This window comes from Rutidosis leptorrhynchoides, chromosome 1 (assembly GCF_046630445.1).
Source record: "Rutidosis leptorrhynchoides isolate AG116_Rl617_1_P2 chromosome 1, CSIRO_AGI_Rlap_v1, whole genome shotgun sequence".
NCBI lineage: Eukaryota > Viridiplantae > Streptophyta > Magnoliopsida > Asterales > Asteraceae > Rutidosis > Rutidosis leptorrhynchoides.
The window spans coordinates 313,871,457-314,015,635 of NC_092333.1; positions in this window are offsets into that span (position 1 = coordinate 313,871,457).

Below are 144,179 nucleotides of genomic sequence, written 5' to 3' on the forward strand. Positions count from 1 at the left end.
CGGCAGCAGCAAGGCAGAAAGAAGCTGTCCAGTTTTTTTTTACAAGTTAAAATATCAAGAAACACTTAAGTGAAGTGGTCAAGCTTTGGTTCAAGTAAATAGCATGCACCTCTAAAGTTGTGTGTGAGTTGGAAGTAACAAATGAGCATGGGATATTGTCTTGAAGACCAAAAAATTCTGCACACTCTTTTTATAAATATTGTTATATATATATATATATATCCATAAACTTGATACATATATATATATATATAAACATGTATTTATTTTGTTACTTTCACATTTTATAAACATTTTTATAAAATATAACACAACATAATCATTTAAACCTATAAACAATTATATATAAATTATCCAAATAATTTATCTCAAGTGATCATATTTTAGAAAACCGATTTTCTAAAGTCCAAGTGTCGCGTATTTATTTAATAACCCAATCGTCAAGACTAAATACGTTTTAAGGTGTCGGTAAGTTTGTTATTGGGTATGACCCGACTTGGATCATAACATACTAGCCACATTAATTTAATATGTCACTCGGGCATACGAAATACCTTCAATCTCCCACTTGCACGAGAAACATAAGAAATTAATGCAAGTGATGGATACCACCTAACGACCGTCCATCACCCCCAATATGTTATGACTGATGTGGTAGCGGAGGGGTACGTGATAGTACTATATTTTACTACGGAATGCTACAAAATTTAACAAGTTTTAATTAAATATTTACAAAATGGATATACCAAAACCTTGCTACAACACAATAGGCAGTGTACCTAGTCGCGGAGTAGTATAGTTTTTAGTAAGTCCGGTTCGTTCCACAGGGAGACGGGCTTATGAAACACTTATTTTTATATAATTATATTTGTACAAAATATATATAATTATATATAATAATATATAAAAGGAGAGTTTACCGTTTAATGACCGGTTTGTCGATTTTATATTTTAAGCGAAGCGTATAGTAAATGACGATATTTAAATAACAATATAAAATAAATAACAATAATTAAAATGACAATAAATAAAAGTACGAGAAAAAAAATGAAATAAAATATATTATGCTTAATTAAACTTCCGTAACCATGATGGTTGACGTGTTGATTTTAGTTTTATGCCCATGGGTTAATTGTCCTTTGTCCTGGATTATTTAATATGTCCGTCTAGTTTTTGTCCATAACAGTCCATCGGTCATAAATATAAAATGCGAGTGCCCTCGTCAAATTATCCTTATACCCGAAGTTAAATATTTCAACTAATTGGGGATTTAAACTGTAACAAGATTTTAATACTTTGTTTAATAATTACACCAGGATATCGACTGAGTGTAACCCAAGGTTTTAATACTTTGTTATCAATTATGCCAAGTGTCCTTGTACATAATTTCACCCCTGTTTTAATAATTCCATAGACTATTAATCCATTCCCGTGTCCGGTTAAATGAACGATTATTCGTACATATAAATACCCCGCCCATCGTGTCCGATCGAGTGTATATGGTAATTTATAGGGACGCCCAATTGTAAATCTTTATATTAACATTAACAAACTATCATTTAGTTAAACAAATATAAAGCCCATTAATAGCTCATAGTCTAATTTCCACAAGTGTCGTTCTTTTGTCCAAACCCCAATTATGGTACAAAGTCCAATTACCCAATTTTAGTAATTAGCCCAACATCATGATTACTTCGGCTCAAATAAGCATAATAATAACTTAGTTACGAGACATTAATTTAAAAAGGAGAACATAACTTACATTGAGTATTTATCGCGTAGTGTTACACGGACAGAATTTCGACTTCAAAAACCCGTAAAATAACCTTTACATAACCCGAACTAATCTAATATAACACTAATCTATACAAATATATATATTATATATTTATTTATTACATTATTCTTACAGAGTATTATTATGTATTTGTGTGTGTGGTGTTAAAAACGAACGAAAAACTGGCAATTTATAGAATGTGAGCTGATTCTGATCCTCATGCGACTCGCATGGGTTTATGCCTATTTGCCATGCGACTCGCATGGCCACGCTGGACAGCTCACATATCTTTTGTCTTCTTGTTCGTCGACATATTTATTAAATATATATAAAATATAAATAATTTTAATAATTATTTATATATTATATTATATTTATGTGCATAGTAGACTAGATATTTTTGGTCCATTGCGTCGGGCGTTTCTTCTTGGCTCGGGTCCCTGTTCCGGATTTTCGGACGTCCTTGCGTACTATTTTATATCGTGTACTTTGCGTTTCGTAACTTGTACTCTTGTTATTTTTAGACGTTCCTCATCAATAATTTGAACCATTTTAATTGTATCTTGTACATTTGAGCATTTTGGACCTTTCCGTCTTCAAATCTCGTTTTCGCCTTTTGTCTTCGCACTTATTTAATATAAACGAATATTACTTGAATATGGAACAATTACAACTAAAATCTTGTCATTTCGGAAGGATATTGATACTAAATATATGTTCATTTAGAGCACTATCAAATATCCCCACACTTGAACGTTGCTTGTCCTCAAGCAATACAGTCTTGAAATAAAAACATACGAATCACTTCTTTATTCTTCACACTTTGTACATCAGTGATTTTGATAGAGCGGTATAAACAATGATAGTAACGATGTGGTTAAAGGTGGGTGTGTCTTTTATAGTTGCCTCGGGTTTAGGTCAACGACACTGGCAATCAAATAGCCGATTTACTTTCGGTTTCCAAAGCAAAGTGCACATTTGAAAGGCGGTTTACAGTCCCACATGACTATAAAAATTTAGATCCTTAAGGAAATTGGATCTTTATGAAAACATTTGATCTTTTGAAAATTCATTCTAGCTTTTACCCTAGACAAGTTTTCTGATTTGACCCACCATCGGTGTTGCAAAATATATTTGTGGATCAATATTTTGGCTAAAAACTTTTAGGTTCATGTAATCCACTGCTATCCCGGTATCGGAAAGCACACATCCAGTTTACTTGTTCCGTATATTACCTTTCGGTAAACTACCGTCCGGTTGTAAAGGAAAGCGATGAACAAGAAACTGTTAAGGCAATGTCCCGTGACATGCATTTGTTCATGGTCTAATTACGTGTCGGATGCTAGTACTATCCTTGGTAGGAGCAATAGTAAAGATCATCCTATGATTTTTCGGTCTGGCACAAGGTCCTGTCTCCGACCATGCTATGCAACCACCGTTCTTACGGTTGACACCCGATTTGGTTCAGGTGACCTAATGAATTCCAGGTGAATTCCTAGGATTTAACGTTCAATGGTAATGAACGCATTGAAAATGGATTTTCAGAAAACAAATCGGTTTGTATTTTTGATCAAAATATTTTCTCGTTCAAGCTCGAGTTTAGATATCATTGAATTCCATGAGTTTGAATTCTCAATCTTTAAGGTCAATCTCAAGGATTGAGTAATATCAGTCTTAAAAGCTGATTTTTAATCTTTAAGGAGATTATCCTTTCTGGGGATCTGATTCATTAGTCTTATCAAGCTAATTTGCACGGTGCCCCCCCATTGTACGAGATAAATCCTTCTCATGGTTAGGATAAATCTGACCACTTGGCGACCCTGTTTGATGCTGAGGTCCGTGGATTTCCAGCCGATTTTAGTGATGACTTTTCTAGATTTTTCGTCAACCTACAGCTGGTCTGGACGACAACTTCATGACCTAAATCAAGAAGCGCGTGTCTTTTTCGGAAGACTTTACTTCCTTCTAATGATGGAATTGATTCATCGTGTAGATCCATCTTTCTTTCAAAAGTATCACAATAAACCGGGTAAAACTATTAATTTAGTTCAAAACAAAAGCACCTGCAATAACTTTACAGAAACATGTGATAGATAATTTTTAATTGAATAACTTGGTACATTCTCCCCACACTTAGTTTATTTCTTTGCCTTTTTATTCTCTTCTATTCCATTCTTAAATGAATTCAAGCGTTTTGGGTTGTTTCTCAATTTATGTCCTTTTTAAGGTAACGATAATTTCGGTATTAACACCTAGTTTTCATCGTTCATAAATATGTATAAACATGATTTTAAATTCATTTAGTTGAAATTTTTTTCAAATTTTCACAAAATTTGGCAAATAAACCAAGTGTAAACCCGAGAGAATTTATAACCCTTCCCCACACTTGAGATCATGCAATGCCCTCATTTGCATGAAATCAGACTCTAATAATAAATTCATGAGGGTGATTAGTGTAGAAAAGTGATTAAGAATACCTAGTTTGTACTTACAAAGCTCGACGAATGATAGATGGCGCGCCTCATCGTTCATTCCTTCTTGTATTATCACACATGTTTTTCTTCAAAAATGGTTGCTTTTCTGAACTGTTTGCTAATCTTTGAAAATGCATCTTTTACCCTAATTTATTATGCATGTTTATTAACGAGTTATGCACTAACCCGAACCCCTAATTTAACGTTAAGTGGGGTTAGACTTCCCCACACTTAGCTGACGACATGTGAAATCGGTGGAATAAGTTCCACGAATTAAAATAGTGAGCCAGTTATTTGCATCTCGGGTGGTGTATAATATATCAATGGGTTTAAAGTTTAGACTCACCCGATCGTCACTACTTAATTCTTTTTTAAGTGTAGCTTTTAGTAAATGGATATGTCTCTTTTCTGGTTCTTGGTCAAATGGATCGATATACACCGACATACTTATATCTATAGGGTGGTCAATTCCAAAAGTGTCCTTCCGTTTATTCTCGGGATTAAAGTTTTCACCTCTATTACCCAATTGGGTGAAATCCGAGGTGTCATTATCTATTACAGCTCGTAGTTCATCTTCAGTAGATGACTCGTCTATTGAGAATATTGGGTTGGAAAGTTGTGGGATGGTAAAGTTTGGTTTGGCCTCGGGGGTAAAATTTTCAACGTTATCGTTTTCCCAAGAGTACCAATTTGTCACCCTTTCTTCTTCTTCATCCTCCATTGATGGATTGATTATTTCGTCGGTAGAGGCTAATGTGTCGATATGTTGTGAATTTGGTAAGACTGAATAAAAAGTATCATCGGGATAGTTGGTGATTTCGGAGCTCCCGAATTCATCAAAATTCGATGATTTGAGATTTTCTTGCACACGACTCCTCAGATCAACAGGTGTGTAATCTGATAGAGTTTCAGCTTGCCGGTTTACAAACTCTCTCATTTGTTCCTTTTGAGCATCAAGTTCTTCGAGTTTGATTTTCATATTGTCTAAAGAATTTTCGGACACGTAATTTTCCTCGTCTTCTGGTTGTTGAGTTTGGATATATTCTTGGGAATAATCCCAGTTTGAATTGCGTTCTTCATAATCGTTCCATTCAGGTTCTGTGGGTACGTAATTTTCCATAGGAACATAATAGTAACATTCCCATGTTGAGTGATAATCTCCACAGATTTCACAACCAGTTATTGTTTCGTCGTTCGCGATCCAAGATTGACTGACCGAATTGTCATCAACACTCATTTGAGAGTATTGATTTAATTGATTTCGGAGTTCAAAAAGAGTTTCCAAGGCTTTGTTTTCAAATTTTTCCATTTTATTGCGATGGCCAAATTTTAGCTACAATGTGGTGCATTCACGAATTATCCTATTAGTTATAAAAAATAGAAAAACTTATCTAAGTTGTCCAATTAATAGACTTTTCTGATTTTTGCCCACGTTTCGAATAGCCAAAAGATGCAGCAGGTAGCCAGGACCCTTTGAATCGGAAGCCCACAACTAGCCACTAACAAATCCAACTATTACTACGAACCAGAAAAATGTCAACGTCCATTAATTTAACCACTTAAATAATTTTTCTTTCCGTTTGAGAATTAGATAAGAAGTAGAGAAAATTTCTAAGTCCTAGAAAACTAAAGCGTTGAGAAATAAGAAAGAAATAGATTGCGCGTCGAAAAGTGTCGAAAAAATAAAAAGGTAGAAAAATAGGCGTCGAAAAATAAAAATAAGAAAATAAAACGTCGGAACTTAAAAGTCTAAAAACTAAATCTAAAAAGTTGTGCCTAAAGGTATTAAGGCTTAGAAGCAATTCTATAGGAAATCCGCAATTACTTAAAGGCACTAAAATCTATTTAAAACTAAAGCGAAAAACGGCGTCGCAAAATTCTAAAGCACCTAAATCTTAGTCTAAGGAATAAGCACTTAAGGGATTTTACGGCAATGCCTAAAAATTCTAGAAATAAAAATGAAACTACGGCAAAAACTAGACTTAAAACTAAGCACGAATGATAAAAATACAAAAATTACGCTAAAAATAAATAAAAGATACAAAATATAAAAGTTAATAAAAAGTTTATAAAAATTATTAGTTTTATAAAAATATTATTTTTATATTTTATATTATAAAAGTATTAAGTTTATAAATTTAAAACTAATTAAAAGTAAATATAAATTAAATTATCTAAAAATAATAATAATAATAATAATAATAAAAACTAGGGTTATAATAATAATAATAAAATAAAACGTAATAAATGCGTTTTTAGGTCAAGTGAGTGGGCCTGTCAGAACCCCTCATGCGACTCGCATGGGTCTAAGAGAAAAGGTCATGCGACTCGCATGACCTGCTGGTTCAGTTCAAGAAGGGTTCAAAAATGACAGGTCAGTTTGTATTATTTATTATTTATTATTTATTTTTATTTTGTTTTATATTTAAAGTAAAATATATATAAAATAAATAAAAACTTATATTTTTCTAAAACTAAAAATAGAAATATTTTATATTTTTATAAATAAAAATCTTAAAAATATATAAAAGCAATTATTTTTTTTTTCGGTTTTTAAATTTTTAAATTTTTTTTTTTTTTTTTATAGATTTTATATTGTTTTTCTAAAAATGTAAATAAATATTTCGCCGACTCCCCGGCAGCGGCGCCAAAAACTTGATGTGGTAGCGGAGGGGTACGTGATAGTACTATATTTTACTACGGAATGCTACAAAATTTAACAAGTTTTAATTAAATATTTACAAAATGGATATACCAAAACCTTGCTACAACACAATAGGCAGTGTACCTAGTCGCGGAGTAGTATAGTTTTTAGTAAGTCCGGTTCGTTCCACAGGGAGACGGGCTTATGAACCACTTATTTTTATATAATTATATTTGTACAAAATATATATAATTATATATAATAATATATAAAAGGAGAGTTTACCGTTTAATGACCGGTTTGTCGATTTTATATTTTAAGCGAAGCGTATAGTAAATGACGATATTTAAATAACAATATAAAATAAATAACAATAATTAAAATGACAATAAATAAAAGTACGAGAAAAAAAATGAAATAAAATATATTATGCTTAATTAAACTTCCGTAACCATGATGGTTGACGTGTTGATTTTAGTTTTATGCCCATGGGTTAATTGTCCTTTGTCCTGGATTATTTAATATGTCCGTCTGGTTTTTGTCCATAACAGTCCATCGGTCATAAATATAAAATGCGAGTGCCCTCGTCAAATTATCCTTATACCCGAAGTTAAATATTTCAACTAATTGGGGATTTAAACTGTAACAAGATTTTAATACTTTGTTTAATAATTACACCAGGATATCGACTGAGTGTAACCCAAGGTTTTAATACTTTGTTATCAATTATGCCAAGTGTCCTTGTACATAATTTCACCCCTGTTTTAATAATTCCATAGACTATTAATCCATTCCCGTGTCCGGTTAAATGAACGATTATTCGTACATATAAATACCCCGCCCATCGTGTCCGATCGAGTGTATATGGTAATTTATAGGGACGCCCAATTGTAAATCTTTATATTAACATTAACAAACTATCATTTAGTTAAACAAATATAAAGCCCATTAATAGCTCATAGTCTAATTTCCACAAGTGTCGTTCTTTTGTCCAAACCCCAATTATGGTACAAAGTCCAATTACCCAATTTTAGTAATTAGCCCAACATCATGATTACTTCGGCTCAAATAAGCATAATAATAACTTAGTTACGAGACATTAATTTAAAAAGGAGAACATAACTTACATTGAGTATTTATCGCGTAGTGTTACACGGACAGAATTTCGACTTCAAAAACCCGTAAAATAACCTTTACATAACCCGAACTAATCTAATATAACACTAATCTATACAAATATATATATTATATATTTATTTATTACATTATTCTTACAGAGTATTATTATGTATTTGTGTGTGTGGTGTTAAAAACGAACGAAAAACTGGCAATTTATAGAATGTGAGCTGATTCTGATCCTCATGCGACTCGCATGGGTTTATGCCTATTTGCCATGCGACTCGCATGGCCACGCTGGACAGCTCACATATCTTTTGTCTTCTTGTTCGTCGACATATTTATTAAATATATATAAAATATAAATAATTTTAATAATTATTTATATATTATATTATATTTATGTGCATAGTAGACTAGATATTTTTGGTCCATTGCGTCGGGCGTTTCTTCTTGGCTCGGGTCCCGGTTCCGGATTTTCGGACGTCCTTGCGTACTATTTTATATCGTGTACTTTGCATTTCGTAACTTGTACTCTTGTTATTTTTAGACGTTCCTCATCAATAATTTGAACCATTTTAATTGTATCTTGTACATTTGAGCATTTTGGACCTTTCCGTCTTCAAATCTCGTTTTCGCCTTTTGTCTTCGCACTTATTTAATATAAACGAATATTACTTGAATATGGAACAATTACAACTAAAATCTTGTCATTTCGGAAGGATATTGATACTAAATATATGTTCATTTAGAGCACTATCAATGACTTTGTGCCATTCAATAACATCATCCCTTTCGAGTTCCCATCTCGAATATGAATAGGTGAATCTTTCATTATATCCTTTCGTCCTAGATGTCATGTTAAATCCAAGAGACACAGAGCGATCACTCTCTTTTAGATTTAACTTTATCAGGCCTTAGACATCTAACTCTCAACGAATAAGAGGGACAAATTCCATCTTGACAACATACGTCCTAAATATGTACCTTGCATTATGCCTGAGCTCTTCCTTGTGAACTACCATATTTCAGAATAGCGAAGGAAAGAATCAAGGTACAATACTTGGTAAATATCCGAACCCAATATGTATCTCAGGTCAGAGGATACAATGATATTCGCCTTTACTCAAGATTACATGTGATCAACCACAAAGGCTCCATTTAGTAAGTCTTGAGGGCGGGTCTTCCAATATTTGTATCCCACAAATATCTATGAACCTTGGTTGCAACCTTGCACCACATTCATCCCGTGAATGTATACCAATCCGAGTTCATAATAGTCTAAACCTCACATTTGCTCCCACAAATGTGATCGACTACAGAATTTAGAATAATTACTTATTCATGGATAAAATATGCAAAATAGGAACATAACTCAAAATAAATTAATACCATAATTATATTAATGAGTTTGAATAATTTCGTTCCGTTACAATACTTAAAACAGATCATGACCAATCACTAGAATATCGAAGCCCTAATGCACAAACATGTCCTTCATGTTTTGATCCATGTAAGAGCTTCGTGAGAGGATCCGCTATATTAAGATCTATGTGAACTTTGTGAATACATATCTTTCCCTTTTCAACTTCATCCCTTATGTAGTTGAATCTCCGCTCAATGTGAAGGGTCTTTTGGTGAGCACGAGGTTCCTTGATTTGAGCAATCGCACCCTCGTTGTCACAAAAGATCTCAAGAGGGTCCTGAATGGAAGGGACTACTCCTAAGTCGTCGATGAATTTCTTCATCCATGCAGCTTCCTGTGCTGCCAATGATGCGACGATGTACTCCGACTCTGTAGTGGATAAAGCAACAACATCCTGTTTTGAACTCTTCCAAGAGACTGCACCTCCATTTAACATGAAGACATAACCGGATTATGATCGAGAATCATCTCGATCAGTTTGGAAACTCGCGTCCACGTAACCTTTTACAGCGAGTTCCTCCTCACCAGACCCATATATTAGAAACATATCTTTAGTCCTCCTAAGGTATTTCAATATACTTTTAACAGCAATCCAATGACTGTTTCCTGGGTTATTCTGGTATCTACTTGTCAGGCTAAGAGCGCATGGCACATCCGATCTAGTGCATATCATTGCATACATGATTGACCCAATAGCAGATGCGTACGGGACTTTCTTCATTCTCTCTTGTTCATCTTTCGTGGTAGGACACTGAGATGAACTGAGAGGCATTCCTCTTTGAATAGGTACGAAACCTTTCTTAGAGTTGTCCATCTTGAACCTTTTCAAGATCTTTTCAATGTATGCACTTTGATTCAAACCTATCAGTTTCTTGGATCTATCCCTGTAGATCCCAATCCCCAAAACGTATTGTGCTTCTCCAAGATCCTTAATAGAGAAGCATTTACTTAGCCAAGTTTTAACACCTTCCATTGCCGGAATATCATTTCCAAATAACAATATATCATCTACATATAGTACAAGGAACATGATAGTGCTCCCACTAGCCTTCTTGTATACACAAGCTTCATCACCATTTTTAATGAAGCCAAATTTCTTGGCCTCCTCATTGAAACGATGATTCCACATTCTGGATGCTTGTTTCAATCCGTAGATTGATTTCTTTAACTTACATACCTTATTAGGATATTTTGGATCCACAAAATCTTCAGGCTGAACCATATAGACATCTTCCTCAAGATGTCCATTTAGGAATGCGGTCTTGACATCCATCTGCCATATTTCATAATCATAATGAGCCGCAATGGCAAGTAATATCCTAATAGACTTTAGCATTGCCACAGGCGAAAAAGTTTCATCATAGTTAACCCCTTGAGTTTGAGTGAAACCTTTTGCTACAAGTCTAGCTTTATATGTATCCAAGTTTCCATTTATGTCGGTTTTCATTTTGAAAAGCCATTTACAATCAACTAGCCTAGAGCCAGGAGGTTGCGCAACAAGTTCCCAAACTTGGTTGTCATACATGGATTGCGTCTCAGCGTTCATGGCTTCCTGCCATTTATCTTTATCAATCCTTGATAAAGCATCTTGGTAGTTGGTTGGTTCATCCAAATCAAACTCATAGCAACCATCCATGAGAAACCCATATCTCTCAGGAGGATTACTAATCCTACCAGATCTGCGAACGTCTTGTGTATTTTGATCATCCATTTGATCATTCTCAACATTTTCATGTTGAGTGCTAGTGTCAACCAATTGTGTATCATCCAATTCATCTTGAACCTCCTCAAGATCTACCTTTCTTTCACTATTATCTTCCATTAGGAACTTAGTTTCAAGGAATTCAGCCTTTCGAGCAACAAATACATTCTGCTCGGATGGATCATAGAAATAATATCCCATATCATCGTTGCGATATCCTATGAAGATACACTTCATGGATCGAGCATTCAACTTATTAGGGACGTAACGCTTAGGATAAGCTTCACATCCCCATACCTTTAAGTATGATAGAGATGGAGGTTTTCCAAACCACATCTCATGAGGAGTTCGTTCCACTTTCTTGGTTGGGGCCATATTTAGAATACGAGTCGCGGAGCATAGACAATAACCCCAGAATGATAGAGGTAACGAGCTTCTAGCTATCATAGATCGAACCATATCCATTAGGGTTCGGTTCCTCCTTTCGGATACACCATTAAGCTGTGGTGTCCCGGGTGGAGTAAGTTGCGAGATAATCCCACAACTTCTAAGATGATCTTGGAAAGTAATGGTGTATCCTATCGTATACACACATAAAAGGCATAATAGTCGCATAAAAATAGCATCAGGAAGGCTGGAAACAATAGTTTTGTGGAGATTGTCCGTCCAGCGTTCTCCGCTGTACAGGCTGCTCCGTCATGCGTAAGCCCTGAAGGCCGCTTAACGCATAAGCCCTGGCCGGAGAGCGCCGCATTTAGCATAAATTTCGAAGCACATGTAACAGAACGTATCATCATTCGACACGTGTCCCCACACAAATCTGGTAGATCTGACACTATAAATAGACCCATTGGGTCGTCATTTTACACAGGTTCAGACATTCTGACAACTTTGAGAGCTGAGACTTCACTTCTCTCTTTCTCTCTCTAGAAGTCATCCGGCTAGCATTTATACGCTCTGCGGATGACAGATTGATTAAGCCACCCCACAAGTTCTTACACTTGTGTACCGGGTCTGCAGGGGTTATTTCCCGAGGGTAAAAATCAATCGGCAACACTATGCCCTCCTAAAAGCTAGATCACTTCTGGTCTCTTGTTGACATACTAAGCCTTACCTCATAAGAAAATAGGTGTTAACAATGGCGCCATCCACTAATGCAAAGAACACACGAAACGGAAAAGGAATGAAGGCAGCTGAAGCTCCATTTGTACTTGAAGCAGTCAATCATCCATCAACCGACGACATGGTCACTGTTGAAGATGTACCTATTTCACCACCAGATGGTACGATTGAAGAAACAGTTGCTGAAACTACAGAGAGGCTTAAACATTTGGCAACTAATTCGGAGAAAAGGCCAGTAATCGAAGAAGTGACAGCTAAAAGTGTAGAAAGACTTCCAAATTTTGTTACTAATCCAGAGCGACGACCATTGATGCAACCACGGCGATGTCCGTCATTTATACCTTTTCGGCGGATGGCGGATGGCAAAGACAAGCAGATAATGAAAAGGCAATCTATATCAAAGTACAAGTTATCCAGGCTACTTGACAAGCTGGGCAGTCTTATTGATGATTCTGGGGATGATAATGACCTGAGTTGTGATAATAATGACTCTGATGATGAAATTGACAAAGATGAGTTCATGTCAGAAAAGCAGGCAGTGTTGCTTTTAAATGACATTCTTAAGCAGACAGCTCCAGCAAAATACAAGCAACGCTTAGCGCAGCCCGCCGTCCGTGCTGTGGCTGTGGACAACTTTTTTGCCGTCATTACTTGAGAACAAGCCACCAAGCCACCAGCGATGGCAGAATCAACGCAGTGTTTCATTGGTCGAATTGCTAATTATCCATTGCCCAGAAATCTTGCTATACCAGCAATTGGAGTTTATGATGGCACAACGGATCTGGAAGATTTTCTGACTATGTTTGAAGGTGTTATAAGGTTGCAGCATTGGGAGGATGAAACTGCGTGCCATTTGTTTCCTATGGTATTGCAGAAAATGGCACGCGAATGGTTTGCTAGTTTGCCGCCAAGGAGTATTACCAGTTTTCTTGATTTGAGAGCAAAATTTGTGATGCAATACCAAAATCTACGGAGCTGTACTCTGACACATCTTGATGCACACGAGATCACAATGCATCATAACGAATCTTTGAGAAATTTTATGAAGCATTATACACTGGAAGCACAGAAGATTCCTGATTGTCCAGAATCACAGCTTGTATCTGGTTTCATTTTCTGTTTGGACCAGCGACGGTTTAGTGAACTTGTTCATGCATTACGGTATGACTTGCCAAAAACATTGCATCAAGCTTTGGAGGTTGCACAGATGCATGTTCGAGCTGGTGAGCGTGGGTTGAACAAGTTTGATACTGGCAGTAGTAGCAAGTCACACAACGGAGGATGGTATTTTGATAGAAATCAGAGAAGGAATGACAATTCAAATGGAGGATGGAGAGGAAACAATCACCCTAATGATTTTCACCACAACAGAAAGCCAATAGAAAGGCACCCGTTGATTATGGCGCTTACCAAAACTCCGAAAGAGATCCTCTTCACTGAACCAATTCGGACCACTTTCAATGCTCCAGCACCTATGGAAGAAAGGGAGGGTCCAAAGAGTGAGTTGTGGTGCGATTTCCATGAGGCTTGGGGCCATGATACGGACAATTGTAAATCTTTGATGAGAGAAATTATAGCAAAAATCAAGGCAGGAGAACTGAATCATTTGTTGCCTGGCAAACAGTACAGGAGGAATGATCCTCGCAGGAAATTTGCGTGGCAAAGGAATGATGGTAGCAGAGGACGCCGTGGAGAGAACAGAAGAGAGCAGCATGGCGGAAGAGATAATCGAAACCAACCGCAGTACGGAGAACGGATCACAGAGCGTGAGACAACTCCAGAAGTTGTAATCAGGATGGTTTGGATTAACGATGGTCATTATGAAGAAGGTGAATCATCAAACAGCAATTTAGACACCTGGAGATATGCCCCAATTATCTTTCAGCCAATTCAGAATTGGGCGTTGTCCGTCCAACCAGTGATCATTTCAGCAGAGATAGCAAATAAGTTTGTCAATTGTATCTACACAGATACAGGAAGTGAAGCTGACTTCATCTATTGGCATTGTTTGAGAACTTTTCCAAGGCATGTGCAGAGCAGAGCTAGGCAAACGAGGTTGAAAGTTTCTGGACTAACAGGAGCACCGATAAATGCCATGGGGCAGATTCGTTTGGAAGTTGTTATGGGCACATTCCCATTATTCAAAACGGAAACAATTGATTTCACAATCATAGATGGCAATTCTCGTTTTTATGTCCTTTTTGGAAGAACAGCTTTGGCTAAGTTTGGGGCAATAACATCGACGGCCCATGCAGAGGTCAGATTCCCCACTCCAAATGGAGTCGCAGCCATACATTCACAGTATGTGCAGCCAACAAGGGAAAGATCAACGTTTGCAAATGGGCCAGAAGGCAGAATGAATCAGAGAAGGCGTGATAGGTTATTCAGCGAGGAAGAAGTTCAGGAGTTTTTCATTCAGTAAGCAAGTGTGAAGGCCGGACAGCGCTGGGCGCTAGGCATATGAAGAAGCAATTTGTCAACAAGTTATCAAGAACAGTGTTTATCTTTTCAATAAAGAGCAGTTTCATTTAGCATTTTAATAAAAGCAGTCTTTTACAATCGTTGTACTCATGCCTGTTTGGCATTTGAAGAACACATTTCGAATTATAAGATGAAGCAACGTTTATCAAACTTACTGTGAACCATTGTGGTTATTTGGCAGTGCATGCATTAGCAATTGCATACATTAAACATTCATGATGTACTAATTAGGCTTGATCCACCTAAAAGTCGTCATCAATCGTTTATGTACTGCACAGTATTGAGCAATAATTTTATATTTTTCTTAAACAAAATGCCGCCCATGACAAATGTAAAACATTACATTTATAACCTGCCCACAGAAGGATCGTATTTTTAAATACCTCCGATGGCGGAAGCTTTTGTGCCGGCCAGTAAAGGCACAAGGGATCGGCTAGAAAACATTTAAGTTTTACTAGAATGCACCGAGGCATGATACAAAACTCAGATACTTGTCATGACAAACATTATAAAAAATTACTTCACAGAACGAAGTTATATATTTTATGTATGAAGGCAAAATAATTAGCAATTCTTCCTCATATACTTTATGACGGAAGGAGTAAGACGGAGAGTTTATTGATTTATAGTCATTCTTCTAAAACACTTCATAATTTTTCCTCATTAATTTTATGATGGAAGGCGTAATCAGACATCGTATTCTTGATACTGCAAGGCATTTACATATGAGTTACCTTATGCACTTTTCAAAATGATTTGCTCAAATTATACACTGTACAATTGTGTATAAAAATTTTATGCTCAGGTGCATAATTAATTGGTTTTAAAGCGTTAAGCATGAAAATATTTGCAACAAGCGTATAATCACACATAGTCATCACAATAAAGTCAGTATATATATATAATGTTAAAGTCAGTAAGAAGTTTATTACAAAACGTTGTTTGAAATTTTTACAAAGATCAATTAAACTGCACGCCAAGTACATCTTGAGCAGAAGAGTCTTCTTTGCTGCATACTTCATCATAAACATTTATCTTCAGATTTATCAATTTGTTCTTGGCCTCGTCAACTTTTTATTGAGTACCAGGAGGCATAAGTTTGGCAATGGCAGCAGAAGGCGTTTGGTTGGGAGCAAGGCGTTTGAACAGCTTGCCGGTCACATCAGCAATAGCATGGGCGCAGGCAGCATTAACATAATCATTGTAGGGATTCCCTACAAGACTGGATCCAAGCACCTTAGCTATCAGACCTGGCACACCTTTCTTAAGTTCAGCAAAATTGCCCTCGCCTTTCTCCGCCCTCCGGAGTAGCTCAGCAGACTTCTCTCTCTCTTCACTCAGCTGTTTCTCCAGCTCACCCACTTTCACCTACTCAGCATCCTTTTCCCCTTGCAGAATAGCAGCAACATCTTGAGCATTTTTAACTCAACTTCTTTAGCCTTTATTATTTTCTGCGCATCATTTAAGGCACGCTCAGCATCAGCAGCTCTTTTACGAGCATTTGCACTTTCAGCTATGTCTTTACGAGCAAAGGCAAGAATAGACTCTTGATGTTCCTGCAGTTGTAGCACAGAGTCCAGGTGGTTGGTTAGCAGTACATGAGCTGCCATAGTTGATTCCCTGAGTTGATGAGAACGGAGAGCAGAGAATTGGGGTTTCAGCTCGGGGATAACACAACCCTGTACATCAATAAAATTTTATGAGTTATTTCAAACAGCTCACATCAATAAATTACAAGCATATATATATGCAGAGGGTCCTATCGTTCATACCTGAATAAGAGTTGCAAATTCTTTATCTTTAGTGGCGGGGTTTGCAATGATGGCTTGAAAAGCCCTCACATGAGCAGGAAGAGTTGGCTCTTGAACATTGGAGGAGGTGACAGCAGGATTAGTGATATTAGGAAGAGGAGAATCATAAGCAGAGTTGCCTTCAGGCCTATCTTCATGAAATTCAGATTCATCGAAGGGGGCAAAGTTTGGGTCAGGCATTTTCAGGCCCTTCTCTCCTTCACTTTCAAGATTCCTCTCCGGCCTCCGGTCACCGCCCTCCGTAGCCTTCCCTTGGCTATCATCCGACTCTGCTAAAATTACTAACAAAAACAAATTAGTATTATGAACAAACATAACAGTTATAAGGAAAAACATGTGCATTTTCAAAAGAGAGCAGAATGGACATACTTCTCCTACGTTTTTGCTTTTTTCCCTCCTCAGTACTCTTCACCCTTTTAGAGCCTATGCTCTTCTTTCTTGTCTTTTGGGTTGGAGGAGGAGTAGGGTTGGTTTCACCCGTGATGTCAATTGATGCCGATGTTTGCTGATCGGCGGTGGTGGTGTCATCCGTTGTCCGCTCAGTGTCTGTATGATCAGACCCGGATTCGCTGTCTGAGCTACTCACAGCAATTTCTTTCCCCTTTTCAGCATCAGCAGCAGCTTTAGCTTCAGCTGCAACTCTCTCCGCCTCAAGCTCTTCAACAGTTTTGTCACGAGCAGTGACCTCCACATCATCATCAAGATCAGGGGATAAAAGAGCAGAGCGGACCTGCATCACGGAGTTGCCTGCAAAGATTACACATTAATAGCAATATAAGTACACATGACAAACAGTGGACAAAAATCTATATATATAATAGGATGATCATATCACATCCTACCCTGTTTTTTCTCACGAAGTACTGGCACAGAATTGTTTGGCCATTCTTGGCTCACTTTGCACAGCACAAGGATTCCCTCATACCTTTCGTATGATCTGGGTGGAATACGGAGTCCTTTCAAGCTATTTACTATCCGCTGTTCTGCGGGAGAAATTTTAACACCCTTTCCTATGCCAGCATCAATAGCACCCCACTCCCGGACAACGGAGTATTCTTCTGGAATAACAGTTTCATCAACAAAGAAAAATGGACTTTTCCAGTCCTTAAAGTTTGAAACTCTATTTAGACCAACAAAATGATTATTTTTCTTACTATCAATAGTAAGCCAGCAATCGCTAATTGTGCGGATTCTAAACAAAGAGATAAAAACATTAATGCGAGGCTTTATATTAATAGCATTGCAGTACATTTTAAAAAGGATGATTTTTTGAAGACCATGGGGATGTATCTGACTAAGACAGGCCCCGTAATATCTAAGAAGGCGAAGAAGAAATTTAGTAAGGGGAACCCGGAGGTTGCCGTGGGTAATTTGTAAAGCGTATAAAGTAATTTTTCCCTCAGGAGGATTGTCAGCAGTTTGTCCGATAGTGGGAAGAACAGGGTTATATTGATTGAGATGGCGAAAGGCAATCTTTAATCCATCTAAGAATTCACTAGTCAATGATGAAGCCATTGTGCTAACTTCTGGAATGTTAGCAGTATTTGATGAAGAAGGCTTGGCGTGTTCTTGGCCAGTACTCCGTGAAGAAGCCATGATAATTAAGTAACAGATATCAACAACAAGAAAATAGCAGTAAGATGAAGTGTACTGACCTTGGAAGACGGTGAACCTTAAAAAGTTGAAGATTGAAGAAGGCGATGAAGATTTGGCAGAAATATGCTTTTTGGATCTTAGCAAAGGTAAAAAAGTGATGGTAATAGGGCTATGACGGTTTTTATAATGGTTCATCGGTGCAATTTTTATGGTCATGATTGAGACACGTGTATGGGTGAGTTTAAACGAAGGGTGCAAGATAACACTTTTTACAGCTGGAGGCGCGTGGATGATCTTAGCCGTAAAAAATTAATCATAACAGTGTCAGTAAAATTCGTCTGCATTTAATGCCTAAAATGTTTTCCCCGATGCAAGTGGGCAATGAACAGGCTAGTTTGGCATGCGTTATCAAAAGTTTAACAACTTAATCATTTTTCAAATGCTTAAGTCCTTAAACTGGGGGGACTTAATGGTGTATCCTATCGTATACACACATAAAAGGCATAATAGTCGCATAAAAATAGCATCAGGAAGGCTGGAAACAACAGTTTTGTGGAGATTGTCCGTCCAGCTTTCTCCGCTGTACAGGCTGCTCCGTCATGCGTAAGCCCTGAAGGCCGCTTAGCGCATAAGCCCTGGCCGGAGAGCGCCGCATTTAGCATAAATTTCGGAGCACATGTAACAGAACGTATCATCATTCGACACGTGTCCCCAAACAAATCTGGTAGATCTGACACTATAAATAGACCCCTTGGGTCGTCATTTTACACAGGTTCAGACATTCTGACAACTTTGAGAGCTGAGACTTCACTTCTCTCTTTCTCTCTCTACTTTCTCTCACTAGAAGTCATTCTACTAGCATTTATACGCTCTGCGGATGACAGATTGATTAAGCCACCCCACAAGTTCTTACACTTGTGTACCGGGTCTGCAGGGGTTATTTCCCGAGGGTAAAAATCAATCGGCAACACTCCGCCCTCCTAAAAGCTAGATCACTTCTGTTCTCTTGTTGACATTCTAAGCCTTACCTCATAAGGAAATAGGTGTTAACAGAAAGCATCACTTAGGTATTCACCTCCTCTATCGGTACGAAGTACCTTTATTGTCTTGTTGAGTTGATTTTGTACTTCGTTTTGATATTCTTTGAATGCTTCAAAGGTTTCGTCCTTGTGTCTTAATAAGTAGACATATCCGAAACGACTAAAGTCATCAATGAAAGTAACAAAGTACCTTTCACCATTCCTAGTCATGGGTTTAAAGGGTCCACATACATCCGAATGTATTAATCCCAATAAATCTTTAGCCCTTTCATAGGTCCCTTTGAAAGGTGATTTAGTCATTTTGCCTTGTAAACAAGATTCACATACATCAAACGAGTCCATCTCATTTGATTTCAAAAGTACATTCTTTTGAAGTGTACGCATTCGATTCTTGTTTATGTGACCAAGGTGACAATGCCATAAGTAGGAATCACTCAAATCCCTTTTGAGTTTCTTGGTGCTAGTATGGTATATTGAGCTACTAGATGATGTATCATCATGAACCAATTCATAAATTCCATTTGAAGGCGAAGCCTTAAAATAGAATACATTATCTAAATAAACGTGGATATCATCATTAACAAAATTAAGATAAAAACCACATTGTTTTAAACGGGAAACTGAAATAAGGTTTCGACATAAATCCGGTGCATACAAAACATTGTTCAAAATAAGTTCCAAACCACTTGGAAGCTTTAATACAAAGTCTCCTTGAGCCTTCACTTGCACTTTGGCTCCATTACCCATAAAGAGACTTGATGTTCCCGCTTGCTTGCTACTTCTTTTGAACCCCTGCAAAGAATTGCAAATGTGAGTTCCACATCCAGTGTCTAATACCCATGTATTAGAAGAAGTAATACTAAGCTCTATATATACCATATATATATTACCTGAGGTTTGCCCCGCATCCCTCTTCTCCTTCAACTCCTTAAGGTAGACCGGGCAGTTGCGTTTCCAGTGACCCATTTCACCGCAATCGAAGCACGGGTCTTCCTTGGGGTTTGCTTGTCCGGCAACCTTTTGCTTCTTGTTCTTGTTTTTGTTTGGGGTAACCATCTTCCCATTTCCCTTGCCTTGATGGGTGGGTCCTTTCCTCTTGGCCGCCTTTGGCTTAGAGGTATTATTACCTTTGGACCCACCATCATTGACCATTAGCACGGGTGAAGCCCTCTTACCCATGCTAGTTTCCGCCGTCTTAAGCATGCCATGAAGTTCGCCAATGGTCTTATCCATCCCATTCATATTGTAATTAATTACAAATTGGTCAAACCTTATTGACAAGGAGTTTAGGATAAGATCCGCGGCTAGCTCATTAGATATGTTGAGATTAAGACAGTTTGCGCGATCAATGAGGCTTTTCATCTTAAGGACATAAGATGAAACGGATTGGGAGTCATCCATACGACATGCATGAAGCGCTCGAACGGTCTCAAAGCGCTCGACACGTGCTTGTTGAAGGAACATCTCCTTCAATTGTGTGATCATGTCGTATGCAGTATGATGCTCGACACGTGCTTGTTGAAGGAACATCTCCTTCAAGTTTTCTAAATCCATTCCAAGTAATCATCCAAGATCAAGAAACCTTTGTTACTTACATTAGGTTATCTTTCTAATACAAGGTAATAATCATATTCAAACTTTAATTCATATATATCTAACATAATAACAATATCTATATAAATACTTAAATGTAACAAACTAATGATATTTTATATATATATATATATATATATATATATATATATATATATATATATATATATATATATATATATATATATATATATATATATATATTAATATAACTAAATATATAGATATTAAGCATTTTGAATATATATATATATATACAAACTAAATAAGTATAATATATAATCTAAGATAATATATAAACTTGTTCGATTACAATTATATATTTTAATTTATATACAATGTTATAGGTTCGTGAATCCAATGCCAACCCTGCATTGTTCAGTTGTTCAATATAGTAATATGTATTTTTACTACAAAATACATTAGGTGAGTTTCATATGCTCCTTTTTTTACTCTTTACGTTTTTGGGCTGAGAATACATGCAAATGCTTTATTAACTGTTTTACAATATTTATATGCGTGAGTTTCATTTGCCTTTTTACCCTTTATATTTTTGGGCTGAGAATACATGCACAATTTTTATAACTGTTTTACGAAATAGACACAAGTAATTGAAACTACATTATATGGTTGAATAATCGAAATCGAATATGCCCCTTTTTATTAAGTCTGGTAATCTAAGAATTAGGAAACAGACACCCTAATTGACGTGAACTCTAAAGATAGATCTATCGGGCCCAACAAGCCCCATCCAAAGTATCGGATGCTTTAGTACTTCGAAATTTATATCATGTCCGAAGGAGGATCCCGGAATGATGGGGATATTCTTATATGCATATTGTGAATGTCGATTACCAGGTGTTCAATCCATATGAATGATTATTTTTGTCTCTATGCATGGGACGTATGTTTATGAGAAATGAAAATCTTGTGGTCTATTAAAATGATGGAAATGATTATTTATGTTAAACTAATGAACTCACCAACCTTTTGGTTGACACTTTAAAGCATGTCTATTCTCAGGTACGAAAGAAATCTTCCGCTGTGCATTTGCTCATCTTAGAGATATTACTTGAAATCATTCATGACATATTTCAAAAGGCATTGCATTCGAGTCGTCGAGTTCATCAAGATTATTATTAAGTAAATTATAGTTAGATATATTATGAAATGGTATGCATGCTGTCAACTTTCGATGTAATGAAAGTTTGTCTTTTCAAAAACGAATGCAATGTTTGTAAAATGTATCATATAGAGGTCAAATACCTCGCGATGTAATCAACTGTTGTGAATCGTTTGTAATTGATATGGACTTCGTCCGGATAGATTAGGACGGGTATCTACACCTTCCGCCATCTTAATCAATATAACCCTGTTCTTCCCACCAACAAACAAACTGCTGACAACCCTCCTGATGGAAATATAACTTTATACGCCTTACAAATTGCCCATGGCAACCTCCGTGTTCCCCTTACTAACTTTCTTCTTCGCCTTCTTAGATATTATAAGGCCTGTCTTAGTCAGATGCATCCCCATGGCCTTCAAAAAATCATCCTTTTTGAAATGTACTGTAATGCTATTAATATAAAGCCTCGCATTAAAGTTTTTATTTCTTTGTTTAGAATTCGCACAATTAGTGACTACTGGTGATCAATCCTAGATTATCCAATTACGGTTAATCAAGGATTGTGTGCAATGAGGGGGTATAATGGATGTCGATTATGGTTTTGGGACCTTATTGTCATATTTCGTTAAGTGCTAAACGATCAACAACCATGTCCCGGTCTTCGTAAATTACCTTAACCAAATAATGATTTAGTCTCGGGCAAAGTCACGAGAGAAATCAATATGGCTAGGGCAACCCTTCCAGAATCAACAACCTAAAATGAGAGGCCAAGCTCCCTATTTATAGGTCCAGGAGTTACGCGGAAGTAAGTTGTGCGGGCACTTAGGCATTCCGTACAAATACTGCGAGAAGCGTTTGCACTCTTTAATGTTCTCCGCAATCCTACCGCATTATACCGCGGTTTATCTGTCTTGTGCGTTCACCTCTAAAAGGCCTTCCGCACTAAAAATATACATATACATAAGTATGTATATGATCAAATCCCCCCAGTTTATTGTGTTACATTTTCGTAGAAAAAGTAAGACAATAAACTCTTAAAAAATAAAAAATTGTAGTGTTTATGGGGTTCTCTTTTTTTAAAAATCATTCGCATAGCTTACGCAGTGTCGCACATTACGTAAATGATCCATTCGCATTGCAGTTTTCCTGCTAACGGCTGTATTTCTAACCGTTGCAATCCCTTTGCATTTTAATAACCGTTGAATCATCATGATTATTCTTAAACGGCTACTTGCAATCGTGCAAGTATAAATAGAAAACATTACCGCATATGTCCATTTTCACTTTCTCACACTATTTTTTCTCTCTAAAAAAGCATACTTACAATTTTCATCACACTCAATCATATTTCTGCATTTTTCATTCTTACACTTAACCAAACCACCTCCCTACTTTTATCATGTCTACGTCACGATCCCCAACAACTTCCGGACCTTCAGTACATGACTTTAATTCGCTAATTACCAAAGAATTGCTTTAGCAGATCAAACGTAACTATCCATTGCTTGATCAATTCGCACCTGTTGCACCTGCAACATGTGTTACTGCAGACAATCCTCCAGAAGGATATATTACGATCTACGAAACCTCCCTATATTAAGGCAATCTGAGGCTTCCTTTCACTAACTTTTTCTTATCCGCATGTCAGTTTTATGCGGTTGGTCCTGGCCAATTGCATCCAAATGCGGTAGCTAAACTTATAGTGTTCGAGATGTACTGCAATGCCATAAACAGGCCACCTTCTGTAGATGTATTTCGCAAATTCTCCTCCATCCTAACACATGATGCTAGCTGGTTTAGCTTCAAATGCCGCAATGGTGTCATGGATACACCAAAGGAAAATGTCGGCAAATGGCAACAATCTTACTTTTTCATAAAAAGGGCGCCCTCCGCGATTATAAAAAGATTAACACCTGGGTTAGCTCCTGCTCTGAAAAAAGCAAGGATCGCGTTACACTTGACGAGTATGAAACCGAGACTTTCCAACAGCTCGTCAATGCGCGTTTGCAGATTCGCCCATATGGGATCGTGCCTCTTTATGTAGGCAGAATTTCCACATATTGGCCCTGGGCAAACCAACTTGGCATCTTCAAGGATGCAGATGACAATGGTATACACTTTTTTTTTTATTTCAATTTGCATTTTGTTACTGCGTATTTTAATAGATACGACTATGCAATAATTATTATAACTTTCGCAGAGATCACCCTCGATCAAATTATGCGCCAGAACAACATTCAAGGATTCACCTCATACCGTCGTTCATTGGAGAACGACGAAGTTATTGATGTTGAGGAACCGTTGATTAATGAGAACCAGATTGCGGAAATCCACGATAAGGGTAAACGCAAAAGTTCTACCATTAACCCTACCACGTCAGGAAAGAAACGCGGAAAACAAGTCATTCAAGAAGATTCTGAAGAAGAAGAAGGTATGCAAAATATTTACTGCAATTACTTTATACAAAATTCTTCATTATTAATGCGACTGTAACGCATTCACACTGCGTTTTATGCGTAACATTCATTATTGTAATTTTTTCGCAGAAACCATCGACCTTACTAAAGGTTCACAAGAAGACGTGTAGTTCAATATCTCGTAGGATATTCCACATAATGTTTTCAGCAAAGAGTTCACTCCAGCAAGCCCTATTATGTCAATAAAATTTGACAATTTTCATGAGCACATAAACATCAACCGCGCAACAGTCGCAAATCAATTAAAGCAGCTTGCATCTGCGGTTCCTGCAGATGTTAGTGCAGAATTTCAAAAATTTGACGATGAGACCGTGGAAAGTGCACGGGTGCAAAATTTATATACTGCGTTATGCCTTCTTGTGGATGATGTCCCCCGCAGGGACAAGTTGGTGACGGAGCTTATGGCTCAAGAAAAAACTTTAAAGCAAGCTGATAAGATGATTGCGCGTCTAGAGAAGGAAAACGCAACACTAAAGAAAGATCTTGGATCTTCTCAAACCGTACTTCAATCCGCGGAAGGTCAAGTGACCACACTGACTACCGCACTTGAGTCCCAGCCGCAAGCTGAAGCTACAGATGAGCAATTTAAACAACTCGTAGCGTATCTTCCCACCCTTAGCCATAAGATAATGGATTCCAACCCTGTATCGCTGAAATTCCAAGAGTACCTTAATGCGGCTAAACTCCATGAACGTTGCGAATTTCTGTCGATAATTGAAAATGCTTATGGGATTGGTCCATCGTATCCAGAGGTCATCGACAAGGAAATATGCAAAATAGAGGTTGCGAAGCAAATTTATGATGAAACCAGTAAAGGCATCGAATGTATTGACATTCTGGCGCTCTCTGCGCTTTGCCAAGAGGAAAATGTTACCATGAAAGATATTATGGAACTTAATTTGTAATGATGTAGATAATCCGCAATAATGATTGCATGTGTTTTTGTTTGTAACACTTGACCGCAGTCATATGCGGTTTTTAATAGAAAATGTTCATATTAGTTACTTTTAATTTTTATAGCGCTTTAAGTACTGTTTAATATTCATAACCACTAGCATTGTCCTTTGCATGTTCACTGTTTATTATTGTGCACATAATAAACAATTACTTTATGCGAAACAACCTGTATGCGTGTGCTAATCTGCACATTATGAATCTTCTAAGTCCGCCGAAACGATCCTTAGGCATATAAATTTGTGTTTTTTGCGAAGCATCCAAGTACGGCTAAATCTAATACTTTGGGCAAAATTTCCAATATTTACCTTTTCGCATACACATTCCATATGTTTATTACCGAACACTAAGTGGGCTTTTCCATCACTTATTCAATTTTGAACTTTGCATCCTCATGTTGCTACTGATATATAATTTTCGCATTTATGTGCATTATTTAATTTCACATAACAGAGTTAATGCGGCTTCACAATGGCTAACATTATTTTGATGCAATCAATTGTATTCTTAGTTTCAACAGAATATTGCATAAAGTGGGCTTTTTCATCACTTTTATGCCATACCTTAATAACTTTCTTGTTTTATGCATCATAATTAACTTCAAGCACAACAACATCATAAGAAAAATCAACACACTTTATTTATTTACATTTGATTATTTTCAAACAACAATCAATAGGTGAAAACACTTGGCATTGTTACTTTTAAACAAGAATATGCAAATCACAATTCAGATGATCTATCATTCGCATTAAATCTTCTATGCGGAACTTCAAATATTCACATTTTAATATCACTCAATCACCATGACATTTGCGTTTGTTACCACCATATGGCCTTCTGTTCCTGCATTATCATTCAACATTACAGATGCACATAATGTCTGCTGAACCGCAGATGTAACTGTCGCAATGCCATTGGTTGTTGCAAATTTTACCATCCCGTGAATTGGGGAGGAAATAATGCCCAGTCTGCAAACAGCTGTGCGCCCCAAAAGAATGTTATAGCGCGAAACAGTATTCATCACATACAAACTCAATTGAGCTTTACGCGAAAGTTGTGCGTTTTGCTCATCAACAACTTCAATTTCCAACTCCAACTGCCCTATAGGCCACACAGACTCACCAGAAACGCCTGACAAAGACATTGCGGTTGGCCTCAACTGTGACAACCCGGAAATTTCCAACCAAATTTAAACTTTATCTTTATATTATTCTAACACGATAAGCAAAGTTTGTTAAGTTAAATCTCAAGAATTTTAAATTGTGTTCATACATTCATTATAACCTCGACCAAATTTCGACGATTCACGAACCGTTATATATAAATAAATATGTATATATATATATATATTATAACTTGAGAATATTAATAAAGTATTAAACGTATAATACTTTACATGAACGTATTGTTTCAATATGTTTATCGATGGAATTAGAAGATAATATCAAATGATTGATTTATCAGATACATTGTGATATGATTACGGGTCTATGTTATGAGGTCCACTGTGATTTAAGAAATCTATTCTTTTTGACAACATTCGAAAAATGGTAAAGTGATTTATAAGTAAGAACGTGAAGTGTAACTAACTTAGATGTTGGATATCGACAAGCTAAGTAACTCGACATTTTTCATTAAGATGATTTCATACGTTTATTTAACCTTTGAACTTTATCCCATGCTTCACCAACAGACTGTAATTTAAAAACTTGAAACCCATTATGAATATATATGATTCTACTTTTCTAAAACGTTTTATGATATAACGATTTCCATTATTTTAACCTTTAAACAAAATGATTCTTAAAAATGTATTTGGTTTTGGAAAACAAAATTATTATATTTATTTGATTTAGTTTCAAACGTACAAAAACGTTTTCAGTTTAAAAAGAACTTTATTATTAAAACGTATATAACTTTTATAAATATCTAGAACCACTTTTGACAACTCATTACTTAACCAGTATGATAAAGATAACGTTATTTATATTTTATTTTATTAAATATATATAACGATTTAAATTAATATTATATATATTTATATGCGTATTATACGTACATAGTTTTATAATTTTACTATACTTAAACTTTACCTTTACTTTATTTTTACTTTAACTTTAATAATTCACTTTAATAATTCATACTTTAATAATTCACTTTAATAATTCATACTTTAATAATTCACTTTAATAATTTATACTTTAATAATTCACTTTAATAATTCATAATTTAATAATTCACTTTAATAATTCAAAAATCTATTATAAATAGAATTCAATAGGTTTCATTATTTCATAGAAACTTGAAAATATTTTTCTCTAAACTCTCTCAATCGATTTACATATATATATTTACTCCGTATTATTTCAAGATATTATTAGTATACATAAAATATTACGTCGGAGTGCTGTCCGAGTGATTTCGAAATTGTTTTTTGAGTGGGATTGGATTAAGGAAATTATGGGTTATAGCTATGGAGGTGATTGGTTATGGTTCATGGGTATGCTCGTAAGGTCAATATAGTGTTTATCATCTCCGTTGCGTCTATGTACCTTTCCTGCAATATTGAATCTCAATATTGATACGTGAGTACTCATAATTTAACTTTTACATACTAATAGTGTATCCCTGACTAGTGCTCGAGTATATAGGATTATGCATGTTTGTACTTTTGATATTGCCTTTAGTTAGGTTATGTTGAATCCTGAATTAGTTATATATGCGACTGAGATAAGGTATAAGATATGCATGTCGTTGGAAAGCTAGCGAAAAATTAAGAACTTTTCATTTAGATATCGAATGATTTCGATGAACGTATTTGAAGTTATAGTCCATCGAATGTTTGTATTATTATTAAAAATGATTATTATTATCGTCGTTATTATCGTCGTTCTAGTTTTATCTTATTATTATTATTATTATTATTATTATTATTATTATTATTATTTTTGTTATTATTATTATTATTATTATTATTATTATTATTATTATTATTATTATTATCTTTATCAATAAAAGGATTTATCATTAAAAATTGTTATTTTTATTATTATTACTATCGTTATTATCATTAAAGTTATAATTAGTATTATTATTATTATTATTATCTAATTATTATTATTATTTAATTATTATTATTATTATTATTATTATTATTATTATCATTATTAATATATATATCATTATTTAAAAATGGTTATTGTTATTATTATTATTAGATTATCATTATCGTTAATAATGTCATAGTAATTATCATTATTAGTATTATTGTAATTAAAACTAATATTAGTAACACCTAATTATTTTGATTACTATTATTATCATTATTATGAACACAATATAAAAGACGATTAAAAGCTATTAAACGAAACGATTAGGAAATAATGAGTAAGAGTATCATGATAAAATTAAAATATTATAAGATATTGATTTAGATAAAATTATCGTTCTTATTATTTTTGTCATTACTATTATTATTAAAAGTATCGTTAGTATCAAAACTATCATTTTAACAAAAATTATCATTTTAACAAAAATTATCATTTTAATAGAAATGTCATTGTTACTATAAAATATCATTTTTATTATCATTTTAAATAGAATTATTATTTTAAAGATAATATTAAAAATTATCATAAATATTAAAGTTATCATAATTAGAATTATCGTTTTATCATAATATCATCTTAGTAATTATAAATATTGATATTTTTATAATAATAATTATTATTACAAAATAATACAACTTTTACTTACTAACATTATAGATATTATTTTATCAAATAAATATGTAATACAAACATATTTTACTACGTGTAATAAATTACTTTAATAATACCTATCATATTATCTTTATGATATTATATGAACCCTATAAATTTTATTACTTAATATATATAAAAGTATATTTTATTATATAAATTTTAATATAAAATTTTATTTATTAATAAATGAATTATATTATTTACTCTAATAAATCTTTTAAAAATATTTAAAAATATAAAACGACGATATTTAAAATATATTATAATCATGTATAAATTTTGGAAATCATTTTGAGTCAAACTGACTTTTGTTGACTTTTGCATATTAGTCTCGAGCATTATGATTGTGATACACTATGACCTGACCTAATTGTTAGACAAATATTGACCAACATATAATTATATATAATTAATTTAGGTTCGTGAATCCGAGGTCAACCTTGCACTAGTTCAATGACGTTATATGTATTTTCACTACGAAATACAGTATGGTGAGTTTCATTTGCCTTTTTACCCTTTATATTTTTGGGCTGAGAATACATGCGCAATATTTATAAATGTTTTACAAAATAGACACAATTACGTGAAACTACATTCTATGGTTGAATTATCGAAATCGAATATGCCCCTTTTTATTAAGTCTGGTAATCTAAGAATTAGGGAACAGACACCCTAATTGACGCGAATCCTAAAGATAGATCTATTGGGCCTAACAAGCCCCATCCAAAGTACCGGATGATTTAGTACTTCGAAATTTATATCATGTCCAAAGGAGGATCCCGGAATGATGGGGATATTCTTATATGCATATTGTGAATGTCGGTTACCAGGTGTTCAATCCATATGAATGATTTTTGTCTCTATGCATGGGACGTATATTTATGAGAACTAGAAATGAAATTCTTGTGGTCTATTAAAATGATGAAAATGAATGATTATGATAAACTAATGAACTCACCAACCTTTTGGTTGACACTTTAAAGCATGTTTATTCTCAGGTATTAAAGAAATCTTCCGCTGTGCATTTGCTCATTTTAAAGATATTAATTGGAGTCTTTCATGGCATATTTTGAAGAACGTTACATTCAAGTCATTGAGTTCATTAAAGATTATTATTATTAAGTCAAGTTATAGTTGGATAGTGGATATTATGAAATGGTTTGCATGCCTGTCAATTTTCGATGTAAAGAAAGTTTGTCTTTTAAAAACAAATGCAATGTTTGTAAAATGTATCATATATAGGTCAAATATCTCTCGATGTAATCAACTATTGTGAATCGTTTATAATGTATATGAACGGTTCCTTTCAGTTGGTATCAGAGCGGTAGTCTTAGCGAACCAGGTCTACATTAGTGTGTCTAACTGATAAGTCGTTAGGATGCATTAGTGAGCCTGGACTTCGACCGTGTCTGAATGTCAAAATTTTTTCTTATCATTTCTAGTCGGAAATCATCTGCTTATCATCTATAGGAAATTACCTGCTTATCATTATTTGCTACATTATTTGCATGAGTAGTGTATAGATAAAATTCATATCTTAGTGTATCTACTAAATCATATCTTATCGTATCTGTTACTTTAAACTTTGCCTGACATATCCCGCAAATTCCTCCGTAATCTATGAAATCTTTTGATCTCTATATATAGATATCCTATGTAAATAGAATACCACCCGATAGCCGAAAAATCATTTTATATCGAAAAATCCTTTATCCAATCGTACGAAATGGAATTTGTCATCAGTTCAAGTCACTCGGATTCCGAAATGGAATCTTACTCAAGCTCCGAAAGCAGTGTGACCGGAATGGATCAACCAATCAATCATCACCTATTCTGGATGAATTGGGGATGGGTTCGTAGCCTCCTCAATCATTGGAAACAAGAAGAAGGCGATCCTTTCCATCCACCACATTGCCCTCTTGGCGAAGAACCTGAAGCACTTACCGACGAACCTGTTCGAGACACCATTTTCTCTCTCATATCCAGGGTATCTCGTCACGATTATATACTACATCAAATTCTAGATTTTATTTATCCGCTAGTTCCGACCGACAATCATCCTGGAATAATAGAAGAAGTCAACGAACTTTGCGCTCGGGTAGTGGCTTTGGAGAATATGGTGCAGAGATTACAAACACCAGCAGCAGCACCAGCAGCATAACCAGTACCACCATCATCAACGCCAACAGTACCATTACCACCTCCAACCACAACCGCGTTGTAAACCTCAACTTCACAATCTGTCCCACGAGCATCAACGTCATACGCACCATAGATACCAAGGAGTACCAACAACAATAACTGACGAATTATTAATTCATAACTTCATTGGAGAAACATTCCGCGGCGATTATATAATCTCTAAAGTCTTAGAGATTATCTAATCTAGCCCTAACCATAAATCAGTTAAGCGAACCAAAATGATAGAAGGAAGAGTAGAAACCCTGACAAAAATGGTGTGTGATTAACAAGTTAAACTTGTTTTACCAACAGCATCAACAGTACCGTCAACGTCACCAGCATCGTCAGTACAGTCAACATCAGAATCAACAACACTTATAACATCACAAACTCCGTCAGTTCAAGAATCACTGTGGACATCATTACGAATCAATAACGTGTATATTGTATCAACAAGTTATGAAGAATTAACTCATTCCCTCTCAAGAAATTATATATATATTTTATATATATATATATATATATATATATATATATATATTTTTTGAAATAAAAAATAAATCTTTCCGTGCTAAGCTATTGTGTGTGAATCTTAACTACTCGGTTAATTCATATTACAAATATGCAATAATGTACATCCCTCGCCCGCGACTTAACCATCATTAACTACAATCTCTTTCTCAATTCAACAAATTCCAATTCCTAATAAATCAAGTATATATTTGATTTTACACTTCATCATTGATGTAACCGAAACTTTTCAGATAACATCATTCGTACTTTGCGAAGTTCACAAGAATTTAACGAAAACCAACATCACATCTCAACACATAATGAAGTATTGATTCATAATTTCAATGTTATTGAAGAAATACTTATGTAACCTCTAAAGCCTTCAAGGAATTATTCAATTCTAGTTCCAACCGTAAATCGAATGAGTTTAATTTAGTATTAACTCATTAAAATCTATGTTACATCTGAGGAGAATATATACATATATATTTTCATAAAGACTGTAATAAAATTCTTATGTACAAAATATTAATTGTGAAAAAAATTTTAACGGGTAGGTAATACCCGAGAGATATATAAAAATTCACAATTAATATGTTACATTCTTCGAATCAGATTAAGCAAATTATCAATTATACTTCCTACTTTCACAATAATATACATTCTTTCATAGAAATCAAAACAACCATACTCATTCAAACCCAATTACATATTCTGATTTTAAAATCTTAGAATTCAATTTGAGATATAACCGGTACTATCACTTTTAGATTCCTATATCTTTCAAAGCTATACTTTGACTTCAAAAGTGTGTTAGAACATCAAATGTATACAAACGATTACAATCTGTGTTCAAACCCTTCGAAAATCTCTGAAGACACTTCAAATAATGAGCAATCGAGATGATGATCCAACCACATATTACCCACAGTTATGTACTTAAAAAGCTCTCGAAACCAAAGTCATAATTCAACACATATCTGTGTCAGATCTTTTGGCATTTATTAGCAAAAATAACCTTGCAATTCCTTTGCAAAGTAGCAAATTATATCACAGCTCCAGCAAGACAACTTCGATTTTTTCATTCGGAGTAGCCTTATCATAATTTTGATATATGTGATTACCCTTTTGTTACCGGAGAACCTTTCATATTCCACCACATTAGCAATAAACTTACCAACAACTTCACTGATCTTGGGCATTCCGAAGAATCATTATATTTATCGAAACCTCATCATTTACTCATCTGCCTCTTGTAACGAGAATTGCCATACGAATCATTGGGAATTAGCAATCAGTATTTTGAAATCTCACAGCATGTTGACGCCAACAGTTATACACAACGTCTATTTCCAAGGCTTACATACTTCGAATGTGAAGTTTCTGAAAAACACTCTGAACTGCGAACTAGTTCTCGAAATGCTGATGAAGCAACAAAAACTGTAAACGACCTTAGCAGTAAAAAGTTTGATGATAAAGATTAGTGTATTAGCAAAGCTCAGAAATAGAGAAGTTTTGGAACTGGAAAATGGATTGAGCAAAGTATGAAGGAGGCTGTGGACAAATCACAAAGACTGAACCTGCCTTCAAAGAATCCAAATGATTCAGTGTCTGCTGAAGTCATTAACGAATACCTTGCTCCTGACACTAAACCCTTACAGACAATATACTTCATCATCCTCTGATATTAGAAATTCTAAGATATCATCGTATCTTTCATTATAAATATCCTCCATATTTCTGAAGATATTTTCATAACTATTCTTATCTGGAATCATTTATCTCTTTGCGCTATCTGTATTACATAAAAAAGGAAACTGTTTAGTTCCTATACTCTGTAAACCTTTGAGTTTAAAATATGAATGTTTTTGAAGTAGTGTTGGAAACTGAAGTATGAGTTAGTATAATATAATGACACTTGATCAACGTGATTATATTACAGTAATTCATGCTGAGTTTCTAAATGGAACGTGATGATTCACAGATCATAACATCATCATGTGCCATGTTATATGACTCTTGTATTCTATTTAACCTCTAAAATATCAAGAAAATATTTCTTGATGATTCGGATTTTTCTGAGGTATTCTGGTAATTTGACAAGTCAAGATCGTGCCATTACAATTTTCTTCCTAGAACATTAACAATGTTCATTCCAAAATTCATATCTGCAAATTCTGGACCATTACAAGCGGTGCTTAATCGCAAGAAAAAGAAACGAAAGGACAAAACTCCAAAATAGAAATTGGGGTATAAATTGCAGCAAATAAAAGAGAGCATTAACTGTGGATGATAATGATTATAGAAGATAGAAACAGAGACTTTGAAATATAAGGAAAGATATAAAGCCCAACGACAAACCAAAAGTTATAAACCATATATATCGATGGATATAGCAATATAAAGACACGGGATAACTAGAAAGACTATAAACCCAAGAGTATAGTAGAAGTAAATAGATTCTTCCGGTGGTAGATGAAAAAGAAGAATGACCGATATGAAAGTTAGAAGTATATCGAGAATCAGAACTGGATGGAGCATATTGATGAATACTTTAAAATATGAGTTGAGGGGGAAAGAATAGAAGGTGATGAAACATGACTAGGAACTTAGAAATCAATAGATTTAACTCACACAATGACGGAATAAGTGAATCAAAACCTCTAGTGAATAGGTTAAGCTTTTTGGGATTAATTTAGTCATACCACAACTAAATCAAGTGTGATTAGATCAGCACCTAGAGCTATTATTCACCACCTGGGTGATTTGGGTTGAGAGAGAATCAGAGGAGCTCACCAGATCTGAGTGTGTGTAACAAATGAGAGGCTTAACCTAAAATGAAGAACATAAGACTTTATATACCCCTGCTGTTGACTCACCCGTACGATTCATCCATCACACATACGAGTTGGCTTCATCAGCCGTACGGGTGATCACTCACTCGTGTCTTCTCATTTAGGTTGTAATTATGATTTAGCTCAGCATCAACCGTGCGTATGAGCCTGTCAGCCATACGAGTGAGGCTTCACTCGGACGTCTGACTAAGTTTAACATAGTCAAACATCCAAATCTCGTTCCTGCAGTTCCTGTAACCACATACAAACACGGATAGGATAATAACGAACGATCATGGTGGCCTGTAAACTGTTGTACCTGCAATGGACGTGGGTAGATGTCTAGGGACTTGCATAAAATGCATCAACAGAAGGTGTGAGTTGTAAGAAAACGAAGGAGGTGAATTTATAAGAAAATCTCCGACAGAACAATTAAAATGGACGATCGCATTTAAAGCGGATCCTAATTCCCTTTGTTACAGGAGAATCAAATCTTATTACAAAGATTTTCTTCAAATCCCTTGAAATCTGGAAATCAACCATATCTACGTCAAATGATAAGATGAATCTACATTTACTCATTTCACTCTTCTATGTTAGCTTCATTCGTACTCTTCATATAAATGGATTGGTTATCCAAATTATTCGCTGATGATAAAACTCTAATTTTCAGCCTGTATGCATCATGAAAACATACTTATTATCATTCACGACCTTTCCACTCAAATTTCGGGACGAAATTTCTTTAACGGGTAGGTACTGTGACAACCCTGAAATTTCCAACCAAATTTAAACTTTATCTTTATATTATTCTGACACGATAAGCAAAGTTTGTTAAGTTAAATCTCAAGAATTTTAAATTGTGTTCATACATTCATTATAACCTCGACCAAATTTCGACAATTCACGAACCGTTATATATAAATAAATATGTATATATATATATATATATATTATAACTTGAGAATATTAATAAAGTATTAAACGTATAATACTTTACATGAACGTATTGTTTCAATATGTTTATCGATGGAATTAGAAGATAATATCAAATGATTGATTTATCAGATACATTGTGATATGATTACGGGTCTATGTTATGAGGTCCACTGTGATTTAAGAAATCTATTCTTTTTGACAACATTCGAAAAATGGTAAAGTGATTTATAAGTAAGAACGTGAAGTGTAACTAACTTAGATGTTGGATATCGACAAGCTAAGTAACTCGAAATTTTTCATTAAGATGATTTCATACGTTTATTTAACCTTTGAACTTTATCCCATGCTTCACCAACAGACTGTAATTTAAAAACTTGAAACCCATTATGAATATATATGATTCTACTTTTCTAAAACGTTTTATGATATAACGATTTCCATTATTTTAACCTTTAAACAAAATGATTCTTAAAAATGTATTTGGTTTTGGAAAACAAAATTATTATATTTATTTGATTTAGTTTCAAACGTACAAAAACGTTTTCAGTTTAAAAAGAACTTTATTATTAAAACGTATATAACTTTTATAAATATCTAGAACCACTTTTGACAACTCATTACTTAACCAGTATGATAAAGATAACGATATTTATATTTTATTTTATTAAATATATATAACGATTTAAATTAATATTATATATATTTATACGCGTATTATACGTACATAGTTTTATACTTTTACTATACTTAAACTTTACCTTTACTTTATTTTTACTTTAACTTTAATAATTCACTTTAATAATTCATACTTTAATAATTCACTTTAATAATTCATACTTTAATAATTCACTTTAATAATTTATACTTTAATAATTCACTTTAATAATTCATACTTTAATAATTCACTTTAATAATTCAAAAATCTATTATAAATAGAATTCAATAGGTTTCATTATTTCATAGAAACTTGAAAATATTTTTCTCTAAACTCTCTCAATCGATTTACATATATATATTTACTCCGTATTATTTCAAGATATTATTAGTATACATAAAATATTACGTCGGAGTGCTGTCCGAGTGATTTCGAAATTGTTTTTTTGAGTGGGATTGGATTAAGCAAATTATGGGTTATAGCTATGGAGGTGATTGGTTATGGTTCATGGGTATGCTCGTAAGGTCAATATAGTGTTTATCATCTCCGTTGCGTCTATGTACCTTTCCTGCAATATTGAATCTCAATATTGATACGTGAGTACTCATAATTTAACTTTTACATACTAATAGTGTATCCCTGACTAGTGCTCGAGTATATAGGATTATGCATGTTTGTACTTTTGATATTGCCTTTAGTTAGGTTATGTTGAATCCTGAATTAGTTATATATGCGACTGAGATAAGGTATAAGATATGCATGTCGTTGGAAAGTTAGCGAAAAATTAAGAACTTTTCATTTAGATATCGAATGATTTCGATGAACGTATTTGAAGTTATAGTCCATCGAATGTTTGTATTATTATTAAAAATGATTATTATTATCGTCGTTATTATCGTCGTTCTAGTTTTATCTTATTATTATTATTATTATTATTATTATTATTATTATTATTATTATTATTATTATTATTATTATTATTATTATTATTATTATTATTGTTGTTATTATTATTATTATTATTATTATTATTATTATTATTATTATCTTTATCAATAAAAGGATTTATAATTAAAAATTGTTATTTTTATTATTATTACTATCGTTATTATCATTAAAGTTATAATTAGTATTATTATTATTATTATCTAATTATTATTATTATTTAATTATTATTATTATTATTATTATTATCATTATTAATATATATATTATTATTTAAAAATGGTTATTGTTATTATTATTATTATATTATCATTATCGTTAATAATGTCATAGTAATTATCATTATTAGTATTATTGTAATTAAAACTAATATTAGTAACACCTAATTATTTTGATTACTATTATTATCATTATTATGAACACAATATAAAAGACGATTAAAAGCTATTAAACGAAACGATTAGGAAATAATGAGTAAGAGTATCATGATAAAATTAAAATATTATAAGATATTGATTTAGATAAAATTATCGTTCTTATTATTTTTATCATTACTATTATTATTAAAAGTATCGTTAGTATCAAAACTATCATTTTAACAAAAATTATCATTTTAACAAAAATTATCATTTTAATAGAAATGTCATTGTTACTATAAAATATCATTTTTATTATCATTTTAAATAGAATTATTATTTTAAAGATAATATTAAAAATTATCGTAAATATTAAAGTTATCATAATTAGAATTATCGTTTTATCATAATATCATCTTAGTAATTATAAATATTGATATTTTATAATAATAATTATTATTACAAAATAATACAACTTTTACTTACTAACATTATAGATATTATTTTATTAAATAAATATGTAATACAAACATATTTTACTATGTGTAATAAATTACTTTAATTATACCTATCATATTATCTTAATGATATTATATGAACCCTATAAATTTTATTACTTAATATATATAAAAGTATATTTTATTATATAAATTTTAATATAAAATTTTATTTATTAATAAATGAATTATATTATTTACTCTAATAAATCTTTTAAAAATATTTAAAAATATAAAACGACAATATTTAAAATATATTATAATCATGTATAAATTTTGGAAATCATTTTGAGTCAAACTGACTTTTGTTGACTTTTGCATATTAGTCTCGAGCATTATGATTGTGATACACTATGACCTGACCTAATTGTTAGACAAATATTGACCAACATATAATTATATATAATTAATTTAGGTTCGTGAATCCGAGGTCAACCTTGCACTAGTTCAATGACGTTATATGTATTTTCACTACGAAATACAGTATGGTGAGTTTCATTTGCCTTTTTACCCTTTATATTTTTGGGCTGAGAATACATGCGCAATATTTATAAATGTTTTACAAAATAGACACAAGTACGTGAAACTACATTCTATGGTTGAATTATCGAAATCGAATATGCCCCTTTTTATTAAGTCTGGTAATCTAAGAATTAGGGAACAGACACCCTAATTGACGCGAATCCTAAAGATAGATCTATTGGGCCTAACAAGCCCCATCCAAAGTACCGGATGATTTAGTACTTCGAAATTTATATCATGTCCGAAGGAGGATCCCGGAATGATGGGGATATTCTTATATGCATATTGTGAATGTCGGTTACCAGGTGTTCAATCCATATGAATGATTTTTGTCTCTATGCATGGGACGTATATTTATGAGAACTAGAAATGAAATTCTTGTGGTCTATTAAAATGATGAAAATGAATGATTATGATAAACTAATGAACTCACCAACCTTTTGGTTGACACTTTAAAGCATGTTTATTCTCAGGTATTAAAGAAATCTTCCGCTGTGCATTTGCTCATTTTAAAGATATTAATTGGAGTCTTTCATGGCATATTTTGAAGAACGTTGCATTCAAGTCATTGAGTTCATTAAAGATTATTATTATTAAGTCAAGTTATAGTTGGATAGTGGATATTATGAAATGGTATGCATGCCTGTCAATTTTCGATGTAAAGAAAGTTTGTCTTTTAAAAACAAATGCAATGTTTGTAAAATGTATCATATATAGGTCAAATATCTCTCGATGTAATCAACTATTGTGAATCGTTTATAATGTATATGAACGGGTCCTTTCATCAACTTGGATTGAACATCTTTTGGCAATTTGCGAAAACACTGGTTATACATAACATCAACACTACTACCAGTGTCTATGTGGACTTTCATCACTTGAATACCCAACTCCGCAATCTTGCATGATATAACAATTGGTTCCTCCAAAAATGCCAATCATTTTCTGCCGCAAAAGTTATAGGCACAAGCTGCCAATTTTCATAGCTTTCCAACGGCTTTTGCTGTTGTGTATCACCATTAACAGTCACCATGTTTATAACTTGAATTTGCTGCAAAGTATCCTTTTTCCCAACCACCTTCGCACCTAAGTTTTTAACCGCGGGTGCTTTGCTTTCTTGTTGCACCACTGTGATAACATTTGGCATTTTTTGGGTAGCTGCCAATGCGGGCACAACCATCGCGTCAGTGGAACTTGCTTCCTTGGTAATCAAAAGATGATTGAATTTTCCCTGTCCAACCGCGTCTGCGATTAACTCAACAAGGTCGCGACAACGATTTGTATCATGCCCATAGTCGTCATGAAAAATACAAAATTTTGATTTGTCACGCCTATTATTATCACTCAACTGCGGTGGATCTGGAAATGCTTTAGAAACACGCTCCTGCAAAAGGATCTCTTTTGGTGATTTTGTCAAAGTTTGAATTACCGCAAAGGAATCATTATTCCATTTACGCGTATAGTTTCTGTCACGATTATTATAACCTTGATTACCACCATCTCCCCCATTACGCTGTCGGTCATTGCGCCAATTTCCACCATTATTGTTCCTTCTTTGCTGACCAGATCCGCGGTTATAATCGCGGTAACCATCCCCGTTACCATCACGGTATGTGTCATTATCATCACGCCAACTCCTATCCTTGCCTCAGCCGCAGTTTTGCATTATGTTACTGTCTTCACCACAACGGATGTAATCATATGTTTCTTGCATGACTTTAGCAAAGCTGTGCGGAACATCTCTGCGAAGACGCCGCACAAGAGTTGGGTGTTTCTGCAGATTTATTGCATGTACAAAACCAGAGATTTTTTGATCTTCATGGAGATTTGGAATTTTTTGACACTCATAAATGTATCTTGTCAGCAAACTTCCCAATGTCTCTTTAAAGCCTTATTTGATGTCGTGGCACTCTATGTGGGTCTTTTTCTGCGGTAACAAGTTTTGAAATTGCAAGAGAAAATTTTCTTTTAAATCAACAAAACCCGCAATGCTTCTTGTGTTTAGATTATGAAACCACTCACGCGCTAATCCCTGCAACACCATTGGGAAAACGGGGCACGCAATTGCTTCATCCCAGTTATACGTGCTAACCACTCCTTCAAATCTTTGCAAAAAATCAAGTGGATCTGTTAACCCTGAATATACACCCAAAGTTGCTGGCACAATGGGTGGTGTAGTGATTGGGTAATCAGATATGTGCTCCACAAACTTATCTATCGCGAATGTTATTTCAGTTGCCTTTTTCGGCCGCACTTCCTTATTTTTCACGCAATACTTCTCAATCATTTGCTGTATAACATCTGGATGCTCAAATTTATGTTGCATATCCCTTGGTGCAAATTGTTTGAACATATCCGCCAAAAATGTTTGCGCATTCTCCATTTTCGCAGCCTGAGATGTCTCTCCTTCTTCATAATAACGTGGAACAGGCGTGGAAGGCCTTTTACGTTTCAATTTCGCAATTTCTACCACTTTAGGATCACTTTCAGAATTTTCAGAATTTTCAGAATTATCTGAATTTGGCATTATAAGTTTTGTGGTTTTTGCTTTCTTTAAAAGCAACACTGGCGAACCAAAATCTCTTTGATCTTGCTCTTCATGACGCACTCTTTCATCATGTTGGATGATTAACCTTTGCGTATTCAGTGATGATTCATTAAGTGGCCATTTAAAATTGTTTGGAATATGGAGGTCAAAACCTCTTTCTTTTAATAATTGCTTTGCCTCTAAGGGCGTGAGCAATTTTTTCGCAGTCTTTTTTGACGCTCCTTTTTCTGCGATTTTAGCGCCATTATGCGCATTACCTTCATTGATCAAGGTTTTATCTAATTTTGTCTGTGCACTTGCAGAAGTTACTTTTGACCTCATTTCATCTGTTTTTTACTCTTCACGGTTCTGCGGCACATTACGCCTTGCCGCATTCACCTTTTCAGTTGCAACATTCATTTGTGTTTCTTCCATTGCTTTAGCATTTACAGATGCTTTCACAAGTAACTCTTTAGTTTGCTGGCTAACGTCCGGACTTGATTGAAAATCAAAATTCGAAGCATTTTTTGGATCTAATGCACCTATAGTGCTTGCATTCTTCTTTTTATTGCACGTAGACATGTTTATCCAAGAATATCTTGAAATTTTCACTTCTTGTGAATTAAAAACACTTTCCTGCAATACAAAACAGAGAACAACACGATTAGAATTAGGAAATGAGTTTAATAGCTCGATTAAAACGAACGCGAATTTCTCATTTCAATTCTATTCGTGTCCCACGGATGGCGCCAATTGATCAATCCTAGATTATCCAATTACGGTTAATCAAGGATTGAGTGCAATGAGGGGGTATAATGGATGTCGATTATGGTTTTGGGACCTTATTGTCATATTTCGTTAAGTGCTAAACGATCAACAACCATGTCCCGGTCTTCGTAAATTACCTTAACCAAATAATGATTTAGTCTCGGGCAAAGTCACGAGAGAAATCAATATGGCTAGGGCAACCCTTCCAGAATCAACAACCTAAAATGAGAGGCCAAGCTCCCTATTTATAGGTCCAGGAGTTACGCGGAAGTAAGTTGTGCGGGCACTTAGGCATTCCGCACAAATACTGCGAGAAGCCTTCGCACTCTTTAATGTTCTGCGCAATCCTACCGCATTATACCGCGGTTTATCTGTCTTGTGTGTTCACCTCTAAAAGGCCTTCCGCACTAAAAATATACATATACATAAGTATGTATATGATCAGCTGGCTTACTATTGATAGTAAGCGAAATACTCATTTTGTTGGTACAAATAGAGTTTCAAATTTGAAGGACTGGAAAAGTTCATTTTTCTTTGTTGATGAGACTGTTATTCCGGAGGAGTACTCCGTTGTCCGAGAATGGGGTGCTATTGATGCTGGTGTAGTAGGAAAGGGTGTTAAGATTTCTGCCGCAGAGCAGCGGATATTAAATAGCTTGAAAGAGCTCCGCCTTTCGTCCAGATCATACGAAAGGTATGAGGGAATTCTTGTACTGTGCAAAGTAAGTCAAGAATGGCCGAGCACTTCTGTGCCAGTACTTCGTGAGAAAAACCAGGGTAGGATGTGATATGATCATCCTATTATATATATAAATGTGTTTCTACTGCTTGTCATGTTTGCTTATATTGCTGTTCATGTTCAACTTCTGCAGCCAACTCCATGATGCAGGTTCGTTCTGCTCTTTTATCCGTTGATCTTGATGATGACGTGGAGGTCACTGCTCGTGACAAGACGGCTGAAGAGCTAGAGGCGGAGAGAGCTGCAGCTGAGGCTAAAGCTACTGCTGATGATGCTGTTGCTGAAAAGGGGGAAGAAATCATTGTTAGCAGCTCGGATAGTGAATCTACGTCTGAACAGACAGACACTGAGTGGACAGCGGATGACACCACCACCGCCGAGCAGCAGACATCTGGTTCGGTTGATATCACGGGTGAAACAAATCCCACCCCCCCTCCAACCTAAAAGATAAGGAAGAAGAGCATAGGCTCTAAGGGGGTGAAAAGTACAGAGGGGGGCCAAAAGCAGAAACGCAGAAGAAGTATGTCCATTCTGCTCTTTCTTGATAATGCATATGTTTTTGCTTATAACTGTTATGTTTGTTCATAATTCTAATTTGTTCTTGTTAGTGATTTTAGCAGAATCTGATGATAGCCAAGGGAAGGCTACTGAGGGCGGTGAACGGGTGCCGGAGGAAAACCGTTAGAGTGAAGGAGATAAAACACTAAAAACTCCGGACTATAACTTCACTCCCTTTAATGAATCTGAGTTTGAACAGAGGATGGAGGACGATGCCTCTTATGGTTCTCCTCCTCCCAACACTGGCAACCCTGCTGTTACATCATCAAATGTGCAAGTGCCACAAGTTCCTGCTCATGTTAGTACGTTGCAGGCACTCATTGATTATCCTGCTACTAAGAGCAAAGGTTTTGCAACTGCTCTTCAGGTATTAATGATTAAATCATCTGTATGCCTGTACCTGCAATTTATTTATGTAATCTTGCAATATTTAATCATAATATTTTGCTGTTGCAGGGTTGTGCTATCCCTGAGTTGAAACCTCATTTAAACGCTCTCCGTTCTGAACAACTCAGGGAATCAACTGCTGCTACTCACTTGCTACTAACCAATCAGCTGGAGTCCGTCCTGCAACTGCAGGAACATCAGGAGTCTATTCTTGCTTTAGCACGTAAAGATATAGCTGAAGGTGCAAATGCTCGTAAGAGAGCTGCTGATGCTGATCGTGCCTTGAGTGATGCTCAGTAAACAATAAAAGCTAAGGAGACTGAGCTAAAAAATGCTCTAGATGCTGCTACTGCCCTGCAAGAGGAGAAAGACAAGTTGGTGGATGCTGAAAAGAAAAGGGTTGAGGAAGATCAGTTGAAGATTGCTGAGTTGGAAAAGCAGCTATTTGCAGAAAGGGAAAAGTCTGTTGGGCTTCTCCAGAGGGCGGAGAAGGGTGAGAGCAATTTTGCCGAGCTTAAGAAGGGTATACCGGGTTTGATAGCTGTTAACACCTATTTCCTTATGAGGTAAGGCTTAGTGCGTCAACAAAATACTAGAAGTTATCTAGCTTTAGGAGGGCGGAGTGTTGCCGATTGATTTTTACCCTTGGGAAATAATCCCTGCAGACCCGGTTCACAAGTATAGAAACTTGTGGGGTGGCTTAATCAATCTGTCGTCCGTAGAGCGTAAAAGTGCTAGCCGGATGACTTCTAGTGAGAGAAAGTAGAAAGATAAAGAGAAGTGAAGTCTCAGCTCTCAAAATTGTCAGAATATCTGAACTGTGTAAAATGACGACCCAAGGGGTCTATTTATAGTGTTAGATGTAGTGACCCGAACTTTTCCATGTTTATATATATTAATTGAGATTGATATTTACATGATTAAATGTTTCCAACATGTTAAGCAATCAAACTTGTTAAGACTTGATTAATTGAAATATGTTTCATATAGACAATTGACCACCCAAGTTGATCGGTGATTCACGAACGTTAAAACTTTTAAAAACTATACGATGACATATATATGGTTATATATATAGTTAACATGTTTTTATTATATGTATGTATCTCATTAGGTATTTTAACAATGAGTTATATACATAAAAATGAGACTATTAATTTAAGAAACTCGAAAACGATATATATAACGATTATCGTTATAACAACGTCTTACTAGGTACATATGAATCATATTAAGATATTGATACACTTGGTTAATTATGTTAAATGATAAGTAAATATATTATTAAGTGTATTAACAATGAAATAAATATGTAAAAATAAGACTACTAACTTAATGATTTCGAAACGAGACATATATGTAACGATTATCGTTGTAACGACATTTAACTGTATATACATCATACTTGAAATGTCCCGTTCTTATTGATTAAAAACGTTCCATATTAATTGATTTCGTTGCGAGGTTTTGACCTCTATATGAGACGTTTTTCAAAGACTGCATTCATTTTAAAACAACCATAATCTTTATTTCATCAATAAAGGTTTAAAAAGCTTTACGTAGATTATCAAATAATGATAATCTAAAATATCCTGTTTACACACGACCATTACATAATGGTTTACAATACAAATATGTTACAATAAAATAAGTTTCTTGAATGCAGTTTTTACATAATATCATACAAGCATGGACTCAAAATCTCGTCCTTATTTAAGTATGCGACAGCGGAAGTCTTAATAATCACCTGAGAATAAACATGCTTAAAACGTCAACAAAAATGTTGGTGAGTTATAGGTTTAACCTATATATATCAAATCATAATAATAGACCACAAGATTTCATATTTCAATACACATCCCATACATAGAGATAAAAATCATTCATATGGTGAACACCTAGTAACCGACATTAACAAGATGCATATATAAGAATATCCCCATCATTCCGGGACACCCTTCGGATATGATATAAATTTCGAAGTACTAAAGCATCCGGTTCTTTGGATGGGGTTTGTTAGGCCCAATAGATCTATCTTTAGGATTCGCGTCAATTAGGGTGTCTGTTCCCTAATTCTTAGATTACCAGACTTAATAAAAAGGGGCATATTCGATTTCGATAATTCAACCATAGAATGTAGTTTCACGTACTTGTGTCTATTTTGTAAATCATTTATAAAACCTGCATGTATTCTCATCCCAAAAATATTAGATTTTAAAAGTGGGACTATAACTCACTTTCACAGATTTTTACTTCGTCGGGAAGTAAGACTTGGCCACTGGTTGATTCACGAACCTATAACAATATATACATATATATCAAAGTATGTTCAAAATATATTTACAACACTTTTAATATATTTTGATGTTTTAAGTTTATTAAGTCAGCTGTCCTCGTTAGTAACCTACAACTAGTTGTCCACAATTAGATGTACAGAAATAAATCGATAAATATTATCTTGAATCAATCCACGACCCAGTGTATACGTATCTCAGTATTGATCACAACTCAAACTATATATATTTTGGAATCAACCTCAACCCTGTATAGCTAACTCCAACATTCACATATAGAGTGTCTATGGTTGTTCCGAAATATATATAGATGTGTCGACATGATAGGTCGAAACATTGTATACGTGTCTATGGTATCTCAAGATTACATAATATACAATACAAGTTGATTAAGTTATGGTTGGAATAGATTTGTTACCAATTTTCACGTAGCTAAAATGAGAAAAATTATCCAATCTTGTTTTACCCATAACTTCTTCATTTTAAATCCGTTTTAAGTGAATCAAATTGCTATGGTTTCATATTGAACTCTATTTTATGAATCTAAACAGAAAAAGTATAGGTTTATAGTCGGAAAAATAAGTTACAAGTCGTTTTTGTAAAGGTAGTCATTTCAGTCGAAAGAACGACGTCTAGATGACCATTTTAGAAAACATACTTCCACTTTGAGTTTAATCATAATTTTTGGATATAGTTTCATGTTCATAATAAAAATCATTTTCTCAGAATAACAACTTTTAAATCAAAGTTTATCATAGTTTTTAATTAACTAACCCAAAACAGCCCGCGATGTTACTACGACGGCGTAAATCCGGTTTTACGGTGTTTTCGTGTTTCCAGGTTTTAAATCATTAAGTTAGCATATCATATAGATATAGAACATGTGTTTAGTTGATTTTAAAAGTCAAGTTAGAAGGATTAACTTTTGTTTGCGAACAAGTTTAGAATTAACTAAACTATGTTCTAGTAATTACAAGTTTAAACCTTCGAATAAGATAGCTTTATATGTATGAATCGAATGATGTTATGAACATCATTACTACCTTAAGTTCCTTGGATAAACCTACTGGAAAAGAGAAAAATGGATCTAGCTTCAATGGATCCTTGGATGGCTCGAAGTTCTTGAAGCAGAATCATGACACGAAAACAAGTTCAAGTAAGATCATCACTTGAAATAAGATTGTTATAGTTATAGAAATTGAACCAAAGTTTGAATATGATTATTACCTTGTATTAGAATGATAACCTACTGTAAGAAACAAAGATTTCTTGAGGTTGGATGATCACCTTACAAGATTGGAAGTGAGCTAGCAAACTTGAAAGTATTCTTGATTTTATGAAACTAGAACTTTTGGAATTTATGAAGAACACTTAGAACTTGAAGATAGAACTTGAGAGAGATCAATTATATGAAGAAAATTGAAGAATGAAAGTGTTTGTAGGTGTTTTTGGTCGTTGGTGTATGGATTAGATATAAAGGATATGTAATTTTGTTTTCATGTAAATAAGTCATGAATGATTACTCATATTTTTGTAATTTTATGAGATATTTCATGCTAGTTGCCAAATGATGGTTCCCACATGTGTTAGGTGACTCACATGGGCTGATAAGAGCTGATCATTGGAGTGTATATACCAATAGTACATACATCTAAAAGCTGTGTATTGTACGAGTACGAATACGGGTGCATACGAGTAGAATTGTTGATGAAACTGAACGAGGATGTAATTGTAAGAATTTTTGTTAAGTAGAAGTATTTTGATAAGTGTCTTGAAGTCTTTCAAAAGTGTATGAATACATATTAAAACACTACATGTATATACATTTTAACTGAGTCGTTAAGTCATCGTTAGTCGTTACATGTAAATGTTGTTTTGAAACCTTTAGGTTAACGATCTTGTTAAATGTTGTTAACCCAATGTTTATAATATCAAAAGAGATTTTAAATTATTATATTATCATGATATTATGATGTACGAATATCTCTTAATATGATATATATACATTAAATGTCGTTACAACGATAATCGTTACATATATGTCTCGTTTCAAAATCATTAAGTTAGTAGTCTTGTTTTTACATATGTAGTTCATTGTTAATATACTTAATGATATGTTTACTTATCATAGTATCATGTTAACTATATATATATCCATATATATGTCATCATATAGTTTTTACAAGTTTTAACGTTCGTGAATCACCGGTCAACTTGGGTAGGCAATTGTCTATATGAAACCTATTTCAATTAATCAAGTCTTAACAAGTTTGATTGCTTAATATGTTGGAAACATTTAATCATGTAAATATCAATCTCAATTAATATATATAAACATGGAAAAGTTCGGGTCACTACAGTACCTACCCGTTAAATAAATTTCGTCCCGAAATTTTAAGCTGTTGAAGGTGTTGACGAATCTTCTGGAAAGAGATGCGGGTATTTCTTCTTCATCTGATCTTCACGCTCCCAGGTGAACTCGGGTCCTCTACGAGCATTCCATCGAACCTTAACAATTGGTATCTTGTTTTGCTTAAGTCTTTTAACCTCACGATCCATTATTTCGACGGGTTCTTCGATGAATTGAAGTTTTTCGTTGATTTGGATTTCATCTAACGGAATAGTGAGATCTTCTTTAGCAAAACATTTCTTCAAATTCGAGACGTGGAAAGTGTTATGTACAGCCGCGAGTTGTTGAGGTAACTCAAGTCGGTAAGCTACTGGTCCGACACGATCAATAATCTTGAATGGTCCAATATACCTTGGATTTAATTTCCCTCGTTTACCAAATCGAACAACGCCTTTCCAAGGTGCAACTTTAAGCATGACCATCTCTCCAATTTCAAATTCTATATCTTTTCTTTTAATGTCAGCGTAGCTCTTTTGTCGACTTTGGGCGGTTTTCAACCGTTGTTGAATTTGGATGATCTTCTCGGTAGTTTCTTGTATAATCTCCGGACCCGTAATCTGTCTATCCCCCACTTCACTCCAACAAATCGGAGACCTGCACTTTCTACCATAAAGTGCTTCAAACGGCGCCATCTCAATGCTTGAATGGTAGCTGTTGTTGTAGGAAAATTCTGCTAACGGTAGATGTCGATCCCAACTGTTTTCGAAATCAATAACACATGCTCGTAGCATGTCTTCAAGCGTTTGTATCGTCCTTTCGCTCTGCCCATCAGTTTGTGGATGATAGGCAGTACTCATGTCTAGACGAGTTCCTAATGCTTGCTGTAATGTCTGCCAGAATCTTGAAATAAATCTGCCATCCCTATCAGAGATAATAGAGATTGGTATTCCATGTCTGGAGACGACTTCCTTCAAATACAGTCGTGCTAACTTCTCCATCTTGTCATCTTCTCTTATTGGCAGGAAGTGTGCTGATTTGAAGAGACGATCAACTATTACCCAAATAGTATCAAAACCACTTGCAGTCCTTGGCAATTTAGTGATGAAATCCATGGTAATGTTTTCCCATTTCCATTCCGGGATTTCGGGTTGTTGAAGTAGACCTGATGGTTTCTGATGCTCAGCTTTGACCTTAGAACACGTCAAATATTCTCCTACGTATTTAGCAACATCAGTTTTCATACCCGGCCACCAAAAATGTTTCTTGAGATCCTTGTACATCTTCCCCGTTCCAGGATGTATTGAGTATCTGGTTTTATGAGCTTCTCTAAGTACCATTTCTCTCATATCTCCAAATTTTGGTACCCAAATCCTTTCAGCCCTATACCGGGTTCCGTCTTCCCGAATATTAAGATGCTTCTCCGATCCTTTGGGTATTTCATCCTTTAAATTTCCCTCTTTTAAAACTCCTTGTTGCGCCTCCTTTATTTGAGTAGTAATGTTATTATGAATCATTATATTCATAGATTTTACTCGAATGGGTTCTCTGTCCTTCCTGCTCAAGGCATCGGCTACCACATTTGCCTTCCCCGGGTGGTAACGAATCTCAAAGTCGTAATCATTCAATAATTCAATCCACCTACGCTGCCTCATATTCAGTTGTTTCTGATTAAATATGTGTTGAAGACTTTTGTGGTCGGTATATATAATACTTTTGACCCCATATAAGTAGTGCCTCCAAGTTTTTAATGCAAAAACAACCGCGCCTAATTCCAAATCATGCGTCGTATAATTTTGTTCGTGAATCTTCAATTGTCTAGACGCATAAGCAATCACCTTCGTTCGTTGCATTAATACACAACCGAGACCTTGCTTTGATGCATCACAATAAATCACAAAATCATCATTCCCTTCAGGCAATGACAATATAGGTGCCGTAGTTAGCTTTTTCTTCAATAACTGAAACGCTTTCTCTTGTTCATCATTCCATTCAAATTTATTCCCTTTATGCGTTAATGCAGTCAAGGGTTTTGCTATTCTGGAAAAGTCTTGGATGAACCTTCTGTAGTAACCAGCTAGTCCTAAAAACTGGCGTATGTGTTTCGGAGTTTTCGGGGTTTCCCACTTTTCAACAGTTTCTATCTTTGCCGGATCCAACTTAATACCTTCTTTGTTCACTATGTGACCGAGGAATTGAACTTCTTCCAACCAAAATGCACACTTTGAAAACTTAGCGTACAATTCTTCCTTCCTCAATACTTCTAACACCTTTCTCAAATGTTCACCGTGTTCTTGGTCATTCTTTGAGTAAATAAGTATGTCATCAATGAAAACAATGACAAACTTGTCAAGGTATGGTCCACACACTCGGTTCATAAGGTCCATGAACACAGCTGGTGCATTAGTTAAACCAAACGGCATGACCATAAACTCGTAATGACCGTAACGTGTTCTGAAAGCAGTCTTTGGAATATCATCTTCTTTCACCCGCATTTGATGATACCCGGAACGTAAGTCAATCTTTGAATAAACAGACGAGCCTTGTAGTTGATCAAATAAGTCATCGATTCTCGGTAGTGGGTAGCGGTTCTTGATGGTAAGTTTGTTCAACTCTCGGTAGTCGATACACAACCTGAATGTACCATCTTTCTTCTTGACAAACAAAACAGGAGCTCCCCACGGTGATGTGCTTGGTCGAATGAAACCACGCTCTAAAAGTTCTTGTAATTGGCTTTGCAGTTCTTTCATCTTGCTGGGTGCAAGTCTGTAAGGAGCACGAGCTATTGGTGCAGCTCCTGGTACAAGATCTATTTGAAATTCAACGGATCGATGTGGGGGTAATCCCGGTAATTCTTTCGGAAATACATCGGGAAATTCTTTTGCAATGGGAACATCATTGATGCTCTTTTCTTCAGTTTGTACTTTCTCGACGTGTGCTAGAACAGCATAGCAACCTTTTCTTATTAGTTTTTGTGCCTTCAAATTACTAATAAGATGTAGCTTCGTGTTGCCCTTTTCTCCGTACACCATTAAGGGTTTTCCTTTTTCTCGTATAATGCGAATTGCATTTTTGTAACAAACGATCTCTGCTTTCACTTCTTTCAACCAGTCCATACCGATTATCACATCAAAACTCCCTAACTCTACTGGTATCAAGTCAATCTTAAATGTTTCGCTAACCAGTTTAATTTCTCGATTCCGACATATATTATCTGCTGAAATTAATTTACCATTTGCTAATTCGAGTAAAAATTTACTATCCAAAGGCGTCAATGGACAACTTAATTTAGCACAAAAATCTCTACTCATATAGCTTCTATCCGCACCCGAATCAAATAAAACGTAAGCAGATTTATTGTCAATAAGAAACGTGCCCGTAACAAGCTCCGGGTCTTCCTGTGCCTCTGCCGCATTAATATTGAAAACTCTTCCACGGCCTTGTCCATTCGTGTTCTCCTGGTTCGGGCAATTTCTAATAATGTGGCCCGGTTTTCCACATTTATAACAAACTACATTGGCATAACTTGCTCCGACACTACTTGCTCCGCCATTACTCGTTCCGACACCATTTGTTCCTTTCGTTCTATTAACCCCTGGTCCATAGACCTCACACTTCGCCGCGCTATGACCATTTCTTTTACACTTGTTGCAAAATTTGGTGCAGAACCCCGAGTGATTCTTTTCACACCTTTGGCATAGCTGCTTCTGATTGTTGTTGTTGTTGCGGTTATTATTGTTGTTGGGATGATTGTTGTAGTTGCTGTTGTTGTTGTTGTTGTTGTTGGGCCGTTTGTTGTAGTTGCGATTGATGTTGCGATTGTTGGGATAATTGTTGCGATTATTGTTGTAATTGCTGTTGTTGTTGTATTGGTGATTCTTATCACCGTTTTCCTCCCACTTTCTTTTGACTTGCTTCACATTGGCCTCTTCAGCAGTCTGTTCTTTAATTCTTTCTTCAATTTGGTTCACGAGTTTGTGAGCCATTCTACATGCCTGTTGTATGGAGGCGGGCTCGTGTGAACTTATATCTTCTTGGATTCTTTCCGGTAATCCTTTCACAAACGCGTCGATCTTCTCTTCCTCATCTTCGAATGCTCCCGGACACAATAGGCACAATTCTGTGAATCGTCTTTCGTACGTGGTAATATTAAATCCTTGGGTTCGTAACCCTCTAAGTTCTGTCTTGAGCTTATTGACCTCGGTTCTGGGACGGTACTTCTCGTTCATCAAGGGCTTGAATGCTGACCACGGTAGTGCGTACGCATCGTCTTGTCCCACTTGCTCTAGATAGGTATTCCACCATGTTAACGCAGAACCTGTGAAGGTATGCGTAGCGTACTTTACTTTGTCCTCTTCAGTACACTTACTTATGGCAAACACCGATTCGACCTTCTCGGTCCACCGTTTCAATCCGATCGGTCCTTCGGTTCCATCAAATTCCAAAGGTTTGCAGGCAGTGAATTCTTTGTAGGTGCATCCTACACGATTTCCTGTACTGCTAGATCCAAGGTTATTGTTGGTATGTAGCGCAGCCTGTACTGCGGCTATGTTTGAAGCTAGAAAAGTACGGAATTCCTCTTCATTCATATTCACGGTGTGTCGAGTAGTCGGTGCCATTTCCTTCAAAATAGTTAAATGGAACAAGTTAATCATACAGAATATTAAGAGTAGTTAATAGTATTTCGTAGCATAATATGAACTCATTTATAAAAGCTTTTTCTTCATATTAGCATTTTATAAGTTTAAATTCGGGTAATACCTACCCGTTAAGTTCATACTTAGTAGCTAATATACAATTCAACTACTACAATTCTATATGAAAAACTGATTATAATAATATTTCGCGTTCAAACTTTTATACAATATTTTACAAACTTACAATACCGCTTATTTTACATAAAGCATGAAATATAGCACACAATAACTTTGATACAAGATAGTTGTGAAGATAATTCTAGCTAGTACACAAGTCGTTCAGCAAAGGCAATAAAGACACGTAATTCATACGTCCAGAAACAAGTCATGCATTCTGGTTTTACTAGGACTACTTCCCATCCTTGGTCTTGTGCAACATAACCGTTATGGCCGTTGATAAGACAGCGTGTTGTAACGTCGTCAATGGGACGAGGGTTACGTAATGTCCAACAGTCCCGTAATAATCTAAAAACCTCATTTCTTACCCCAATTACCGACTCCGTCACTTGTGGAAACGTTTTGTTTAATAGTTGTAGCCCGATGTTCTTATTCTCACTTTGGTGAGAAGCGAACATTACTAATCCGTAAGCATAACGTGCTTCTTTATGTTGCATGTTAGCCGCTTTTTCTAAATCACGAAGTCCAATATTCGGATATATTGAGTCAAAATAATTTCTTAACCCGTTGCGTAAAATAGCATTTGGGTTCCCCGCAATATATGCGTCAAAGTAAATACATCGTAACTTATGGGTTTCCCAATGTGATATCCCCCATCTTTCAAACGAAAGTCTCTTATAAACCAAGACATTCTTGGAACGTTCTTTGAATGTCTTACAAACTGATCTCGCCTTGAATAGTTGTGCCGAGGAATTCTGGCCGACTCTAGACAAGATTTCATCAATCATGTCTCCGGGTAGGTCTCTTAAAATATTGGGTTGTCTATCCATTTTGTGTTTTTAAACTGTAAAATAGACAAGAGTTAGATTCATAAAAAAAAAATACTTATTAATACAAGCAATTTTTACATATATCATAAAGCATAAGCACACTATATTACATATATTACACCACACGAATACAACTATCTTATTTCGACTCGCTTGTTTATTCTTCTTCGGTTTTGGTTCGTTTTGCCAAGTTTCTAGGGATATATGATGTTCCCCTAATACGAGCCGTAATTTTCCACATTGGTTTAGAAAAACCTGGTGGTTTAGAGGTTCCCGGGTCATTGTTACAACTTAAGGACTTCGGGGGTTGACGATACATATAAAGTTCATCGGGGTTGGAATTAGATTTCTCTATTTTTATGCCCTTTCCCTTATTATTTTCTTTTGCCTTTTTAAATTCAGTTGGGGTAATTTCTATAACATCATCGGAATTCTCGTCGGAATCCGATTCATCGGAGAATTGGTAATCCTCCCAATATTTTGCTTCCTTGGCGGAAACACCATTGGTCATAATTAACCTTGGTCGGTTGGTTGAGGATTTTCTTTTACTTAACCGTTTTATTATTTCCCCCACCGGTTCTATTTCTTCATCCAGTTCCGATTCTTCTTCCGGTTCCGATTCTTCTTCCGGTTCCGACTCTTCTTCCGGTTCCTCTTCGGGAACTTGTGAATCAGTCCACGAATCATTCCAATTTACATTTGACTCTTCATTATTATTAGGTGAGTCAATGGGACTTGTTCTAGAGGTAGACATCTATCACATAATATCAAACGCGTTAAGAGATTAATATATCACATAATATTCACATGTTAAAAATATATAGTTTCCAACAAAATTTGTTAAGCAATCATTTTTCAAGTAAACACGGCCGAAGTCCAGACTCACTAATGCATCCTAACAAACTCGATAAGACACACTAATGCAAAATTCTGGTTCTCTAAGACCAACGCTCGGATACCAACTGAAATGTCCCGTTCTTATTGATTAAAAACGTTCCATATTAATTGATTTCGTTGCGAGGTTTTGACCTCTATATGAGACGTTTTTCAAAGACTGCATTCATTTTAAAACAACCATAATCTTTATTTCATCAATAAAGGTTTAAAAAGCTTTACGTATATTATCAAATAATGATAATCTAAAATATCCTGTTTACACACGACCATTACATAATGGTTTACAATACAAATATGTTACAATAAAATAAGTTTCTTGAATGCAGTTTTTACATAATATCATACAAGCATGGACTCCAAATCTCGTCCTTATTTAAGTATGCGACAGCGGAAGTCTTAATAATCACCTGAGAATAAACATGCTTAAAACGTCAACAAAAATGTTGGTGAGTTATAGGTTTAACCTATATATATCAAATCATAATAATAGACCACAAGATTTCATATTTCAATACACATCCCATACATAGAGATAAAAATCATTCATATGGTGAACACCTGGTAACCGACATTAACAAGATGCATATATAAGAATATCCCCATCATTCCGGGACACCCTTCGGATATGATATAAATTTCGAAGTACTAAAGCATCCGGTTCTTTGGATGGGGTTTGTTAGGCCCAATAGATCTATCTTTAGGATTCGCGTCAATTAGGGTGTCTGTTCCCTAATTCTTAGATTACCAGACTTAATAAAAAGGGGCATATTCGATTTCGATAATTCAACCATAGAATGTAGTTTCACGTACTTGTGTCTATTTTGTAAATCATTTATAAAACCTGCATGTATTCTCATCCCAAAAATATTAGATTTTAAAAGTGGGACTATAACTCACTTTCACAGATTTTTACTTCGTCGGGAAGTAAGACTTGGCCACTGGTTGATTCACGAACCTATAACAATATATACATATATATCAAAGTATGTTCAAAATATATTTACAACACTTTTAATATATTTTGATGTTTTAAGTTTATTAAGTCAGCTGTCCTCGTTAGTAACCTACAACTAGTTGTCCACAGTTAGATGTACAGAAATAAATCGATAAATATTATCTTGAATCAATCCACGACCCAGTGTATACGTATCTCAGTATTGATCACAACTCAAACTATATATATTTTGGAATCAACCTCAACCCTGTATAGCTAACTCCAACATTCACATATAGAGTGTCTATGGTTGTTCCGAAATATATATAGATGTGTCGACATGATAGGTCGAAACATTGTATACGTGTCTATGGTATCTCAAGATTACATAATATACAATACAAGTTGATTAAGTTATGGTTGGAATAGATTTGTTACCAATTTTCACGTAGCTAAAATGAGAAAAATTATCCAATCTTGTTTTACCCATAACTTCTTCATTTTAAATCCGTTTTAAGTGAATCAAATTGCTATGGTTTCATATTGAACTCTATTTTATGAATCTAAACAGAAAAAGTATAGGTTTATAGTCGGAAAAATAAGTTACAAGTCATTTTTGTAAAGGTAGTCATTTCAGTCGAAAGAACGACGTCTAGATGACCATTTTAGAAAACATACTTCCACTTTGAGTTTAATCATAATTTTTGGATATAGTTTCATGTTCATAATAAAAATCATTTTCTCAGAATAACAACTTTTAAATCAAAGTTTATCATAGTTTTTAATTAACTAACCCAAAACAGCCCGCGGTGTTACTACGACGGCGTAAATCCGGTTTTACGGTGTTTTTCGTGTTTCCAGGTTTTAAATCATTAAGTTAGCATATCATATAGATATAGAACATGTGTTTAGTTGATTTTAAAAGTCAAGTTAGAAGGATTAACTTTTGTTTGCGAACAAGTTTAGAATTAACTAAACTATGTTCTAGTGATTACAAGTTTAAACCTTCGAATAAGATAGCTTTATATGTATGAATTGAATGATGTTATGAACATCATTACTACCTTAAGTTCCTTGGATAAAACTACTGGAAAAGAGAAAAATGGATCTAGCTTCAATGGATCCTTGGATGGCTCGAAGTTCTTGAAGCAGAATCATGACACGAAAACAAGTTCAAGTAAGATCATCACTTGAAATAAGATTGTTATAGTTATAGAAATTGAACCAAAGTTTGAATATTATTATTACCTTGTATTAGAATGATAACCTACTGTAAGAAACAAAGATTTCTTGAGGTTGGATGATCACCTTACAAGATTGGAAGTGAGCTAGCAAACTTGAAAGTATTCTTGATTTTATGAAACTAGAACTTTTGGAATTTATGAAGAACACTTAGAACTTGAAGATAGAACTTGAGAGAGATCAATTAGATGAAGAAAATTGAAGAATGAAAGTGTTTGTAGGTGTTTTTGGTCGTTGGTGTATGGATTAGATATAAAGGATATGTAATTTTGTTTTCATGTAAATAAGTCATGAATGATTACTCATATTTTTGTAATTTTATGAGATATTTCATGCTAGTTGCCAAATGATGGTTCCCACATGTGTTAGGTGACTCACATGGGCTGCTAAGAGCTGATCATTGGAGTGTATATACCAATAGTACATACATCTAAAAGCTGTGTATTGTACGAGTATGAATACGGGTGCATACGAGTAGAATTGTTGATGAAACTGAACGAGGATGTAATTGTAAGCATTTTTGTTAAGTAGAAGTATTTTGATAAGTGTCTTGAAGTCTTTCAAAAGTGTTTGAATACATATTAAAACACTACATGTATATTGTAGCGACCCCGACAAATCGTCAAGTGACGGCGTCGACTACGTAGGTCCCATTACCTGGTCATAAATCTTTAAAACAGACGTTTGACCCAAAATATGTAGCATCCATTCAAGTGTAAAGATTGTTTCAAAGTTTACAAAGATAATTGACCACAAGTTAAGTTACAACGTTATAAGTACAAATGAAAACTATGCGACACAGTTTAAATAAGTTCAAAAGATGCTCCAAAATGCATGTATACTCGACATCCAAGCAAGTATCAAAAGAGTGCGGAAGCATGTATCACTAAGCATTCAAAACCTGAGAAAACATAGAAGAATCTGTCAACGAAAACGTTGGTGAAATCATAGGTTTAGTAAGTATTAAACGTTGTTTTTGAACCACAAGATTTTGTATTTCCATAACGTAGATTATCCAAATCATTTGCAATCCAAAAGTGTTGTTATACGCGAGCACTCAATTATCAAAACTTAACCAACGTTACCCCATCACACAGTGCTAGAACCCACACTAAAACACAAAAATATATTTCATCCGCATAACGGTAGCGAACCGTTCGAATGAGGGTTTGTTAAACCCGTATGGCCACACAATATAAGTTCTCGCTTACACCCTGCAAGTGTAACTAATGATAATCGAATTGAGGCATTTTTGTTCTAACTCGCACGTGGAATGTTTGTTTTCACACTTGTGTTTAAAACATAAAAGTAAGTAGTACAAGATGTAACAAAGTATATGTTTTCTCAGCCCACGATTTAAAAGTATAAAAGTTGTTGAAAAGGTGGGACTATGATCTCACCTTGAGCGCAAGAGTTAATAAAGTACTTCAACGAGTAAACGCGTGCAAAGACAAAGCTAATCTCGACCTAAACAAGTAGGTTATATCAATAACGATAGTCACGAAGGGTCAAAGTTGTTCAATTAGTCCTATGGCTCGACACGACTCGATTATGTAGCATGTGAAGAAAATTGTCAAGTTTCATGCAAGATACAAGTATAGAATCATGTTAGAAAGATTGCATAATTAATTGGTTAAGTTTGACAAAAAGTCAAACTTGGTCGGGTCAAAGTCAACGAAAAAGTCAACATGTTCGGGTCGGGTCCCGGACTATTTTTCTATGCTAATTATTCATATACAAGTATATTAGAACAAGTTTCATGTGAATCGGAGGTCGGTAGCTAGTCAAACATTTCACGTGAAATGGGACAAAGAGGTCAGAATCTGACCAGGCCAATCCACGCGCCGCGCGGGGATGGGGCGCGCCGCGCCACCATCTGGGCAGAGAATTCTGGTCAGTTTTTCAAAGTATGCACGAACCAAAACCTTTTCCAACCCAACTCTTGACCCGCAAACACTTATAATGCCTATCATATATCGTTGGAAAGGTATTTTGACGAGGAATACAACTAAGCACTTATGGTCCAACAATAACATCATTTACAATAGCCGAAATCTCATCAAGCGAACAATAAAAGTCCATTTTCAAAGTTTCAAGTTCATCAATTGCATTTTGAGTTTCGGGAAACCAATTCACACATATGATATGCCGTTTTGAAGGTAATGAAGCATACATTACTACTAAACACTAACAATTAACATTCCATGACATTCAAGCATCCAAAAATTCATGTCAAGAACTATCAAACCCTAGTCAAACATCTCAAAATCAATAATCATGTTTTTGAAGTTTTCTTAATCAACCTACACATCAATTTGAAGCTAATGATGCTAGTAACACATTTAATACATGAACTTTAACAATTTAAACAACTTTTAATCATCCAAAATCAAAGATTAAGTAACCAATTTTCATATTCAAGCTAGTTACACCAAAAACAACAAATCGAGCATACAAATTACATACACGACATCACAATGAGCCATAGACACTAATTAACACACTTTTAAGTCAAGAACACAAATTTAAAGAAATCTAGTGTTTTAGAAATGTTACCCAAACGAGATGAAGTTGGTACCAAAATGAAGAGGATGAAGAGAGGATCACGAATATGTAATTTATTTTGTTGTAAGCCTCCTAGATCGAATTTAGATGATGATTGAATGAATTTGGAAATTGGGTGTGTTCTTGCTAGAGAGAAAGAGAGAGAGAGGGAGATGGTTGAATGGTGGTGATTGGGGTGGACTAGGTGACCTAGTCAACTAGTTTGCCCCGTGTCAATTTTAGTCCCTCGAGTTTGTAGTCGGGTGCGGAAAATACCTAAACGGAATATTTTAAAACGCGTATTAAAATCCGATAACGAGAATATTTAGAATGTTAGCTAACGGAGGTTACGAATCTAGATACGAGGAATATTATCTAAAAAGAAAAAGACGGCGTTAAAAATAATTTAACGGAAAAATGCGGGATGTTACATTATCCACACCTCAAAAGAAATTTCGTCCCGAAATTTAGTTGGAAGTAGTAGTCGATATCTCTTACTCGAGACTTAGAGTAGTAACTCTACGAATGAGTGAAGGTACTTTCTTGGACATTCCACGAATCCGGATAGTCGGGGTGTTACGTTGTATTGAGGTTCGATTTCACGATCCATGATTTCAACCAGTTTTCCCATGAAGAGGAGTTTGTCATCAATAGTTGGTGCATCTAAAAGGATTGCACATTCCTGTTCCGCATGACACGTTTCTAAGTTTGTTACACGAAATGCAGGATAAACGGAAACTTAATTGAGTCGGAAGTTCTAAACGGTAGGAAGCGGTTCCAATACGCCCCAAGGTTTCAAAAGGTTCAATATTGCGGTTATAACCTTCCTCGATTTCCCAAAATGAATTACACCTTTCCAAGGTGCGGGTTCTCAATATTACGCGATTACACACTGGGATTTGTGAGGTTTTCATCTAAGTTTGGTATAACTCTTCTGGCGACCATGGGTTGTCTCTAGCCCTCCTCGGACTTGAACGATCTGAATTGTTGTTTCTTGATGGAGTTCAGATTCGGCGATTTGCTTGCCGCATGCTTTGGTTAAATGAACAGGGGTATGACATTAGCGGTCATATAGGGTTTCGGAAGTGCTGCGTTAATATACGAGTGATAGCTGTCGTCGTAAAAGGAACTACTAAAGGTGACAATACCAGTCTGTAACATGTCTTTCCAAGATTGAATCGTACGTTTGCTCGGTTCATCGGTTGTGGGAGATACGTGGTACGTATGTCCAAGTGGGTTTCCAAGGTTTCTTGCAAAACTAGAAGCGATACGAGTATTTTGATCCGAGGTAATTGGCAATGGTACACCGTGTTAGAATAGGATCTCTTAAGATATGTTTGAACAAGTCAGTTAGGGTTCGAAAAAAAAAAATGTTCGTTAGGACTATTCACCCTCGTGGCGAATACTAAGGTAATATGAGGAATTTCTCTATCCATGGAGAAATGTTACAAGGAGTTCCCTTAAACGGAAGTGCGAGCGATAAAGATAGGAGTGAAACGAGGACTTAGAATAGGATGAGCTTACATCTCGAGGTTGCCATAACGTGCCTCTAGTTGTCAAAAAAAAAAAAAATGAAGTCTGAAAGAGGAACGAGATAGTACACGTAATTGTATAGTTCGGGGTTGAATAATGGTTGGACGATTATCAGCAACGCAAGGGCGTTAAGTCAAAGAAGAGTGAAGTATCGTTAGATTGTGTGTTATCTTAAATTCCAGTAATATCAGACGGTAACGGTGGAATAACATAGGTATGTAGTGTGGTACGTGATGACGAGAATATTGATCGGATCCACAATTTAGTATTTGAATTCTTCGTGCAAAATAATGAATTTCCGTTCCGTTGATTTCGAGTCGAGGGAGTATGCCTTTCGGCGTCCAAGTAGAAATATTTCCATATTTGAGTCCCATCTGGTGTTGTACGAATTTAGCTAGAAATGTTGGTGTGAAGAATCACGCTCAAGGTTCGATCGCGGAGAGATTAAAGTCGTGTAACACGAGAAAAGTCAGAAATGAATTTTCGGTAAGAACCGGTGAGATCTAAGATGTTTTTTTTTTTTTTTTTTTTTTTTTTTTTTTTTTTTTTACGAATACAAGTCTGAGTTGGGAGAGTTCCCTGATTACATGTGGCTTGATTTCGAGATTGATTGTAATGCCTTGACCATTAACATCATAGTCTAGAAAATTTGACTTCGTTTAACAGAAATTCTCACTCGGAGAATTTGGTATAGAGTTGCTCTTTTCTCAAAGTTCGAGCGTAAGATGATGATGTTGTTCGTTTGCCTTCTTTACTTGAATAAGTTAAGATGTCATCTATAAATATGATAACAGGTTTGTCTAGATAAGTTGCATACGTGGTTTAGGAGGTTCATGAATACGGACGGAGTCCTAAATAAATCAAACGGTACTAAGAGTGATTTACAACTAACGTTGCGAGCTCGGAAAATGGCTTAGGAGACATCGTCTCCCTTAACCCCCAATTGATGATAACTAGAACGGAGGTCGATTTGGAATACACGGGATCCACGCAAATAATCATGAGGTAATGGATACGAGGAAGAGAGTATTGGTTTCCAACCGAAAATTACTTAGTTCACAATAATCTATACATAAATGTAGGGCAACAATTTCTCCTTAATGAATAGGTTTTGAGTTCCTTAGTTCCATAGGTGTCGAGTCCAATTTCTTAACGCATATCCTCCAATAAAATTTATAGGCACACAATATTTTCCGACGGTCACTTAAATCGTCTAAGTAGTATCTGGGGGAAAGAGGTGGAATATAAAGAGCACGAGTCAAATCCTTGGTTATAAAACGTCTAACGGTACTCGAATCGAATAAGTATGAAATATACGGTTTGTTGTGAAGAAACGTACCCGTGACTAGTCCATCATCGTCTCGGGCATCCTAGGTGTCGATGTTGTAAGTTCAACGGCGCGCGTTGGTTTTTGCTTTATTCTTTGGGCATTCATTCCTAAAATGACCCGATTGGCCACATTTGTAGCAAATACTCGGCTTTGGTGCGTCGGGCCCCTTTTGAGTGACGGGGGCGGTACTTCCACAATACTTGGCAATATGACCACTACCTTGGCACCGATGGCAAATTAGCTTGCCACATTCACCAAAATGATGCTTGTGGCATTTGTTGCAAAAAGGTCGTGTCCCGGCATAACTTTTCTTGCCGACGGGGGTGAGAGGTTCCTTGGCAAAGTTGTTGTTGTAGTTGCTCGATTGGGGGGCTTCCCATTTTCTTTTGTTGTCACCCGACTCATCCTCGGCTTTAGGTGCCGGCACTTCAATCTCGTCTACCGTTTCGATCAATTGACGGGCCATATTCAGGGCCTCTTGGTGATTACTGGGTTTGGATGACATTACTCCTTGTTTGATGCTCTTGGGAAGACCATCCATGTAAAGTTCAACCCTTAGAGGTTCGAGGGTCACGAGGTTTGGGCACATCAAGGATAGCTCAGAAAATCGTTGATTATATGCCTTTAGGTCATTCTCGACCGCTTTTAAAGTTCTTAGTTCGTGTTCGAGCTTACGGGTCTCTTCGCGCGGGAAGTATTCGGTGATCATCTTTTTCTTTAAGTCGGCCCATGAGAGAGTGTGAGCTTCATCGATACCCACCGACAGCACATACGTATTCCACCATGTGAGGGCGATACCGGCAAAAGTGTGGGTGGAATATTTGACTTTGTCTTGGTCCCGACAACCGCTTATGCTAAAAACGGCTTCTGTTTGCTCAAACCATCGGGTGAGCACAACCGGTCCTCCGGTCCCATCGAAGGTGTGAGGTTTGCACCCCATGAAAGTTTTGTAGGAGCAACCCTCGTTTGAATTACCGGCTCCATGTATGTTGTGGTTGTGGTTGTTATTGATGTCGGAGGAGATACTAGCCATAGCCGCACCTATGGCGGTGGCTATCATGCGTTGAAAAGCTTGTTCGGAAGTTTCATTACGTGGCCCGCGACGGGGAGGCATTGTTCCTTCAAGACACAAGAATATCGTTGATTAGTATTCTCAATAATACTAATCATGATAGGGAATGATGATGTAGAGAAAATTTTCCTTGACTCGCCTTAAATTCTTTATGTCATAATGTCGGAATGTCCATATGAATCACCGTAATATAATCCCGGAAATTATATTACCCTGATTCTCATGTGCATTTAACATTACCTCATAAAGTCAAGGTGGCGCGTCAACAAAATTTATCAACGTAAGATCAAAATCGAATACGAGTTAGATATGATAGAAGAGTTCGAGTATAAATGCACAAATAGTCAAGTAATTCCTACTTCAGTCTATATGCCGATTGTAGTCTAGATTCACCTATGTACTCTATGACTCGGGGTGGACACAAATGAACTCTAAATCCCTACAACCTAAGCTCTGATACCACTTGTAGCGACCCCGACAAATCGTCAAGTGACGGCGTCGACTACGTAGGTCCCATTACCTGGTCATAAGTCTTTAAAACAGACGTTTGACCCAAAATATGTCGCATCCATTCAAGTGTAAAGATTGTTTCAAAGTTTACAAAGATAATTGACCACAAGTTAAGTTACAACGTTATAAGTACAAATGAAAACTATGCGACACAGTTTAAATAAGTTCAAAAGATGCTCCAAAATGCATGTATACTCGACATCCAAGCAAGTATCAAAAGAGTGCGGAAGCATGTATCACTAAGCATTCAAAACCTGAGAAAACATAGAAGAATCTGTCAACGAAAACGTTGGTGAAATCATAGGTTTAGTAAGTATTAAACGTTGTTTTTGAACCACAAGATTTTGTATTTCCATAACGTAGATTATCCAAATCATTTGCATTCCAAAAGTGTTGTTATACGCGAGCACTCAATTATCAAAACTTAACCAACGTTACCCCATCACACAGTGCTAGAACCCACACTAAAACACAAAAATATATTTCATCCGCATAACGGTAGCGAACCGTCCGAATGAGGGTTTGTTAAACCCGTATGGCCACACAATATAAGTTCTCGCTTACACCCTGCAAGTGTAACTAATGATAATCGAATTGAGGCATTTTTGTTCTAACTCGCACGTGGAATGTTTGTTTTCACACTTGTGTTCAAAACATAAAGGTAAGTAGTACAAGATGTAACAAAGTATATGTTTTCTCAGCCCACGATTTAAAAGTATAAAAGTTGTTGAAAAGGTGGGACTATGATCTCACCTTGAGCGCAAGAGTTAATAAAGTACTTCAACGAGTAAACGCGTGCAAAGACAAAGCTAATCTCGACCTAAACAAGTAGGTTGTATCAATAACGATAGTCACGAAGGGTCAAAGTTGTTCAATTAGTCCTATGGCTCGACACGACTCGATTATGTAGCATGTGAAGAAAATTGTCAAGTTTCATGCAAGATACAAGTATAGAATCATGTTAGAAAGATTGCATAATTAATTGGTTAAGTTTGACAAAAAGTCAAACTTGGTCGGGTCAAAGTCAACGAAAAAGTCAACATGTTCGGGTCGGGTCCCGGACTATTTTTCTATGCTAATTATTCATATACAAGTATATTAGAACACGTTTCATGTGAATCGGAGGTCGGTAGCTAGTCAAACATTTCACGTGAAATGGGACAAAGAGGTCAGAATCTGACCAGGCCAATCCGCGCGCCGCGCGGGGATGGGGCGCGCCGCGCCACCATCTGGGCAGAGAATTCTGGTCAGTTTTTCAAAGTATGCACGAACCAAAACCTTTTCCAACCCAACTCTTGACCCGCAAACACTTATAATGCCTATCATATATCGTTGGAAAGGTATTTTGACGAGGAATACAACTAAGCACTTATGGTCCAACAATAACATCATTTACAATAGCCGAAATCTCATCAAGCGAACAATAAAAGTCCATTTTCAAAGTTTCAAGTTCATCAATTGCATTTTGAGTTTCGGGAAACCAATTCACACATATGATATGCCGTTTTGAAGGTAATGAAGCATACATTACTACTAAACACTAACAATTAACATTCCATGACATTCAAGCATCCAAAAATTCATGTCAAGAACTATCAAACCCTAGTCAAACATCTCAAAATCAATAATCATGTTTTTGAAGTTTTCTTAATCAACCTACACATCAATTTGAAGCTAATGATGCTAGTAACACATTTAATACATGAACTTTAACAATTTAAACAACTTTTAATCATCCAAAATCAAAGATTAAGCAAGCAATTTTCATATTCAAGCTAGTTACACCAAAAACAACAAATCGAGCATACAAATTACATACACGACATCACAATGAGCCATAGACACTAATTAACACACTTTTAAGTCAAGAACACAAATTTAAAGAAATCTAGTGTTTTAGAAATGTTACCCAAACGAGATGAAGTTGGTACCAAAATGAAGAGGATGAAGAGAGGATCACGAATATGTAATTTATTTTGTTGTAAGCCTCCTAGATCGAATTTAGATGATGATTGAATGAATTTGGAAATTGGGTGTGTTCTTGCTAGAGAGAAAGAGAGAGAGAGGGAGATGGTTGAATGGTGGTGATTGGGGTGGACTAGGTGACCTAGTCAACTAGTTTGCCCCGTGTCAATTTTAGTCCCTCGAGTTTGTAGTCGGGTGCGGAAAATACCTAAACGAAATATTTTAAAACGCGTATTAAAATCCGATAACGAGAATATTTAGAATGTTAGCTAACGGAGGTTACGAATCTAGATACGAGGAATATTATCTAAAAAGAAAAAGACGGCGTTAAAAATAATTTAACGGAAAAATGCGGGATGTTACATATATACATTTTAACTGAGTCGTTAAGTCATCGTTAGTCGTTACATGTAAATGTTGTTTTGAAACCTTTAGGTTAACGATCTTGTTAAATGTTGTTAACCCAATGTTTATAATATCAAAAGAGATTTTAAATTATTATATTATCATGATATTATGATGTACGAATATCTCTTAATATGATATATATACATTAAATGTCGTTACAACGATAATCGTTACATATATGTCTCGTTTCAAAATCATTAAGTTAGTAGTCTTGTTTTTACATATGTAGTTCATTGTTAATATACTTAATGATATGTTTACTTATCATAGTATCATGTTAACTATATATATATCCATATATATGTCATCATATAGTTTTTACAAGTTTTAACGTTCGTGAATCACCGGTCAACTTGGGTAGTCAATTGTCTATATGAAACCTATTTCAATTAATCAAGTCTTAACAAGTTTGATTGCTTAATATGTTGGAAACATTTAATCATGTAAATATCAATCTCAATTAATATATATAAACATGGAAAAGTTCGGGTCACTACAATACTAAGATATATTATATATCATAATATCATGATAATATAATAATTTAACATCTCATTTGTTATAATAAACAATGGGTTAACAACATTCAACAAGATCGTTAACCTAAAGGTTTCAAAACAACATTTACCTGTAACGACTAACGATGACTTAACGACTCAGTTAAAATGTATATACATGTAGTGTTTTAATATGTATTCATACACTTTTGAAAGACTTCAAGACACTTATCAAAATACTTCTACTTAACAAAAATGCTTACAATTACATCCTCGTTCAGTTTCATCAACAATTCTACTCGTATGCACCCGTATTCGTACTCGTACAATACACAGCTTTTAGATGTATGTACTATTGGTATATACACTCCAATGATCAGCTCTTAGCAGCCCATGTGAGTCACCTAACACATGTGGGAACCATCATTTGGCAACTAGCATGAAATATCTCATAAAATTACAAAAATATGAGTAATCATTCATGACTTATTTACATGAAAACAAAATTACATATCCTTTATATCTAATCCATACACCAACGACCAAAAACACCTACAAACACTTTCATTCTTCAATTTTCTTCATCTAATTGATCTCTCTCAAGTTCTATCTTCAAGTTCTAAGTGTTCTTCATAAATTCCAAAAGTTCTAGTTTCATAAAATCAAGAATACTTTCAAGTTTGCTAGCTCACTTCCAATCTTGTAAGGTGATCATCCAACCTCAAGAAATCTTTGTTTCTTACAGTAGGTTATCATTCTAATACAAGGTAATAATCATATTCAAACTTTGGTTCAATTTCTATAACTATAACAATCTTATTTCAAGTGATGATCTTACTTGAACTTGTTTTCGTGTCATGATTCTGCTTCAAGAACTTCGAGCCATCCAAGGATCCATTGAAGCTAGATCCATTTTTCTCTTTTCCAGTAGGTTTATCCAAGGAAATTAAGGTAGTAATGATGTTCATAACATCATTCGATTCATACATATAAAGCTATCTTATTCGAAGGTTTAAACTTGTAATCACTAGAACATAGTTTAGTTAATTCTAAACTTGTTCGCAAACAAAAGTTAATCCTTCTAACTTGACTTTTAAAATCAACTAAACACATGTTCTATATCTATATGATATGCTAACTTAATGATTTAAAACCTGGAAACACGAAAAACACCGTAAAACCGGATTTACGCCGTCGTAGTAACACCGCGGGCTGTTTTGGGTTAGTTAATTAAAAACTATGATAAACTAGTTGTAGGTTACTAACGAGGACAGCTGACTTAATAAACTTAAAACATCAAAATATATTATAAGTGTTGTAAATATATTTTGAACATACTTTGATATATATGTATATATTGTTATAGGTTCGTGAATCAACCAGTGGCCAAGTCTTACTTCCCGACGAAGTAAAAATCTGTGAAAGTGAGTTATAGTCCCACTTTTAAAATCTAATACTTTTGGGATGAGAATACATGCAGGTTTTATAAATGATTTACAAAATAGACACAAGTACGTGAAACTACATTCTATGGTTGATATATCGAAATCGAATATGCCCCTTTTTATTAAGTCTGGTAATCTAAGAATTAGGGAACAGACACCCTAATTGACGCGAATCCTAAAGATAGATCTATTGGGCCTAACAAACCCCATCCAAAGTACCAGATGCTTTAGTACTTCGAAATTTATATCATATCCGAAGGGTGTCCCGGAATGATGGGGATATTCTTATATATGCATCTTGTTATTGTCGGTTACCAGGTGTTCACCATATGAATGATTTTTATCTCTATGTATGGGATGTGTATTGAAATATGAAATCTTGTGGTCTATTGTTACGATTTGATATATATAGGTTAAACCTATAACTCATCAACATTTTTGTTGACGTTTAAAGCATGTTTATTCTCAGGTGAATATTAAGAGCTTCCGCTGTTGCATACTAAAATAAGGACAAGATTTGGAGTCCATGTTTGTATGATATTGTGTAAAAACTGCATTCAAGAAACTGATTTCGATGTAACATATTTGTATTGTAAACCATTATGTAATGGTCGTGTGTAAACAGGATATTTTAGATTATCGTTATTTGATAATCTACGTAAAGCTTTTTAAACCTTTATTTATGAAATAAAGGTTATGGTTTGTTTTAAAAATGAATGCAGTCTTTGAAAAACGTCTCATATAGAGGTCAAAACCTCGCAACGAAATCAATTAATATGGAACGTTTTTAATCAATAAGAACAGGACATTTCAGTTGGTATCCGAGCGTTGGTCTTAGAGAACCAGAAAATTTGCATTAGTGTGTCTTATCGAGTTTGTTAGGATGCATTAGTGAGTCTGGACTTCGACCGTGTTTTCTTTAAAAATGATTGCTTAACATTTTTGTTGGAAACTATATATTTTTAACATATGAATATTATGTGATATATTAATCTCTTAACGTGTTTGATATTATGTGATAGATGTCTACCTCTAGAACAAGTCCCATTGACTCACCTAATAATAATGAAGAGTCAAATGTAAATTGGAATGATTTGTGGACTGATTCACAAGTTCCCGAAGAGGAACCGGAAGAAGAGTCGGAACCGGAAGAAGAATCGGAACCGGAAGAAGAATCGGAACCGGATGAAGAAATAGAACCGGTGTGGGAAATAATAAAACGGTTAAGTAAAAGAAAATCCTCAACCAACCGACCAAAGTTAATTATGGTCAATGGTGTTTCCGCCAAGGAAGCAAAATATTGGGAGGATTACCAATTCTCCGATGAATCGGATTCCGACGAGAATTCCGATGATGTTATAGAAATTACCCCAACTGAATTTAAAAAGGCAAAAGAAAATAATAAGGGAAAGGGCATAAAAATAGAGAAATCTAATTCCAACCCCGATGAACTTTATATGTATCGTCAACCCCCGAAGTCCTTAAGTTGTAACAATGACCCGGGAACCTCTAAACCACCAGGTTTTTCTAAACCAATGTGGACAACGACGGCTCGTATTAGGGGAACATCATATATCCCTAGAAACTTGGCAAAACGAACCAAAACCGAAGAAGAAGAAACGAGCGAGTCAGAATAAGATAGTTGTATTCGTGTGGTGTAATATATGTAATATAGTGTTCTTATGCTTTATGATATATGTAAAAATTGCTTGTATTAATAAGTATTTTTTTTATGAATCTAACTCTTGTCTATTTTACAGTTTAAAAACACAAAATGGATAGACAACCCAATATTTTAAGAGACCTACCCGGAGACATGATTGATGAAATCTTGTCTAGAGTCGGCCAGAATTCTTCGGCACAACTATTTAAGGCGAGATCAGTTTGTAAGACATTCGAAGAACGTTCCAAGAATGTCTTGGTTTATAAGAGACTTTCGTTTGAAAGATGGGGGATATCACATTGGGAAACCCATAAGTTACGATGTGTTTACTTTGACGCATATATTGCGGGGAACCCAAATGCTATTTTACGCAACGGGTTAAGAAATTATTTTGACTCAATATATCCGAATATTGGACTTCGTGATTTAGAAAAAGCGGCTAACATGCAACATAAAGAAGCATGTTATGCTTACGGATTAGTAATGTTCGCTTCTCACCAAAGTGAGAACAAGAACATCGGGCTACAACTATTAAACAAAACGTTTCCACAAGTGACGGAGTCGGTAATTGGGGTAAGAAATGAGGTTTTTAGATTGTTACGGGACTGTTGGACATTACGTAACCCTCGTCCCTTTGATGACGTTACAACACGCTGTCTTATCAACGGCCATAACGGTTATGTTGCACAAGACCAAGGATGGGAAGTAGTCCTAGTAAAACCAGAATGCATGACTTGTTTCTGGACGTATGAATTACGTGTCTTTATTGCCTTTGCTGAACGACTTGTGTACTAGCTAGAATTGTCTTCACAACTATCTTGTATCAAAGTTATTGTGTGCTATATTTCATGCTTTATGTAAAATAAGCGGTATTGTAAGTTTGTAAAATATTGTATAAAAGTTTGAACGCGAAATATTATTATAATCAGTTTTTCATATAGAATTGTAGTAGTTGAATTGTATATTAGCTACTAAGTATGAACTTAACGGGTAGGTACTACCCGAATTTAAACTTATAAAACGCTAATATGAAGAAAAAGCTTTTATAAATGAGTTCATATTATGCTACGAAATACTAGTAACTACTCTTAATATTCTGTATGATTAACTTGTTCCATTTAACTATTTTGAAGGAAATGGCACCGACTACTCGACACACCGTGAATATGAATGAAGAGGAATTCCGTACTTTTCTAGCTTCAAACATAGCCGCAGTACAGGCTGCGCTACATACCAACAATAACCTTGGATCTAGCAGTACAGGAAATCGTGTAGGATGCACCTACAAAGAATTCACTGCCTGCAAACCTTTGGAATTTGATGGAACCGAAGGACCGATCGGATTGAAACGGTGGACCGAGAAGGTTGAATCGGTGTTTGCCATAAGTAAGTGTACTGAAGAGGACAAAGTGAAGTACGCTACGCATACCTTCACAGGTTCTGCGTTAACATGGTGGAATACCTATCTAGAGCAAGTGGGACAAGATGATGCGTACGCACTACCGTGGTCAGCATTCAAGCACTTGATGAACGAGAAGTACCGTCCCAGAACCGAGGTCAATAAGCTCAAGACAGAACTTAGAGGGTTACGAACCCAAGGATTTGATATTACCACGTACGAAAGACGATTCACAGAATTGTGCCTATTGTGGCCGGGAGCATTCGAAGATGAGGAAGAGAAGATCGGCGCGTTTGTGAAAGGATTACCGGAAAGAATCCAAGAAGATATAAGTTCACACGAGCCCGCCTCCATACAACAGGCATGTAGAATGGCTCACAAACTAGTGAACCAGATTGAAGAAAGAATTAAAGAACAGACTGCTGAAGAGGCCAATGTGAAGCAAGTCAAAAGAAAGTGGGAGGAAAACGGTGATAAGAATCACCAATACAACAACAACAGCAATTACAACAATAATCGCAACAATTATCCCAACAATCGCAACATCAATCGCAACTACAACAAACGGCCCAACAACAACAACAACAACAACAACAACTACAACAATCATCCCAACAACAATAATAACCGCAACAACAACAACAATCAGAAGCAGCTATGCCAAAGGTGTGAAAAGAATCACTCGGGGTTCTGCACCAAATTTTGCAACAAGTGTAAAAGAAATGGTCATAGCGCGGCGAAGTGTGAGGTCTACGGACCAGGGGTTAATAGAACGAAAGGAACAAATGGTGTCGGAACGAGTAATGGCGGAGCAAGTAGTGTCGGAGCAAGTTATGCCAATGTAGTTTGTTATAAATGTGGAAAACCAGGCCACATTATTAGAAATTGCCCGAACCAGGAGAACACGAATGGACAAGGCCGTGGAAGAGTTTTCAATATTAATGCGGTAGACGCACAGGAAGACCCGGAGCTTGTTACGGGTACGTTTCTTATTGACAATAAATCTGCTTACGTTTTATTTGATTCGGGTGCGGATAGAAGCTATATGAGTAGAGATTTTTGTGCTAAATTAAGTTGTCCATTGACGCCTTTGGATAGTAAATTTTTACTCGAATTAGCAAATGGTAAATTAATTTCAGCAGATAATATATGTCGGAATCGAGAAATTAAACTGGTTAGCGAAACATTTAAGATTGATTTGATACCAGTAGAGTTAGGGAGTTTTGATGTGATAATCGGTATGGACTGGTTGAAAGAAGTGAAAGCGGAGATCGTTTGTTACAAAAATGCAATTCGCATTATACGAGAAAAAGGAAAACCCTTAATGCTGTACGGAGAAAAGGGCAACACGAAGCTACATCTTATTAGTAATTTGAAGGCACAAAAACTAATAAGAAAAGGTTGCTATGCTGTTCTAGCACACGTCGAGAAAGTACAAACTGAAGAAAAGAGCATCAATGATGTTCCCATTGCAAAAGAATTTCCCGATGTATTTCCGAAAGAATTACCGGGATTACCCCCACATCGATCCGTTGAATTTCAAATAGATCTTGTACCAGGAGCTGCACCAATAGCTCGTGCTCCTTACAGACACGCACCCAGCGAGATGAAAGAACTGCAAAGCCAATTACAAGAACTTTTAGAGCGTGGTTTCATTCGACCAAGCACATCACCGTGGGGAGCTCCTGTTTTGTTTGTCAAGAAGAAAGATGGTACATTCAGGTTATGTATCGACTACCGAGAGTTGAATAAACTTACCATCAAGAACCGCTACCCACTACCGAGAATCGACGACTTATTTGATCAACTACAAGGCTCGTCTGTTTATTCAAAGATTGACTTACGTTCCGGGTATCATCAAATGCGGGTGAAAGAAGATGATATTCCAAAGACTGCTTTCAGAACACGTTACGGTCATTACGAGTTTATGGTCATGCCGTTTGGTTTAACTAATGCACCAGCTGTGTTCATGGACCTTATGAACCGAGTGTGTGGACCATACCTTGACAAGTTTGTCATTGTTTTTATTGATGACATACTTATTTACTCAAAGAATGACCAAGAACATGGTGAACATTTGAGAAAGGTGTTAGAAGTATTGAGGAAGGAAGAATTGTACGCTAAGTTTTCAAAGTGTGCATTTTGGTTGGAAGAAGTTCAATTCCTCGGTTACATAGTGAACAAAGAAGGTATTAAGGTGGATCCGGCAAAGATAGAAACTATTGAAAAGTGGGAAAACCCGAAAACTCCGAAACACATACGCCAGTTTTTAGGACTAGCTGGTTACTACAGAAGGTTCATCCAAGACTTTTCCAGAATAGCAAAACCCTTGACTGTATTAACGCATAAAGGGAAGAAATTTGAATGGAATGATGAACAAGAGAATGCGTTTCAGTTATTGAAGAAAAAGCTAACTACGGCACCTATATTGTCATTGCCTGAAGGGAATGATGATTTTGTGATTTATTGTGATGCATCAAAGCAAGGTCTCGGTTGTGTATTAATGCAACGAACGAAGGTGATTGCTTATGCGTCTAGACAATTGAAGATTCACGAACAAAATTATACGACGCATGATTTGGAATTAGGCGCGGTTGTTTTTGCATTAAAGACTTGGAGGCACTACTTATATGGGGTCAAAAGTATTATATATACCGACCACAAAAGTCTTCAACACATATTTAATCAGAAACAACTGAATATGAGGCAGCGTAGGTGGATTGAATTATTGAATGATTACGACTTTGAGATTCGTTACCACCCGGGGAAGGCAAATGTGGTAGCCGATGCCTTGAGCAGGAAGGACGGAGAACCCATTCGAGTAAAATCTATGAATATAATGATTCATAATAACATTACTACTCAAATAAAGGAGGCGCAACAAGGAGTTTTAAAAGAGGGAAATTTAAAGGATGAAATACCCAAAGGATCGGAGAAGCATCTTAATATTCGGGAAGACGGAACCCGGTATAGGGCTGAAAGGATTTGGGTACCAAAATTTGGAGATATGAGAGAAATGGTACTTAGAAAGCTCATAAAACCAGATACTCAATACATCCTGGAACGGGGAAGATGTACAAGGATCTCAAGAAACATTTTTGGTGGCCGGGTATGAAAGCCGATGTTGCTAAATACGTAGGAGAATGTTTGACGTGTTCTAAGGTCAAAGCTGAGCATCAGAAACCATCAGGTCTACTTCAACAACCCGAAATCCCGGAATGGAAATGGGAAAACATTACCATGGATTTCATCACTAAATTGCCAAGGACTGCAAGTGGTTTTGATACTATTTGGGTAATAGTTGATCGTCTCACCAAATCAGCACACTTCCTACCAATAAGAGAAGATGACAAGATGGAGAAGTTAGCACGACTGTATTTGAAGGAAGTCATCTCCAGACATGGAATACCAATCTCTATTATCTCTGATAGGGATGGCAGATTTATTTCAAGATTCTGGCAACATTACAGCAAGCATTAGGAACTCGTCTAGACATGAGTACTGCCTATCATCCACAAACTGATGGGCAGAGCGAAAGGACGATACAAACGCTTGAAGACATGCTATGAGCATTTGTTATTGATTTCGGAAACAGTTGGGATCGACATCTACCGTTAGCAGAATTTTCCTACAACAACAGCTACCATTCAAGCATTGAGATGGCGCCGTTTGAAGCACTTTATGGTAGAAAGTGCAGGTCTTCGATTTATTGGAGTGAAGTGGGGGATAGACAGATTACGGGTCCGGAGATTATACAAGAAACTACCGAGAAGATCATCCAAATTCAACAACGGTTGAAAACCGCCCAAAGTCGACAAAAGAGCTACGCTGACATTAAAAGAAAAGATATAGAATTTGAAATTGGAGAGATGGTCATGCTTAAAGTTGCACCTTGGAAAGGCGTTGTTCGATTTGGTAAACGAGGGAAATTAAATCCAAGGTATATTGGACCATTCAAGATTATTGATCGTGTCGGACCAGTAGCTTACCGACTAGAGTTACCTCAACAACTCGCGGCTGTACATAACACTTTCCACGTCTCGAATTTAAAGAAATGTTTTGCTAAAGAAGATCTCACTATTCCGTTAGATGAAATCCAAATCAACGAAAAACTTCAATTCATCGAAGAACCCGTCAAAATAATGGATCGTGAGGTTAAAAGACTTAAGCAAAACAAGATACCAATTGTTAAGGTTCGATGGAATGCTCGTAGAGGACCCGAGTTCACCTGGGAGCGTGAAGATCAGATGAAGAAGAAATACCCGCATCTATTTTCAGAAGATTCGTCAACACCTTCAACAGCTTAAAATTTCAGGACGAAATTTATTTAACGGGTAGGTACTGTAGTGACCCGAACTTTTCCATGTTTATATATATTAATTGAGATTGATATTTACATGATTAAATGTTTCCAACATGTTAAGCAATCAAACTTGTTAAGACTTGATTAATTGAAATATGTTTCATATAGACAATTGACCACCCAAGTTGATCGGTGATTCACGAACGTTAAAACTTTTAAAAACTATACGATGACATATATATGGTTATATATATAGTTAACATGTTTTTATTATATGTATGTATCTCATTAGGTATTTTAACAATGAGTTATATACATAAAAATGAGACTATTAATTTAAGAAACTCGAAAACGATATATATAACGATTATCGTTATAACAACGTCTTACTAGGTACATATGAATCATATTAAGATATTGATACACTTGGTTAATTATGTTAAATGATAAGTAAATATATTATTAAGTGTATTAACAATGAAATACATATGTAAAAATAAGACTACTAACTTAATGATTTCGAAACGAGACATATATGTAACGATTATCGTTGTAACGACATTTAACTGTATATACATCATACTAAGATATATTATATATCATAATATCATGATAATATAATAATTTAACATCTCATTTGTTATAATAAACAATGGGTTAACAACATTCAACAAGATCGTTAACCTAAAGGTTTCAAAACAACATTTACCTGTAACGACTAACGATGACTTAACGACTCAGTTAAAATGTATATACATGTAGTGTTTTAATATGTATTCATACACTTTTGAAAGACTTCAAGACACTTATCAAAATACTTCTACTTAACAAAAATGCTTACAATTACATCCTCGTTCAGTTTCATCAACAATTCTACTCGTATGCACCCGTATTCGTACTCGTACAATACACAGCTTTTAGATGTATGTACTATTGGTATATACACTCCAATGATCAGCTCTTAGCAGCCCATGTGAGTCACCTAACACATGTGGGAACCATCATTTGGCAACTAGCATGAAATATCTCATAAAATTACAAAAATATGAGTAATCATTCATGACTTATTTACATGAAAACAAAATTACATATCCTTTATATCTAATCCATACACCAACGACCAAAAACACCTACAAACACTTTCATTCTTCAATTTTCTTCATCTAATTGATCTCTCTCAAGTTCTATCTTCAAGTTCTAAGTGTTCTTCATAAATTCCAAAAGTTCTAGTTTCATAAAATCAAGAATACTTTCAAGTTTGCTAGCTCACTTCCAATCTTGTAAGGTGATCATCCAACCTCAAGAAATCTTTGTTTCTTACAGTAGGTTATCATTCTAATACAAGGTAATAATCATATTCAAACTTTGGTTCAATTTCTATAACTATAACAATCTTATTTCAAGTGATGATCTTACTTGAACTTGTTTTCGTGTCATGATTCTGCTTCAAGAACTTCGAGCCATCCAAGGATCCATTGAAGCTAGATCCATTTTTCTCTTTTCCAGTAGGTTTATACAAGGAAATTAAGGTAGTAATGATGTTCATAACATCATTCGATTCATACATATAAAGCTATCTTATTCGAAGGTTTAAACTTGTAATCACTAGAACATAGTTTAGTTAATTCTAAACTTGTTCGCAAACAAAAGTTAATCCTTCTAACTTGACTTTTAAAATCAACTAAACACATGTTCTATATCTATATGATATGCTAACTTAATGATTTAAAACCTGGAAACACGAAAAACACCGTAAAACCGGATTTACGCCGTCGTAGTAACACCGCGGGCTGTTTTGGGTTAGTTAATTAAAAACTATGATAAACTTTGATTTAAAAGTTGTTATTCTGAGAAAATGATTTTTATTATGAACATGAAACTATATCCAAAAATTATGGTTAAACTCAAAGTGGAAGTATGTTTTCTAAAATGGTCATCTAGACGTCGTTCTTTCGACTGAAATGACTACCTTTATAAAAACGACTTGTAACTTATTTTTCCGACTATAAACCTATACTTTTTCTATTTAGATTCATAAAATAGAGTTCAATATGAAACCATAGCAATTTGATTCACTCAAAACGGATTTAAAATGAAGAAGTTATGGGTAAAACAAGATTGGATAATTTTTCTCATTTTAGCTACGTGAAAATTGGTAACAAATCTATTCCATCCATAACTTAATCAACTTGTATTGTATATTATGTAATCTTGAGATACCATAGACACGTATACAATGTTTCGACCTATCATGTCGACACATCTATATATATTTCGGAACAACCATAGACACTCTATATGTGAATGTTGGAGTTAGCTATACAGGGTTGAGGTTGATTCCAAAATATATATAGTTTGAGTTGTGATCAATACTGAGATACGTATACACTGGGTCGTGGATTGATTCAAGATAATATTTATCGAATTATTTTTGTACATCTAACTGTGGACAACTAGTTGTAGGTTACTAACGAGGACAGCTGACTTAATAAACTTAAAACATCAAAATATATTAAAAGTGTTGTAAATATATTTTGAACATACTTTGATATATATGTATATATTGTTATAGGTTCGTGAATCAACCAGTGGCCAAGTCTTACTTCCCGACGAAGTAAAAATCTGTGAAAGTGAGTTATAGTCCCACTTTTAAAATCTAATATTTTTGGGATGAGAATATATGCAGGTTTTATAAATGATTTACAAAATAGACACAAGTACGTGAAACTACATTCTATGGTTGAATTATTGAAATCGAATATGCCCCTTTTTATTAAGTCTGGTAATCTAAGAATTAGGGAACAGACACCCTAATTGACGTGAATCCTAAAGATAGATCTATTGGGCCTAACAAACCCCATCCAAAGTACCGGATGCTTTAGTACTTCGAAATTTATATCATATCCGAAGGGTGTCCCGGAATGATGGGGATATTCTTATATATGCATCTTGTTATTGTCGGTTACCAGGTGTTCACCATATGAATGATTTTTATCTCTATGTATGGGATGTGTATTGAAATATGAAATCTTGTGGTCTATTGTTACGATTTGATATATATAGGTTAAACCTATAACTCATCAACATTTTTGTTGACGTTTAAAGCATGTTTATTCTCAGGTGAATATTAAGAGCTTCCGCTGTTGCATACTAAAATAAGGACAAGATTTGGAGTCCATGTTTGTATGATATTGTGTAAAAACTGCATTCAAGAAACTGATTTCGATGTAACATATTTGTATTGTAAACCATTATGTAATGGTCGTGTGTAAACAGGATATTTTAGATTATCATTATTTGATAATCTACGTAAAGCTTTTTAAACCTTTATTTATGAAATAAAGGTTATGGTTTGTTTTAAAAATGAATGCAGTCTTTGAAAAACGTCTCATATAGAGGTCAAAACCTCGCAACGAAATCAATTAATATGGAACGTTTTTAATCAATAAGAACGGGACATTTCATTAGATCCACCAGATTGCTTGGGGACACGTGTCAGATGATGATACGTTCTGTTACTTGTGATCTGAAATTTACGCTGAAGGTGGCATTCTCAGGCCAGGGCTTACGCGCTAGGCGGCCTTCAGGGCTTACGCATGACGGAGCAGCCTGTACAACGGAGAACGCTGGACGGACAACTCTACAAAACTGTTGTTTCCAACCTTCCTGATGCTACTTTTATGCAACCATTACGCCTTTTATGCGTGTATACGATAGGATACACCATTAAGTCCCCCCAGTTTAATAACTTAAGCATTTGAAAATTGATTAAGTTGTTAAACTTGGAATAACGCATGCCAACCAAGTCTTCTCGTTTTCCTTTTGCATAGGGGATCACATCACATGCATTAAATGATAGGCGAATTTTACTGACATTATGATGATTGCTTTTTTTATAGCTATAATACCGCACGCGCCTCTAGCTGTAAAAAGGTTTTTCGATGTACTCGCCTTTTTATCTTGTCCTTACACGTGTGCGGCTGAAAACAAAAACCCCAAAATCACCACTGATTACAGCTGTTATATCTTTTTGCTTTTTAACCACCATAAACCCTAACCGATTATTTACTTTTACAACTTCTTTCTACAGTATTCATCTTCTTCCATCAATACCTTCTTTACTTCCTGTTTCATTAGAACATTAATGGCAGCCATAAAGGATGTTTCAGCTATTCCTAGCAGAGTAAATGAGAAATATTTAGGCGAGCTACTGCAACATTTTCCTAGATTAGCTGGTGTTGAACCAGTGATTCCTGCAATCAATGCCAGGGCCTACTCACCGCCCCCTGGCAAGGTTGCTATTTATGGCCATTCAATCTTCAATTTTTTCTTACGTCTGCCATTTACACCATTCTTCTTAGAAGTTTGCAAGTTTTACGGTGTTGCTGTTGGTCAATTCGAACCAGCATCAATTCGAAAGCTCTTGATTTTTGAAATGTATTGTCACGCAAGGAATATTGATCCATCTATTCGGATATTTTGCCATTTGGTACGTATAGCACGCCATGAAAATGGTTGGTTCACATTCAATAAAGTTCATGGATTTCTGAAACCTGCACTTGATCATCCCGGCGATAACTGGTATGCTTCATTTATCTTTATTAATGAAGATGCAATTGATAACCAATACTCAGCTACTTGAGTGTGGCACAAATAGTTGCATACCATATCTGTTACCTTTCCAAAACTCGTCACCAAGGAAAACCTTTTGTTTAAGAAGATTAAAGATGAACAAATCAATGACATTAAATATGGGGAACACATGCTTTCGCTGACATCCGTAAGCCAAGATTGGGATATCACACAAGGTTATGCCTGTGTTCTTGCTGGGAGGAAGAGTAAGCATTTACTTTTGCTACATATGCTTAATAAGATGCCCTCCTTTATCTATCCAATTAACCACTGTGACTTTTAAACTTTTGCAGAAATTACTCCGCTTACTGCCATGCGGTCATCGGTTTATTCCCAGCTTACCTTTACTACTCAGAAAATTATTGATGATACCCCCAAGAAAAATGAAGTAAGGGAGGAGGAAGATGAAGAAGAAGAAGAAGAAGGCATAGGTATGAATCGAGTTGCCTCTAGAGAACGTTGTGCCTCGGGTAATGAAAATGATAACACTGAATTATGTAAAACACCATACCAAAACCTGAACTTATTTTCTTGTATGCTCAGTACTGGTGGATTTTATAATCCAAACCCTTCCTTATACTTTATGCCACCCTTGAAATGTTGTGAAGCATATTGGAACTCTTTTATAAGTAACAATTTCCCTTTATCTCCAACAGCCAGTGCATCACATCAAGACATTACATTAGCGACTCTTCCGCCTTCCGCCAAGAGGAGAAGAACTGGTCAAATTCCTCCGTCATCCGCTCAACAAGGAGCTGGCCCTAGTTCTTCTCAACAACAAATTACGCTTCCCAATCTTGACACAAATATGCTTTCCTCCCTTTTAAAAGGACCACCACACTCGTACGAAGATTTCATGACTTTTTTGAATGCCATGGTGTGTCCTTCACTAGCCCAATTCTTTAGCAACCTATCTGATGCAGATGCCAAGAAGGTTAAGGCATAAAGTATCATTCTGAACATTGCTTCTGGTTTAAATGACCTTCAACACCTATCTGACTTGCAAAACAATGAAGTCACTACAAATAAGGAGCTATCTGCTGAAAAGGAGAAAGTAGCCAGGACTGAACGAATAGCCACAGAGATAAAGAGGGAATACGAGACAATGAAGAGGCTTTATGATAATAGCAACAATCAGTGGGCAGAGTATAAGGAGCAAGTCAAAGAACTATCTTCCAGAGAAAAGCGGCATCTGAGCAAAATTGATGAACTAGTAAAGGAGAACGAAAAAATGCTTGAGCAAAATAACATGTTGAAAGAAAAGCTTAAAGCCAAAGAGGAGAACGAAAGATGAATGATAACTGGAATCCCTGCGCTTGTTGAGCGTATCTTTAATTGTCAAGCTCTGTCTCACAGGATTTGTGAGTTTGTCCGCCTTGCGAAGTCTGCTGAACGACTAAATTTTTTCAACTTTATGAAAAGAAAACTGCCAGAATTTCCAAGTCCGATGCCTGTTGTTATTACATCGAAGATTAATGAAAACGCCATAAAAGAAGCTGATTTAGCCGGTGCACTAATAGAAAATATGAAGTTTTCTGATATTGAAAATCTTTGTAAACGGCCGGATGTAACAATAGATGATGTATTGAATTATACTCCGCAGGATGAATGAAATACTATGTTTTTATACATCTGCTTTTGCATAACGTTTAATATTGTACTTGGTTGTATATATTAGAAATATATGCTGTAACTTAGTAAGATTGTTGTAGTTAACAATGAACAAGATATTGAGATTGTACTTTGCAATCATTATACTTGTAAACATTAAAATCATATTCTTCGTTATACGCTTTCTGTCATGAAACTCATGAGGAAAAGTTATGAATTATTTTTGCCTTTAAATATTTTGCTGGACATTATGGTCCATTTTCCGTTTTGCTTTGCATTTTGTGTATATAAGTTGTGTCATGACATTTTTTGTAGATTCGTTTCATCGCTTCGATGCTTTAGTGAGCTCTACATTTCTCACTATCGATACAACCATTTTGAGTATGATTGTACTTCTACCACCGAAAGGCTTTCTTTCTTTCTGCGGGTAGGGATGACACACATCTATGTGACACCTGGGCTAAAAAATCCTTGGCCGGATAAAATTTATGAAAAATATTGCCATAAGAATAATTGCTATTATTCATACTCTTAAAGAAATATTTACATTTATGACTATATCTCATGCATTTGACAGTTGATCAAGCTGTCCATGCATATAGTGCTACGCATAAAATTTCTTTAAATTCATTGCATTCCAAGCTCTTTCATATTGCTCGCCGGAAGGCGCAGCAAGCGTGTATGATCCATTCTAATTTACTTTTGTGACCTTATAAGGTCCTTCCCATTTTGGGGCTAGCTTTCCAAATTTGATTTGCCTGCTTGCCTCATTATCTCGTAATACTAAATCACCTACTTCAAACTGCACATGCTGTACCTTCTTGTTATAATATTGTGCCATTTTATGCTTGTGATCTGCTTGCCGGATGGCGGCCATCAACCTTCTTTCCTCCAACAAGTTGAGATTCTCCCTTAATGCCTCAGAATTAACCTCAACACCAAATGCCATAATGCGTTACGTTGGCACACATATTTCAGCCGGTATCACTGCCTCTGTTCCATTCACTAGACTGAAAGGTGTTTCCCTCGTGCTCCGCTTTGGCATCATCCGGTGTGCCCACAATTGATGCGGGTGTGCTGGACAATGTAACCAGCAACACAGCCAGCTCGAGCTCAAAAGATGTTACACCCGAATCAGGCCAAGCAATGGTCATTTTTCCATCTATTTCGTATCATCTAAGTGTTTTTGGAGCTGGTTCAAGAAGCTCAGGGGTGACCCTACTTCAGTCCTTAAACTGAAGTAGTTATGTTTTCATGAATAAAGTTTTTGATAGTTGAAGGCAAGCCAGCAACGAAGAAGAACCAGCTAGCCGGACCAGCAAATGAGTTTAGTTCAGCCAGTAAAGCTTTAATTCACTCAGCCGGGTAACCAGCAAATCGAACCAGTAAAGTTATGCTTAGGCGAACCAGCTAGTTCAACCAGCTAAAGAATTTTAGTTCAATCAGCACACGAAACTCTAGTACAACCAGCACGCGATGCTATTTTCTGTCTGAATGGCCAACTTGCTGATACAATTCAAAGTTTACTTATGCTTTTCAATAAACCGGTCAGGTCATGTGCTTAACACGTGTGTGGCTGTTCTAGAAGAATGTTAGCTGTCCAAGGAAGACTCTCATTTATCATTGGATGCTTTTATCAAGGGAAGGATCACTAACAAATGGCAGGCTTTTTGCAGATTGTGTCCTTTATTCTTATTGGCTAATTTGTAATTGTTTGTCCTTTTTTGTCTCCATTTCCTTTTTATGTTTTTGTCTTATTTAAAAAATAGCTGTTAAGCTTCTACTATAAATAGAGAGCTCTTGTAATTGTAAAACTTGGTTGATGATTGAATGAAAAGTTTGATAGAGCTTATCTATTTACAAAATCTCTGTGTCTTTACGAATCTTTGATTCCGGTGGCTAAGAGTGGTTTCTTTATCAGTGTTTGTGGTGTTACTTTATCAAACATTGTGGTGAAATCCAAATCTTCATATCTGATATTATAGTTGTGGTGGAATCTTTATCAGCTGTAGTTGAAGATTTGGAGTGTTTCTAGATCTCTAATTGTGGTAGTATCTTTATCAATTTGGGGTTTAGATTCTTCTATCCTTGTGTTCTTATTTCAGAGTTTTATACTCTGTTTTTGGGGCTGTTATTGTTACAAATTTGGGGGTTTGTCTTAGATCTGTTTAAGTGAAGAAAGCTTGTTCTAAATTGCGTTTTTAAAGTCATAATCTCGCATCAAAGTGGTATCAGAGCTTAGGTTGTTCAAATTGAAGCTTTCTTATCATTTTTATTGTTGTTTCAGTTCATACTCTGTTTTAGAGCTGTTAAGCTTTATTTTAGATCTGGGTTTCTATTTGTTGCTGAAGGTTTATTTCAGATCTGATATTTGAAATGGCTGATGTTCGAAGGAATATGACTCTTGAAGAAGCTCATAATCTTAGAAGAGATAGAGCTATTGAAGCTCTACAACATCAGATGGAAAGAATGGTTAACTTGTTGGAAGATGGTGTTCCAAGAAGAAATAGAATTAGATTTGAAAATGGAGATACAACTATTGTGTCTTCTTGTACTGAATCTGACGATGGTAGCCAATCTACTGATGGATCTCATGCTTCTTCACAAAGAAGAAGAAGGCACAGGAAAAAAGCTGATGATTTGAAAGATATCAAGATAGATCCACCTGATTTTGAAGGGTCCTCTAATCCTAAAGATTACTTTGAATGGGTTCAGGCCATGGATAGAATTATGGAGGTTAAAGGCTATGATGATAAAAAGGCCTTTAAAGTTGCTGTAATCAGATTAAAGAAGTATGCTTCAATGTGGTATGATAATCTAAAAAAAGAAAGGCAATATGAAGGGAAGAAAACAATCAAAACCTGGTCCAAGTTAAAAGAGTGTATGCAAAAGAGGTTTGTTCCTCAAGCTTACAAGCAAGAGCTGTATACCCAGATGAATACACTCAAGCAAGGCAGCATGAATGTTGTTGATTACATCAGAGAGTTTAAGCAGCTCAAGATTCGTACAAATGTTAAAGAAGCTGAAGAACACACTATAGCAAGATTCGTTGGAGGCTTAAATGCTTCTATTGCTGATCAAGTTGAAATGCAGCCTCTATGGACTTTTGAGAGTGCATGCAAGCTGGCTATTCAAGTAGAGAAACAAGCAAAGAAGAAAATTAATTTTAAGTCTTATTCCAAGCCAGCTGTGCTGCCTATGAAGGGTCAATCATCTATGATGCCTAGGCATAATGAGGCAGCACCCAAAGTATCTAAAGGCAAAGAGCAGGTTGTAGCTGGTCCTAAAGATGATAGAAGGAAATGCTTCAAGTGCCATGGATTTGGGCATTTTCAAGCTCAATGTCCTAACCAGCGTGCTCTTACACTAAAGGAGATTGAAGATTAGGAAGGGGGTTTTGAAACTGAACCAGCATATGATGAGTCTGATAGTGAAGAGTTTGTTGCTGCTGATATTGGAGAGTTTTTAGTGGTTTGAAGAGTAATGCACTCAGCTGAGACTATTGAAGATAAGAGTCAGCGTGAAAACATCTTTCATTCAAGATGCACAGTCAAGGGTAAAGTGTGCAGCCTGATTGTTGATGGAGGCAGCTGTGTAAATGCAGCATCTGCTCACATGGTGGAAAAGCTTGAGCTGGTTACAAAGAAGCATCCTCATCCATACAAACTTCAATGGCTTAACCAAGGCAGCGAGGTAAAGGTTACTCGCCAAGTTACTGTTCCATTTTCAATTGGTACTGTTTATCAGGATGAGATTACTTGTGATGTTATTCCTATGGATGCTTGTCATTTGCTGCTTGGTAGACCTTGGTTATTTGATAAGTATGTCTATCTTAATGGACACCAAAATACTTATTCAATGTATGTGAATGGAAAGAAGATCACCCTCACCTCTTTAAAGCCTAGTGAAATACCTAGAGCTGATCCTACTGTTAAGAATGATAAAGCTTTATTTATGACTCAAGCTGAAGTTGATACTGAGTTAAAGGGTGGTGCTGGTGCTTATTTATTGCTGATGGTTGAAAGTGATGAGTTGCACCAGCATGATGAAATACCAGCTAGGGTAAAGCCATTGTTATCCGAATTTGCTGATGTGTTTCCTACTGAGTTACCTACTGGTTTACCACCAATCAGAGGTATTGAACATCAAATTGATCTTGTACCTGGATCTGTTCTTCCTAATAAAGCAGCTTATCGATGTTCTCCTCATGAAGCAAAAGAATTAGAAAATCAAGTTAATGAGCTGGTTGCCAAGGGGTATGTTAGAACCAGCATGAGTCCTTGTTCAGTACCAGCTTTGCTGGTTCCAAAGAAAGATGGTTCTATGAGAATGTGTGTAGACAGCAGAGCTATTAACAACATCACCATCAAGTATAGGTATCCCATACCTAGATTAGATGATATGCTAGATGAGCTGCATGGTTCTTGTGTATTTTCCAAAGTTGATCTTAGAAGTGGGTATCATCAGATTCGAATGAAAGAAGGAGATGAATGGAAGACAGCTTTCAAGATCAAAGGTGGATTATTCGAGTGGTTGGTTATGCCTTTTGGGTTGTCTAATGCACCCAGCACATTCATGAGGCTTATGAATGAAGTGCTCAGGCCACTTATTGGTCAGTTTGTGGTTGTGTACTTTGATGACATCCTAGTGTACTCAAAAACTAAAGAAGAACACTCAGATCATCTGAGGAATGTATTTGAGCTATTAAGGCAGAATCAGTTATATGCAAAGCTGGAGAAGTGTGATTTCTTTGTCAGCAAAGTAGTGTTTCTTGGATATGTGGTTTCTGAAGAAGGCATTTCAATGGATCCATCTAAGGTGGAAGCAATCAAATCATGGTCTAGTCCTTCTACCATCACTGAAGTCAGAAGTTTTCATGGTTTAGCTTCATTTTATAGAAGATTTATCAAAGACTTCTCCACAATTATTGCTCCAATTACTGATTGTATGAAGAAAGGGGTATTTGAATGGTCTAGTTCTGCCCAATCAGCATTTGAATCATTGAAAGAAAAGCTAAGTTCAGCACCTATACTTGATTTACCTAATTTTGATATGCTATTTGAACTTGAATGTGATGCAAGTGGTGTTGGCATTGGAGCTATGCTAGTGCAAGGAAAAAGACCATTAGCTTATTTCAGTGAAAAGCTAAATGGATCAAAGCTGAATTATAGCACTTATGATAAAGAGTTTTATGCCATCATTCGAGCTATTGATCATTGGTCACATTATTTGAAGCCAAGGCAGTTTGTTCTCTTTTCTGATCATGAAGCATTAAAATACATTAATGGGCAGCATAAATTAAATCCAAGGCATGCAAAATGGGTTGAATTCTTGCAGATGTACTCCTTTGTGTCTAAACACAAGGCTGGTACTTCTAATGTTGTTGCTGATGCTCTTTCAAGAAGATATTCTTTGTTGTCAATTCTGGAAGCTAGAGTTCTTGGATTTTCATTTGTTAAGGAGTTATATGAAGCTGATCCAGACTTTGCTCCTATTTTGAACTGTTCTCCTGCTGAGTCCAAAAGAGATTATGTTGAGCAAGATGGTTTTCTATTCAAGGGCAGCAGATTGTGCATCCCAAAAGATTCAATCAGGGAGTTGCTGATTAAAGAAGCACATGGAGGTGGTTTAGCTGGTCATTTTGGGATTAACAAGACATTGGATATCCTAAGTGAACACTTCTACTGGCCATGTATGGATAAAGATGTTAAAGCTGTGATTAATCGTTGTGCTACCTGCTGTCAAGCTAAGTCAACTTTTCACAAGGGTTTATATACTCCTCTTCCTGTTCCCAACCAGCCATGGGAAGATTTGAGCATGGATTTCATTGTTGCTTTACCAAGGACTCGGCGAGGCAAAGATTCTATTATGGTTGTTGTTGACAGGTTTTTAAAGATGGCTCATTTCATAGCCTGCAACAAAACCAATGATGCTACTGTTGTTGCTACTTTATTCTTCAAAGAAATTGTTCGTCTTCATGGAGTTCCCAAAACCATTGTGTCTGATCGAGATACAAAGTTCTTAAGCTATTTTTGGAAGACATTATGGAAGCTGCTTGGAACAAAGCTTTTATTCAGCACTTCTCACCATCCCCAAACTGATGGTCAAACTGAAGTTACCAATAGAACTGTGGGAATGTTGCTAAGGGCACTTGTGAAGAAAAGTTTGAAGGAGTGGGATTTGAAGCTTGCTCAAGCTGAATTTGCTTTTAATAGAGCACCTAATTACTCCATAGGAAAATCACCATTTGAAATCTACTATGGTGCAAATCCACTCACACCCATTGATCTGATTCCTTTTGCAATTGAGCCTAAGGTAAGTGTTGATGCAGTAGCAAAGGCCAAAGAAATGAAGAAGCTGTATGAGCAAGTGAGGGCCAAAATTGAGAAGACCAACCAGCAATACAAGGCTAAAGCTAACCAGCACAGAAAGCAGCTCACTTTTGTTCCTGGTGAGCTTGTTTGGATTCATCTAAGGAAGGAAAGGTTCCCAGCAAAAAGGAAGAACAAGCTGATGCCAAGAGCTGAGGGTCCATTTAAGGTGTGGGAAAAAGTTGGTGATAATGCTTACAAGGTCGAGCTGCATGGTGATACTGCTGTGTCTAGCACTTTTAATGTTGGTGATTTGATGCCCTACTTGGAAGATGACAACCTCGAGAACTTGAGGTCAAGTTCCTTTTTAGAGGGGGAGGATGATGCGGGTGTGCTGGGCAATGTAACCAGCAACACAGCCAGCTCGAGCTCAAAAGATGTTAGACCCGAATCAGGCCAAGCAATGGTCATTTTGCCATCTATTTCGTATCATCTAAGTGTTTTTGGAGCTGGTTCAAGAAGCTCAGGGGTGACCCTACTTCAGTCCTTAAACTGAAGTAGTTATGTTTTCATGAATAAAGTTTTTGATAGTTGAAGGCAAGCCAGCAACGAAGAAGAACCAGCTAGCCGGACCAGCAAATGAGTTTAGTTCAGCCAGTAAAGCTTTAATTCACTCAGCCGGGTAACCAGCAAATCGAACCAGCAAAGTTATGCTTAGGCGAACCAGCTAGTTCAACCAGCTAAAGAATTTTAGTTCAATCAGCACACGAAACTCTAGTACAACCAGCACGCGATGCTATTTTCTGTCTGAATGGCCAACTTGCTGATACAATTCAAAGTTTACTTATGCTTTTCAATAAACCGGTCAGGTCATGTGCTTAACACGTGTGTGGCTGTTCTAGAAGAATGTTAGCTGTCCAAGGAAGACTCTCATTTATCATTGGATGCTTTTATCAAGGGAAGGAGCACTAACAAATGGCAGGCTTTTTGCAGATTGTGTCCTTCATTCTTATTGGCTAATTTGTAATTGTTTGTCCTTTTTTGTCTCCATTTCCTTTTTATGTTTTTATCTTATTTAGAAAATAGCTGTTAAGCTTCTACTATAAATAGAGAGCTCTTGTAATTGTAAAACTTGGTTGATGATTGAATGAAAAGTTTGATAGAGCTTATCTATTTACAAAATCTCTGTGTCTTTACGAATCTTTGATTCTGGTGGCTAAGAGTGGTTTCTTTATCAGTGTTTGTGGTGTTACTTTATCAAACATTGTGGTGAAATCCAAATCTTCATATCTGATATTATAGTTGTGGTGGAATCTTTATCAGCTGTAGTTGAAGATTTGGAGTGTTTCTAGATCTCTAATTGTGGTGGTATCTTTATCAATTTGGGGTTTAGATTCTTCTATCCTTGTGTTCTTATTTCAGAGTTTTATACTCTTTTTTTGGGGCTGTTACTGTTACAAATTTGGGGGTTTGTGTTCAGATCTGTTTAAGTGAAGAAAGCTTGTTCTAAATTGCGTTTTTAAAGTCATAATCACGCATCAATAATACATTTGGCAGCTCATCCACCCATCCAGTTTGACTCAGACCTAATCGTGCCTTAATGCCAGCAACGATTTCCTTGTTGGTAACCTCCACTTGTCCATTCGCTTGAGGATGAGCAACAGATGTAAAGTTTTGCTTTATGCCCAGCTCTTCACACCAACTCCGAAATGGATTTTCTGCAAATTGCTTGCCGTTATCGCTGACTATTTCATTTGGTACCCCATAACGACATACAATATCATGCCAGACAAACTTCTTGACATTTTCTCCTATGATTTTTGCTAAAGCCTTTGCTTCAACCCATTTCATGAAAAAATCGATCGCTACCACCAAGAACTTAGCATTACCAGTGCTCTTATTGAATGGCCCCACAATATCAATAGCCCACTTGCAGAACGGCCAAGCGGATGACACCGGTATCAAGTCATACTTTGGAAGACGTACCATGCCTATGACAATTCTCACATGTTTTTATGATTTCTGCAACATCCCGATAAAGGGAAGGCCAAAAATACCCTTGTCGCATGATCCGTGATGCCACAGTACGGAAACCGGAGTGTTGAGAACAAACTCCTTCATGCATTTCTTTGACCACTTTTAATGCTTCGTCATCGGTTAAACACCTTAACAATGGACCATTGTATGATTTTCGATAAAGGACACCATTAACAATTTCATACATTGGTGCGGTCACTCTTATTCTTCTTGCTTCTGCCTTATCAACAGGTAACCATCCGTCATGAAAATGTCTCAAATACGGAGTCATCCAAGTTTCCTTAGCTCCTTCAACTATTGCAATAATTGGTTTTCCATGTATTGATTTCTCCTTAAGCTCTTCAACCAACACTCGTTTGTGCAAATGATCAAAGGTTAAAGTAGCTAACTTGCTCAAGACGTCAGCTTTTTTGTTCTTATTTCGAGGGATTTGCATGACTTCAAGATTATCAAATTTCTTTGAAATCGCCTCCACCAACTTTACATATTGCCTCATAGATGTATCCCTTGCATCGAACGTTCCATTAACCTGCTGGGAGACAATTTAAGAATCAACATATGCTCGTAAATTTGTTATGCTCATTTCTACCGCTATGCGGAGGCCGGAGAGTAATGCCTCATACTCTGCTTCATTGTTTGAAGCATAAAAACAAAATTTCAATGCATAATGTAGTGACCCGAACTTTTCCATGTTTATATATATTAATTGAGATTGATATTTACATGATTAAATGTTTCCAACATGTTAAGCAATCAAACGTGTTAAGACTTGATTAATTGAAATATGTTTCATATAGACAATTGACCACCCAAGTTGACCGGTGATTCACGAACGTTAAAACTTGTAAAAACTATATGATGACATATATATATGGATATATATATAGTGAACATGATACTATGATAAGTAAACATATCATTAAATATATTAACAATGAACTACATATGTAAAAACAAGACTACTAACTTAATGATTTTTAAACGAGACATATATGTAACGATTATCGTTGTAAAGACATTTAATGTATATATATCATATTAAGAGATATTCATACATGATAATATCATGATAATATAATAATTTAAAATCTCATTTGATATTATAAACATTGGGTTAACAACATTTAACAAGATCGTTAACTTAAAGGTTTCAAAACAACACTTACATGTAACGACTAACGATGACTTAACGACTCAGTTAAAATGTATATACATGTAGTGTTTTAATATGTATTTATACACTTTTGAAAGACTTCAATACACTTATCAAAATACTTCTACTTAACAAAAATGCTTACGATTACATCCTCGTTCAGTTTCATCAACAATTCTACTCGTATGCACCCGTATTCGTACTCGTACAATACACAGCTTTTAGATGTATGTACTATTGGTATATACACTCCAATGATCAGCTCTTAGCAGCCCATGTGAGTCACCTAACACATGTGGGAACCATCATTTGGCAACTAGCATGAAATATCTCATAAAATTACAAAAATATGAGTAATCATTCATGACTTATTTACATGAAAACAAAATTACATATCCTTTATATCTAATCCATACACCAACGACCAAAAACACCTACAAACACTTTCATTCTTCAATTTTCTTCATCTAATTGATCTCTCTCAAGTTCTATCTTCAAGTTCTAAGTGTTCTTCATATATTCTACAAGTTCTAGTTACATAAAATCAAGAATACTTTCTAGTTTGCTAACTCACTTCCAATCTTGTAAGGTGATCATCCAACCTCAAGAAATCTTTGTTTCTTACAATAGGTTATCATTCTAATACAAGGTAATAATCATATTCAAACTTTGGTTCAATTTCTATAACTATAACAATCTTATTTCAAGTGATGATCTTACTTGAACTTGTTTTCGTGTCATGATTCTGCTTCAAGAACTTCGAGACATCCAAGGATCCGTTGAAGCTAGATCCATTTTTCTATTTTCCAGTAGGTTTATCCAAGTAACTTAAGGTAGTAATGATGTTCATAACATCATTCAATTCATACATATAAAGCTATCTTATTCGAAGGTTTAAACTTGTAATCACTAGAACATAGTTTAGTTAATTCTAAACTTGTTCGCAAACAAAAGTTAATCCTTCTAACTTGACTTTTAAAATCAAATAAACACATGTTCTATATCTATATGATAAGCTAACTTAATGATTTAAAACCTGGAGACACGAAAAATACCGTAAAACCGGATTTACGCCGTCGTAGTAACACCGCGGGCTGTTTTGGGTTAGTTAATTAAAAACTATGATAAACTTTGATTTAAAAGTTGTTATTCTGAGAAAATGATTTTTATTATGAACATGAAACTATATCCAAAAATTATGGTTAAACTCAAAGTGGAAGTATGATTTCTAAAATGGTCATCTAGACGTCGTTCTTTCGACTGAAATGACTACCTTTATAAAAACGACTTGTAACTTATTTTTCCGACTATAAACCTATACTTTTTCTGTTTAGATTCATAAAATAGAGTTCAGTATGAAACCATAGCAATTTGATTCACTCAAAACGGATTTAAAATGAAGAAGTTATGGGTAAAACAAGATTGGATAATTTTTCTCATTTTAGCTACGTGAAAATTGGTAACAAATCTATTCCATCCATAACTTAATCAACTTGTATTGTATATTATGTAATCTTGAGATACCATAGACACGTATACAATGTTTCGACCTATCATGTCGACACATCTATATATATTTCGGAACAACCATAGACACTATATATGTGAATGTTGGAGTTAGCTATACAGGGTTGAGGTTGATTCCAAAATATATATAGTTTGAGTTGTGATCAATACTGAGATACGTATACACTGGGTCGTGGATTGATTCAAGATAATATTTATCGAATTATTTTTGTACATCTAACTGTGGACAACTAGTTGTAGGTTACTAACGAGGACAGCGGACTTAATAAACTTAAAACATCAAAATATATTAAAAGTGTTGTAAATATATTTTGAACATACTTTGATATATATGTATATATTGTTATAGGTTCGTGAATCAACCAGTGGCCAAGTCTTACTTCCCGACGAAGTAAAAATCTGTGAAAGTGAGTTATAGTCCCACTTTTAAAATCTAATATTTTTGGGATGAGAATACATGCAGGTTTTATAAATGATTTACAAAATAGACACAAGTACGTGAAACTACATTCTATGGTTGAATTATCGAAATTGAATATGCCCCTTTTTATTAAGTCTGGTAATCTAAGAATTAGGGAACAGACACCCTAATTGACGCGAATCCTAAAGATAGATCTATTGGGCCTAACAAACCCCATCCAAAGTACCGGATGCTTTAGTACTTCGAAATTTATATCATATCCGAAGGGTGTCCCGGAATGATGGGGATATTCTTATATATGCATCTTGTTATTGTCGGTTACCAGGTGTTCACCATATGAATGATTTTTATCTCTATGTATGGGATGTGTATTGAAATATGAAATCTTGTGGTCTATTGTTACGATTTGATATATATAGGTTAAACCTATAACTCACCAACATTTTTGTTGACGTTTAAAGCATGTTTATTCTCAGGTGAATATTAAGAGTTTCCGCTGTTGCATACTAAAATAAGGACAAGATTTGGAGTCCATGTTTGTATGATATTGTGTAAAAACTGCATTCAAGAAACTGATTTCGATGTAACATATTTGTATTGTAAACCATTATGTAATGGTCGTGTGTAAACAGGATATTTTAGATTATCATTATTTGATAATCTACGTAAAGCTTTTTAAACCTTTATTTATGAAATAAAGGTTATGGTTTGTTTTAAAAATGAATGCAGTCTTTGAAAAACGTCTCATATAGAGGTCAAAACCTCGCAACGAAATCAATTAATATGGAACGTTTTTAATCAATAAGAACGGGACATTTCAGTTGGTATCAGAGCGTTGGTCTTAGAGAACCAGAAAATTTGCATTAGTGTGTCTTATCGAGTTTGTTAGGATGCATTAGTGAGTCTGGACTTCGACCGTGTTTTCTTTAAAAATGATTGCTTAACATTTTTGTTGGAAACTATATATTTTTAACATATGAATATTATGTGATATATTAATCTCTTAACGTGTTTGATATTATGTGATAGATGTCTACCTCTAGAACAAGTCCCATTGACTCACCTAATAATAATGAAGAGTCAAATGTAAATTGGAATGATTTGTGGACTGATTCACAAGTTCCCGAAGAGGAACCGGAAGAAGAGTCGAAACCGGAAGAAGAATCGGAACCGGAAGAAGAATCGGAACCGGATGAAGAAATAGAACCGGTGGGGGAAATAATAAAACGGTTAAGTAAAAGAAAATCCTCAACCAACCGACCAAAGTTAATTATGGTCAATGGTGTTTCCGCCAAGGAAGCAAAATATTGGGAGGATTACCAATTCTCCGATGAATCGGATTCCGACGAGAATTCCGATGATGTTATAGAAATTACCCCAACTGAATTTAAAAAGGCAAAAGAAAATAATAAGGGAAAGGGCATAAAAATAGAGAAATCTAATTCCAACCCCGATGAACTTTATATGTATCGTCAACCCCCGAAGTCCTTAAGTTGTAACAATGACCCGGGAACCTCTAAACCACCAGGTTTTTCTAAACCAATGTGGACAACGAAGGCTCGTATTAGGGGAACATCATATATCCCTAGAAACTTGGTAAAACGAACCAAAACCGAAGAAGAAGAAACGAGCGAGTCGGAATAAGATAGTTGTATTCGTGTGGTGTAATATATGTAATATAGTGTTCTTATGCTTTATGATATATGTAAAAATTGCTTGTATTAATAAGTATTTTTTTATGAATCTAACTCTTGTCTATTTTACAGTTTAAAAACACAAAATGGATAGACAACCCAATATTTTAAGAGACCTACCCGGAGACATGATTGATGAAATCTTGTCTAGAGTCGGCCAGAATTCTTCAGCACAACTATTTAAGGCGAGATCAGTTTGTAAGACATTCGAAGAACGTTCCAAGAATGTCTTGGTTTATAAGAGACTTTCGTTTGAAAGATGGGGGATATCACATTGGGAAACCCATAAGTTACGATGTGTTTACTTTGACGCATATATTGCGGGGAACCCAAATGCTATTTTACGCAACGGGTTAAGAAATTATTTTGACTCAATATATCCGAATATTGGACTTCGTGATTTAGAAAAAGCGGCTAACATGCAACATAAAGAAGCATGTTATGCTTACGGATTAGTAATGTTCGCTTCTCACCAAAGTGAGAACAAGAACATCGGGCTACAACTATTAAACAAAACGTTTCCACAAGTGACGGAGTCGGTAATTGGGGTAAGAAATGAGGTTTTTAGATTATTACAGGACTGTTGGACATTACGTAACCCTCGTCCCTTTGATGACGTTACAACACGCTGTCTTATCAACGGCCATAACGGTTATGTTGCACAAGACCAAGGATGGGAAGTAGTCCTAGTAAAACCAGAATGCATGACTTGTTTCTGGACGTATGAATTACGTGTCTTTATTGCCTTTGCTGAACGACTTGTGTACTAGCTAGAATTGTCTTCACAACTATCTTGTATCAAAGTTATTGTGTGCTATATTTCATGCTTTATGTAAAATAAGCGGTATTGTAAGTTTGTAAAATATTGTATAAAAGTTTGAACGCGAAATATTATTATAATCAGTTTTTCATATAGAATTGTAGTAGTTGAATTGTATATTAGCTACTAAGTATGAACTTAACAGGTAGGTACTACCCGAATTTAAACTTATAAAATGCTAATATGAAGAAAAAGCTTTTATAAATGAGTTCATATTATGCTACGAAATACTATTAACTACTCTTAATATTCTGTATGATTAACTTGTTCCATTTAACTATTTTGAAGGAAATGGCACCGACTACTCGACACACTGTGAATATGAATGAAGAGGAATTCCGTACTTTTCTAGCTTCAAACATAGTCGCAGTACAGGCTGTGCTACATACCAACAATAACCTTGGATAAAGCAGTACAGGAAATCGTGTAGGATGCACCTACAAAGAATTCACTTCCTGCAAACCTTTGGAATTTGATGGAACCGAAGGACCGATCGGATTGAAACGGTGGACCGAGAAGGTTGAATCGGTGTTTGCCATAAGTAAGTGTACTGAAGAGGACAAAGTGAAGTACGCTACGCATACCTTCACAGGTTCTGCGTTAACATGGTGGAATACCTATCTAGAGCAAGTGGGACAAGATGATGCGTACGCACTACCGTGGTCAGCATTCAAGCACTTGATGAACGAGAAGTACCGTCCCAGAACCGAGGTCAATAAGCTCAAGACAGAACTTAGAGGGTTACGAACCCAAGGATTTGATATTACCACGTACGAAAGACGATTCACAGAATTGTGCCTATTGTGTCCGGGAGCATTCGAAGATGAGGAAGAGAAGATCGACGCGTTTGTGAAAGGATTACCGGAAAGAATCCAAGAAGATATAAGTTCACACGAGCCCGCCTCCATACAACAGGCATGTAGAATGGCTCACAAACTAGTGAACCAGATTGAAGAAAGAATTAAAGAACAGACTGCTGAAGAGGCCAATGTGAAGCAAGTCAAAAGAAAGTGGGAGGAAAACGGTGATAAGAATCACCAATACAACAACAACAGCAATTACAACAATAATCGCAACAATTATCCCAACAATCGCAACATCAATCGCAACTACAACAAACGGCCCAACAACAACAACAACAACAACAACAGCAACTACAACAATCATCCCAACAACAATAATAACCGCAACAACAACAACAATCAGAAGCAGCTATGCCAAAGGTGTGAAAAGAATCACAAGGGGTTCTGCACCAAATTTTGCAACAAGTGTAAAAGAAATGGTCATAGCGCGGCGAAGTGTGAGGTCTACGGACCAGGGGTTAATAGAACGAAAGGAACAAATGGTGTCGGAACGAGTAATGGCGGAGCAAGTAGTGTCGGAGCAAGTTATGCCAATGTAGTTTGTTATAAATGTGGAAAACCAGGCCACATTATTAGAAATTGCCCGAACCAGGAGAACACGAATGGACAAGGCCGTGGAAGTGTTTTCAATATTAATGCGGTAGAGGCACAGGAAGACCCGGAGCTTGTTACGGGTACGTTTCTTATTGACAATAAATCTGCTTACGTTTTATTTGATTCGGGTGCGGATAGAAGCTATATGAGTAGAGATTTTTGTGCTAAATTAAGTTGTCCATTGACGCCTTTGGATAGTAAATTTTTACTCGAATTAGCAAATGGTAAATTAATTTCAGCAGATAATATATGTCGGAATCGAGAAATTAAACTGGTTAGCGAAACATTTAAGATTGATTTGATACCAGTAGAGTTAGGGAGTTTTGATGTGATAATCGGTATGGACTGGTTGAAAGAAGTGAAAGCGGAGATCGTTTGTTACAAAAATGCAATTCGCATTATACGAGAAAAAGGAAAACCCTTAATGGTGTACGGAGAAAAGGGCAACACGAAGCTACATCTTATTAGTAATTTGAAGGCACAAAAACTAATAAGAAAAGGTTGCTATGCTGTTCTAGCACACGTCGAGAAAGTACAAACTGAAGAAAAGAGCATCAATGATGTTCCCATTGCAAAAGAATTTCCCGATGTATTTCCGAAAGAATTACCGGGATTACCCCCACAACGATCCGTTGAATTTCAAATAGATCTTATACCAGGAGCTGCACCAATAGCTCGTGCTCTTTACAGACTCGCACCCAGCGAGATGAAAGAACTGCAAAGCCAATTACAAGAACTTTTAGAGCGTGGTTTCATTCGACCAAGCACATCACCGTGGGGAGCTCCTGTTTTGTTTGTCAAGAAGAAAGATGGTACATTCAGGTTGTGTATCGACTACCGAGAGTTGAACAAACTTACCATCAAGAACCGCTACCCACTACCGAGAATCGACGACTTATTTGATCAACTACAAGGCTCGTCTGTTTATTCAAAGATTGACTTACGTTCCGGGTATCATCAAATGCGGGTGAAAGAAGATGATATTCCAAAGACTGCTTTCAGAACACGTTACGGTCATTACGAGTTTATGGTCATGCCGTTTGGTTTAACTAATGCACCAGCTGTGTTCATGGACCTTATGAACCGAGTGTGTGGACCATACCTTGACAAGTTTGTCATTGTTTTCATTGATGACATACTTATTTACTCAAAGAATGACCAAGAACACGGTGAACATTTGAGAAAGGTGTTAGAAGTATTGAGGAAGGAAGAATTGTACGCTAAGTTTTCAAAGTGTGCATTTTGGTTAGAAGAAGTTCAATTCCTCGGTCACATAGTGAACAAAGAAGGTATTAAGGTGGATCCGGCAAAGATAGAAACTGTTGAAAAGTGGGAAACCCCGAAAACTCCGAAACACATACGCCAGTTTTTAGGACTAGCTGGTTACTACAGAAGGTTCATCCAAGACTTTTCCAGAATAGCAAAACCCTTGACTGCATTAACGCATAAAGGGAAGAAATTTGAATGGAATGATGAACAAGAGAAAGCGTTTCAGTTATTGAAGAAAAAGCTAACTACGGCACCTATATTGTCATTGCCTGAAGGGAATGATGATTTTGTGATTTATTGTGATGCATCAAAGCAAGGTCTCGGTTGTGTATTAATGCAACGAACGAAGGTGATTGCTTATGCGTCTAGACAATTGAAGATTCACGAACAAAATTATACGACGCATGATTTGGAATTAGGCGCGGTTGTTTTTGCATTAAAGACTTGGAGGCACTACTTATATGGGGTCAAAAGTATTGTATATACCGACCACAAAAGTCTTCAACACATATTTAATCAGAAACAACTGAATATGAGGCAGCGTAGGTGGATTGAATTATTGAATGATTACGACTTTGAGATTCGTTACCACCCGGGGAAGGCAAATGTGGTAGCCGATGCCTTGAGCAGGAAGGACAGAGAACCCATTCGAGTAAAATCTATGAATATAATGATTCATAATAACATTACTACTCAAATAAAGGAGGCGCAACAAGGAGTTTTAAAAGAGGGAAATTTAAAGGATGAAATACCCAAAGGATCGGAGAAGCATCTTAATATTCGGGAAGACGGAACCCGGTATAGGGCTGAAAGGATTTGGGTACCAAAATTTGGAGATATGAGAGAAATGGTACTTAGAGAAGCTCATAAAACCAGATACTCAATACATCCTGGAATGGGGAAGATGTACAAGGATCTCAAGAAACATTTTTGGTGGCCGGGTATGAAAGCCGATGTTGCTAAATACGTAGGAGAATGTTTGACGTGTTCTAAGGTAAAAGCTGAGCATCAGAAACCATCAGGTCTACTTCAACAACCCAAAATCCCGGAATGGAAATGGGAAAACATTACCATGGATTTCATCACTAAATTGCCAAGGACTGCAAGTGGTTTTGATACTATTTGGGTAATAGTTGATCGTCTCACCAAATCAGCACACTTCCTACTAATAAGAGAAGATGACAAGATGGATAAGTTAGCACGACTGTATTTGAAGGAAGTCGTCTCCAGACATGGAATACCAATCTCTATTATCTCTGATAGGGATGGCAGATTTATTTCAAGATTTTGGCAGACATTACAGCAAGCATTAGGAACTCGTCTAGACATGAGTACTGCCTATCATCTACAAACTGATGGGCAGAGTGAAAGGACGATACAAACGCTTGAAGACATGCTACGAGCATGTGTTATTGATTTCGGAAACAGTTGGGATCGACATCTACCGTTAGCAGAATTTTCCTACAACAACAGCTACCATTCAAGCATTGAGATGGCGCCGTTTGAAGCACTTTATGGTAGAAAGTGCAGGTCTCTGATTTGTTGGAGTGAAGTGGGGGATAGACAGATTACGGGTCCGGAGATTATACAAGAAACTACCGAGAAGATCATCCAAATTCAACAACGGTTGAAAACCGCCTAAAGTCGACAAAAGAGCTACGCTGACATTAAAAGAAAAGATATAGAATTTGAAATTGGAGAGATGGTCATGCTTAAAGTTGCACCTTGGAAAGGCGTTGTTCGATTTGGTAAACGAGGGAAATTAAATCCAAGGTATATTGGACCATTCAAGATTATTGATCGTGTCGGACCAGTAGCTTACCGACTTGAGTTACCTCAACAACTCGCGGCTGTACATAACACTTTCCACGTCTCGAATTTGAAGAAATGTTTTGCTAAAGAAGATCTCACTATTCCGTTAGATGAAATCCAAATCAACGAAAAACTTCAATTCATCGAAGAACCCGTCAAAATAATGGATCGTGAGGTTAAAAGACTTAAGCAAAAGAAGATACCAATTGTTAAGGTTCGATGGAATGCTCGTAGAGGACCCGAGTTCACCTGGGAGCGTGAAGATCAGATGAAGAAGAAATACCCGCATCTATTTCCAGAAGATTCGTCAACACCTTCAACAGCTTAAAATTTCGGGACGAAATTTATTTAACGGGTAGGTACTGTAGTGACCCGAACTTTTCCATGTTTATATATATTAATTGAGATTGATATTTACATGATTAAATGTTTCCAACATGTTAAGCAATCAAACGTGTTAAGACTTGATTAATTGAAATATGTTTCATATAGACAATTGACCACCCAAGTTGACCGGTGATTCACGAACGTTAAAACTTGTAAAAACTATATGATGACATATATATATGGATATATATATAGTGAACATGATACTATGATAAGTAAACATATCATTAAATATATTAACAATGAACTACATATGTAAAAACAAGACTACTAACTTAATGATTTTTAAACGAGACATATATGTAACGATTATCGTTGTAAAGACATTTAATGTATATATATCATATTAAGAGATATTCATACATGATAATATCATGATAATATAATAATTTAAAATCTCATTTGATATTATAAACATTGGGTTAACAACATTTAACAAGATCGTTAACTTAAAGGTTTCAAAACAACACTTACATGTAACGACTAACGATGACTTAACGACTCAGTTAAAATGTATATACATGTAGTGTTTTAATATGTATTTATACACTTTTGAAAGACTTCAATACACTTATCAAAATACTTCTACTTAACAAAAATGCTTAAGATTACATCCTCGTTCAGTTTCATCAACAATTCTACTCGTATGCACCCGTATTCGTACTCGTACAATACACAGCTTTTAGATGTATGTACTATTGGTATATACACTCCAATTATCAGCTCTTAGCAGCCCATGTGAGTCACCTAACACATGTGGGAACCATCATTTGGCAACTAGCATGAAATATCTCATAAAATTACAAAAATATGAGTAATCATTCATGACTTATTTACATGAAAACAAAATTACATATCCTTTATATCTAATCCATACACCAACGACCAAAAACACCTACAAACACTTTCATTCTTCAATTTTATTCATCTAATTGATCTCTCTCAAGTTCTATCTTCAAGTTCTAAGTGTTCTTCATATATTCTACAAGTTCTAGTTACATAAAATCAAGAATACTTTCTAGTTTGCTAACTCACTTCCAATCTTGTAAGGTGATCATCCAACCTCAAGAAATCTTTGTTTCTTACAGTAGGTTATCATTCTAATACAAGGTAATAATCATATTCAAACTTTGGTTCAATTTCTATAACTATAACAATCTTATTTCAAGTGATGATCTTACTTGAACTTGTTTTCGTGTCATGATTCTGCTTCAAGAACTTCGAGACATCCAAGGATCCGTTGAAGCTAGATCCATTTTTCTATTTTCCAGTAGGTTTATCCAAGTAACTTAAGGTAGTAATGATGTTCATAACATCATTCGATTCATACATATAAAGCTATCTTATTCGAAGGTTTAAACTTGTAATCACTAGAACATAGTTTAGTTAATTCTAAACTTGTTCGCAAACAAAAGTTAATCCTTCTAACTTGACTTTTAAAATCAACTAAACACATGTTCTATATCTATATGATAAGCTAACTTAATGATTTAAAACCTGGAGACACGAAAAATACCGTAAAACCGGATTTACGCCGTCGTAGTAACACCGCGGGCTGTTTTGGGTTAGTTAATTAAAAACTATGATAAACTTTGATTTAAAAGTTGTTATTCTGAGAAAATGATTTTTATTATGAACATGAAACTATATCCAAAAATTATGGTTAAACTCAAAGTGGAAGTATGATTTCTAAAATGGTCATCTAGACGTCGTTCTTTCGACTGAAATGACTACCTTTATAAAAATGACTTGTAACTTATTTTTCCGACTATAAACCTATACTTTTTCTGTTTAGATTCATAAAATAGAGTTCAGTATGAAACCATAGCAATTTGATTCACTCAAAACGGATTTAAAATGAAGAAGTTATGGGTAAAACAAGATTGGATAATTTTTCTCATTTTAGCTACGTGAAAATTGGTAACAAATCTATTCCATCCATAACTTAATCAACTTGTATTGTATATTATGTAATCTTGAGATACCATAGACACGTATACAATGTTTCGACCTATCATGTCGACACATCTATATATATTTCGGAACAACCATAGACACTATATATGTGAATGTTGGAGTTAGCTATACAGGGTTGAGGTTGATTCCAAAATATATATAGTTTGAGTTGTGATCAATACTGAGATACATATACACTGGGTCGTGGATTGATTCAAGATAATATTTATCGAATTATTTTTGTACATCTAACTGTGGACAACTAGTTGTAGGTTACTAACGAGGACAGCGGACTTAATAAACTTAAAACATCAAAATATATTAAAAGTGTTGTAAATATATTTTGAACATACTTTGATATATATGTATATATTGTTATAGGTTCGTGAATCAACCAGTGGCCAAGTCTTACTTCCCGACGAAGTAAAAATCTGTGAAAGTGAGTTATAGTCCCACTTTTAAAATCTAATATTTTTGGGATGAGAATACATGCAGGTTTTATAAATGATTTACAAAATAGACACAAGTACGTGAAACTACATTCTATGGTTGAATTATCGAAATTGAATATGCCCCTTTTTATTAAGTCTGGTAATCTAAGAATTAGGGAACAGACACCCTAATTGACGCGAATCCTAAAGATAGATCTATTGGGCCTAACAAACCCCATCCAAAGTACCGGATGCTTTAGTACTTCGAAATTTATATCATATCCGAAGGGTGTCCCGGAATGATGGGGATATTCTTATATATGCATCTTGTTATTGTCGGTTACCAGGTGTTCACCATATGAATGATTTTTATCTCTATGTATGGGATGTGTATTGAAATATGAAATCTTGTGGTCTATTGTTACGATTTGATATATATAGGTTAAACCTATAACTCACCAACATTTTTGTTGACGTTTAAAGCATGTTTATTCTCAGGTGAATATTAAGAGTTTCCGCTGTTGCATACTAAAATAAGGACAAGATTTGGAGTCCATGTTTGTATGATATTGTGTAAAAACTGCATTCAAGAAACTGATTTCGATGTAACATATTTGTATTGTAAACCATTATGTAATGGTCGTGTGTAAACAGGATATTTTAGATTATCATTATTTGATAATCTACGTAAAGCTTTTTAAACCTTTATTTATGAAATAAAGGTTATGGTTTGTTTTAAAAATGAATGCAGTCTTTGAAAAACGTCTCATATAGAGGTCAAAACCTCGCAACGAAATCAATTAATATGGAACGTTTTTAATCAATAAGAACGGGACATTTCACATAAGTATACTCTTCACCGTCTGGACTTGTTAAAACTAGTCCTGCACCTGTTCCCTCTTCACTGGATGCTCCATCAGTGTGTAACTCCCACTCATGCTGTGATGGTGCCATTTTGTTGTCATACTCTACTTTTTCATTTGTCTCTAAGAGGAAATCTGCCAAAATTTGTCCTTTAACTGCATTCCGGGGAGCAAAATTGATTTCATACTCCCCCAACTCGATAGCCCATTTTGCTAAATGGCCAGATGATTCTGGACGCCGGAGTATTTGCTTTAATGGTTGATCAGTTAACACTAAAATGGGATGACCTTGAAAATATCGTCGTAAACGTCGTGCATTATGCACAAGGGCATAAACCATGCGGTGAAGTGGTGGATAATTTGTTTCACTAAGCTGCAACACTTTGCTAACAAAATATATAGGTATTTGCACGCCGTTCCGTTCTGCGATTAGGACAGAACTTATTGCTTCCTTTGAGTTAGCTAAGTACAAAATTAGGGTTTCCCCCTCTTTTGGTGCTGTTAATGTAGGTAATGTTTTTAGTAACTGCTTGACCTCTTGGAATACATTTTTGTCTTCCGCCGTCCAGACAAAATCTTTTTTATTTTAACAGCCTTTTAACACCTTCATGAATGGAAGCGACTTTTCAGCTGCTCTGGACAAGAATCTTGTTAATGCTGCTAGACATCTATGTAACCGTTGAACATCTTTCTTGCTAGTTGGTGACTTCATATCTTCAATTGCTTGAATTTTCTTAGGATTAGCTTTAATACCACGTTCTGTGACAATATGACCTAAGAATTTTCCCTCTTCTACACCAAACGTGCACTTCTTAGGATTTAGTTTCATGTTAATTTTTCGCAAAGATGCAAAAGTTTCCTGTATATCTCGTAACATCCTTTCTTCAGTATGACTTTTGATGACAATGTTGTCAACATAAGCTTCTAAGTTTCGCCCAATTTGATCCTTAAACGCCATATCAATAAGTCGTTGATATGTTGTTCCTGCATTCTTCAAACCAAAAGGCATTTTTATGTAACAGAATATGCCTTCCGTTGTGTGAAAAGCCGTTTTGTCTTCATCTTTTAAAGCCATTGGGATTTGATGATATCCCTTAGCTGCATCTAGGAAACATTTGAATCAATATCCTGCCAATGATACCTTCCAATCAATTTCAGGTAAAGGATAATTATCCTTTGGACATGCTTTATTGATATACGTGAAATCCACACACATCCGCCATGAGTTGTCCGGCTTCCTAACCATGACTGGATTGGCTACCCATGTCTGATATTTGACCTCTCGCAAGATCCCAGCATCTACCAAACTTCGTACCTCATCACGGAGGAATTTGCTTCTTTCTGTCGCCATGCCACGCTTTTTCTGACAAACAGGATGTATGTTGGGATTCACGTTTAGCCTATGCTCTGCAATTTCCCTTGGAACACCGGTCATATCAGACGGTTGCCATGCAAAAACATCTAAATTTGTTGTCAAAATGTTATATAATTTTTCTTTACATTCGGCGGACAACGTGTGCCCAATTATGATTTTCTGATCTGGAAATTTAAGATTCGGTGAAATTGACCCATCATCGTGTATGATTGGCTTAATTACTGCCTTTGTTACTTGAGAACACTCAATTGACTTCTGCCGTTCTGCATATAACGTTGCTACTCCACCTGGCGTTGGAAACTTCATTATACCATGTACAGTTGATGTTACAGCTCCAAACGTCATTAAAGCAGTTCTTCCCAAAATTATGTTGTACTGTGAATTTGCTTTAACCACCAAGAACTCAATGTTGGCTGTGCGTCTTAGGGGTGGCTTGCCCAAGGTTACTTCAAGCAGAATACTTCCTTCAGACCAGGATGGCTCACTTGTAAAACTTGCCAACGGCACATATGTTTCCTTCAATTTTTCTTGTACATCTTTGGGTAGCTGTATAAAGCAATGTTCATACATAATGTCTGCTCCAGCTCCTGTGTCTGTGTAAATGTTGCGTATTAAGCAATTAGCAACTCGCACTTCTATAACCACTGGACCATCGGATGGATTTGTGTTACACATAGAAGGAAATGATATTAATTGCTCTTCCCAATCTTCTAGCACTTCTGCCTTCCTCCGTTGTCCAGCTTTCCATGGATGTATCATGCTCACTTTTATGGGTATGAATTCGTTATCCTTTCCATCTTTATCAGTGTTGGTGAGATGATTCGTCTTAATAATGGATGGCGCTATTGTTAACACCTATTTCCTTATGAGGTAAGGCTTAGTGCGTCAACAAAATACTAGAAGTTATCTAGCTTTAGGAGGGCGGAGTGTTGCCGATTGATTTTTACCCTTGGGAAATAATCCCTGCAGACCCGGTTCACAAGTATAGAAACTTGTGGGGTGGCTTAATCAATCTGTTGTCTGTAGAGCGTAAAAGTGCTAGCCGGATGACTTCTAGTGAGAGATAGTAGAAAGAGAAAGAGAAGTGAAGTCTCAGCTCTCAAAATTATCAGAATATCTGAACTATGTAAAATGACGACCCAAGGGGTCTATTTATAGTGTTAGATCCACCAGATTGCTTGGGGACACGTGTCAGATGATGATACGTTCTGTTACTTGTGATCCAAAATTTATGCTGAAGGTGGCGTTCTCCGGCCAGGGCTTACGCGCTAGGCGGCCTTCAGGGCTTACGCATGACGGAGCAGCCTGTACAGCGGAGAACGCTGGACGGACAACTCCACAAAACTGTTGTTTCCAACCTTCCTGATGCTACTTTTATGCAACCATTACGCCTTTTATGCGTGTATACGATAGGATACACCATTAATAGCGAAGGTGCTTGGATCCAGTCTTGTAGGGAATCCCTACAATGATTATGTTGATGCTATACGTACCCATGCTATTGCTGATGTGACAGACAAATTAACCAGACGCCTTGCTCCAAACACGTCTCTCCCCGCTGCTATTGCGAATCTGATGCCTCCTGGAACCCTGGAGAAGGTTGATGAAACTAGAGACAGATTGATTAATCTGAATATAGATGTTTATGATGAAGTATGCAGCAGAGAGGAGTCCTCTGCTCAGGATGTGCTCAATGTTAAATTTTCATAAATTTCTAACCATTTGATGAGCAACCGTTTGTAATAAACATTGATAACTTGAATGCCACAAATATACGCTTACTGTAGTGATTATGTCATGCTTGTGTGCTTGCACCAAATACTTTAATGGTTGTTATGTATAACGCATCTGCTATGCACAAAGCATATCATAAAATTTTATGTACAACTGTGTATTGTACAACTGAAGAAAGCATTTTTAAGGTAATTTGTTTTTGAACGTTGTGCACTGTTAACTTCTGTCAAAGGAATAACACATGCAAAATTGAAATCCCACTTTACAAATATTATGCCTTCACACAATTAATAGGATATTTAAAGTATGTTACACGCCTTCCATCATCAAATTGATGAGGAATAGTTATGGAGTGTTCTTTGAAGAGTGATTATAAAATAATCTTTCCGCCGTACGCCTTCCGTTATAAAGTATATGAGGAAGAATTTTTTGAAATATTACATAAATATTAATTATGAGTTAAAGACTTGTCCGTCATACGCCTTCCGTCATAAAGGATATGAGGAAGAATTGCTGAATATTTTTGCCTTCATATAAAATATAGAACTTCGTTCTGTGAAGTAAGTTTTTTTATAATGTTTGTCATGACAAGTATCTGAGTTTTGTATCATGCCTCGGTGCATTCTAGTAAAACTTAAACGTTTTCTAGCCGATCCCTTGTGCCTTTTGCTGGCCGGCACAAAAGCTTCCGCCATCGGAGGTATAAAAATACACTCCTTCTGTGGGCAGGATATAAATGCAATGTTCTACATTTGTCACGGGTAGCACTTTGTTTAAGAAAAATATTAAATTTATTGATCAGTACTGAGCAATACATAAACGATTGATTACGAATTTAGGTGGATCAAGCTTAATTAGTACATCATGAATGTTTATTGTATGCTTATTGTGAATACATGCACTGTAAAAATGACCACAATGGTCTAGAGTAAATTGATACACGTTGCACTTCAGAAAATGCTAATCAACTGCGTTTATTGAAATGATAAATTCTGCTCTTGATAAAAATGATAACAAATTGTTTCTTCATACGCCGAGCGCCTAGCGCTGTCCGGCCCAAACACTTGATTATGGAATGAAAAACTCCTGAACCTCATCTTCCCTGAACAACTGATTTCTCCTCCTCCGATTCATATTGCCTTCTGGTATGCTTGCAAATGTGGATCGTTCCCTTGTTGGTGCCACATAATGTGAATGTATGGCGGCTACTCCATTAGGAGTTGGTAATCTGATCTCTGCATGGGCCGTTGATGTTATCGCACCAAACTTTGCTAACGCTACCTGTCTAAAAAGGACATTAAATCGTGAATTACCATCCAAGATAGTGAAATCGATTGTTTCGGTTCTTAATAGTGGAAATGTTCCCAAAATGGCCTCCAAACGAACTCTTCCCATTGCATTCACTGGCACTCCTGTTAGCCCTGAAACCTTCAAACTCGTCCGCCTAGCTCTTGCCTGCACATGCCTTGGAAAAGCTTTGAAACAATGCCAATAAATGATGTCAGCCTCACTGCCTGTATCTGTGTAAATATGGCTGATGAACTTGTTTGCAATTTCTGCTGAAATGACCACTGGCTGAACGGACAAAGCCCAATTTTGAATTGGTTGAAAAATAATTGAAGCATATCTCCAGCTATCAACATTGTTATTCGACGGCTCACTGTCCTCATAGTGACTTCCATTCAACCACACCATTTTGATTACAACGTCTGGAGTTGACTCACGCTCCGTGATTCGGTTTCCGTACTGATTTATGTTATCTCCTCCTTCCCTTCTTCTGTTATCTCCTCGACGGCCTCTTCCACCATCATTCCTTTGCCATCCAAATTTCCTACGAGGATCATTCCTCCTGTATTGTTTGCCTGGTAACAGGTGGTTTAACTCTCCTGCTTTGACCTTTGCGATGATCTCTCTCATCAGGGATTTGCAATTATCTGTATCATGACCCCATGCTTCATGAAAGTCACACCATAATTCACTTTTTGGACCTTCTCTTTGTTCCATGAGTGCCGGTGGATTGAAAGTGGTCCGGATTGGTTCAGTGAAAAGAATCTCTTTTGGAGTTTTAGTCAGCGCCATTATCAACGGATGCCTCTCTATTGGCTTTCTATTGTGATGAAAATCATTGGGATGGTTGTTGCCTCTCCATCCGCCATTGGAATTGTCATTCCTCCTCTGATTCTTGTCAAAGTACCACCCTCCGTTGTGCGGTTTGCTACTGCTGCTGCCATCAAACTTATTCATCCCCCGCTCACCGGCTCGAACATGCTTCTGTGCAACTTCCAACGCCTGATGTAGAGTCTTTGGCAAGTAATACCTTAACGCATGAACAAGTGCACTAAACCGTCGCTGATCCAGACAAAAAATAAAACCAGATACTAGCTGAGATTATGGACAATCAGGTGATCATATACATGGCATTGTATATGCATATTTAATTTACTAAAAGCAAAAGGCAGAACTACGCGAATTATAAGGCAAAGCTATGCAATATTCGCGGAAAATAAGTACAGCGGTTATGTTTTCGCATTAATGCAAGACCGCAGTTTAATCCGCTGAGTTTCCGCGGATAGTTAAGTAACTCGCAGACCGCGGATAATTTGAATCCTATAAATAGGGAGCTTGGCCTCTCATTTATGGGTTGTTGATTCTCTGCCATTTTGCCTAAGCCTTTGTAATTTCCGCTTGTGATCTTGCCCAAGGGATTTTTACACCGCGCAAAGGTAAATTATGCTAATTAACAATCAAGACCGGGTCGGAGTGGTTGATCACTAGATAGTTAAAGTGAAAGACGATCATCGGTGAAATGTCCCGTTCTTATTGATTAAAAACGTTCCATATTAATTGATTTCGTTGCGAGGTTTTGACCTCTATATGAGATGTTTTTCAAAGACTGCATTCATTTTAAAACAAACCATAACCTTTATTTCATCAATAAAGGTTTAAAAAGTTTTATGTAGATTATCAAATAATGATAATCTAAAATATCCTGTTTACACACGACCATTACATAATGGTTTACAATACAAATATGTTACATCGAAATCAGTTTCTTGAATGCAGTTTTTACACAATATCATACAAACATGGACTCCAAATCTTGTCCTTATTTTAGTATGCAACAGCGGAAGCTCTTAGTATTCACCTGAGAATAAACATGCTTTAATCGTCAACAAAAATGTTGGTGAGTTATAGGTTTAACCTATATATATCAAATCATAACAATAGACCACAAGATTTCATATTTCAATACACATCCCATACATAGAGATAAAAATCATTCATATGGTGAACACCTGGTAACCGACATTAACAAGATGCATATATAAGAATATCCCCATCATTCTGGGACACCCTTCGGATATGATATAAATTTCGAAGTACTAAAGCATCCGGTACTTTGGATGGGGTTTGTTAAGCCCAATAGATCTATCTTTAGGATTCGCGTCAATTAGGGTGTCTGTTCCCTAATTCTTAGATTACCAGACTTAATAAAAAGGGGCATATTCGATTTCGATAATTCAACCATAGAATGTAGTTTCACGTACTTGTGTCTATTTTGTAAATCGTTTATAAAACCTGCATGTATTCTCATCCCAAAAATATTAGATTTTAAAAGTGGGACTATAACTCACTTTCACAGATTTTTACTTCGTCGGGAAGTAAGACTTGGCCAATGGTTGATTCACTAACCTATAACAATATATACATATATATCAAAGTATGTTCAAAATATATTTACAACACTTTTAATATATTTTGATGTTTTAAGTTTATTAAGTCAGCTGTCCTCGTTAGTAACCTACAACTAGTTGTCCACAGTTAGATGTACAGAAATAAATCGATAAATATTATCTTGAATCAATCCACGACCCAGTGTATACGTATCTCAGTATTGATCACAACTCAAACTATATATATTTTGGAATCAACCTCAACCCTGTATAGCTAACTCCAACATTCACATATAGAGTGTCTATGGTTGTTCCGAACTATATATAGATGTGTCAACATGATATCTCGAAATATTGTATACGTGTCTATGGTATCTCAAGATTACATAATATACAATACAAGTTGATTAAGTTATGGTTGGAATAGATTTGTTAACAATTTTCACGTAGCTAAAATGAGAAAAATTATCCAATCTTGTTTTACCCATAACTTCTTCATTTTAAATCCGTTTTGAGTGAATCAAATTGCTATGGTTTCATATTGAACTCTATTTTATGAACCTAAACAGAAAAAGTATAGGTTTATAGTCGGAAAAATAAGTTACAAGTCGTTTTTGTAAAGGTAGTCATTTCAGTCGAAAGAACGACGTCTAGATGACCATTTTAGAAAACATACTTCCACTTTGAGTTTAACCATAATTTTTGGATATAGTTTCATGTTCATAATAAAAATCATTTTCTCAGAATAACAACTTTTAAATCAAATTTTATCATAGTTTTTAATTAACTAACCCAAAACAGCCCGCGGTGTTACTACGACGGCGTAAATCCGGTTTTACGGTGTTTTTCGTGTTTCTAGGTTTTAAATCATTAAGTTAGAATATCATATAGATATAGAACATGTGTTTAGTTGATTTTAAAAGTCAAGTTAGAAGGATTAACTTTTATTTGCGAACAAGTTCAGAATTAACTAAACTATGTTCTAGTGATTACAAGTTTAAACCTTCGAATAAGATAACTTTATATGTATGAATCGAATGATGTTATGAACATCATTACTACCTTAAGTTCCTTGGATAAACCTACTGGAAAAGAGAAAAGTGGATCTAGCTTCAATGGATCCTTGGATGGCTCGAAGTTCTTGAAGCAGAATCATGACACGAAAACAAGTTCAAGTAAGATCATCACTTGAAATAAGATTGTTATAGTTATAGAAATTGAACCAAAGTTTGAATATGATTATTACCTTGTATTAGAATGATAACCTACTATAAGAAACAAAGATTTCTTGAGGTTGGATGATCACCTTACAAGATTGGAAGTGAGTAAGCAAACTTGAAAGTATTCTTGATTTTATGAAACTAGAACTTTTGGAATTTTATGAAGAACACTTAGAACTTGAAGATAGAACTTGAGAGAGATCAATTAGATGAAGAAAATTGAAGAATGAAAGTGTTTTTAGGTGTTTTTGGTGTTGGGATTTAACAAGTTCATATATCTTAAAACCTTTTAAGAATCATAAAACCGGAAGCGTGTAATTACCAATTAACTTGTTAATCTTTAAACCAATTTAAAGTTAAATCCCAATTGGATCAAGTTGTGAACATAAGCTTACAAATTAACAAGAAAAGATAGAGTTTCAATACCTCCTTAAACCAAGTTTAAGGGCTGTCCAAAATGGTAGTAGGATGATGAACAAAAGTGTAGAACTTCAAGCTTTTGATCCTCCAACAACACCCCTATTTTAGCTAGACTTTATAACCTCAACACCCTTGTTAATCTAGCTTGAAACCCACTTCTTTGAGCTGGAAATTTTGGCCAGCAGCAACAACAAAAGATGATGATGAATGCTAGCTTCTAATGGTGAAACCTCAAGAGATAATACCCCAAACTTTTACCCAACACCTAATGCTATGGTTAGGATTTATTGTCACTTGAAAACAAGCTTTCAAACAAGCTCAAGAACCCTCTCCTCTAGCTGAAAGTTTCGGCCAGAATGCAGCTCACCAAGGCATGAGAGTGTTTTTCTTGTTGTGGTTATGTTTGAATGCATGTCTTGAAAATTACTTGAGTTAAAGCATAGGTATACAAGTTAAGCATGTGTATATTATATTGTGCCACATTAAAAGTAGTAAAATAAGCATGGGTGAGACCCCCTTGGTCTCAACAAAACCGTCCCCCATGGGGAAATGTTACAAAATTATGTAACTTGCATTATTTAATAAAACTTGTTACATATCATGTCATGCCCTTTTATTACTTACATTTTATAAAACAATTATGAAATGTATCACAATATAACTTACTTTAACTTGTAAATATTTGAATGCTTATCATATAAATTATCCTAATAATTTATCTCAAGTAATAATATTTTAGAAAACCGATTTTCTAAAATTCAAGTGTCGCGTATTTATTCAACGACCCATTCGTTAAGATTAAATACATATAAGGTGTTGGTAAGTTTGTTATTGGGTATGACCCGACTTGGATCATAACACGTCAGCCACGTTAATTTAATATGTCTCTCGGGCATACGAAATACCTTCAAACATAAGAAATTAATGTAAGTGATGGATACAGCCTAACACACCGTCCATCACCCCTAATATATTATGACTTTGTGCCATTCAATAACATCATCCCTTTCGAGTTCCCATCTCGATTATGATTAGGTGAATCTTTCATTATATCCTTTTGTCCTAGATGTCATGTTAAATCCAAGAGATATAGAGTGATCACTCTCTTATAGATTTAACTTTATCAGGCCTTAGACATCTGACTCTCAACGAATAAGAGGGACAAATTCCATCTTGACTACATACGTCCTAGACACTACACCTTGTACCACACCTGAAGCCTCCCTTATGAGCTACCTTCTCAGAATAGCGAAGGAAAGAATCAAGGTACGATATTCAGTGAATATCTGAACCCAATATGTATCTCAGGTCAGAGGATACAGTGATATTCTCCTTTACTCAAGATTACATGTGATCAACCACAAAGGCTCCATACAGTAAATCTTGAGAGCGGGTCTTCCAATATTTGTATCCCACAAATATGATATGAACCTTGGTAGCAACCCTGCCCCACATTCAACCTATGAATGTTTACCAATCCAAGTTCATAATAGTCTAAACCTCACACTTGTTCCCACATATGTGATCGACTACGGAATTTAGAATAATTACTTATTCATGGATAAAATATGCAAAATAGGAACATAACTCAAAATAAATTAAACCATAATTATATTAATGAGTTTGAACCACTTCGTTCCGTTACGATACTTGAAATAGATCATGACCAATCACTAGAATATCGAAGCCCTAATGCACAAACATGTCCTTCATGTTTTGCTCCATATAAGAGTTTCGTGAGTGGATCCGCTATGTTATGATCTGTGTGAACTTTGCGAATACATATCTTTCCCTTTTCAACTTCATCCCTAATGTAGTTGAATCTCCGCTCAATGTGACGGGTCTTTTGGTGAGCACGAGGTTCCTTGATTTGAGCAATCGCACCTTCGTTGTCACAAAAGATCTCAAGAGGGCCTTGAATGGTAGGGACCACTCCTAAGTCGTCGATGAATTTCTTCATCCATGCAGCTTCCTGAGCTGCCAATGAGGCGGCAATGTACTCCGATTCTGTAGTGGATAATGCAACAACATCTTGTTTTGAACTCTTCCAAGAGACCGCACCTCCATTTAATGTAAAGACATAACCGGATTGTGATCGAGAATCATCTCGATCAGTTTGGAAGCTCGCGTCCACGTAACCTTTTACAGCGAGTTCCTCCTTACCAGACCCGTATATAAGAAACATATCCTTAGTCCTTCTAGGGTATTTCAATATACTTTTAACAGCAATCCAATGACTGTTTCCTGGCTTTTTCTGGTATCTACTTGTCAAGCTAAGAGCGCATGACACATCCGGTCTAGTACATATCATTGCATACATGATTGACCCAATAGCTGACGCATATGGGACATTCTTCATTCTCTCCTGTTAATCTTTTGTGGTGGGGCACTGAGATGAACTGAGAAGTGTTCCTCTTTGAATAGGTACCAAACCCTTCTTAGAGTTCTCCATCTTGAACCTTTTCAAGACCTTTTCAATGTATGCGCTTTGACTCAAACCTATCAATTTCTTGGATCTATCCCTGGAGATCCCAATCCCCAAATTGTATTTTGCATCTCCAATATCCTTAATGGAGAAGCAACTTTTAGCCAAGTCTTAACTCCTTGCATTTGCGGAATATCATTTCCAAATAATAATATATCATCCACATATAGTACAAGGAATATGACAGAGCTCCCACTAGCTTTCTTGTATATACAAGCTTCATCTCCATTTTTAATGAAGCCAAATTTCTTGGCTTCCTCATTAAAACGATGATTCCACATTCTAGAAGCTTGTTTCAGTCCGTAGATTGACTTCTTTAGTTTACATACTTTGTCAGGATGTTTTGGATCAACAAAACCTTCAGGCTGTACCATATAGACATCTTCCTCAAGATATCCATTTAGGAAAGCGGTTTTGACATCCATTTGCCATATCTCATAATCATAATGTGCAGCAATGGCAAATAATATCCTGATAGACTTTAGCATTACTACAGGTGAAAAAGTTTCATCATAATCAACACCTTGAGTTTGAGTGAAACCTTTTGCTACAAGTCTAGCTTTGTATGTATCTAAGTTTCCATGTATGTCGGTTTTCTTCTTGAAAATCCATTTACAATCAACTAACTTGGAGCTAGTAGGTTGTATAACCAATTCCCAAACTTGGTTGTATTACATGGATTGCATTTCAGCTTTCATGGCTTCCTGCCATTTATCTTTATCAATCCGTGATAAAGCATCTTGGTAGTTTGTTGGTTCATCCAAATCAACCGTATAGCAACCATCTATGAGATACCCATATCTCTCAGGAGGGTTACTAATTCTACCATATCTACGAATGTTTTGTATACCTTGATCACCCATGTGATCATTCTCAACATTTTCATGTTGAGTGCTAGTGTCAACCAATTGTGTATCATCTACTTGATCTTGAACCTCTTCAAGATCTATCTTCCTTTCACTATTTCCTTCCAGAAGGAACTTAGTTTCAAGGAATTCAGCCTTCCGAGCAACAAATACATTCTGCTCGGATGGATCATAGAAATAATATCCCATATCATCCTTGGGATATCGTATGAAGATACACTTCGTGGATCGAGCATTCAACTTATTAGGGACGTAACGCTTAGGATAAGCTTCACATCCCCATACCTTTAAGTATGATAGAGATGGAGGTTTACCAAACCATATCTCATGAGGTGTTCGTTCCACTTTCTTGGTTGGGGCCATATTTAGAATACGAGCCGCAGAGCATAGACAATAACCCCAAAATGATAGAGGTAACGAGCTTCTTGCCATCATAGATCGAACCATATCCATTAGGGTTCGGTTTCTCCTTTCGGACACTCCATTAAGTTGGGGTGTTCCTGGTGGAGTAAGTTGTGAGATAATCCCACAACTCCTAAGATGATCTTGGAAGGCATCGCTTAGGTATTCACCTCCTCTATCGGTACGAAGTACCTTAATTTTCTTATTGAGTTGATTTTGTACTTCGTTTTGATATTCCTTGAATGCTTCAAAAGTTTCGTCCTTGTGTCTTAATAAGTAGACATATCCGAAACGACTGAAGTCATCAATGAAAGTAACGAAGTATCTTTCACCATTCCTAGCTATGGGCTTAAAGGGTCTACATACATCTGAATGTATTAACTCCAATAAGTCCTTAGCCCTTTCATAGGTCCCTTTGAAAGGTGCTTTAGTCATTTTGCCCTGCAAACAAGATTCACATACATCAAATGAGTCAAGTTCATTTGATTTCAAAAGTCCATTCTTTTGAAGTGTATGTATTCAATTCTTGTTTATGTGACCAAGGCGACAATGCCATAAGTAGGAATCACTCAAATCCATTTTGAGCTTCTTGGTGCTTGCTTGGTATATTGAGCTATCGAATGATGTGTTATCATGAACCAATTCATAAATACCATTCAAAGGCGAAGCCTTAAAATAGAACATATCATTCAAGAAAATATGGATATCATCATTGATAAAATTAAGATCAAAACCACATTGTCTTAAACGGGAAACAGAAATAATGTTTCGTGTTAAATCAGGTGCATACAAAACATTTTTCAATATAAGCTCCAAACCACTTGGAAGCTTTAAAACAAAGTCTCCTTGAGCTTTTACGTGCACCTTTGCACCATTTCCCATGTAGAGACTTGTTGTTCCCGCATTCAGTTTACTTCTTATGAACCCTTGCAATGAATTGCAAATATGAGTTCCACATCCTGTGTCTAATACCCATGTATTAGAAGAAGTAATACTAAGCTCAACGTATATCATGTATACATTACCTGAGGTTTGCCCTGCATCCCTCTTTGTATTCAACTCCTTTAGGTAGACCGGACAGTTGCGTTTCCAGTGACCTATCACACCACAACAAAAGCACGGATCTTTCTTGGGGTTTGCTTGTCTGGCACCCTTTTGCCATTTAGTGTTGTTGGTTGGGGCAACCATCTTCCCTTTTCCTTTGCCCTTGTAGGTGGGTCCTTTCTTCTTAGCCACCTTTAGCTTGGAAGAGGATTCATCCTTGGATCCACCTTCTCTGATCATGAGCATGGGTGAAGCCTCTTTACCCATGCTTGATTCATCCGTCCTTAGCATGACATGTAGTTCGTCAATGCTCTTATCCCAATCATTCATGCTGTAATTCAACACGCATGTGTCAAACCTATTTGACAAAGAGTTGAGGATAAGGTCCGTGGTTAATTCATTAGACACGGGACTGTTGAGACGGTGCAATCGATCAATGAGGCTTTTCATCTTTAGTACATTAGATGAAACGGATTGGGAGTTATTTTCCTTTTTGAGGATGGACCTCAATGATAGGTTATTAAAGTTGATTGGTGCGTGTGGAATGTTGTTGTTATTGGCGGCCATCTACAAAATTTAACAAAGTTCATTTAAGTATTGATTTTAATTTAACATTCAATACCCTTTTAATCCAATTGATATATTAAATTTTAGAATCCAACGGTAAACCAAATTTCGGTTAGGTGACCTTTATCCCATTATTTGATCTAGCTAGGTAGTCATTATATGACAATTGCAATCCTTTTGCAACTTCTAATGTATGGGATCATGCAATCCTTTTGCATGGCATATTTATCCCATCAACGCCTATTTGTTCCTCATGCTTCGGTGACCCTAAGTTCATGATTCCCAAATCAAGTCGTCCTACTTGTGTAAACGTGTAAACTTAACATACAAATGGTTAGGTGACCTTTATCCCACAAGTATGTCAAATTCACCTTAACCACATTAGTTTGTTCATGACGGTTAGGTGACCTTTATCCTATCATGAGTTCCCTAATATGTTCAAGTGTCACACAAAAGGATGGCGTTAAACTTGTTGCCTTGTTTGTAAAAGGGATTTTAAGTTTTCGTTTAATTCTAGTTTGAGAAAACTTTTATGCCATACACCAACATGCATTTAGTGTATGGTACTTATGAAAAACCAATTTCATGTTTTGTAATTGAGCCAATTACTTCATATAAACCATTTTATATACGTTAACCTTTTTTTTTTGTTCTTAATAACCATTTATTAAGGGTTTTGTTTGCTATTTTAATTTAACCATTTAAATTGCCGTTTTGCATGTACTTAGAACGTCTAATTTAACCAATTAAATTGTCGTTTTGTTTGTTGTTATCTTGTGATTAATTGTATCAACCAAACATACAAAACAATAATCATACAAACAACCACACATGCAAAATTAGTATGTTCACAATCTAGCCATTTTGGTGGACATTTGTTTAGCCGAAAACAAATGTCACCGGGTAAGGGTTAATCATACAAAGTAGGAGATTTCAAATCTCCCACTTAATCTTGCATCCATATGCTCCTTGTGTTCTTCAAGTCTTCATCATCTTGTATCTTCATTTTACAAAATATGTATCCTAATACATTTTATCTAGAAAATGAAATACAACCTATTCTATTTTACATATCAAATGTAAAAAAAATTACATAGCCAAAATAATAATTATTACATGCCAATTGAATGAATAATATTACATACCAAATGAATATAACAAATCAACCAAATATAGCATGCAATCAACACAAGGTCAAGGCTAGGATTGTGAACTTTACATACAATAAATATGACCAATTTGCAAGTTCCAAACCCTCTTGGAACCTCTTTCAAATTCGGCCAAGCTTACAAACCCACCCAAACCCATTTGTTTTTGCAATCTACATTCATGCATGTTAGTAGATTGCAAATATAGTGGGTTTTAAACAACAATTCGAAGCATATTTCAACAACTTCGGCTCTAGATACCATTGTTGGGATTTAACAAGTTCATATATCTTAAAACCTTTTAAGAATCATAAAACCGAAAGCGTGTAATTACCAATTAACTTGTTAATCTTTAAACCAATTTAAAGTTAAATCTCAATTGGATCAAGTTGTGAACATAAGCTTACAAATTAACAAGAAAAGATAGAGTTTCAATACCTCCTTAAACCAAGTTTAAGGGCTGTCCAAAATGGTAGTAGGATGATGAACAAAAGTGTAGAACTTCAAGCTTTTGATCCTCCAACAACACCCCTATTTTAGCTAGACTTTATAACCTCAACACCCTTGTTAATCTAGCTTGAAACCCACTTCTTTGAGCAGGAAATTTTGGCCAGCAGCAACAACAAAAGATGATGATGAATGCTAGCTTCTAATGGTGAAACCTCAAGAGATAATACCCCAAACTTTTACCCAACACCTAATGCTATGGTTAGGATTTATTGTCACTTGAAAACAAGCTTTCAAACAAGCTCAAGAACCCTCTCCTCTAGCTGAAAGTTTCGGCCAGAATGCAGCTCACCAAGGCATGAGAGTGTTTTTCTTGTTGTGGTTATGTTTGAATGCATGTCTTGAAAATTACTTGAGTCAAAGCATAGGTATACAAGTTAAGCATGTGTATATTATATTGTGCCACATTAAAAGTAGTAAAATAAGCATGGGTGAGACCCCCTTGGTCTCAACAAAACCGTCCCCCATGGGGAAATGTTACAAAATTATGTAACTTGCATTATTTAATAAAACTTGTTACATATCATGTCATGCCCTTTTATTACTTACATTTTATAAAACAATTATGAAATGTATCACAATATAACTTACTTTAACTTGTAAATATTTGAATGCTTATCATATAAATTATCCTAATAATTTATCTCAAGTAATAATATTTTAGAAAACCGATTTTCTAAAATTCAAGTGTCGCGTATTTATTCAACGACCCATTCGTTAAGATTAAATACATATAAGGTGTTGGTAAGTTTGTTATTGGGTATGACCCGACTTGGATCATAACACGTCAGCCACGTTAATTTAATATGTCTCTCGGGCATACGAAATACCTTCATTTGGTCGTTGGTGTATGGATTAGATATAAAGGATATGAAATTTTGTTTTTATGTAAATAAGTCATGAATGATTACTCATATTTTTGTAATTTTATGAGATATTTCATGCTAGTTGCCAAATGATGGTTCCCACATGTGTTAGGTGACTCACATGGGCTGCTAAGAGCTGATCATTGGAGTGTATATACCAATAGTACATACATCTAAAAGCTGTGTATTGTACGAGTAAGAATACGGGTGCATACGAGTAGAATTGTTGATGAAACTGAACGAGGATGTAATTGTAAGCATTTTTGTTAAGTAGAAGTATTTTGATAAGTGTCTTGAAGTCTTTCAAAAGTGTATGAATACATATTAAAACACTACATGTATATACATTTTAACTGAGTCGTTAAGTCATCGTTAGTCGTTACATGTAAATGTTGTTTTGAAACCTTTAGGTTAACGATCTTGTTAAATGTTGTTAACCCAATATTTATAATATCAAAAGAGATTTTAAATTATTATATTATCATGATATTATGATGTACGAATATCTCTTAATATGATATATATACATTAAATGTCGTTACAACGATAATCGTTACATATATGTCTCGTTTCAAAATCATTAAGTTAGTAGTCTTGTTTTTACATATGTAGTTCATTGTTAATATACTTAACGATATGTTTACTTATCATAATATCATGTTAACTATATATATAACCATATATATGTCATCATATAGTTTTTACAAGTTTTAACGTTCGTGAATCACCGGTCAACTTGGGTGGTCAATTGTCTATATGAAACCTATTTCAATTAATCAAGTCTTAACAAGTTTGATTGCTTAACATGTTGGAAACATTTAATCATGTAAATATCAATCTCAATTAATATATAAACATGGAAAAGTTCGGGTCACTACAGTACCTACCCGTTAAATAAATTTCGTCCCGAAATTTTAAGCTGTTGAAGGTGTTGACGAATCTTCTGGAAATAGATGCGGGTATTTCTTCTTCATCTGATCTTCACGCTCCCAGGTGAACTCGGGTCCTCTACGAGCATTCCATCGAACCTTAACAATTGGTATCTTGTTTTGCTTAAGTCTTTTAACCTCACGATCCATTATTTCGACGGGTTCTTCGATGAATTGAAGTTTTTCGTTGATTTGGATTTCATCTAACGGAATAGTGAGATCTTCTTTAGCAAAACATTTCTTCAAATTCGAGACGTGGAAAGTGTTATGTACAGCCGCGAGTTGTTGAGGTAACTCAAGTCGGTAAGCTACTGGTCCGACACGATCAATAATCTTGAATGGTCCAATATACCTTGGATTTAATTTCCCTCGTTTACCAAATCGAACAACGCCTTTCCAAGGTGCAACTTTAAGCATGGCCATCTCTCCAATTTCAAATTCTATATCTTTTCTTTTAATGTCAGCGTAGCTCTTTTGTCGACTTTGGGCTGTTTTCAACCGTTGTTGAATTTGGATGATCTTCTCGGTAGTTTCTTGTATAATCTCCGGACCCGTAATCTGTCTATCCCCCACTTCACTCCAACAAATCGGAGACCTGCACTTTCTACCATAAAGTGCTTCAAACGGTGCCATCTCAATGCTTGAATGGTAGCTGTTGTTGTAGGAAAATTCTGCTAACGGTAGATGTCGATCCCAACTGTTTCCGAAATCAATAACACATGCTCGTAGCATGTCTTCAAGTGTTTGTATCGTCCTTTCGCTCTGCCCATCACTTTGTGGATGATAGGCAGTACTCATGTCTAGACGAGTTCCGAATGCTTGCTGTAATGTCTGCCAGAATCTTGAAATAAATCTGCCATCCCTATCAGAGATAATAGAGATTGGTATTCCATGTCTGGAGACGACTTCCTTCAAATACAGTCGTGCTAACTTCTCCATCTTGTCATCTTCTCTTATTGGCAGGAAGTGTGCTGATTTGGTGAGACGATCAACTATTACCCAAATAGTATCAAAACCACTTGCAGTCCTTGGCAATTTAGTGATGAAATCCATGGTAATGTTTTCCCATTTCCATTCTGGGATTTCGGGTTGTTGAAGTAGACCTGATGGTTTCTGATGCTCAGCTTTGACCTTAGAACACGTCAAACATTCTCCTACGTATTTAGCAACATCGGCTTTCATACACGGCCACCAAAAATGTTTCTTGAGATCCTTGTACATCTTCCCCGTTCCTGGATGTATTGAGTATCTGGTTTTATGAGCTTCTCTAAGTACCATTTCTCTCATATCTCCAAATTTTGGTACCCAAATCCTTTCAGCCCTATACCGGGTTCCGTCTTCCCGAATATTAAGATGCTTCTCCGATCCTTTGGGTATTTCATCCTTTAAATTTCCCTCTTTTAAAACTCCTTGTTGCGCCTCCTTTATTTGAGTAGTAAGGTTATTATGAATCATTATATTCATAGATTTTACTCGAATGGGTTCTCTGTCCTTCCTGCTCAAGGCATCGGCTACCACATTTGCCTTCCCCGGGTGGTAACGAATCTCAAAGTCGTAATCATTCAATAATTCAATCCACCTACGCTGCCTCATATTCAGTTGTTTCTGATTAAATATGTGTTGAAGACTTTTGTGGTCGGTATATATAATACTTTTGACCCCATATAAGTAGTGCCTCCAAGTCTTTAATGCAAAAACAACCGCGCCTAATTCCAAATCATGCATCGTATAATTTTGCTCGTGAATCTTCAATTGTCTAGACGCATAAGCAATCACCTTCGTTCGTTGCATTAATACACAACCGAGACCTTGCTTTGATGCGTCACAATAAATCACAAAATCATCATTCCCTTCAGGCAATGACAATATAGGTGCCGTAGTTAGCTTTTTCTTCAACAACTGAAACGCTTTCTCTTGTTCATCCTTCCATTCAAATTTCTTCCCTTTATGCGTTAATGCAGTCAAGGGTTTTGCTATTCTGGAAAAGTCTTGGATGAACCTTCTGTAGTAACCAGCTAGTCCTAAAAACTGGCGTACGTGTTTCGGAGTTTTCGGGGTTTCCCACTTTTCAACAGTTTCTATCTTTGCCGGATCCACCTTAATACCTTCTTTGTTCACTATGTGACCGAGGAATTGAACTTCTTCCAACCAAAATGCACACTTTGAAAACTTAGCGTACAATTCTTCCTTCCTCAATACTTCTAACACCTTTCTCAAATGTTCACCGTGTTCTTGGTCATTCTTTGAGTAAATAAGTATGTCATCAATGAAAACAATGACAAACTTGTCAAGGTATGGTCCACACACTCGGTTCATAAGGTCCATGAACACAGCTGGTGCATTAGTTAAACCAAACGGCATGACCATAAACTCGTAATGACCGTAACGTGTTCTGAAAGCAGTCTTTGGAATATCATCTTCTTTCACCCGCATTTGATGATACCCGGAACGTAAGTCAATCTTTGAATAAACAGACGAGCCTTGTAGTTGATCAAATAAGTCGTCGATTCTCGGTAGTGGGTAGCGGTTCTTGATGGTAAGTTTGTTCAACTCTCGATAGTCGATACACAACCTGAATTTACCATCTTTCTTCTTGACAAACAAAACAGGAGCTCCCCACGGTGATGTGCTTGGTCGAATGAAACCACGCTCTAAAAGTTCTTGTAATTGGCTTTGCAGTTCCTTCATCTCGCTGGGTGCGAGTCTGTAAGGAGCACGAGCTATTGGTGCAGCTCCTGGTACAAGATCTATTTGAAATTCAACGGATCGATGTGGGGGTAATCCCGGTAATTCTTTCGGAAATACATCGGGAAATTCTTTTGCAATGGGAACATCATTGATGCTCTTTTCTTCAGTTTGTACTTTCTCGACGTGTGCTAGAACAGCATAGCAACCTTTTCTTATTAGTTTTTGTGCCTTCAAATTACTAATAAGATGTAGCTTCGTGTTGCCCTTTTCTCCGTACACCATTAAGGGTTTTCCTTTTTCTCGTATAATGCGAATTGCATTTTTGTAACAAACGATCTCTGCTTTCACTTCTTTCAACCAGTCCATACCGATTATCACATCAAAACTCCCTAACTCTACTGGTATCAAATCAATCTTAAATGTTTCGCTAACCAGTTTAATTTCTCGATTCCGACATATATTATCTGCTGAAATTAATTTACCATTTGCTAATTCGAGTAAAAATTTACTATCCAAAGGCGTCAATGGACAACTTAATTTAGCACAAAAATCTCTACTCATATAGCTTCTATCCACACCCGAATCAAATAAAACGTAAGCAGATTTATTGTCAATAAGAAACGTACCCGTAACAAGCTCCGGGTCTTCCTGTGCCTCTGCCGCATTAATATTGAAAACTCTTCCACGGCCTTGTCCATTCGTGTTCTCCTGGTTCGGGCAATTTCTAATAATGTGGCCCGGTTTTCCACATTTATAACAAACTACATTGGCATAACTTGCTCCGACACTACTTGCTCCGCCATTACTCGTTCCGACACCATTTGTTCCTTTCGTTCTATTAACCCCTGGTCCGTAGACCTCACACTTCGCCGCGCTATGACCATTTCTTTTACACTTGTTGCAAAATTTGGTGCAGAACCCCAAGTGATACTTTTCACACCTTTGGCATAGCTGCTTCTGATTGTTGTTGTTGTTGCGGTTATTATTGTTGTTGGGATGATTGTTGTAGTTGTTGTTGCTGTTGTTGTTGTTGTTGTTATTGTTGGGCCGTTTGTTGTAGTTGCGATTGATGTTGCGATTGTTGGGATAATTGTTGCGATTATTGTTGTAATTGCTGTTGTTGTTGTATTGGTGATTCTTATCACCGTTTTCCTCCCACTTTCTTTTGACTTGCTTCACATTGGCCTCTTCAGCAGTCTGTTCTTTAATTCTTTCTTCAATCTGGTTCACTAGTTGGTGAGCCATTCTACATGCCTGTTGTATAGAGGCGGGCTCGTGTGAACTTATATCTTCTTGGATTCTTTCCGGTAATCCTTTCACAAATGCGTCGATCTTCTCTTCCTCATCTTCGAATGCTCCCGGACACAATAGGCACAATTCTGTGAATCGTCTTTCGTACGTGGTAATATCAAATCCTTGGGTTCGTAACCCTCTAAGTTCTGTCTTGAGCTTATTGACCTCGGTTCTGGGACGATACTTCTCGTTCATCAAGTGCTTGAATGCTGACCACGGTAGTGCGTACGCATCGTCTTGTCCCACTTGCTCTAGATAGGTATTCCACCATGTTAACGCAGAACCTGTGAAGGTATGCGTAGCGTACTTCACTTTGTCTTCTTCAGTACACTTACTTATGGCAAACACCGATTCGACCTTCTCGGTCCACCGTTTCAATCCGATCGGTCCTTCGGTTCCATCAAATTCCAAAGGTTTGCAGGCAGTGAATTCTTTGTAGGTGCATCCTACACGATTTCCTGTACTGCTAGATCCAAGGTTATTGTTGGTATGTAGCGCAGCCTGTACTGCGGCTATGTTTGAAGCTAGAAAAGTACGGAATTCCTCTTCATTCATATTCACGGTGTGTCGAGTAGTCGGTGCCATTTCCTTCAAAATAGTCAAATGGAACAAGTTAATCATACAGAATATTAAGAGTAGTTAATAGTATTTCGTAGCATAATATGAACTTATTTATAAAAGCTTTTTCTTCATATTAGCGTTTTATAAGTTTAAATTCGGGTAGTACCTACCCGTTAAGTTCATACTTAGTAGCTAATATACAATTCAACTACTACAATTCTATATGAAAAACTGATTATAATAATATTTCGCGTTCAAACTTTTACACAATATTTTACAAACTTACAATACCGCTTATTTTACATATAGCATGAAATATAGCACACAATAAATCTGATACAAGATGGTTGTGAAGATAATTCTAGCTAGTACACAAGTCGTTCAGCAAAGGCAATAAAGACACGTAATTCATACGTCCAGAAACAAGTCATGCATTCTGGTTTTACTAGGATTACTTCCCATCCTTGGTCTTGTGGAACATAACCATTATGGCCGTTGATAAGACAGCGTGTTGTAACGTCGTCAAAGGGACGAGGGTTACGTAATGTCCAACAGTCCCGTAACAATCTAAAAACCTCATTTCTTACCCCAATTACCGACTCCGTCACTTGTGGGAACGTTTTGTTTAATTGTTGTAGCCCGATGTTCTTGTTCTCACTTTGGTGAGAAGCGAACATTACTAATCCGTAAGCATAACATGCTTCTTTATGTTGCATGTTAGCCGCTTTTTCTAAATCACGAAGTCCAATATTCGGATATATTGAGTCAAAATAATTTCTTAACCCGTTGCGTAAAATAGCATTTGGGTTCCCCGCAATATATGCGTCAAAGTAAACTAATCGTAACTTATGGGTTTCCCAATGTGATATCCCCCATCTTTCAAACGAAAGTCTCTTATAAACCAAGACATTCTTGGAACGTTCTTCGAATGTCTTACAAACTGATCTCGCCTTAAATAGTTGTGCCGAGGAATTCTGGCCGACTCTAGACAAGATTTCATCAATCATGTCTCCGGGTAGGTCTCTTAAAATATTGGGTTGTCTATCCATTTTGTGTTTTTAAACTGTAAAATAGACAAGAGTTAGATTCATAAAAAAAATACTTATTAATACAAGCAATTTTTACATATATCATAAAGCATAAGCACACTATATTACATGTATTACACCACACGAATACAACTATCTTATTCCGACTCGCTTGTTTCTTCTTCTTCAGTTTTGGTTCGTTTTGCCAAGTTTCTAGGGATATATGATGTTCCCCTAATACGAGCCGTTATTTTCCACATTGGTTTAGAAAAACCTGGTGGTTTAGAGGTTCCCGGGTCATTGTTACAACTTAAGGACTTCGGGGGTTGACGATACATATAAAGTTCATCGGGGTTGGAATTAGATTTCTCTATTTTTATGCCCTTTCCCTTATTATTTTCTTTTGCCTTTTTAAATTCAGTTGGGGTAATTTCTATAACATCATAGGAATTCTCGTCGGAATCCGATTCATCGGAGAATTGGTAATCCTCCCAATATTTTGCTTCCTTGGCGGAAACACCATTGACCATAATTAACCTTGGTCGGTTGGTTGAGGATTCTCTTTTACTTAACCGTTTTATTATTTCCCCCACCGGTTCCGATTCTTCTTCCGGTTCCAATTCTTCGTCCGGTTCCAATTCTTCTTCCGGTTCCGACTCTTCTTCCGGTTCCTCTTCGGAAACTTGTGAATCAGTCCATGAATCATTCCAATTTACATTTGACTCTTCATTATTATTAGGTGAGTCAATGGGACTTGTTCTAGAGGTAGACATCTATCACATAATATCAAACACGTTAAGAGATTAATATATCACATAATATTCATATGTTAAAAATATATAGTTTCCAACAAAAATGTTAAGCAATCATTTTTAAAGAAAACACGGTCGAAGTCCAGAATCACTAATGCATCCTAACAAACTCGATAAGACACACTAATGCAAATTTTCTGGTTCTCTAAGACCAACGCTCGGATACCAACTGAAATGTCCCGTTCTTATTGATTAAAAACGTTCCATATTAATTGATTTCGTTGCGAGGTTTTGACCTCTATATGAGACGTTTTTCAAAGACTGCATTCATTTTAAAACAAACCATAACCTTTATTTCATCAATAAAGGTTTAAAAAGTTTTATGTAGATTATCAAATAATGATAATCTAAAATATCCTGTTTACACACGACCATTACATAATGGTTTACAATACAAATATGTTACATCGAAATCAGTTTCTTGAATGCAGTTTTTACACAATATCATACAAACATGGACTCCAAATCTTGTCCTTATTTTAGTATGCAACAGCGGAAGCTCTTAGTATTCACCTGAGAATAAACATGCTTTAATCGTCAACAAAAATGTTGGTGAGTTATAGGTTTAACCTATATATATCAAATCATAACAATAGACCACAAGATTTCATATTTCAATACACATCCCATACATAGAGATAAAAATCATTCATATGGTGAACACCTGGTAACCGACATTAACAAGATGCATATATAAGAATATCCCCATCATTCCGGGACACCCTTCGGATATGATATAAATTTCGAAGTACTAAAGCATCCGGTACTTTGGATGGGGTTTGTTAAGCCCAATAGATCTATCTTTAGGATTCGCATCAATTAGGGTGTCTGTTCCCTAATTCTTAGATTACCAGACTTAATAAAAAGGGGCATATTCGATTTCGATAATTCAACCATAGAATGTAGTTTCACGTACTTGTGTCTATTTTGTAAATCGTTTATAAAACCTGCATGTATTCTCATCCCAAAAATATTAGATTTTAAAAGTGGGACTATAACTCACTTTCACAGATTTTTACTTCGTCGGAAAGTAAGACTTGGCCACTGGTTGATTCACTAACCTATAACAATATATACATATATATCAAAGTATGTTCAAAATATATTTACAACACTTTTAATATATTTTGATGTTTTAAGTTTATTAAGTCAGCTGTCCTCGTTAGTAACCTACAACTAGTTGTCCACAGTTAGATGTACAGAAATAAATCGATAAATATTATCTTGAATCAATCCACGACCCAGTGTATACGTATCTCAGTATTGATCACAACTCAAACTATATATATTTTGGAATCAACCTCAACCCTGTATAGCTAACTCCAACATTCACATATAGAGTGTCTATGGTTGTTCCGAACTATATATAGATGTGTCAACATGATAGGTCGAAATATTGTATACGTGTCTATGGTATCTCAAGATTACATAATATACAATACAAGTTGATTAAGTTATGGTTGGAATAGATTTGTTAACAATTTTCACGTAGCTAAAATGAGAAAAATTATCCAATCTTGTTTTACCCATAACTTCTTCATTTTAAATCTGTTTTGAGTGAATCAAATTGCTATGGTTTCATATTGAACTCTATTTTATGAACCTAAACAGAAAAAGTATAGGTTTATAGTCGGAAAAATAAGTTACAAGTCGTTTTTGTAAAGGTAGTCATTTCAGTCGAAAGAACGACGTCTAGATGACCATTTTAGAAAACATACTTCCACTTTGAGTTTAACCATAATTTTTGGATATAGTTTCATGTTCATAATAAAAATCATTTTCTCAGAATAACAACTTTTAAATCAAATTTTATCATAGTTTTTAATTAACTAACCCAAAACAGCCCGCAGTGTTACTACGACGGCGTAAATCCGGTTTTACGGTGTTTTTCGTGTTTCTAGGTTTTAAATCATTAAGTTAGCATATCATATAGATATAGAACATGTGTTTAGTTGATTTTAAGTCAAGTTAGAAGGATTAACTTTTATTTGCGAACAAGTTTAGAATTAACTAAACTATGTTCTAGTGATTACAAGTTTAAACCTTCGAATAAGATAACTTTATATGTATGAATCGAATGATGTTATGAACATAATTACTACCTTAAGTTCCTTGGATAAACCTACTAGAAAAGAGAAAAGTGGATCTAGCTTCAATGGATCCTTGGATGGCTCGAAGTTCTTGAAGCAGAATCATGACACGAAAACAAGTTCAAGTAAGATCATCACTTGAAATAAGATTGTTATAGTTATAGAAATTGAACCAAAGTTTGAATATGATTATTACCTTGTATTAGAATGATAACCTACTATAAGAAACAAAGATTTCTTGAGGTTGGATGATCACCTTACAAGATTGGAAGTGAGCAAGCAAACTTGAAAGTATTCTTGATTTTATGAAACTAGAACTTTTGGAATTTTATGAAGAACACTTAGAACTTGAAGATAGAACTTGAAAGAGATCAATTAGATGAAGAAAATTGAAGAATGAAAGTGTTTTTAGGTGTTTTTGGTCGTTGGTGTATGGATTAGATATAAAGGATATGTAATTTTGTTTTCATGTAAATAAGTCATGAATGATTACTCATATTTTTGTAATTTTATGAGATATTTCATGCTAGTTGCCAAATGATGGTTCCCACATGTGTTAGGTGACTCACATGGGCTGCTAAGAGCTGATCATTGGAGTGTATATACCAATAGTACATACATCTAAAAGCTGTGTATTGTACGAGTAAGAATACGGGTGCATACGAGTAGAATTGTTGATGAAACTGAACGAGGATGTAATTGTAAGCATTTTTGTTAAGTAGAAGTATTTTGATAAGTGTCTTGAAGTCTTTCAAAAGTGTATGAATACATATTAAAACACTACATGTATATACATTTTAACTGAGTCGTTAAGTCATCGTTAGTCGTTACATGTAAATGTTGTTTTGAAACCTTTAGGTTAACGATCTTGTTAAATGTTGTTAACCCAATATTTATAATATCAAAAGAGATTTTAAATTATTATATTATCATGATATTATGATGTACGAATATCTCTTAATATGATATATATACATTAAATGTCGTTACAACGATAATCGTTACATATATGTCTCGTTTCAAAATCATTAAGTTAGTAGTCTTGTTTTTACATATGTAGTTCATTGTTAATATACTTAATGATATGTTTACTTATCATAATATCATGTTAACTATATATATAACCATATATATGTCATCATATAGTTTTTACAAGTTTTAACGTTCGTGAATCACCGGTCAACTTGGGTGGTCAATTGTCTATATGAAACCTATTTCAATTAATCAAGTCTTAACAAGTTTGATTGCTTAACATGTTGGAAACATTTAATCATGTAAATATCAATCTCAATTAATATATATAAACATGGAAAAGTTCGGGTCACTACAATCGGGGCCCAAAATAATCATCAAACATTCCATCCTCCATTATAATCTTATTGCACTCAATCCGTAATTATGTAACATCATTAATTAAGGATTGATCATTTGGCGCCATCCGTGGGACACGTTTTACGAATTAAACTGAAATTTTTTTGTTTTATGCCGTTAAACAATTAATTTGACGGTTTAATTTCAATCGTGTTTTTGTTGTGATGATTTGCAGGTGCATACATCTAAAATCAGCGGTGAATTGCTTGATTGCTTAGAATAATGAGTAATATTGGAAATAATAGTGATGTATGATGGAATTCAACATGACAACGAGTTCATATGTTTATATAATCACAAAACCCATTTTATGAATATTAAGACAAGCGGAAGCATTATGTTATTTATAAACAAGTGTATATGTTAAACCATTTTAGATTGAACTCCATTAATAATTATCAAGCCTTGAATATATGCTTACATATAACAATAAAGGAAGTAAGATTCAATACCTCCTCAAGCTAGTTGAGGGTTGTTTGATACAAGAAGATGATGAACAAGTGTGTTATAACCCCAAGCTTTTGATGCACCAACACCACCCTTGAACTTGGTTATGTTTTAGGCACTTAATCACCTTGAAACCAAGCTAGAAACCCACTTTCTTTGAACCTAAAATTCTGGACAGCAACTTGTCAAAATTGATGATGAATGGAGTCTCAAAACTATGAAACCTCAAGAGATAATACCCCAAACCTATCACCAACACCCTAGCCTTTAGTTAGGATTTTACTAGACACTTAATATGAGCTTGAAGAACAATATTTGGACTCCCCTTCAGCCCCAAAATCACGGCCAGCAGCCCTCTAAAAAACTGGTTGTGCAGTTTGTTTTTCAAGCTAAAATGTAAATATGCACTTGATAGAAGTGGTCAAGCCTTGGTTGAAGTAAATAGCATGCACCCCTAAAGTTGTGTGTGGGTTGGGAGTCACAAAATGAGCATGGGATCTTTTCTTGAAGACCAAAATTCTGCATCCTCTTTGTATTAAATAATAATGTTATATATATATATATACATAAACTTGATATATATATATATATATATATATATATATATATATATATATATATATATATATATATATATATATATATATATATATAAACATGTATTTATTTTATTACTTCCACATTTTATAAACATTTTTATAAAATATAACACAACATAATCATTTAAACCTATAAACAATTATATATAAATTATCCAAATAATTTATCTCAAGTGATTACATTTTAGAAAACCGATTTTCTAAAATTCAAGTGTCGCGTATTTATTTAACGATCCAATCGTTAAGATTAAATACATATAAGGTGTCGGTAAGTTTGTTATTGGGTATGACCCGACTTGGATCATAACATATTAGCCACATTAATTTAATATGTCTCTCAGGCATACGAAATACCATCAATCTCCCACTTGCACGAGAAACATAAGAAATTAATGCAAGTGACGGATACCACCTAACGACCGTCCATCACCCCCAATATGTTATGACTTTTGCCATTCAATAACATCATCCCTTTCGAGTTCACATCTCGAATATGAATAGGTGAATCTTTTCATTACATCCTTTCGTCCTAGATGTCATGTTAATTCCAAGAGATACAGAGTGATCACTCTCTTTTAGATTTAACTTTATCAGGCCTTAGACATCTGACTCTCAACGAATAAGAGGGACAAATTCCATCTTGACTACATACGTCCTAAATATACACCTTGCATTATACCTGAGCTCTTCCTTATGAACTACCATATTTCAGACTAGCGAAGGAAAGAATCAAGGCACAATACTTGGTAAATATCCGAACCCAATATGTATCTCAGGTCAGAGGATACAATGATATTCGCCTTTAATCAAGACTACATGTGATCGACCACAAAGGCTCTATTTAGTAAGTCTTGAGAGCGGGTCTTCCAATATTCGTGTCCCACAAATATCTATGAACCTTGGTTGCAACCTTGCCCCACATTCATCCCGTGAATGTATACCAATCCAAGTTCATAATAGTCTAAACCTCACACTTGTTCCCACGAATGTGATCGACTACGGAATTTTAGAATAATTACTTATTCATGGATAAAATATGCAAAATAGGAACATAACTCAAGATAAATTAATGCCATAATTGTATAAATGAGTTTGAACTACTTCGTTCCGTTACAATACTTAAAACAGATCATAACCAATCACTAGAATATCGAAGCCCTAATGCACAAACATGTCCAGCATGTTTTGATCCATGTAAGAGCTTCGTGAGAGGATCCGCTATATTAAGATCTGTGTGAACTTTGCGAATACATATCTTTCCCTTCTCAACTTCATCCCTTATATAGTTGAATCTCCGCTCAATGTGACGGGTCTTTTGATGAGCACGAGGTTCCTTGATTTGAGCAATCGCACCCTCGTTGTCACAAAAGATCTCAAGAGGGTCCTGAATGGAAGGGACTACTCCTAAGTCGTCGATGAATTTCTTCATCCATGCAGCTTCCTGAGCTGCCAATGATGCGGCGATGTACTCCGACTCTGTAGTGGATAGAGCAACAACATCCTGTTTTGAACTCTTCCAAGAGACCGCACCTCCATTTAATGTGAAGACATAACCGGATTGTGATCGAGAATCATCACGATCAGTTTGGAAACTCGCGTCCACGTAACCTTTTACAGCGAGTTCCTCCTCACCAGACCCATATATCAGATACATATCCTTAGTCCTCCTAAGGTATTTCAATATACTTTTAACAGCAATCCAATGACTGTTTCCTGGGTTATTCTGGTATCTACTTGTCAGGCTAAGAGCGCATGACACATCCGGTCTAGTGCATATCATTGCATACATGATTGACCCAATGGCAGAAGCATATGGGACTTTCTTCATTCTCTCCTGTTCATCTTTCGTGGTGGGGCACTGAGATGAACTGAGAAGTGTTCCCTTTTGAATAGGTACCAAACCTTTCTTAGAGTTCTCCATCTTGAACCTTTTCAAGATTTTTTCAATGTATGCACTTTGATTTAAACCTATCAGTTTCTTGGATCTATCCCTGTAGATCCCAATCCCCAAAACGTATTGTGCTTCTCCAAGATCCTTAATGGAGAAGCATTTGCTTAACCAAGTTTTAACACCTTGCATTGCCGGAATATCATTTCCAAATAACAATATATCATCCACATATAGTACAAGGAACATGATAGTGCTCCCACTAGCTTTCTTGTATACACAAGCTTCATCACCATTTTTGATGAAGCCAAATTTCTTGGCCTCCTCATTAAAACGATGATTCCACATTCTAGATGCTTGTTTCAATCCGTAGATTGACTTCTTTAACTTGCATACCTTTTTAGGATATTTCGGATCAACAAAACCCTCAGGCTGAACCATATAGACATCTTCCTCAAGATGTCCGTTTAGGAAAGCGGTCTTGACATCCATCTGCCATATTTCATAATCATAATGAGCAGCAATGGCAAGTAATATCCTAATAGACTTTAGCATCGCCACAGGCGAAAAAGTTTCATCATAGTCAACCCCTTGAGTTTGAGTGAAACCTTTTGCTACAAGTCTAGCTTTATATGTATCCAAGTTTCCATGTATGTCGGTTTTCATTTTGAACAGCCATTTACAATCAACTAGCCTAGAGCCAGGAGGTTGCGCAACAAGTTCCCAAACTTGGTTGTCATACATGGATTGCATCTCAGCGTTCATGGCTTCCTGCCATTTATCTTTATCAATCCTTGATAAAGCATCTTGGTAGTTTATTGGTTCATCCAAATCAACCACATAGCAACCATCCATGAAAAACCCATATCTCTCAGGAGGATTACTAATCCTACCAGATCTGCGAACGTCTTGTGTATTTTGATCATCCATCTGATCACTCTCAACATTTTCATGTTGAGTGCTAGTGTCAGCCAATTGTGTATCATCTACTTGATCTTGAACCTCTTCAAGATCTATCTTCCTTTCACTTTTGCCTTCCATTAGGAACTTAGTTTCAAGGAATTCAGCCTTCCGAGCAACAAATACATTCTGCTCGGAAGGATCATAGAAATAGTATCCCATATCATCCTTGGGATATCCTATGAAGATACACTTCGTGGATCGAGCATTCAACTTATTAGGGACGTAACGCTTAGGATAAGCTTCACATCCCCATACCTTTAAGTATGATAGAGATGGAGGTTTTCCAAACCACATCTCATGAGGAGTTCGTTCCACTTTCTTGGTTGGGGCCATATTTAAAATACGAGCCGCGGAGCATAGACAGTAACCCCAAAATGATAGAGGTAACGAGCTTCTAGCCATCATAGATCGAACCATATCCATTAGGGTTCGGTTCCTCCTTTCGGACACACCATTAAGCTGTGGTGTCCCGGGTGGAGTAAGTTGCGAGATAATCCCACAACTTCTAAGATGATTTTGGAAGGCATCGCTTAGGTATTCACCTCCTCTATCGGTTCGAAGTACCTTAATTGTCTTATTGAGTTGATTTTGTACTTCGTTTTGATACTCTTTGAATGCTTCAAAAGTTTCGTCCTTATGTCTTAACAAGTAGACATATCCGAAACGACTGAAGTCATCAATGAAAGTAACGAAGTATCTGTCACGACCCTACTTTTTCCGTTATCTTTTTCCGTTAATTATTTAACGACCGTTAACTGTTAGTGTGCCACGTCATTTCTATAACCTATATTATTATTTTTGTAATAATATATATATAATAATTATTATGGGTTATGTGAATATATGTATTCATATTTTAATTTATACGTTTCTACGTTCCGCGGATTTCCATCCGGCGAATCTTTTCGGTTTTTAAACCAACGGTCGAGCTTTCGGGATTTTTAAATCATAAATATTTTAAATATGATATTTTATGATCATATTATTATTAGGTGTGTTTATATTTATTTTTCGTCGCGCGTTCGTTATCCTTCCGGATTTTTAATCGCGTAAGCGTGTTTTCGCGTTTCGGGCTTCGTTCGGGATTTCGGGCCACAAGGAAATTAACTTTTAACAAAATTGGACCCATGGGGCCCACCCCCATGCAAATTCGGCCGAAGCCAAGGGGGGGAGGGGGTTACTTCTCCTTGTTTTCTTTTTTTTAAGATATCATCTTATCACTTTCCAATTTATCAAAAACCTAAATTAATTTTGCTCTCCTCCCTCTTTCCTTCTTCCTTGGGCAACTCCACCACCAACACCATTCATCATCATCCATCAACAATATATTACTTGGATCATTAAATCGTTCACATAATCGGTTTCCTCTCGTCTTTCTCTACGCGACTACGTTGATCGTTTCTCGATTAGGGTATAAACCCTAACCCTAGAATCTTCTATTTTTCATTTATATTTCTGTATTTTGAGTTTATATTATTAGTATGATGTATATTAGTTGTTGTAATGTTGTGTGGATGCATAGAATTACTCGTTTGTACATGTTTTCGGTTTGTAAATTTTGGACAGCAGTTTGATTCGTATATTCTGACTTTGTAACTGATATGAATGTTAAAATAAAGTACATAAATGAGTTCCTCTCATCAAGGCATTAATTTTAGACTCCGGATTCATGTCGTTTCGATTCCCGGAGCCCTAGATATGCTTAATTTGGTTTTTGTTAAAGATTGAAAGGTGTTCTTGGCATGAACAAGGTTGGGTCCGACTTTGTGACCATCCTTGGTGTCTTTAAGGTGTGTTATTTGGTTAGGACTGATGGTGGGACGAATTTTTATGTTCGGGTCACCTAAATCCGAGCCACGGTTCACCCGTTGTGCCCGAATTACCGTTTTGAGTAAATTGATTTCCCAAATGTTGTCATGGCTGATATCCACGACCTAGGGACTGTTCTTGGAGTGTTCTTGAGTTCATAATTGTGTCGGGTGGTTTGAGTAGGTGAATTTGCATATGTGGCTTGCCCGAAACCGACACCCGGGGCTCAAGATACGACCCGACGAACTTTTAAACTTAAAACTTATGGTTAATGATTAAACTTATGTTAAAATTAATGGATTTCATTATTAATTAATTACTTATGATAAAAGAAGTAATTATTATTATTTAAAACTTATGATATAAATATTTATTGTATCATTTAATTATTAATTATGATTTAATTAACATTTTAATTAAACTTATGATTAATAATACTTTTATTATTAAAGGAAAATACTTATGATAAGTATTAAATTTGTTTTTGAGAAATTATTAAGAGACTATAATAAATATTAAATAATTATTTAATTATTATAAGACTTAATTATTATTTAATTATGATTTAATTATTAAATACTTATGATTTAATAATTTTAATTAGAAACTTATGATATGATTAATAATTCATTATTAATTAATAATACTTATGATATGATTTAAAATTTATTATAAATTAATAATATTTATATTATGATTACTATTTAATTAATTAATTAAATACTTATGTTATACTAATTATAACATTTCAACTTATATTAACTTTAATAATTCATTTTATTTAATTAAACTTATGTTAAGACATTATTATACACTTTTGACTTTAAATAACATTATAACCTATGTTATTATTATAACTTACACTTTTAAAATTAATGTTGACTATGTTTGACCAAGGTTGACTTTTGAGTTGACTTTCGGTTGACTTTGACTTTCAGTTGACTTCTGTTGACTTTCTAAATAAGGAAACTTTCCTAACTTCAAAACTTTCTAAAAATAGAACTTTCTAAATTTGGAAACTTTCCAAAAATAGAAACTTTCCAAAAATAGAAACTTTCCAAAAATAGAAACTTTCCTAAAATAGAAAACTTTCCAAAAATGGAAACCTGCTAAAAATAGAAACTTTCTAAAAATAGAAAGTGTGTGTCCTTATGATGTTTCAATCAAACCGATGCTTGCTGAGTAATGTTCTATGCCTACTTGCAACATGTACAATAGCTATCATACTAAGACTTGGCCTAAGTTAGTTATTTATTTCGACCTGCTTTATTTATAGGTCGGCGTTGTGATCTTTCTTGATCACATTACTTTACTTGCTGTTCGCTTGTTTGTGAGATTTCTTCAGTTGCTATTTAAGGTGAGTTATAGTCCCGTTTTTACATACTTTTCAAAGTATATTTTTGGGATGTGATTACATGCAGATTTTTATTTACGTTTAGACACAACTAACAGTTAAATCTAATTATTCATTGTGAGTTGGACAAAAATATTCCCTAGTCTGGTAACTGTAATCATTGGTTTCTACCGGTGAACGCGAATCCTACGGATAGATCTATCGGGTTTGACAACCCCATTTCGAGCTAGTCGCGCTAGCAATTTACAATCGGAATGTTTAGTACTTCGTAATTTGTTGTAGATACACTGTCCAAGTGTATATTTTTATTGTGTTTGGCAAGGGTAAATAAAGGGTTAAGTGGTTACCAGGTGGCTCATTGATAATGGAATAATGTTTAATGTTTTCTAACATTTTTTTTAAATCTTGTGGTCTAAAGTTTACTTATTTATTTAAACCTATAATTCACTCAACCTTTGTGTTGACAGTTTACTTGCATGTTTTCACAGGTACTTGAGTTATTTGATGCTTCCGCTGTCGTTAGAAGAGTCTGCATGCATTTGGGCAGATTTTATGAAACTATTTATGAAACTTAAGTTTGCATTCTATTTTGAATAATTTAAATTGTGGGTTTGTCGGCAATGTTTTGTGTCAACTTTTGGTTCATTACTATGGTTGGTTGATTTAAACTACTTAATTGGGTTTGTTTCCTTTTTGGGCAACATTTTGAAATAAAAGAATGCAACTTTGTTTATTTAATTCATTTAAGTCCGATCAAGCTGTGGGACCAACTGACGGATCCGTTAAGTGTTTTGACGGGGTCGTCACATGTGGTATCAGAGCTCTGGTTGTAGGGAACTAGGCGGTCTTAATGTGGTCAACCCGTGGTTATTAGGGTGCATTAGAGTCTAGTCTACAGCCCGACCTTTTTGCTATAGCATTATTATGCATTTCATTTCGTATAAGTTATATTATTAGCTTTTATATCTTTTTGGTATGTGGTTTGCGGTTTTGCTGTTTGCAGATGTCGACTTCGAGCGATAACTCTGTTGCTGCTCCTACTCCACCGTCTCCTGCTAGACGTCGTGCTAATCAACCAGAGATCGATGATCCTGTTCATTACTATTTTTCTACCATTACTCATATGAACCGGGCTTATAATGAGGTGACACGTATTAACGCCCTTAGTGATTGTTTGCGTACCTTGCCACATAATGAAGTTATGGACAAGATCCGTGCCGACATGGGTAACTTTATCACTTTCAAGCATAGAGTTGAGGATGCGAACCGCAAGCGTGATCGAGAAGTTAATGCTAAGTTCGAGGCTCTCGAGAGCACTGTTCGGGTGTTGAAGGAAGAGTTGGATGTTGTGAAAGGGAAGTTGCGTAATGAAAGGATCCGAAACTAATCATCCGGACGTTGTCCATATTGATTACAAACGAATTACAATAGTTGATAACATTGCGAGGTACTTACCCTCTATATGATACATCTTACAAACGTTGCATTTATTCTTAAAAGGCAATCTATAGTTACATCCATAATTGACATATTCGCCTGACATTTCATAATATTCAAATGACCTAAACCGCCATTTACTTAATAATAGTCTCTATGAACTTCAATGACTCGAATGCAACGCCTTATGATATAAGTCCTTAATGGCCTCAAGTAGTATCCTTAGTACGAGATAATGCACAGCGGAAGACTTAATTCATACCTGAGAATAACATGCTTTAAAATGTCAACATAAAGTTGGTGAGATATAGGTTTAATGTCGACAGCGATATAAATATAGACCACAAGATTTCATATATAAACATTTTAATAAAAATATTCTAAGTGGTTGAGCACTTGGTAACCATACTTAACATTTAATCACGTCGCATATTCCCTTTATTATGAAATCTTACTACACCGTACCAAGTGTAGTCACGAAACGAAGTACTGTGCAACCGTTGAATACTGGTCGTCCAGTCCGGTTGGGGTTGTCAGGCCCGATAGATCTATCAACAGGATTCGCGTTTACAATACCGCTGTAAATAACAGTTACCAAGCTACAGGGAAGTATGCCAGTGGTACAACTCAACGTAGAATATATTTTTCAGTTACTTGTGTCCATAACGTAAAACATAAAATACATGTATTCTCATCCCGAAATATTTAGAGTTTAAAAGTGGGACTATATACTCACTTTCGTCTTGAAGATATATATAATTTGACTTGGTCTCCGGTTGATATCACGAACCTATCCATATATAATATATCAATACCTTTTCTTTTTAAACAAACGTCACATATATATACTTGTTATACTTTTAATACTTTGAATAATTCCTTAGTCCGTAGTTAGCAGCTCGTTGTTAGTAATTCAATTTTAATGGTTCATTTTTAGATGTTTAATATACCCGCAATGAAATAAATAAAACCCCCAACGAAATAAATAAAACCCCATCGTATATGTATTGGTCAAGATTAATCTTGACCCACGGTACCGGTGTTGTCAAATGACGTGTTGCGTACATAAAGTACCGGTGTTGTCAAATGACGTGTTGCGTACAAACATGGGATCTTATGATTAATCTTCTCGTGTTGTTTACGGGTGATCCTGAACCATATAAAATTGAATTATAAGTACATATATATAAAATATCATGTTATCTTAGAAATATGTGATTTATTTAATTTTTCCCAATTAATCCCGAAGTTAAACAAGTCTAGGATAACCAATTTTGTTTCGGTCATAGTTTCTTCGTTACAAATCCGTTTTCATTGATTCAACTTGCCATCTCCTTGGATCGAGTCCCTCTTTAAGACTATGAACTGAAAATACCTTGGTTTGTATTCAAAATCACACGGCATAGGTGAAACTTTAGTGAAACTTATGAAGTTAAACATTTTTGTTACAAAAAAAATAACACTTAATGACCATTTTTCTAAAAATACTTATACTATGAATTAAATCATGAAATTTTTATGTGTTAACATATTTATAGTAAAAATCATTTTTCCAGAACATAAACCTCCAATTCAAAGTTTAAGATAGTTTTTAATTATCCAACCCAAAACAGTCCCCGGTTACACTCCGACGTCGTAAAAACAGTTTTTAAGATATTCTTTGAAAAACCAAGTTATACCTTGTTAAGTTAGCATATATTTAAGTTATATTACAGGTCTTGAAGAATTTTAAAAGTTAAGTTAGAAGGATCTATTTAGTTTGCAAACAAGTTTGAAAACTTTCAAACTATGTTCTTGTTGTTAAAATTGTATACCACAAAATATGATAGCTATATATATATGAATCGAATAAGGTTATGAACATAGATACTACCTCAAGTTCCTTGGACAAGGTTGCTGTAAAAGAGGAGTAAAAAGCTAGAACCAAAAGGGTGATGGAAATGGATGAAAGATTGGAAGTAAGTTTGTGTTCTTGGAAGGATTTCTTGAAGTGTTTTTGTATGGTTTTCTTATGGTGTTTAAGTAAGGTTTTTGAAGCTAAATGATGGGGAAAATGCTTGGAGATGATCAAGTATGAAGTTAAGAGTATTTTGAGAGAGAAATGGAAGTGTAAGTATGAGAAAATGGGGTGAAGAAATGGTGTGCATGCATAAAAACGTTTTTAGGTTATAAAGGAAAAAAAAGATACCTAACTTTGTTTTCTTGCTAAATAATTCATGCTACTTGACAAATGGTTGGTTCCACATGTTTCTTAATCATTTAAGGCTGCTAAGGAGCAGATTTTTATTGGTATATACCAATAGTAAATACATCTAGAAACTGCGTATGATACGGGTACATATACCCTAGGTATACGTATAGAAATCTTTGAGAAAACGGAACGAGGATTCAAATATAGCTATCTTTTGTAAATATACTTATATTGTTTTATGTATTTAAGTCTTTAAAAGTGATTAAATACATTACTTATACGATATATGTATAAACATTATAGGTCATAAGTATTTAAGTCAAATAACGTTACGTATGGTTATCGTTTTGAAAACTTAAGTTAGTAGTTTCAAAATATACTTATAACTTATTGTTATTAATACAAAATGAGATATTAAAACATTCTTAGATCATGTTAAATATGTATATATACATATATATACACAATCGTATAATTATCATATATTGTATAGTTCGTGATATCATCGGTCAAACTAGACGGTCAAACGTTGTGTAAAACTCTTTTCGAAAACATAAGTCTCAACAATTTGGATTGCTTATCATGTTGGTAAGGTTTAATTTATGTAAATATTAATCTTATAAGTATAGAACGATCGAAAAAGTGCGGGTCAACTTTAGGGTTTTTGCTTATCGTGTCGGAACCATATAGAGATTAGAGTTTAAATTTGGTCGGAAATTTCTGGGTCGTTACAGTACCCACCCGTTAAAGAAATTTCGTCCTCGAAATTTGGTAGAGGTTGTCATAAATAACAATAGGAATATTTTCATGACGAATATGAGGTAATAATGAAATTTTATCATTATTGAAAGATTTAGATAAAACGATTCGGTTATGTGAGACGCACGAGCGAAGCTATCACAAAAGAGTGAAATGAGTAAATATAGAATTGTTGTAACCGATGACGTGATTATGATCGATTTCCGGGATTTAAGGGTTTTAAAGAAAATCTTATGTAATAAGATTTAGTTTTGCGGCGATCAGGATCTTCTTTGATTTAACGCGGCAATCTGTTTTGATTTCTTTGTCGAATATTTCACTATAAATTTACCTCCTTCCCTTTCTTTCTTCCCACATCTTCTATTCTTTCTCTTTAGTTCCTACTTTAAGACATTCGCTAATATGCTCCATCCCATTCTAATCCTTGTTATATTTCTAACTTTCATATCTTTCATTCTTCTTTTTCATCTATCACCAGAAGAATATATTCTCTTTTATCCTTTCCTTGGAATTATAATGTTTTTAATTCTCCCGTGCCTTTACGTTGCAATACGTATTGATATGCACGGTTTGTAGTTTCGGGGTTGTTGTTAGGTTTTATACCTTCCCTTATATTTCGATGTTCCTACTCCCGTCCCTTAAAATCATTGTCATCCACAGTTAATGCTCTCTCTTATTTGCTGTGGTTTATGTTCCTATTTCTATTCTGAGGTTTTGTCCCTTCGTTTCTTCTTCCCGTCCTCGAGCCAAGCGAACAATGGTCCGAAATTCGTAGGTAGGAAATTTGGAATGAACCTAGCTATTGGTTTTAGAATGAAATTGTAATGGCACGATCTTGATTCGTTAAATTACTCGAATATTCCGAAAAAATAGAACTATCAAGGTGATACGTTCTAATATGTTTGGAGACTTGATAGAATGTAGGAGCCGTGTAACATGGCACATAATGACGGTACTGTGAATCATCACATTCCATTAGAAACTTAACATGACTTACTGTAATATAATGAAGTTGATCAAGTTTCATTATATTATACTAATTCATGCATCAGTTCCCAACACTACTTCAAATCATTTATATTTTAATCTCGGAGGTTTCAGAATTTAGAAATTAACACAGTTTCTTTTATATTGTAACGCAGATGTTACGGAGAGATAAATGATCGCAGATAGGAATAGTTGTAAAAATATCTCCAGAAATATGAAAAATATGTATAACGAATGATATGAAGATATCTTATAATATCTAAGATAAGATGATGATGAAAAATATCATCCGGGCAAGGTTTTGAATAAAGAGTAGTGTTCTTACTGACGGTTTCAGCAGGTACGGAATCGTTTGTATTCTTTGAGAGCAGGTTCAGTCCCTGTGATTTATCCACAGCCTCTTTCATACTTTGCTTCATCCGTTTTCTAGTTCCAAACTTTTTTTTTTTCAGCTTTACCACCTTACTATTCTTTGTCATCAAACTTTTGACCGTTAAAGTCGTTTACAGTTTTTGCTGCTTCGTTAGCATTTCAAGAACTATTTCATAGTCCCGGGTGTTTTTCAGAAACTTCACGTTCAGATTATGAAATTCTTAGGGATAGACATTATAGATATGATGGAAGAAGTTCCGCGAGATTTTCAAAATACTGATTGTTGATTTCGCCAAAAGGATAACGATCTGCTGGTGCACCTGTTGATGTTGTCGAGGGATATAAAAGGTTTTCCGGT